This window comes from Rhinopithecus roxellana, chromosome 12 (assembly GCF_007565055.1).
Source record: "Rhinopithecus roxellana isolate Shanxi Qingling chromosome 12, ASM756505v1, whole genome shotgun sequence".
NCBI lineage: Eukaryota > Metazoa > Chordata > Mammalia > Primates > Cercopithecidae > Rhinopithecus > Rhinopithecus roxellana.
Window position 1 is genome coordinate 52,110,428 of NC_044560.1, and position 125,743 is coordinate 52,236,170.

Here is a 125,743-nt window from a genome sequence, read left to right on the forward strand (position 1 = left end):
CTGGGTTCTCCAACCCCAATCCTCTTGTTCAAGTTAACCCACACTCAAGTCCTACATAGCCTCTGTGTCACTGACAGATGGTGAGATACTGGGTGTGGAGTGAGATCATCACAATCAGAACAGTTAGAGAATCCAGAACATCTGAGAGTGTTGGCAGGGGCCCTTAGGACAATGGCAAAGGATCCATTATCCTTCTGCTCTTCAGGTCTGATATGTGACTTTAGCCAGAGTGAGGCCAATTTACAGTTATTCCTAGAGCCCAGTACAATTTGCCCATGATGAGAAGATGCACATTCATGGCCAAAATGGAAGATTTGGATATCAGGCTGGGTGCGGAAATGCTTCCCTGTGTGTGAGGCCAGCACACGGCCGCATGGTCTCCTCAATGCTGCCCAGAGCATTATTATATTTCCATATTGGTCTGGAGGCCAAATGAATAGAAACAAGGCATTTAAAAGGGATCTGGGAATGGCCAGAAGTTAACACTCCCACTACAGTGGAGGATGGTTCTACCGTTTCCTGACCCATACATCTCTCAAATCACTTTGGTCCTTCTAAAGGAGGCTTGGCTGTCAAATGAGGCTGACCAGCTATTGAGAAGAAGCTTAGACCTAAAATGAGAAAAGGAAAATAATCCCACCAAATGAACTCTCACCAGAAAGGTAACAAGTTTACTAAAAAACGTTTATTGTAGGTTTAGCACTGAGCTGGGTAGAGAAAGAGTAAGAACCAATTTCTGCCCTTGAAGGCCCCACTGCCTACTTGGCAGAGATAGGTATGGGGCAGAGGGACAAAGGCAGGGTGGTGAGCTGAGCTGCAGTCCAGAGGCTTGGTGTATGGCCCATGCTCAGCAGGTAAGAATACATGTTCTGGATGGGGCTAATCAAAAGCAAATCTCAGCCCTCCCACTGACCAGCCTTGTAGCCTGATCTGTGTGACCCTCATTGCCCTGGGTCTCAGCTTTCTCATCTGTAAAATGGAGGGTGAGTGCCTACTCACAGTTGTTGTGAAAATAAAATGAGTTTGTGCACCAGAAGTTCTTCACACCTAGTCTGATGCAAGCCCACGTAAGAACACTGGTGTTGTCATGATGGATAGCCTCTGGTGACAGTAGTGAAATTCCACCAATAGCTTTGTGGGCCCTGGATTGGGGCTGGAAAGAAAGACTGTGGGGAATGCCACTCGTGATGAGTCTAGCTGACAGTCGGTCTTGGGGGCCCTTGGGAAGCTGCCTTTGAAGATCCTCAGAAATACTTGGGAGGATAGGGAGTTTATGAAGGACTCACAGAGGCTACCATATGGATAGGAATAAAACCAGTTTTGTTGTTGCAAGACCAATTATGGGATGAATGATGAAGGAACTGTGGAAATACAGAACTGAGTAAATCACCTTCTGCTGTCATCAGAGAAGGCTCAATGCAGGGGCATCACTGGCACTAGCTCTGGAAGGTTAAGGGACATGGCACAGGTGGGTAACAGCTATGCAAGGGACAGCATTCCAGGTAGAGAAAATGGGATAGGCCAACATCCAGAGGCCAGATGCAGCATGGAGATCTCAGAAAGGAAGAAATTCAGTCTAGCAGGTGTAGGGAGCCCAGTGATGGGAGCCAAGGCTGGAGAAGCACCAAGGGGCTGATTCTAAAGAGTCTTGTATGTCCTGGGAAGGATTTGGACTTGCCCTTGTAGGCATTAGAGAGTTAGAGGATGTTTCCCATGGTGGAGTGTCATGGTCAGATTTGTCTTGGGAAGATCAATCAGGTAACACTAAGAAGACTCATTTGGTGTGAGGTGGGGGATTGAAGGCAGGGGTACCTCTCCCAGGACTAAACCTACAACCCCCCATAGAGGGGAATGAGAGAACCACATTGATTGAAGAGCTGTTTCTGAGGTCTAGTCATTTCCTGAGGTGAAGCTAGACTCTCATTCTCTTAATGCAAAGATTATGCCTACTTTGTGCCAGTGACAATCGGGCACTCACTGTGGGAATGTGTGCCAAGCAGGCAGGCTCACCAAATGTTGTTGAGTGAGGCATAGTCCACTGCACTTGAGAAGTGAAGGATCAATGGGAGTCAGGAAAGTCCAAGTTTTCTGCTCAGGAAAGAGGATGAGCTTGATGCTGCTCGGAGCAGGCTTAGGGGGTCAGATCATTGCTTAAATCATGGTCTTGTTTGGTTTGAGGTATCTATGAAATACCCAAGGGAGAAATGCAGCAAGTAGTTGGTTTTGTGGGTCACTGTGAGTCCTCAATCCATAGAACAGAGCCTAGCTCAACACACTGAGTAGGTGTTCAATAAATATGTGTTGGATGAATGAGTAAGTACATTCAGGAATGACTGGACTTCATGACGGTCTTTGACAAAGTGGGGGCCCTTGTTATTTTATTCCCTATTTTTTCATAGCACTTGAGGGTATGAGTACTCATATGATTCAGCTGTTTGTTTAGTGTCTTACATCCTAACTAGACTACAGGTTCCACAGGGTGAGAATAGTGTGAATTTTGTTCCCCACTGTGTGTCTTGGTCTAACCTAGACCATAGCAGAAATTAGGTAAGCATTTCCTGAATAGATGAAGAGACACGGATATGGGCATGGGCTGGAGGCAGGTGGGAGCCAAGAGAAAGGAAGGGAGCAGGTGAGCAGGGTGACCACATCAAGCATGGAGCTTCCAGGTTCTGTTGCTTGTTTGTAGCACTCTTCTCTAGACCTCCCAACTCCCTCCTCCTCTTCCACATGCCACACTCCCCAAATCCTGCCCTGATCAAATCCTTTCTCTGAGCTGCTGTTCTGTCATCTGTAAAATGGGGACTCATTATGTGCCCTGCCTTCTTTATTAGCTGGCTGTGAGCATCAAATGAGGTCATACAATTCTACAAATATTTATATAGGTGATTAACTGCCACAGTGATAGATGCCTTTGAACGAATACACTGACCTCCATGCTCAGTTCCGCCTGCCTGATGTGTATGCAGATTGTTCCCCTGTGGCTTGAGTAGCATCTTCTGCTCTAGGAGACAGTGGGAAACAGGATCTCATTGACACAGGCCACCTCCTTTCCCAGGAGCCCTTCATTTTGATGACAAAGCACTCTTACCTTGCAGTATGAACAAGGGCCAAATGGCCTGTCTCATCCAGCATCCTCATTCAGAACTAGCTGACTGAGATCCAACACATGGGGCCATGGTAGTGTGGCCTGCCACATCCCACCTCCCTATAAGCTGTTGCATCAGCTCTTGGCAGTGTGAGCCTGGACTGCTGGCAACTCTGTAATGTAGCTACATGAGGAAGAAAAATAGATATTAAAGCAGAAAAGGAGGTGCAATCCCTAGGGCTGCTTTCAGGATGACAAAGGGTCAGAAACAGCAACTCCTGAGAGCAGGAACCATGCCTTTGCAGACCCTGGGATGTGCACACACACGCCTTAAGTACATGCATGGGAGAGTGCAAAAGTGTGAGAGAGAAGCTTTGCCCCCCACCCCAAGTCCTCATAAGGAGAAACTATTCAAACTCTTAGACTTTGATAGAGCTTTCCAACATATATGAAATCAGCTTCCTAAATTATGAGTCATAAGTCACATACCAATTTCTGTGGTTTGAATGTTTGTGTCTCCTCCAAAATTTATGTTGAAGCTTCAGAGATTCATGCCTTATAAAAGAGCCAGAGAGAACTAGCTAGGCCTTTTTTAGCCCTTCCGTTCTCTGGAAGATGCAGTGCTCAAGGCGCCATCTTGGAAGCAGAGACTGGGCCCTCACCAGACATGGGGCCCTCACTAGACACAAAAACTGCAGTCATCTTGATCCAGTCTCCTCGGCTGTGAGCAATCAATTTATGCTGTTTACAAATTACCCAGTTAAGGTATTTTGCTGCAGCAGCACAAACAGACTAAGATACCAATTGACCTGTGGATTTTGTGGAGAGACCTTCCACTTCTATATCCTAGTACTCTGAGTCTCTGAACATTGCCTTCATGTGGTATGACTATGCCTTGAAGTCCAGACCCAAGAAAAACAAACCCAAAGAGAGATGGGGGTTCCCTGCTTGAGTTTTCTGTCTAAAGACTCACTTTTCTGGGTGATGGAACATGGGAGTGATTGACATTGGAAAAGATTTCTTATTTCCAGGCAAGCTCCATCTTCTTCCCACAGAGGAATGGTGTTCCTTTGATCTCAACAAGACAAGCATATTAGAAAACATCTTAATAATTCATCTGAGTGATGCATACATAATGTAACTGGCATTAATGGGGGAAGACCGTCGCTTTACAAGAACCAGAAGGGTTGCTACATCCCTAGCTCCAAGCACAGCACCTGGCTCAAAGCAGGTGCTGAGATTCTTATTAAAAGACTATTAAAATAAAACCAACTTGTGTTGGTCATGTTTGCTTAGCATTCTTCAAAAAAGCTCTTACTAAATTATTACGCACTTATTAAGATGTTTACTTAGATGAGCACAAAATCGAGATGTGAGCTTCCTTCAAGGTAAAGGAGAAACCAGCTGGACTAAACGTTTTTCAAAAACTGGTAAAATGGAAGCAAGACCTTTCTTGAACCCACACACCTCCAAGATAATTCTAGGCATTTTATCCTTAAATATTTTATCTTTAAATACTTGTATACCTTATATGAATTGTCCCATGTTTCTGTCCTGGTAATCCATCCCTTCCTAGCTTCCCACCTGCCCTGTCTTCTACATGGCTATTATCTTCATTTCAAATCATCCTTTTTACCTGTTTTTTAAATGGTATGCTCCCTCAACCCCTTTTGCAGCTGCCATAGAATGGAGGAAAGAACAATGGATTAGGGCAGGGCAGAGTTCAGATGGAGAAACAGACCTGTACTCTCTGCATGGCCAGGACATCTGCCTAACCTTTCTCAGCCTCACTGTCTTCATTCATCAACCAGAGATAGCATCTCTTATCTCACAAGATTGTCATGAGGAATAGAAGAAAATATATGCAACTGTGTAGCCTGCTACACAATAGACTCTCAATAAATTTAACTTCTTTCATCTTTCCTTCTCTCCCTTTTGAAAGCAGTCAGGATATAAATTATACATAAATAAATTACATATTGTGCTGGAAATCCTCAGAAATGATTAATCTAACCAATAAGAATTTTAATATTAATAATAGGTTACTCTAGCAGCACCAGCCTAACTCTGACAATCAATCGACACAGTCTGGCTTTGTCATCATATAACATACAGTGCTCAAAGTTTACCCTAAAAGAGGTGAGGGTACATGATTTCCCATTTTCAGATCTGTTTTAAGTGCTCCTTTTTTTACATCGGGGTATTCTATTTCACACCATTGCGTATGATACAAAGTGTAAGTAATATGTTTGCTAAGAAATGAAAGACTGAGACATAATAGGAGACACTGCAGAGCTCCAAGCAGAATCTGAGATTGAAAGTAAGGTTTGGAAACATTAAGAATGTGCTGGAAATACTGATTCCTGCTGCTCAGTTCCCTGAAGAATGGATGGGCCCTTTCTGGAGAGTATGGCACGTCATCCCTCTTACGCAGAGGAGCAAACTGGAGCTAGGGCCTTGAATGACTAGAAATATCTAGAAGATGTTGAGCCAAACTTCAGCCTAAGTATCTGCTAAGCTTTCTCATAGGCTACTTTCAAAATTGAGTTTGGAAAATACTGCTTCAAAGAACCCCTGAAGCTCTCTGATTCTGTGAGTTTATGATTCTGTATTTCTCTAAGATTTAAATAGAAGTAAACAGAGCACCTGTGGGCATGGGCTCTGAAGTCAGCCTTCCTGGTCTGAAGTCTCTGATCTTCCACTGGTTGTGTTACCTGAAGAGGCAACATAAATTGTATGGGCCTCAGTTTCCACTGCTGGAAAATTAGGATCATAATAAGGACTAAATAAAGTGATGCTTGCAAGGTCTGGGGCACTGATCCCAGCAGGCAGCAGGTGCTCAGTTAGTCATTTCTTTATCCATGATTAAGTGAACCTTCCTGGCTCTAAGCCAGTAAGTAAAGCTAGCAGGAGGTCACCAAAGCACCTTGGATACAGCAGGATTTCATACATCTTTACTGAATTGAAATATTTATTCATAAGGTATACTGATATCTATTGCCACTTAGGTCAACCCTCAAATTTCCCATCTGAAATTCTCCCCACAATGTCTGCACTTTGTACCTACCTCTTCTGCCTTTACCCTCCCATGTAGCCATGTATGAGTTCTCCTTATAGCAACTGAATACAAGGATCTGCCACTTATGGGATAGAGGCCCGTGAGAAAACTGGGATGATTACAGGGAAATAAAATGATGCTACTTCATTTGTATATCCAAGTGCTACATGGGCACTTTGACAATGACACAGCCATCAACCATTGAGGAGGAGAGGGGAAAGAGGGGAACTGACATTATTGGTGTTTACTTATTGCTAAGCCACCCTATCAAGAGATTTTCCCATGGCCATTAGTCCTTAAGCCAACGCTGCCAGACTCTTATTTACTTTTACAGATGAGAAACATGCATCTCAGAGTTGACTTTCCCCAGACCAACTGCTAGTGGGGAAACTGAGTTTAGCACCTAGAGGATCATAAGACATACAGCAAGGGATTCTCTGCCATTCCAAGAGTCATAGCTCTTAAGCCGACTGACAAAACAGTACCCACCCCTAACAGCTACCAATGATTAGTGCCTAGGAGCTAGCACTGTAGCCCTGAACCAAAGCAAAATGCACAGACCTCCTAGCCCTCCCAGGGAAGAGGAGATGCGAGTCCTGCTGCTCTGCTCCACCCCCTCTGCCAGTGTAGGCTGGCCTGAAGCCACTAGGGGGAGCTCTTGCACTAGGAGCAAAGGGAATTTGACAGCCCAATTGTCAGCGGGGACTGTGGGGAGGGCTCCAAGTTCTCCAGAGAGCTTCCTCCATTGTTTTATTTACAAACTTACACATATAGGAGCGTGAACCAGAGTGCTAAGGGAAAGCTACAGATGACTTTTGGCCTGGGTCCCCTTTAGCTTCAGAAATGGGCCCTCCGACTGACTGGAAGCAGAGTCTACACAGCAGCGTTGGCCAAACTGAGAGTCATGAAGTCAAGAAAGTGCTACCAGTTATTTAATTCAATGGCATGTCATGGCTCAGAGCAAAATGGAAAATATCGGCATGATTACACACAGTAAGAGTGAGTACTGCTTTGGGGAGTTTTTCTTTTAGCCGATGTGTATGTGTGTTGAGGAAGGATGTAAAAGGCACATCTTACTGAGTCATTCATTAATAAAGTTTAAAATACACAGACCTCAAAGGCTTTTATAAAATCCAAACTGCCAGTCCTTGGGCCAGAAGCACTGATGCGGTGTCTTGTCTGGGCCTTGAATGCTGTGTTTTTTGATAGATTCCCAGGCAGCTCTGGTGATCAGTCAGGTTTGGGAATCAGCTGTTAGAGGAAATGGCCCTCAGGTGGGGTCTCCTCACCTGTGCTCCACTCCTCCTCTCCCTGGTCAGGACAGGAGAAGATTTCTAAGAATTTGACAAAGCAAGAAAAGTCACACCTGTTACACATAAAGCAGGGCACAGGCCACCCACTCTGCCCCTCCCCAACCCCGGGAGAGCTGCAAGCCCCCAAACTGGCAACTGAGGCTTGGGTTTCTATCTCCAACTCTGTCAGACAAACAAAAGTGACCCCAGCAAAATAAAATCACTTTAGAGTCGGCCAGATCTGGGTTCCAACTCTGGCCCTTCTACTCACTACCTATGTGACCATGGGTAGGTGTTACCATCTCTCTGAGCCTCAGTTTCCTCACTTTTTTTTTTTTTTTTTTTTTTTTTTTTTTGAGATGGTGTCTCACTCTTTCCCCCAGGCTGGAGTGCAGTGGTATGATCTCGGCTTACTGCAACCTCTGCCTCCCGGGTACAAGCAATTCTCCTGCCTCAGCCTCCCAAATAGCTGGGATTACAGGCACTCACCACCACAGCCGGCTAATTTATTTATTTATTTATTTATTTATTTATTTATTTATTTATTTTTATTTTTTATTTTTTATTTATTTATTTATTTTTTTTTTTTTTTGGTAGAGATGGGGTTTCACCATGTTGGCCAGGCTGGTCTCAAACTCTTGATCTCAAGGGATCCACACACCTCGGTCTCCCAAAGTGCTGGGATTACAGGTGTGAGCCACCGCACCCGGCCATTCTTCTTCACCTTTTAAAATGGGAATCCAAATGCCTCGGTAAATACCAGGCCAAAAACAGGGTGTTCCTTTATATTAGCTCCTTTTCTGGGCTCCACTAAATCCCCCTGTGGGCTTAGGCATGCTGTCCTGTTGGGCTTTGGTTTCCCTGACGGTGAGAAAGGGTTTGTGAAATTAAGTGGTCGTCTGCAAGGGCGGAGCTGGCGGAGGCTGTTACTAACGGGGATCACACTATCCAGCCCGCACGGTCTGGGTCTGTACTAACAGGAGCCTGCCTTCCCCATTCCTCGGCAGCTCCCGCCGCCTGGGCACAAAGGGAAATGCCCTGGAGAGTGAGTGACTGTTAGACCAGCCAGAAGGGAGCAATGGGAAGAGCCGCTTGCTGAGAAGAGGTGGTCTTGGCAGGACTGCAGACAGAGGACTCTCCCCAGCCCCCGGCAGGTGCCGGTCTAAACCAAGCTGGGAGGATGGAGGCCGGCCCTGGCCCAGCCCCAGGCTAGGGAGGAGCCTCGGCTCAGATGGGGCAGGTGGGGAGCCTGGGCTCAGGTGTGTCCTGTGCGAAGTGATTGCTTCCTGGCTGGCAGAGACCGAGGAAAGCGGATTGTTGGCCCCGGGACCCAGCTCTGGGAGGCTGGGCTTGTCTCCCCGACCCTGACTTGGAGGAGAGCAATGGAAGGGGTAAGGCTATCTCAGTTTTGCTGCTGGCTTTCTGCGTGTCTTTTCTTGAAGGTCAAGTTCTTTCCACTTGAGAGCCCTGCGGAAAAACTGCCTGTGCGTCCTGCCTCCTGGGCGGGAATAGACATGTCAGGTGTCAGCCAGTGCGTTTCTGCTCACACTGGCTTTGCTCAGGGCAGGTGGGAGGGAAGAGGAGTGTGCTATGTCCTGTGCCACCTGGAGTATGAGGGGACAGGAGGTGCTGAGGAATGACAGCATGTGGCCCAGCTCTACCCAGCCAGCTGGACTCCTGACCTATTCCCAGATCCTCTGTTGAAGCGCCCGCTGGCTTCTCACTGTGTTTACTTGCCCTTGTGGACTGTATCCGGCCTCTACAGTGATTAGCGGGCCTCCTGGTCAGAGGGCAGTACTTGGTGCTGGGAAACCGGCTGTGCAGTGCCCTTTTGTGGCTTGTGGCTCTAGATTGCGCTCTGTTCCTTGTTAACTGTGTGGCCTGGGGCAAGTGTGCCTGTTACCCTGAGCCCTGGGTCCTTCACTCATGAAAGTGAATTGCTGGTACAATAACTAGTTTGTGAGACTATCAGAGGTGCTTGTATAAATAGAGATGTATGGAAAAGTACCCTGCCCCACGCCAGCATTCCCTGCCCTTTGGATGGCTGAGTGCTGTTGGCATAGTTGGAGACGTCTCGCCTGACTGACCACATCTTCCTTTTTCCTTCTGCAATTCTCCACTCTCCTCTATTTCCGTCTTCAATAAGTCAGTTTCTTTTGATGTGCATGTGTGTGTGTTGCTTCCATACTTTTTTATTATACATTTGGAGTCGAGTAATTTTCTCCCATGAATCATGTGGCTTCTCACTCACATGTTTGGTTTTAAATCAGGACACAGGATATGTTTCAACTTTTGCTGGTCAGGAAAAGCTCTCCTTTGTCTCGGGGCACAGGGCATCTTTATCTCGGTGGCAGATCACTCCAGTCCAAATAGCTGAGTTTTGGAAAGGGGTGAGCAGGGGCATGTTGGGATGACTTCATCTCCCTCCTCTGAGTTCTCCCTGCCACCCCCACCTCTCCTGTACCACTTAGTAAGTTTTGAGAAACTCCTCCTTGATGAGAATGTGCCAGGCTGAATATATGTAGTGTGCCTGTAAGAAAAGGAAACTGACTTACATTTTTGCCATCTCTGATGGGCCAGGATCTGCACTGGCATCCATCATTTCAGTTTATCTGATGACAACACAGTGAGATCTATGCCATTGCCCCATTTATTATAGATGAGGTAACTGACAATGTTATCACTTACTCAGTATCACACAGCTGGCAGCAGAGCTGGGACATGAGCTTACCTGTGTCAGTAACAACTGTTGAGTGCCAACTACAAGCCAAGCATTGCTAGCAAGGATTATAATAGGACAGCAGGAAGAATGTTAGGCAAATTAGATAAAAATGTACAAAAGAGCATGTTTGTTAGCTAATCACATTTTTATGGGATAAACTAATATGATTATATAACTTTCACTGCTCAGAGACAGAAAAAAATCAAAAGAGAAATAAGAGTGGTTTCTCATCTTGAAAGAAAGATTTTTTTTGTTTTCTAAAACTAACAAAATACTCACTTATTCAACATATATTTGTTGAGGACATGTTTTGTGCCGTCTGGTCCTGCTTTGGTGCTGGAGATGCAACAGTGAACCAAATGGTTGAAGATACCTGCCTTCCTAAAACTCATATTCTAGTGAGAGAAGACAAACAAATCTGTGTATGGGTCAAATGGCAGTAAGTGCAATGTAGATACACAAAGCAGGGAAGGGAATAAGGATGGTCAGGCAGGAAGATGGACTGCTATTTTCAATGAAATCGTTTCAAGAAAGGTGTCAATGGAAGGTGGCATTTGAGCAGAAACTTGAAAAAGGTATGGGAAGTAATGAACTGTGTGGATATCTTAGGGAAGAACATTCTACAGAGAAGTAATAGCAGATGTAAAGGCCCTGAGGCAGAAGCTCATTGGTGTGCTCAAGGAATGACTGGAGCTGGAGGAAGTGAAGGAGAGAGTGGTCAGAGAGAGTGGGGTCAGATGATATAGGGCCCTGGAGGCCATTGTTGAAACTTGAGCATTTCCTCTAAGCAAAATGGACAGCCACCTGGGCATTATGGACAGAGCAATGATGCAATCCAACTGACATGTTAAAAGGATCATCTGACTACTGTTTTGAAAATAGATACTAGGGACAGGAAGTGCAGAAGCCAGCCGACCAGGTAGGAGATTATTGCAGTAATCCAAGCAAGAGAGGATGGTGGCTCGACCAGTCTTAGCAATGAAGTGGCTAGAAATGGTCAGATGCTGGAAATAGATTAAAGGTAGGGTCAGCAGGATTTACTAATGGATTGGACAAAAAAAAAAAAAAAAGAAAATTGTTGATGACTCCAAGTTGTAAAGCTAGAACATCTGGAAGAGTGGAATCAAGGTTTACCGAGATGACTTAACACAGAGCAGGTTTCAAAGGAGATTAGGAGTTGGTTTTAGACGTAATATGTTTAGGGGGGCTACACAGGCAGGTTTAGAGTTCAAGGAAGAGGCCCAGGCAGGAGGTATCATCCTGATGATACATCTACATTATCTAGAATAGCACTGGGTGTGTAGTAGATGTTTAGTATGTGTTATACAGGGGATTTAAAAACTTGGCCTCACATTCTCTGACATCTTCCCATGAAGAGATGGTGCCCATGTTCCCATCCCTTGGTTGAAATCATGACTACTTTGACCAACACAGTGTGGTACATGTAACACTCTGTGCTTTCAGAGACTGTGTCATAAAAGGTCATACCCCATCTACCTCATTTATGAGAACACTTACTCTTGCAGCCCTGAGCCCTCATGTGAGTAGTCTATACTCTAGTATTTTCTGGCTGGAGACACGTGATATATACACTCTGGTTGACAGTTCCAGCTAAGCCTAACCTTCTAGCCATTCCTGCAAGACTAAAATCAGTACCCTCCAGACTAGACCAGCCACTGGTGAGATGCAGCCATATGACTTTTATCAACACCCTGTGGAACAGAAGGAGAACTCAGCTGAGCTTCATCCAAATTCCTATCCCACAAAATTGTGAAATACAGAAAAATGTTTTTTGTTTTAGGCCACTCAGTTTTGGGGTGGTTTGTTTTCATTAACAGATATCAGGACAATTAGATATATCCTTTGTTCTGTAGTTATTTAAAAAGTCATTCTCTGTCCATAAACATAAGGTTGAAGTGAACCCTATAGAATTTTGTTTTATTATATAGTTTAGACACCCAAAGAGGTTGATGGAATTTTCTCTTTCTAAATCAGAGGTATAGCCTAGTGCATGCCCTCAGCCAGGTAGGTTTCCACTCAGTTATACAGTCATTGCAAGAGAGAACTGTAGCACTTTTGAGGTGGGAGAGCTGGCCAGTCAGGGAGCTTACAAAATGGTGCTTGAATTTTTGATGAATGAGCATTGGAACTGTAGTTGAAGTATATTTAAGTTTACTTTTGCCTTTTTTTTTTTTTTTTTTTTTTTTTTTTGAGACAGAGTCTCGCTCTGTTGCCCAGGCCGGAGTGCAATGGCCCAGTCTCGGCTCACTGCAAACTCCACCTCCCAGGTTCACGCCCTTTTCCTGCCTCAGCCTCCTGAGTAGCTGGGACTACAGGCGCCTGCCACCACACCCAGCTAATTTTTGTATTTTTAGTAGAGACGGGGTTTCATCGTGTTAGCCAGGATGGTTTCGATCTCCTGACCTCATGATCTGCCCATCTTGGCCTCCCAAAGTGCTGGGATTACAGGCGTGAGTCACCGCGCCTGGCCTACTTTTGCCTCTTATCAGTGATTTGCACAAGTCATGGAATTATAAAATATAGCAGGTGGGAGTGTTCTCAAATACCAACCAGTCTGGAAACTCCCATATTACAGGGAAATTTGAGCCACAGAGACAGAAAATGCCAACACACTTTTTCAACACTACTTATCCAGTGTGCCCCATTTACAGTGGCTGCTCCCTGAATGTTCTTGTTCAATTTGAGGATAAACTCTGAGTCAGATCTCCTCAGTAGACTCTACTCTCAGACCCCATCTTAGAATTTCTGAGAAGTTCTAGATCCCATCTAGTTGTTCAGCTTTGCAGGGAAGAGTGTCAAGGAAACAGACAATTTTCATATTTGATGAAAAGTAGATTAATGGAGGAAGGCACAAGCTTTGATGGAAGCACTGAGAATGGATGCTTGACAAGGGGTGGGGTTCATCCTTGGGCTCCTTAGAGAAGCTGGTGTCTTAACTGAATGTCAGAGGAAGAGGAAGTGGCATTTCATCAGGGAACACTCGAGGGAAGGAGGGAGAGAAGGCAGAAGGGACAGCATGGGTGGAGCAGCAGAAGTAGGTAATATGGCAGGGTGATAGTTGGGGATACTTGGCAGCAAGGTGCTACTAGAGCAGAAAGTTTAAAAAAAGAGTATCCAGAGTGGAATCCCAATAAGTAAATAGGATCTGGATATTGAAAGTCCTTCAATGCCATATATAATTTATCCTGTAAACCAAGAGAGCCACTGAGAGGCTTCACTTCTAAGATGGGAGGTCCAACTAAATATCTCTGAGGTCTTGTCATGCTCTGACATTCTGGGATGGCAGTATGTTCCCGAGGTCATGCATGGCTTCTTTTTGACAGAACCCAGGTCTAAATGTCTGTGAAACCCCACACAGGCTTCAACAGCAATTTTGGAGGGTTTTTCATGAATATTTCCATTTTTAAGGAATAAGTCACAAGACAGGGTAACATCTACACAAGTGGACCTGCTGAGAGGAACTGTACTATAAGGATGGTCTACTGTTAATAAGCTTGTTCTTGGGAGAGTAAACTGGGCCTGGATTAAGTTCAGATAATTTAGGGTGAGGCTTTTTGTGATTTCTGGGAGAATTTCTGAGATGGAGAAAAGAAAAAAATCACACAATTAGTCACAAGTCCAAAAGACGGTATATCCTGTTCATCTTTGCTGAGATGCTGCACTGCAGAGTCCTCTTGAATTGTGTTGTTTAGTCCTTGACACTGACATATTAAGTGACCTTTACTACTGGAGGGCTGAAGTCCTTGCCAGCCAGCCTTATGCAGCAGTGCTGACCTCAGCATTTAGCCTGGCATTACTTTCCCATTGAGTCAAGTCTTCCCTTCTCCAAACCGCACACCCACATTTCCCCTGGGGAGAAATGGTCCTAAAAGCAAAATCTGATCATGTCAGTCTATTGCCAGATTTCCTCCAGTTGTTCCCCATTGCCCACAGAGTAGAGCCCAAGCTCTTTGGCCTGGATGATAGAGCCAAGGCACTCTGGTGCCTGCCCTGCATGCTCTGACTCCAGTCTCCTCACTCCCTGCACCACATCCCTCATGCTCCAGTTTCCTAGCCTGCTGCATCTGCATGTACATTCTCCTCTTCAGAATGCTGAACATCACTTCATTTATGACTCAGCTCAGACAACACCTCCTTGAGAAAACTTCCCTACCCCTTGGCCACAGTTGGTCTTTCCCTGCCTTGCAAGAGACCCCAGACCCTTTGATCAGACCCAGGTCTAGACTGTGAGATCCCAGAGAGCAAGGATTTTGTCTTCTCACAGAGGCAGCAAAGCCTGGCGCTTAAGAGCACACTCTAAACTGGCATGAGTGGTTTAAATTTCTGGCTCTCCTGTTTACTAGCTGTTCAGTGTTGAGCAAGTTAATTAATTTCTCTGTGTCCCAGTTATCTCATTTATAAAGGAAAAATAGTACCTACATCTTAACATTCAACCGAGGTTTGAATAAATTAATACATTTAAAGAGCTTAGAACAGCTCAATGAACTCAAAGGCAGTTAATTCTACAAACAATAACTTACAGTAATAACAGGTGGGCTGTTATGGGTCAAATTGTGACACCCATCCCTCCCAAACTCATGTTGAAGTCCTAACCCCCAGCACCTCAGAAGGTGACCTTATTTGAAGATAGGTTCTTTATAGAGGTGATCAAGTGATATGTTTTGGCTGTGCTCCCACCCAAATCTCATCTTGAATGGTAGCTTCCATAATCCTCATGTGTCATGGGAGGGACTAGGCAGGATGTAATTGAATCATGGGAATGGGTTTTTCCTGTGCTGTTCTCGTGATAGTGAATAAGTCTCACGAGAGCTGACAGTTTTATAGAAGGCAATTTCCCTGCACACACTCTTGCCTGCTGCCGTGTAAGACATACCTTTGCCCTTCCTCCTTTGCCTTCTACCATGATTGTGAGGCTTCCCCAGCCATGTGGAACTGGGAGTCCATTAAGCTTCTTTTTCTTTATAAATTACCCAGTCTCAGGCATGTCTTTATTAGCAGTGTAAGAATGAACTAATACATGAAGTTAAAGTGAGTTCGTAAGTAGGCACTAATCCAGTATGACTGGTGTCCTTATAAAATGGGGGAATTTGAACCTGGAGAGATGCACAGGGGTGAGACAATGTGAAGATACAGGGAAGACACCATGTGAACATGAAGACAGCCATCTATAAGCCAAGGAGAGAGGTCTGGTACAGATCCTTCCCCCACAACCCTAGAAAATAACCAACCCTGCTAGCATCTTCGTCTTGGACTTTTGCCTCTAGAACTGTAAGGCGATACATTTCTCTTGTTTAAGCCACATAGTCTGTTGTGCTTGCTGTGATAACCCTAGCAACTAATAAATGAACCATATCAACAAATAAAATAAGAGAATTTATGTAAATAATTGTGCACTCTCTTCCCCCATCAACCTGGGAGGTGTTTTATATCATGTGGCTATTTTGACCGTTCCCAAAACGACAGCTGTGCTTATCTCTTCAGTGAAGAAATCTGAGAAGTATTTATTACCCCTCGGCATGGAAAATGGACAGAAAAGATCCTGCGACCATGGTCAGTATTCCTCCCTGATCACTGACTTCCGGGTTTTAGCTTTTCACATCTGTAAAATCCGAAATAACAAGCCCCTGGGAGATTTTTAGAGATTAATCAAAATAATGAAACATTTTGTTAGGACCTATTAAATACAGAGAAGTTACGAATAATGTGTTTCAGAATAATAATTAAGCAATTTTGTATTATAATACTGGAAAAAGTGAGGTTGTATTCATTACTTTTCACTGTATTATTACTGCTAGCCATCTTTCCCATTTTACAGATAGAGTAGAATCAGTATTCAAATTCAAATGTGCCTACCTCCAGAGTCCCCATCCCTAACCATTAGTTTGGTTCTTTTTACCGTAGTGAGGGTGAATCGTATATAGGACAGAGGTTTTAAAAAAAACTTTAAACTGGAAACCTGAATTTGAGTCTAGGTCTGCCATCTACTTGGAATGTGACCTTGAGCAAATAATTTATCTTCTCTGAGTTTCAGACTTCCCATCTCTAAGTGTGACTAGTAATAACTATTTGTCTATAAAATTATATAGAGTAATGTATTTGAAAGTACTATGAAAAGAATAAAATCCTAGACTAATATTTATAGTTGTTGATATAATCAAAATTCTCCAATCCAAAATTGTAGCAGAGCTGACATTAGAATTCAAACCACTTTCTGAGCCCTCTACCCTCCACTTTTGATGAATTAGCCAATGGCTCACCTCAAAGCCCAGAGTGTGATCTTAGACAAGAAAGAGAAAAAGAAGGAAAAAAAAGGTTGGGAACGGTTTTTAACAACTGAAAAGTTGATACAGAAAAACAAAGCAGCATTATCACTTAAACTTTAAAAAGATTAACAGGGAAGAACCACTTTCCACACCTTTTTAAAAAATCATACAAAAGTGTGTGTTGCTGCTGGTTTTGTTTGTTTGTTTGTTTGTTTTTTGTCCATTACAACAACTTTTCTCCAAGTTGTGGTATGGATGAAATAACATTGGATTGGGAGTCTCAAGACCTCTGGGTGACTTTGGTCTTTGCCACTCATGCCTGTGCCCTTAGGCAAATTATTTCACCTTGGTGGGTCTCAGTTTCCATCTCAAAAAAAAAAAAAAAGAGACCATTGGAAACTTTAGGCTATGGAAAGAGGTTTGAAAAGGGGAACTCAGAACGGGAGGCATGCAAGGGTGGTGCTGGCTCGAGGCTCATCTGTCTTGTCCCATTGACTGTCTTGAGTCATGGCCCACCTGGAGTGAGGGCTGGTATCATCTCAACAATGGCTGGGTTGTTGACTAACTGCCTGGAGGTAATCTCTGGAATTTCACAGCTGGGTCGCCATGGGCTGGTTTGTTTCAAGATTAGCCCCTGGAATTTCTAAGTAAGTACATAATTAGATAAGCTGGCAGTGCAAGGGAGTGTCAGGTGAGAAGGGAGGGAGTTTTAAAGTGTGTTTCAAGGCTGAAAGCAAGAAAGGAAAAAGTTTTAAAATGCATTTTGAAGCTAAACTTCTTGGTTACAATACCACTATTCTAGAGTTTCTGAGAGAGAGGAACTCTTATAGAATGTGTGCTTTAAAGCTTCAGCTTCTGGGTTTGAATCCCAGTGCTACCACTTTTTGGCTGTGTGAACTTTGGCAAGTTATTTGACCTCTCTGATTCTCCATGGAAGTGCCTACCTGCCTGATGATGGTCCCTCCCCTAGAGTTTCTATGATTTAATATATAGAGAACACTTAGAATCATGCCCAGTGCATACGTGTGCTCAGTGAGTGTTAGCTGTTGCTGCTGCTGCTGTTGATGATGATGATATCCACTGAAGGATTCACCATCTACTGAGAAATAGAAAAGTAAATAGATATTGATAATAAAAGATGGTAAATACAGTGATAGAGAAACACACAGGATATGAAGGATCATGGAAAGGGGGAATATATTCAAAATACAACTCCCTTCCAAAAAATCGGAAAAGTACAGTATCACCCAACATCAGAGTCTTACTATTTCCTCTTGTTAATTAACCCAAAGAAAAATCTCTGTTAATGTTCCATTAAGCTGTGCGTTCCAGGCAGCACTGCCTGATGCATTTTGCCCTTCAATTATTCTGGCTCTTTACATGAAACTGGCATCTCTTAGCTAAGTAACAAAATCTGACCCAGTGCCCATATGACCAACTCAAGGCCATCTCCATTTGGTTTTCTTAGCCCTTTATTTAAAGAAAAGTCTTGCTAAAGTCCTCTTTGATATTTTTCAGATTTTGCTGAGAGAAAAATGTAGCCTCTGGGAGGGAGTGGAAAATGGGTGTGTGAATTGAGTCTAAGTCTAAACAGAGCAGAACTAAATGTTTACAGAGTGGGTCCTGTGCCCGTTGTTAGCTAGCCTGGGTTTGGAAACAGAGGGGAGTGAGGAAAAGAGGGTAACTTCATAGGGTAGTTTCACAGAATGACTAGAGCCAAGGGATGCAGACTGGAGTGAAAACTCCAAGAAAACTTCATGGAATGAGTTCATGTCTGTGAGTGCAGAAGAAGGAGGCAAAATTGGAGCATTTCTGTTACTGGAAACTAAAATGCCATCTAACAGAACTGATTCAATTTTTCCATCTGAAACCATCAGGTTGATTAATTCTGAACATATTTACTGAACATGTACTCTGCCACAGTCATTTCATCACTAAAAATCACCATGATCATCATGATAATCATTGTCTTCCTCTTCCTCCTTCTTTCCCTCTTCCCCCTCCTCTTTCTCTTTCTTCTCCCCTTCCTCCTCCTCCTTTCTCTCTTCTCTCTTTATCCACATCACAACTATCTTCATCAGAATATCATTATTGTGGGTCTGCTTTGTGTCAGGCACCAGGCCAAGGTTAATGTCTATGGCAGTTCTAGGATGTGAAAAGCTGTATCCCCATTTCACTCATCAGGAAGTAGGAAAATAGAGAACTGAAATAGCTTTGTAAAGGTGACAGAGACAGAATTTGTAGAGGTAGGATTTCACCCTAAGACTTTTAAATCCAAAGCCCATGTTCTTAACCCTATTGCTATACTTGAAGTTGCTCCTAGTCTAGGGAGGAAGGGGAAGAATGTAAAAAACAATTTTTTTACATTACCCCTACTATAAAGTGTAATAAACACCACAGTAGAGGAGGTATAGGAGCTCTAGGAGCACAGGGGAGTGGCCACCCCTCACTGCATCCCTGATGGAAAGTTTCCTCGGGGACTTGCAGTTGGGTTGAGTCAAGTAAAACAAACATTTTTCAGACAATAAACATGGGTAAGAGCATTCTGGAAAGTGAGTGACATGTGTGCAAAAGCATGGAGGCATTTGTTCCTCCAGCAAATATTCACAGTGTCTTCTCTGCTCTGGTCACTATGTTAGGAAACCCAAGGGGGAATTAAAGAAGAGTGAATCTAGTGAAGTGGGTGAACTAGAAAAGGTAAGACTGGAGGTAGAGAAAAAAAATATTCAGAGGGAGAGATAAGAGGAAAATAGCTGTTAATAGTATACTTATATTATGTTTTGCAATTTACAGTGCATTTTCACATGTCTAGAACACTACCTCGTACATAGTTGGCATCGAATGAATGATCTCTGTAGACCTTTAAAGTTACCCATTTGCCTAGAAGTTCTGTGAGAACAGAGAACATTTGTTCACCACTATCACCACTGAAATCTGCAGTGGGGCCACTGAGTTGCACAACTCCAATAGGTGCTGTTTACATGGTGGCCAATGAGAATGGTCTCTGTGATCACAATGTGAATAGTGAGGTAGAACTATTATATGCTATATTTATATCTATATATGAGTATGTGTGTGTGTAACAACATAATAGATGTACAACTTGGTGGCTTGGGTTCATATCTTATATAGAGGATTAACATTTATTGATTAAGCTAATTAATGAGAAGGAAGGCAGGAAGTCTAGACAGAGATTGCCATCATTCAGCTTCTTCTCCATGCAAGGATCGTTAGTGAAATCTCTGCTGTAAACCAGCATATCCATTTCATAGATGGAGATGAGATATAATGTGACTGCCTTAGAATACAGATCTATTCAGGGTTCTCCTAGCTAATGCTTTTCTACTGCAGCATACAGTACACAGTTTCTCTTTAAAGCCATCAGTGCATGGTTTTCTTCAAAGGGCCAAGGATGCTTCTTTCCTAAGAAACCAGCTGGGCTGCAGAATGTGTTGCTGGCCCCTCACAGCTGGCAACCTCCCAAGGTGAAGGAAATTGGGAGCTGGTGCCAGGAGTCTTTGTCAGGTATTGGTGTGTAACTAATTGCTGCTGTAAACATTTCTCACAAGAAGGTCTGGCTTTGCAAGTTCTTGGAGGAAAGAAGATCCTGAGGTTTACTGAGTGGATTAGAAGAATACATATTTGGAAAGCAGAAAGACTGTCAAGCATCAATTTTGGCAGAAAATATTTTGTCCCAGATAAAGGGTCTTTCAAACACCCTTTAGTTGCATTTCTTGACTGCTTACAGCCAAGAATTGAGGCTGTAGGAGTATGCTAGAAAGAGCTAGGGGATCGAGGTCAGTAGGTCTAGTTCTGCTATTTACTAGCTCTTTGATCTTAGGCAAGTAAGTTGACTTGACCCCTCCAGCTTTAATTTCTTCATCTGTAAAATGGAGTTCATCACTTCTTTAATGTTGTATAGTGGCAGAGTAAACAAAATAATGTATGAAAAGGGCCTAACCCAGTGTGGTATAGTAAAACAATCTTGAGTATTGGAATCCGACCTCGTTGTTAAATCCAAACTTACTTCTTGACAACAATGCAAACTTTGACAACACCAGTAATAATAATGATGACAATAATAATCATAAGTAGCTAACATTTCTGGAAAATATACTATGTACCAAATACTGTGATTCACACTTGGATTGTCTGAATTAATTGGCAATACGGTGAATACTATTATTGTTGCCATTTTATTGATGGGAATAAAAGTTAAAATCATCTAGCTGAAAGTGAAAGGGCAGGGATCCCAACACAGAAGATCTGATTCCAAAGTCCAGAGCATGGTTTTCAATCCCTAAGCTAAACTTATTTTCTCTCCAAGCCTCAGTTTCTTTATCTATAAAATGGTAATACCAATGCTGACCAATCTCGGTGGGTTGTTAGAAGAATCCAAGGTTCTGTCTCAGAATTGTAGATGCCACTGCATCTACTTCAGTGGCGCAAGCTCAGTAATTAGTGGGGTGCGGTAATGGGTGACATGGAAGTAGCAGAGGCGAGAATGATGAGCATGATGATAATGATTGGCACTCCAGATCTTAAAAATGATTTCCATTGCTATTATTGGAGAAATAGGTTCCTGAATAGACAGAAAACCAGACAGGGGCTCCTTTATCTTCTTTAAAAAGCAAAAACATCTAACACCTGTAAAACCTGCCCCAAGTGCATTTAGAATGGTGTCTCTGATTTCTTTTACTGTTTTTTCATGCAGCTGGGACTGTAATATAGAAAACAAATCTAAGAAATTAAAATGGCCACATCGACTGAGGAGTTTACATCATAGCTGTGGAGTAAAAGCAATAAAGTGGCTCAAAGAGGTTATTCAACCCTTCTTTTTTCAGTGTTCATTAAATAGCACTTTAAATAAAACTGTCATAAACCTAAAAGACACTGAGTGACTGTTCTGTCTGCAGCAGGAGAGGGCAGCAGGGAGAGCAGGAACCCCTTTCAAATAAGGACGCTCTGTGGTTGGTTTTTCCAACTCCCTGGCAGGCAGTTTCTAGTGAAGCCTCCTGTTCCTGCCCCAAGTTGCAATGCTGAGTGAGTGTGGGTCATGTAATCAGGGATGGGCTGTAATTGGGTTGTTGGAGGACTTGGCATGTTTGCAGAGATCATAAATTCTGACTTCAGGCCCTGATCCCCAGACTGCCAACCAAGTTAAACTTGAGCCTTTTGCTGAAAGCTACATTTTGAACTTGGCACCTGAGGGTATATATGGCCCAAGTTTTCTTCTGAAACCCTTACTCTCACCACAAAATGCAGTTAAATGCTGCTTAAGTTTTAGTTCTTGAAACAATATCAAGCCCATAGCATTTTTTTTTTTTTTTTTTTGGCTGATTTCCTAAAAGACATCATAAACCCCGTTTGTTTGCAATGAATAGTTATCTCCCTTTGTTTTTCACTTCACTTTGGGAGTTCTCTATAGGCCTGTGCCTTGAGTGACAGAATTTGAAGGTTACAAAATATCATTTTGATATTCATGATCTCCCCGTATATTCTGGGAAGGAATTTGGAACCATAAATATGTAAATTTGTGTTATTAAGTTTATTTCTAGTGGCCTGTGAGATCTTTCAAGGGGCCACCCCAGCCCTATTTCTCCTTCTCATCTCACATTTCAGCCACACTCCCCACTCCAGAAACCCACACATGCCAGACTCTCTCAGGTTCAGGTCTTTGAAATGCCATCTCCTCTACCATTACTTTCAATGGCAAAAAAACACAATTACTTTGCACTAACCTAATATAATCTCATTCCCCCTTTTGACAGCCAAGTTCCTATTTGTTCTTTATGTCTGTCTCACTTTCTCTGGGAAGTTCCCTCTGTCCTCAGTCTGGTTAGGTGTTCCCTGTCCTGCCTCTGGTGCTGCTCCATCACATCAGGGACCTCAAGGTGATGTCATCATCTGTTTATGTGTCCATCCTTTCCATGAGACTGTGAACCCCAGGACGGCAAGGCCTGTGTCTGCCTCATTCATTTATGTTACCTGTAGTAGGCATACAACAAATAATTGTTGGATGAGTCTGGAAAAGATGAGGGAAAACACTGTTATTAAGGAAAAGGCATGTTGTATAGCAAAGAGTTGATTTTAAAACATCACAGGTGTATTAGTCCTTTTTAATGCTGCTGATGAAGGCATACCCAAGACTGGGCAATTTATACAGGAAAAGGTGTTTAATGTACTTACAGTTCCACATGTCTGGGGAGGCCTCACAATCATGGCAGAAGGCAAGGAGGAGCAAGTCACATCTTACATGGACGGCAGCAGGCAAAGAGAGAACTCATGCAGGGGAGCGCCTCTTTATAAAACCATCAGATCTCGTGAGACTTACTCACTATCATGAGAGCAGCACAGGAAAGACTTGCCCCCATGATTCAATTACCTCCCACTGCATCCCTCCCACAACACATGGGAATCCAAGGTGAGATTTTGGTGAGGACAAAGCCAAACCGAATCAACAGGCTTTGGTGTCAGGGCTGGGTTCAGATCTTGGCTCAGCACTCATTTACTATGTGTCCTGGCAAGCTTCAGAAAGCTCTGATCCTGACTTTTGTCATCATCTTCACGGGGCGGGGGCAGAGCTCAGAAGCCAATTGTAAGGATTATGGTAATTGAGGCAACATACACATACTACTATATGCAGTGCCTGGAAATGCATTAACATAATAAGTCAACGCACCTTTCATTTTCTTTTATCTAGAATTATTCCTAATTTTTCCCCAGTTACCCCACCCACAAATATACAACAAATGCTTTCTAATCTGCTCAGTTTAATTCAAAAGAACACGTATTGTCCATCTACTCTCTGTGTGCCTAGGCACAGAGACAGAAGCACAAGTGAAAACACACAATCTGATCCATATGTGCGAGTGGGGTGTGGTAAAGCAGACACATGCAGATCACTTTAATCAATAAAATTAGGTAGGTGGAAAGACAGAGGGAAGCAGAAGGTACTAAAATGGAGCAAGTACACACGCTTGGCCCAACCTAAGAACTGGAAAAGGCTGCTGGGAGGGATTGGCAACTCCTAAATCTCAAAAGATGAATATGTTTAGCCAGGCAAATAAAGGTAGGAAGGGCATTCGGGGCAGGGGCAACAGCAGATGCACAGAGGCAAGTTCAATTTTACTGGAGGGGTGAGTTAGAGGCAGGAAGTGGTGGGAAATGAAGCTGGAGATGTAGACAGGAAAAGATCAGAGAAGACCTTATGTGTTTGGCTAAGGAATGTATAATTTACTAACAAGGTAACAGGGAGCCATTGAAAGGTTTTAAACAGAGGAGTGGCATGATTGAACCTGCACTTGATTGATTGATTGATTGATTGAGATGGAGTCTCACTCTGTCACCCAGGTCGGAGTGTAGTGGTGCCATCTCGGCCCACTGCAACATTTGCCTCCTGGGTGAAAGCCATCCTCCCACCTCAGCCTCCCATGTAGCTGTGACTACATGCATGCACCACAATGCCTGGCTAATTTTTTTTTTTTTTTTTTTTTTTTTTTTTTTTTTTTTTTTTTTTTTTTTTTGGTATTTTTAGTAGAGATGGGGTTTTACCATGTTGGCCAGGCTGGTCTTGAACTCCTGACCTCCAGAGATCTGCCCACCTTGGCTTCCCAATGTGCTGGGATTACAGGTATGAGGCACTGCACCCGGCCTGAACCCGCCTTGAGATGCATCATTGGCATAAAATTAATTTGTAGTTCTCAAAGAAAGCCTTTTAAAAGATCATCCTGGCCGGGCGCATTGGCTCATGCCTGTAATCCCAGCACTTTGGGAGGCCAAGGCGGGCAGATCACGAGGTCAGGAGATCGAGACCATCCTGGCGAACACGGTGAAACCCCGTCTCTACTAAAAATACAAAAAAAAAAAAAAAAAATAGCCAGACGTCGTGGCGGTCGCCTGTAGTCCCAGCTTCTCCGGAGGCTGAGGCAGGAGAATGGCGTGAACCCAGGAGAAGACGGAGCTTGCAGTGAGCCGAGATCGCACCACTGCACTCCTGCCTGGGCGACAGAGCGAGACTCCGTCTGAAAAAAAAACAAAAAACAAAACAAACAAACAAAAATCATCCCCTCTGGAGGTTATTCATTTCATTCGCTGTTAGTTTGGTAAATACTTATTGAGTATTACTAGGAGTAAATTTTCATGCTTGAACTTGTGGGCTCTACAAAGATGAGTATGTGTTTCTACCTGACCTCAAGGAGTTCATGGAATATAGGGCAGATGAAGCATCTACTGGAATAATTGTAGGAGGATATGGAAAGTGGCAAGGGGCATAAGGCTAAAAGAGATTTGCAGATGAAGTGCTAGAAGACATGTTTTCCAACCTATTCCTTGAACCAGGTGCTGAGCTGGCCACACAGTAAGCACTCAAGGTGCTTCATAAAATATAGACTCCCCGGAACTTCTGTTTCAGTGGGGCAGGCTCAGGAGTCCCCAGGATATTCCCATGCACAGCCAGGATTAAGAACCATTACCAGAAGAGGTCTGAGGAGAGAGAGGTTAAGTTTTGAAGGGGCCATTGATGGCAGAAGCATGTAAGCTGTGCCTAGAAGAATGAGTAAAATTTGGACAGTAGATTTCGTGCAAAGACATTCTGGACATGCCAGAATGTGAAGCATGTGGCATGATGGCAGGTGAAGCGTGGTCTGTGATGGGATGCAGGAAAACATGACCTACACTAGAGGGAGCCCAGGAGTTCTACGTGACTGCAACATAAAGCCGTGTAGTGGCGGTTTGGCACCAGATCAAGGAGGTGAAGGAATTAGCACTTTAACTGATAGATACTTGTTAAACACTATTATTTTTATTTTTAGTGGAGTGACATTTTAGAATGGAATTGTATTTTAGAGCCATCAGATCCCTGCAACATTTTTGTGTGAGGCTGGGTTACCAGTTAGAAAATGATTGCAAAAATCTTAAGTAGCAGAAGACAGCCAGCTGAACCAAGGAATAACTATCAGTCCAGCTGCCATTGATTATGCCTGGAGCTGAATAATTATTTTGCTTTTGCTTTTTCTTTCTTAAAAAAAAGTGAGGAAGTGGATAGGGAAAAGTTCATGATCTCATTACCCACAATTCCAAAATCCAATAAGCTCTGAAACCCACTAATTTTTCGTAACTTTTTTGGTTTCCAAAGCCTGCCTGAACCAACATGAGACAATTTATGATCTTTATTTATCTTGCATTATATGAACATTAATATATTTTACTACAGAAATGGTAACATGTTTGATCACAGCATGCTGTCTCAGACCACACTAGGGTTTACATATACAGAATTTGTAATATATTACCTTTCTGAAATTGGAAAAAATTTGAATTCCAAAGTATATCTGGTCAGAGGATTTTGTGTAAAGATTATAGACTTAAATTAGTGATGAAAACTAAATCTGAAAGAATCCAAGCAATGTTTCAAAGAAAGAGGAAGACATGAAGACTGAGCTCTTGTGCAGGGAAAGAAATGGATAGAAGGGGTTTTATAGAGAGGGTACAAACACACACATTTTCATGTTGATGCTAGGAAGATGATTGTGTTGATGTCAATGTACTATTGGAATTCTTGTATGAAAGTTCTAATGGCCCTGTAATTGGTGATAGATGGACAGAAAGGCCCTTATGACAAGGAGTGCAGGCAGTTGCAGACAAGAAAGTGGCAAAGTGATATGATCTCAAATCCACTGAAGGGTTCCCTGCACCAAAATATTTCCTTCTCTCTTATTGCCTTGAAAAGGCAACTGAGATTCTTCACTACTTAGTTGAATGAACGCTTTGAAGGCCCTAAACTTTTGAAGGCTCCTGGGAAGAATAATGGCTTTCTTCCTCCTGTTCCACTAATTTTATGCTCTAGCTGCTCCAATCTGAAAATACGATGGACCTGCGCACCTCCATGCCTTTGTCTATGCTGTTCCTTTAGCCTAAAATGTCTTCATAGCCCTTTTCTCCCCAATGGAAACTCACTCATCCTTCAATCTTACTTCCTTTGGGAAGGATTTCCTGAATGGGCCAAGTTAAACTAATTCTTCACTATATTTTCATTGATTGCATGCATAGTACTTATAGTGAGGTAATTGCTTGCATAACTACCTTCACTAAATGGGGATTAAATGTTTTGAATTGCTCAAGTCCAGCTATCAGCTGAAGATACAATGATGGAAAGACATAGTCCTTGTATTGAAAAAGGTGAGGTTTAGTGGGAGAGGCAGACCAGTAAATAGTTGCGATAAGATAGAATGTGATAAGCACCAAGACAGAAGTAAGCAGAGAGAGGTCCTTGTTCCAGACGGGGAAGAAGCCAGGAGGATTGGGAAAGCAGTGCTTTGCATGAGACTTGAATGAGTAGGAATTGCCCATTGTGTTGTTCTCCTGCTCACAATTTTTAGAGGCTCTCCATTGCCTGTGGAATAAAGTCCTAACTCCTTCACTTGGGCTCCTGGTTTCTGCATGCTCCCACTCTAACAGACAATTCCAGCCCCTAAAAACTGCAAAGTAGATAGGAGGTACCCTCGGTTTAATTCTGCCTCAGGTACAAATAAAGAGTAGGAAGAATGTTTAACCGAGGTTAGAGTTCTAGGCACATTTCATGCCTTCTATCCATACCCAAGTAACTGTGAGTGGGAGAGAGGCAAGAATTAAGATGTATTCCAGAGAGTGATTCTCATGATGGTCTATGGAATGCAATCTGGGTATACAGGGAAATGAAGATGGGAGGGAATAGTAGAGAAACAGTGTTAAGACCCATGAAGCTAAAGCATTGCTGGAGTTGGGGCACCAGAAAAGGCAAGTGGGTAAGATGAAAGGGGGTATCCAGGTGTAGGGTACTTGAAATTCATGTGTTGGAGATGGTTCATTTATTACTCATAGCAGGGTCTAAGGTGTATCTATGGAAATCAGTGGCTAAAGTAGGGTGAAAGATGAGATCATTAGAAATGAAGCCAAAGTGTTGGAAAGATTATCTGCATGGATTTGAAATTTGCTTATTGTCATGAGAGTAGTAATAGAGAGAGAGGAGTGAGCTGGGTGCTAAAATCTTTAATAAATAAAAGGGAGTGATCAGGAATATTGTGGAAGGCATCAATGGAAAGCAGTAGGTTTAGTTCAATATGCCATTTGCAGGAGTTGGCGTTATTGAGGAAGAAAAAATAATTTGAAAGCAGTAGTGATGAGCTAAGAAAACACTTTACTCCACTTTCTGACCCAGTAATAGAGAGGAGTGTGGAAGGAGAAAGCTATGCTTGCGAGAGCACGAGAAGAGCCATGTCTTCAGGAGAGAGATGAGTTTGAGTTAGAACAAAAAGGTAGAGAGCAAGTTCATAGAAGAGATTGAGGACATGAGGAATTTTGCAGACTGAGGGTTAGGATGGTCAGGGAAGGGTGAGAAATGGGATTCAATTGGTGATACTACAGAGGTCTGTGGGGAATAAGGCCCTTTGTTACAGACCAGTTTCATTTTCTCATGGTGACCAAGGTAAATGGGGATGTAAGTCTCACTGTCCTGACGTTTTAGGGGAAGGCGAGTCATTGGCTAACTATTGCCTACCACTTGGGATGGGGGCTTAGGCAGCATTAGTGGTAATGCATGGGGTATTGAGGTGAGGAAAGCATGTGGTGTATGAGGACCATCAAGACTCTAGGCTGCCTTTGCAGTCTGCAGTGGGCAGTTTCATGGCTAAGGGACAGCAGGTGGCATATGTGGTTGCAACTAGAGGAGTCACAGTCTCACCAAGAGCACTGGCCAGGGGCTGGGCACTTAGGGACTTTGTAACACTTAACTGAAACCTTATGCCCCATGTGGTATTACTGGCCCCATTTTACAGATGCAGAGAGATTTAGTAGCTTGTTCAAGGTCACACATTTAATAAAGCTGATATTCTTTTGTCACACCCAACCTGGAGATGAAAAGTACTCATTTGACCTGACAGATAATGGAGGCCCAATGATTTTTTTTGTTTGTTTGTTTTTTGTTTTTTGTTTTTTGTTTTTGCCTTTACATAGGAAGATTTTAATCTGTTTAACCTTAAGCTTTAACCTTAACTAACAACTGCGGTATCAGTTCAGTTCTGTTGTTCCTAACCCTTCATAGGAATTAATCATTGGTACCAAAAATACAGACGGTTTCACCATTATTATAGCTTTTATAGTAGGGAAGGTTGAATTGAAGCCCTTTTATTCATGAAGGGTGACTCAGATGCTATATTTAATCGACTTCTACTTCTTTCCATCTTAGATAGGATTTGACAGCTACTACTGCCTCTCTTCCTGGGCTCATAATTTCTTGGCTTCTGCTGCCTTCTCTTTGCCTTGGATTTTGAGTTTACATATTCCTTAAGGCTCTTGGATTTGCTTACCACAGGAGAATGTTCAGACTTGTGATAAACCGTTGCTGTTGACATTGCCATTGTTTCTCCCTGTGGAAGGCAACAGTTAGCAATGTGCAGACATTCAGAAATGAGATAACCTTTATTTTCCAATTAAGAAATGTGCATAGAAATAGTATCTTCTCCTTTTGGAACTTATTTTATGTATATTTTTATGACCACATTCACTTACCAAGTCACGGTTAACTTATCGAGCACCTGCAGTCCTTGTCCAAGGCAGCTTGCTGTGCGGTGCAATGAATGCCATTGTAGATGTAAGGCAGAGTGGTGACATAGAGAGGGTTACCTAGCAGCCCATGGCAGCAGGGTAAACTCAGGAGAGGACGGAACAGCTGTCTGTGCCATGCTTTATAAAGCAGAGATCAAAACATGTGATTTGACACAGAATTTCTTATCGTTTGCAAATTTACTTTGAAAGGATATAAGACTGAGTTTTGTTATTTGGTTCTGCGTTTTCCCATCATCTCTTAAATTACATTAAATCAAAAGTACCTTGAAAAATCCAAGATATATGGTCACAATGGCCATGTAATTTATTAAAATTTTTTAAACTATGCCAATTATATTAAGTAAAATGTTTTGCTCATGTCAGTGTAAATAATAAAAAGTCTGAGAAGGTGTCTTAAAAGCCAATGCAAATTGGCTTCCTGGGATTTTTGTTTGTTTCAATGGTGTGATTAGAGCTACATTTTTAACATAATCTCTAAAGTAAATGTGACATATACAAAATTGATTATGATATTTTTATGAATTAATGGAAGAATTTTAAATTAGAGCTAAATTTATAAGAAAGGCATATTTGTCAATATATTTGTGTATTTATTGCGGAATAAATAAAAGCAGTCATGGAGTTATACAGACTTGGATTTAAATTCCTGTACCACTCTCTATATAAACTGGGGAAAGTTACTTAATCTCTCTGTTAGTCTATCTATAAAACAGGATCAGTAACAATTGCCTAATTGGTGGGGTTATTGTGGAAATTAATTACGGCATCATGTATAAGGGTTGTTAATAAGGATGATGAGGATAGAAAAAATATAGTTATCAATTCTCTGAAACTAGCAAAGGGGAAAATATCTTCCCAAGAAGAGGAGGTTACAGCATTTATACTCATGTGATCAGGTATTAGCTTGTTTCTAGAAAATTTTTAGCCAAAAAAGTTTCTAGACCCACCAAGCAAATTCTTGGGTTAGAGGAGTCCAGAATAGATCATATGGGCCCCAAAGCCAGGTTGTATGAGTTTGATTCCCAGCTTTGACCCTTGCTGCATGACCTTGGACAGGCCACATAGGCCCTTCCTCACTATCCTTGTCTGTATTCTGAGAATACATGGGTTTAAGTTAGTTAATGTATATGAAGTGCTTAGAACAGTGCCTGGTATATGATAATATCACATGTTTGCCCATTTTTGTTGTTATTATTATTATCATTATTCCTTAGATTCCTGTAACATAAACATTGAACAAAAGGCAGCTGTTTGATGGAGTCTTTTTTCCTAGTGACTAAATACATTTATCTAAATATAACAATGCTACACTTAAAGAGCTGAGATTCAGACTTCTAACTGTTTTACTGTAGTCTCTCCATTCTTCTGAAATAGCAATGTCTTTGTTTTTCTTGGCTGCTACCTCCTTGGTTAATTTCCATATCAAAAAGATATACCCCTTCTGTTTAGAGGACATCACTGTCTTTTATCTCAGGTTGTTCCCACTATATCTCTGGCATTGTTTTGGCCTGTACTTCCCAGATGAGGTATTTAAGGCTTGCCCAGTATAAGCCAGAAGCACCAGGCTATGTTCCAGGGCTATTTTTAGGGCTGTGTGTTGACATGATAGCAATTAGGTCGTTTGTTTCTGAGGGCATTCTAATCTGCTTTCACAAAGATGACACAGGAAAAAAATTAAGATTCTGCTGAGTTACGGTTCATGTATTATGTGAACCAGCTAACCTTTCTAAATATCTGTTCACTGATTCATTCATTCACCAAGGATTTTCTGGGTCACTTCTGCCACTGCTGGGGATACCAAGATAAATAGGATACTGGCCCTGTCTTAAAGGGGTTCTGAAAGACTTGTGAATTAAGGATTCATTCCTTCACCACATTTTTATCAAGGCACTGGCACTACAGCAGTGGGCAAATACTGAAATACAAACAAAGTACCTACCTGTAAGGAGTTTACATTCTGATGGAGGGAGACAGACCATCTGCTGGGTTTTGATAGGTGCTATAAAGAAAAACAAACCAGGCTGCATTGGCCAGTGTGTTTTGTTGTTGTTCTTACAGATAACCAAATTTGTTATTGTAAATACTAATGGAAAAGGATTTGCAATAAATTATTTTAGGAATTTCCAGAACTGGCAAGAAGCTTATATGCTAGAGCTAAGGGAATGGGGTAGTTCCTATGTGAACCCATCGATGCTGCTACCCACCGCGTAGCACAGGAACCTCTGCCACAGCTGCTCCCCAAAGCACATGCTATTCCCTGAGCGGCCACATCCTCAGGGGCTCATTTACCAAGCTTTGGACACCTCTGTTGGGCAAATTTCCAGATGAAAGAGTGCCTGGGCGTGGTAGTTCCAAGCTTCCCAGGCTCTGTGCTAGGGGAAGGCTCACTAGAAAGGGTTGGATGAGCCAGTGTGTACCCAGGGTAAGGTAGGTAAAGAGTGAAGGAGAGATGCTGCTTTACCTAGAGTGGTCATGAAAGAGGAATCAGTTAAAAATTGCCTTTAGCTGCTCACCAGGAAACCTATCAGTAGTTCCTCGCCCACTATGAAGATTAAGCCCGATGACATTAAGACTTGGCCTCTCCTTTCTTCTCCAGTCTCATATACTACACACTGGTGCTTCATTTATGTGAAATTGCTGCTGCTTCCCGTATACATCATGCTGTTTCCAAGGTTGTGCCTTCTGTGTTCATTCTCCGGACTGCCTTCCTCTGTTCTTTGCTTGGCTGACTGTTTAAGCTGGGGAATCCCCTCTGGGAAATCTGCTTGGCAACCGGGTTTGCATCACAAGCCCCTTTTCTATGTTCTCTCCACAGACTTTCTGCCATACATCTCATAATTCTCTGTATTATGTTAAAACAACCAATTTGTGGCTGTCTCCTTCATTTTCTGAGTTCTGAAAGGTCAGAGTTGCCTCATTCATCTTTGTAACCCTAGTGCCTAATGCATAGTAGGCAACCAATAAATATTTTGAGATGACACGAGTTAAATTTTGAAGGAGCAGGAATTTGCTAGTTCAAGAAATTAGAGAGAAAGATGAACATTGCAGGCAGCACATTCAAAGTTACAGCTACATGAAAGGGCAAAACAGGTTTAGGAGAATGTCAGCAATTTGGTGAGGCTAGAAAGAAGAAAGCATGTTGGGGGAGGCCCAATGTGATGCTGGAGCATTAAGAGGGTCAGGATTAGGATGGCTCTTATGTGCTAAGCAAAAGAATTTGAGCTTATTTGAAAGCTTTGGGGATGTTAAATTGAAGGTTTTAAAACATGTAAGGGACTTACATGACCAGATTTGTTTTTAAAGAGGTTTGTCTAACAGCTGAGTAAATGGTGGATTAGAGGGGCTCAGAATGGAAGCAGAGAGACCATGAAGAAGTCATTCCAACAGTAAGTGAGGAAGAATTGAAGGGAGGAGCTCATGGGCTGCTTAAGAGTTCAGATCAGTGGGATTTGGGGATTGACTAGCTGTGGCAGCTGAAAAATGGAGCATGGTTTTAACCAGAAGGACCCTATGGCCACTTCCCAAACCATCTTCATGCAGTTTTCCTTATGTCCTCAAAACTGAACTTCCACCTATGGGTGATGGATAATACAAAACAAAATGCATCACATCTATTTCCCATTGATTGTAAGGAAAATAAAATCTAAATATTAGTGCCAGAAGGGGCTTTGGAGATCACCCAGTCCAACCTCTAATTTGATGTATGACTGAGCTAGAGAGAAGAAATTACTTTTCTACTATAGCTCTGAAAATCAGTGGTAGGCACTGAGTCACCATTGCATCATCTGCTTAATTTTCCACATAGCACTCTGTCTCTCATATTCTCTTGTGTAATTGCTTATTTTCTGTCTCTCCTTGACATTAGAATAGAGCCCTTGACTGTCTAAAACAATGTTTGGTCTGTATGTAGATACTTAATGAACATGTGTTGAAAGAGTAGAGAGCCAGGTATAATCAGGTTTGCTCTCTGCTGAACCAGTGATCTTTGCACAGAACCTTGGTTTGGAGGTTATCAAATCTGTAATTCTATTTCATACTAGGGTTTGCTTAATTAATCCTGCAGAGACTAAAATCTAAGCAATAACATTGTACAGTAGTTCTCCATGTGGCTTCAAATAGTGAAGAACTGAAAATAATCATTATATTACTTTAAAAATATTAACCACTGACAAACTCATAACCATTAGGATGGCTATTGTAAAAAAAAAAAAAGTGTTGGTGAAGATGTGGAGACATTGGAACCCCTGTACATTGTTGGTGAGAATGTAAAATGGTGCAGTTGCTATGGAAAACAGAAGGGAGGTTCCTCAAAAATTAAAAATAGAACTACCATATAATCCAGCAATTTCACTTCTGGGAACATACCCAAAAGGACTGAACATAGGGTCTCAATGAGGTATCTGTACACCTATGTTTATAGAAGCATCATTCATAATAGCTAAGATATGGAAGCCACCCAACTCTCCGTGGATGGATGAATGGATAAACAGGATGTGTTATATATACACTAAGATACATTAGTTAGCCTTAAAAAGGAAGGAAATTCTAACACATGCTTCAACATGGCTAAACCTTGAGGCCATTGTAATAAGTGAAATAAGACAGTTATAAAAAGACAAATACTCTATGATTCCTCTTATACAGTACCTAGAATAGTCAAATTCAGAGACAGAGTGTAGAATGAGAGGACAGAATATGGACTTGTTTAATGGATATGGAGTTTTATTTTTGCAAGATGTAAAGAGTTCTGGAGATTGGTTGCACAACAGTGTGAATCTACATAACACTGCCAAACTGTACACTTAGAGATGGTTAAGATGACATGTTTTGTGTGTATTTTACCACAATATAAAAATATTTATCACTGAGGTGTGTATATCTGTTATCTCATTTGATTCTTACATTAACCCCGAACTGCTGTCAGAAATATAAGTTTCATTTTATAGTGAGGAAAATAAGGCTCAACAAAGTGAAGTGAATTGCCCAAGGCACATAAGTGGAAAATGGATAAGCAGAGTTTCACACTCAGATCTCCTGATTTCACGCCCAGTGCTGGCTTCTGCCACATCAGGGGAGAGAAAGTATGGTTGAATTAACTTGCCTGCTGGCTGTGTGTGTGCGTGTGCATGTGCACGTGTGTGTGTGTTACAGAGATAGAGAACAGAGATATGAAAAAGGAAGGAGAGTGCATGTACTTAAGCTCCGAGACACTCGCTTCATGCTTCTCGTTCAATTTCCCTCCCTTCCAAAATCTTCAGAAGGCAGGTGAGAGTCAACTGTAAATACAGAGAGAAAAGGTCACCCAACATTTCCTAACCTGGCAAAATCAAAAGTCACTGCCATGGACATGGTCTGTGTACATGAAATTAAAAACCTTTAAGATGATCAGGAGAGGACAGTGGCTCTTACTTTTTGCAATGGCTCCATTAGACATTACCCTACTTCCTGTGAAAGCAAAAGATGACAGAACACATTTACAAAATCTAATGTGGTCTAGTGGGAGGAAGAAGAACCAGCAGGAAGAGCATGGAGCAGGAGTTAAGCCTACACCTACTTGGCCAGACCGCCAATCAATTCACTGTATAAACCCAGTCATGCTCCTTCTTCTGCCACAAAGGTTGGGCTCCCATTACTACCATTATTTTCATATGCCAAATTGGAGCTGAATTTAAAGGGAAGAGCAAGATCATTTTCCAAGGGGAGTTAAGAATGCAAGAGGGTCATCTGGCCTCTTATAAAGAACTTTTATTTATCATGGGCCTACTATGTGTCAGGCACTGTAATGGACATTTCACTTATAATGGCCCTAATCCTGCTACTGTTTGATAACTTATTTTTATGAGGCACTTAGAGGGAAGATCGAGTTCCCCAGAGTATTTCCACAGAGGATAAAGAGTGGAGTCTTCATATGAACATAGGTCTATTTCCAAAGTTTGTTCTTTTCTCCATACCATAGTGTTAAGTTCAACAGCCAAGATATAAAAAGCTAAGGAAGTACCAAGGAGACAAGAAAGAAGTTAGCTGTGTCTATCATCCACAAGTGAAAGCTTTTTTTTTTTTTTTTCAACTTTCATTTTAGGTTCAGGAAGTAAAGGCACATGGCACATGTTTGCTACATGGGTAAATTGTGTGTCACTGAGGTTTAGTGTATGAATGATTCCATCACCTACGTAGTGATCACAGTACCCAACAAGTAATTTTTCAACCTTTCTCCCTCTTCGTCCCTTCACCCCCTCATAGTCTCCAGGGCCTTTTGTTTTCATCTTTATGTCCATGTATACTCAGTGTTTAGCTCCTACTTATAAGTGAGAACATGCAGTAGTTGATCTTCTGTTCATGTCCTTTGTCCATTTTTTAATGGAGTTTTTTTTGCATATTGAATTAAGTTCTCCAGGTGAAATATTGATGGATTAGTAGGCAGTGAAGTGCAAGAAAAGTGTTGACAAGCTGATGGGGATGCATTTTGTGAGCAAGAACACAAAGCAAACTCCAGGTGATAGAGAGTAGGAGGGTCTAAAAAAATTGTAAACAGTTCTGTTTGGTTTAAGGGTAGTTGTGTTTGGCTGTGGTTGGAGATCATAATTCCACCATCTTTTGAGCTAGTTGGGACATGCATTGTGAAGAACCTTGAATTCTGTATAAAGCAGTATGGAATTTATTTTTATAGGCAGTGGGGAGCCATCAAAAGTTTGTATCAAGGGGTTTCTCCACTGTTTTTAGTACTATCTATAGGTGTTCTTTACATGCTGTGAGAAAATTAAACATCCCTGGAGTGTTTAAAAAAGAGATAGTGTTTTCATTCTATCTCATATAGACAATAGCATTGCTGGCTAACATTGCCCAGAAGCAGTTGCATTGTATTAGCAGTTAGAGTCCCTTAACATGGTGAGATCAGTGAGATCTAATCACACTGGCTTTTTTTCTTGGAATAATGAGACACTTGTTTTTGTTGTTGTTGTTGTTTGTTTTTGTTGTTTGTTTGATTATTCTTTGCTTTAGGAAGGGGTAAGAAGCTTCAAGGAACTTCGAGCCAAATTTCAAAATCTTGATGCTCCACCTCTTCCAGGACCTATTAAACTCCCAGCAGGAGTTTCTCCAAACGGTGACATTGGAGACAAACAGTCAACTCAAATTTTGGCCAGTGGGAAACCCCTCTCATCCAACCACAAGCAGCGCCCACCACACTGTTCCAGTAGTGAGTCCCGGCCTCTTCAACCTCAGAAAATAAAGTTGGCTCAAAAGACTGAAATTCCAAAATGTTCTAGCTCCCCAGGGCCTCTGGGAAAGTCCACTGTATGTTCTGCAGCAAGTTCACAGAAGGCTTCTCTGCTGTTAGAGGTGACTCAGTCAAATGTTGAGATAATCACTAAGGAAAAAGTAGTGGTGGCCAATAGCTTCAGAAACAAACTCTGGAACTGGGAGAAGGTTTCATCTCAGAAAAGTGAAATGTCATCAGCCCTTCTCCTTGCCAACTGTGGAAGTAAGACCTTCCATCTGGAAGGGCAAAAAGCCATGGGGCTTACTCCAGAGGAACCCAGGAAAAAGCTGGAAACAAAAGGAGCCCAGACTCTTCCTTCCCAGAAGCACTTGGTGGCCCCCAAAATATTACTTAATGTCTCTGAAGATCCCTCTTTTGTAATTTCTCATCATATCAGGAAGAACTGGGAAAACCCACGTCCTGAGAAGAGCCCAGCAAGTAGCACCTACCAGCCCATCTATGAGTGTGAGCTTGCCAGCCAGGCCCCAGGTAACAAATGTGATCCCCATGGGACAGGGGCTAGGAGGGGTCATCATGTTTTTCTATTTTAAAACCTGTTGACTCAGAGTGGTTATGTATATGACCTGGGTAATGTTGCTCCAGACTTTCAGCGTGATATTCTAGGCCCATTTGCTAAACTGTAATCTTGGGTTTGAGTAAAGTGCTTAATCTCCTGGAATTGCTTTGTGAGATAGCTTTTGGAAAAACTTGGATTTGAATCCTAGCTCGACTTCTTACAAGTTGCATGAATTTAGGCAATCTGTATTGATTCTTAGAGCCTGAGTGCTCTCTTATAACTCAAATCTGTCACCAATCATCTGTCTTGGTAAACAACACAACTATCCTCCTAATTTCTCAGGCCAAAACTTAGGACCCATGCTCTATTTCCCTTCTCTTCCCTCATTCTACACACTGAATCTATCAGCAAACTCTTGGTTTTGCCACCAAGCGCTTGGTTCACCTCAGTATTATGTAAGTTATAAAAGGATAAAGACTGGCTGGGCACAGTGGCTTACACCTGTAATTCGAACATTTTGGGAGGCCAAGGTGGGCAGATTACTTGAGGTCAAGAGTTCAAGACCAGCCTGGCTAACATGGCAAAACCCTGTCTCTATTAAAAATACAAAAATTAGCTGGGCATAGTGGCCTGTGCCTGTAATTCCAGCTACTCGGGAAGCTGAGACACCAGAATTGCTTGAACCTGAGAGGCAGAGGTTGTAGTGAGCCAAAATTGTACCACTTCACTTCAGCCTGGGTAACAGAGCAAGATCCTGTCAAAAAAAAAGAAAAAAAAGAAAAGATAAGGACTGTCTTTTTTTTACTACCAAATCCCTAGCACCTAGAAGAAAAAGGCCAGATTGAATAAGTCCTAAAAAAAAATGTGTTGAATGATTGATTAAGTGGATGGAAGGGTGGATGGATGGATCTCCTTACAACCTTGTATGGTTTCTGTTTGTACTTGGAATAGAATCTAAACTACTTGCTTTGTGGTCTTCATGGTCCTGCATGCTGGTCCCTGTTTTGTGTCTGACTTATCTCCTACCTCTCCTCCCCTAGCTCTCTGCCCATGGTCAACACACTAGATTTCTTGCTGTTCCTTAAACAGGCTTTGTCAAGCCTTGGGACCTTTGCACTTGCCATTCCCTCTTCCTCAAAAACTCTTTTCTTTAAGATTTTGTAGCTGCATTTAGGCCTAAGTTCCAAAAACCTTTCCAAGGTCAGCTTTCTCTAACCTCTCTATATAAAGTATACTGCCTCATGATCAACAGTTTACACTTGTCATCCTACCTTATTTCCTTCATAGAACTAATGGATCTCTGTAATGATCTTGTTTATTTGTTTACTCGTTTATCATCAGTCTCTTGTTATTAGAATAAAAATTCGTGAAGGTAGGACTATACAAGTTCTTGTTCTCAACTCTATCCCCACTTCCTAGAACAATACCTGGAATATAGTAAATAAATAGTTATTGATGAAGGGATGAGGAAGAAGAAAAGACAGATGGGAAGAAAGATGTATGGGAAGGAGGGATGAGAGAAAGGAAAGAAGAATGTATTATCTACCAGATGGAGCTATTGAGACAGTTAAATGAGATAACAGTTGTAAATTACTTAGCACAGTGCCTGGTAAAAACTCCAAGCCCAATTAGTAAGTGATAATTAATATTCACATGTCTTCTACCTAATTTGATAATGACTGAAGTTTTTGACAATGCTACTTGTAATTAAAGCCTAGGAAGAAAGGAACTTTGGGCCTGAGTTTCTGGGGATGTAACCCGCTGTGGGTGAAGCAATAAGGAAGCTTTCCCTCCCTTCCAGCTTGTGGAGGAGAGTGTAGGAAGTCTCCCAGAGGTATATGCAAAATGCTAGGCCACTTCTTAAGTTTTCGCATGAATGGCCCATGTAGTCAACTACTGTCTTACATAAGTCAAAAATCAAAGCAGTTGGATTACATAAGATTTTGTGCTATTTTCAGTGTAAAGGGCAGATATGATTTTCATGTATAATATTGGACTTTCTGTTGGAGTTAGATTTAAGACTGCAGAGGACAAATATATATAAAATTGGAACTTTCCTGGAAAATTCCAGGACACAGGTGCCCAGATATCATGAAGTCAGTCTTGAAGCCAGTCCTAGGCTATGAGCCCTGGAAATCCCAGATCAATTCTTATTCCTCTTTGTAGAGCCAGTATTATTTGCATGTCATAAGTGCTTGAAGAATCCTTTCAGTAGTCACAGCCTCTCTCCTGTGAGGGAGGCCCTGTGCTTGGTGCTGGGGGATCAATATGACACCATCCCCACCCACAGAAGCCCACGTTTAATGGGAACAGAGATCAGTACCTCCAATGTGCCATGATATTGATGTAGTGGTATTAACAATGTGCTACAGGGATACAAATCAGAGGTTGATTCCGGCCTTGATTCCTGTGAGAAATCAAGAAAAGCTTTCTAGAGGAGGTGTCATTGGAGCAGAGCCTAAAAAGAATGAATTGAAGTTTGCCAAAAAAGGGAATAGTGTTCCAGAACCAAGAAAAACATGATCAGAATTTTGGATATATGAGAGCTTTTTAAGGCTATCTAAATCAAATCTGGAGAATGGAGAAGCCAGTGATGCATGTGAAAAATATTTGGGCTTTAAGTGGTGGGAAGCAAGACATATAATACGCCAAACAAAGAATCTAGAAACACAGATGGGTGCCTTGTGGTGTAGAAATGGCAGAGATGGAGTGACTGATTTCATGCTGAGGAAATCCTTAAAGCAGCAGCATGGCAATTGATCAGGTTTATGTATTGATCAGGGCACGAACTGTTGGGTGGAGAATAGATTGGACAGGACTGAGATGGAGGCAAGGAAACCAGTTTTACCCAACAAGCTGTGATATGAAAATAATCATAACCTACATTTTTTACTGTCTGTGTTCAGAAAAACAGTCAGATGTCAGACATCACCACCTTCCCAAAATGAAGCCACTGCCCTCCATCAACTCCCTGGGTCCTCCTCCCCAAAAGCCTTCAAGACCTACCATCGTGAACCTCCAGGCCTTTCAGAGGCAGCCAGCTGCTGTTGCCAAGACTCAAGGGGAAGGTAAGGAAATGCACAGGGCCCTACACATGGCCAACCAGGAGTCACCTCCGTCTCTACATCTTCTCCCAGGTGACCATGCAGCTGCTGTTTTTCATGAGGCTGGACATCCATCACTGCTTATTCTCATCTAGGGGCTGTGGCAGCTTGCCCACCAAATGACGTCTCTGTGGGAATTCGCCCCTTATCGCTCCTAGACCAGCCCACCTCTCCTGAGAGCACTGCATTTGATCACTGGGAATCTGTCCAAGAGGAAGAAAACAAAAAGTTGCTGAGCAGGGAGTCACGGAACCTTTGTGTTTCCTGCAAACCTGTGTTGTCAACACAATCCATTGGTTCGGGAGAAGTGGGGAGGGAGTGAAAAGGGAGAAAGTCAGTGTGAACTTGACCTGAAATCCTTAGCCGGGGTGGGGGGTGGTGGCCTCAGGCCTCTGTGATCTGCTTTTGGTAATTAATTGAAAGCCTACAACCCCCAACCCTCTGATCCTTTCCAGAAACTGAAACATCTTTGGAAGCCATTTTTTCTGTGCTATTTTGTGTCTTCTACTATTTAAAGGAACACCTCTCATCCCTTACCACTCCCACCACAATCTGATCTTGCTGACATTTTAAATGCCTTAGCTTATGTTTGCTCTAATGAAACATAAGATGAACATACACTTCGGGACAAAATGTACTGCTGTGTTAACATTTATTTTACTGTGACCGTCAGCACCAGCAGATGGCAGATACACTGAGAGAGCTAGTGCAGTCTTTGTTCGTTTTAACTGCTTTGGGCAACTTCATGGTTAAATGACTCTAACTTCATGATTCTCAAACTTGAGTGTACATCAGAATCACCTAGAGGACTTGTTAAAACACAGATTGCTCGGCCCCGTTCTCAGTTTCTGGTTCAGTTGGTCTGAGTTGGAGCCTGATAATTCACCTTTTAACAAGTTCCCAGAGGGTGCTAATGCTGCTGGTCCAGGGACCACACTTTGAGAACCACTGCTACAAGTCATCTTAAGTCTTATCCTAAAAGGAAATTCTATATGGGGAGATAGGCTCTTATAAGTATACTTTACTGATATGGCCAGCTCCAAATCAAAGAAGGATAAATGTGATTTTTATAAACATTAAACAATTCAGGCCTCAAATAATCTCTCTGAATGAGAAGAAGGTTTATCAAACAACATAGAAAAACGTACTAAGTCTTTTGTAATAAAATGGGCTTCTGTACTTACTAGCTATTTAAGTTTGGGTTTGTTAATCACTGAGCCTCATTTTCCTTATCTATAAAATGGGGATAATGTTCCTTATCTGTAAAGTGGGGTACCACTGATCTCTTAGGATTATTGTGAGGATAATGAGACATGATGCCAGGAAAGAGCTTAAATAGTGCTTGGAATACCAGGAAGTGTTCTGTAAATGTTCAAGGTTATTTCAAACAAACATTGAGCAGCAGTAATCTCTGTACCATGTCCTGTGATGGAAATGAGAGATTAAGAGATAAACCCCACAGGGGTTCTGGTCTTTAAGGAGGTCAAAGTCTAATGCAAGAGATTGTATCCATAAATAAGAAATTGTACTGTAAAGTGTGGGTGAGCACTGCAATGCAGGAACAGGTATCCCCTGGGTGGGTGCTGGGGTGGAGGTAAGGGATGTTTCAGGCATAGGCAAGCTTCCATTCTCCACATTACCTATGGGGTCACGTCATTGCACAAGCATCATTCACTTTAACCAGTCTGTGCAAACACCTCTTTTTCACTCTGCCTCTTTCTCTTGCAGTGACTGTGGAAGATGGCTCCCTGCCTCCAGAGAGGTAAGTACATGCTCCTTAGTTGTGTAGGAACGTAGCCCATCACAGGGGCTACTTAGCCTGCTCCAGAGCAGGCAATTAGCACAAACCAAGAATCTGTATTTCTCAGAAGAGTTTCAGAAGGAGTGATTTATAAGCAGCAAATTGCAACTTTTGCTGTAAACAAAAGATTAAATAAATTGTATTTAACATGTGCTGACATTAAGTTGCAAAGATAGTCCTCACAGGTACTTTTTTAATTATATAGTTGGGTTCAGTAAATTGAAACATCACCCTTCATAGTCATAAATTGAATTAGAGGCTAAAGAATGCTCTGGGCAGCTGGTGTGATATTAGGAATCAGTAATGGGATAAAGGATGTTTTATTTTTGGTGCACTCCTTCTAAGAATTTTGCCATAGAAGTGTCAGTTCATTAACTCACTTAACCAAATAATATCTATTGAGACCTTTGATGTGTCAGGCACTCAGCTGGCTACTTTATACACATTTTTCATTCTGTTGTCTCAAGAGGGCTGCACAGTCGCTGCTGCCGCTCACTTTTTTTTTTTTTTTTTTTTTTTTTTTTTTTTTTTTGAGACAAAGTCTGGCTCTGTTGCCCAGGCTGGAGTGCAGTGGCATGATCTCGGCTCACTCCAACCTCCACCTCCCGGGTTCACACCATTCTCCTGCCTCAGCCTCTCGAGTAGCTGGGACTACAGGTGCCCGCCACCACGCCCGGCTAATTTTTTTGTATTTTTAGTAGAAACGGGGTTTCACCGTGTTCGCCAGGATGGTCTCGATCTCCTGACCTTGTAATCTGCCCGCCTCGGCCTCCCAAAGTGCTGGGATTACAGGCATGAGCCACTGCACCCAGTCGCCGCTCACATTTTATCACTCAAGACGCTTGTGCTCAGAAAGTTTGCCACTTGCTGAGCCATGATTCCAACCCAGATGTGCCATAACCACATTGTTTATATACCTCACCTCCCTCACAAAGATGTTCCCTGTTCTCAAAAAGGTTAGTCTTAGAAGAAGATCCAAACTTAACAACAAATAATCATATTACTTATTCCTTTATCAAATGTTTACAATGGTAAAGTGTGTTAAGTTTTGTAATAGAGGCAAGGACAAGATTCAGAGGCTGCACTAAGGGGGAAGTTGTTACATCTCCTTGGGAGGGTCAGAGAAGTCTTTAAAGAAGTATCATTTCTCCATTGCTAGAGTAATGCTACATAATAACAATAAAACTTTCATAGCATACATGTGTCTGTGGGGTACAGTTGATCTGGGCTGGGGTCAGCTGGGTTTTCTCATATGTTTGCAGTAGACTGCAGGCTGTCTAGGCAACTTTGTGATATTGGCTAAGGTGGCTCACATATTGGGGGGAAGCTTACAGTTGGCTGATCTAGGATTGCGTTGGCTGGGATGGCTGGGCACCTTGACTTGGCACCATCTGTCTCTCCTCATCCAGCAAGCTAGCCCAGGGACACCCTTCTACAGTCACTGCTAACAAGCAAGACAACCCCAATCACACCAGCACTTTTCAAGCCCTTGCTGTGTTACAGTTGCTAATATCTTATTGGTCCAAGCAAGTAATGTGGCCAAGCCCAGAATCAGAGTGGGAGGGTGCTGAAAGTTTCATGGCAAAAAGCAGGGATGCAGGAAGGAGTGAAGAATGGGGTATTGAACCAGTCAACCTATCCTTGAAGAGGAAACATTTGAAATGAGTATTGAAGATGCATATTTGCAGCATAGCATGGGAAAGGACACTGTAGGTAGAGGCAGGAGGTGTGAAGCAACATGTTTAATTTGTGGAAACTAGAAATAAGTACAGTTAGAGTGTAGAAAGTATAGAAATGGATTGTAGAGGTAAAGAGGAACCACATCACAGAGGATCTTGTACAACAGGGAATTGATAAGACAATCTTATTCAACAAGGAACTGGTAGTGTGGTGTTAGACACCATGTGCTCTGGGAACTCCTGGGTTTGTCGTCCCTTTGAAAAAGTTAAATGACAGCACAAGACAGGTCAGTGAAGACATGTTCTATGTGCATTTATGTGAAACAGAGAAAATAAATGGCTCAGGCAATGGTTTGCGCCAGTTACTCAATGAACATAGGTCCCAGTATGACAGTTTGAAGGGACAGTGTACCTCTGCTGTGCCCTCAGTTGCTCTTGGTTCTTTTGTATTGTGAACATCTCAGTAGGATTGAGTGTAAGGTGACTGTTGTGTTTAACTAGATACATGTTTTTCCTACAGATTGGTTCTAATCTAACCTGACCTCTTCTCTGGCATTTAAATCAAAGAAACAGTAATCTGTTTCAACATGGAGGATAAACTTTCTGTGATGGCCCATTGGTCAGTCTCCACATGGTACCATCTTGCTGAGGGATTTACAGGGGCCATTTTGACTGTTCTGTCCTTTCACGCTGATTTTGGAACCTAACCTCCCTCTGCAATGAGGTTTCACTAAACAGTGATTATGATGTGGGCCACAGCGCTGAAAGAGTGAAAGACAAAAGATAAAGAGGGGCCAGAAAACTTAGGGCAACTTCGTGGAAGATGAAAGAACTAGAGCTGTATCCTGCATAATAGGTAGGAATTAGATAGGTTTACTTATGTGTTCTCTTTTGTGAGACCATAAAGTGGTGAGGCATGGTATTGTTCCCTGATATAAACACAGTTCTGACATGTAGTTGATCTCAGATGTAGTTGATGGGTGGATGGATGAATGGGCAGAAGGACAAACAGATAGACCAATCGATTTATAATATAGAGATACAACATGTTTGAAAGCAAGGAGTTTGGGAAGGAAATAAGCAGACGAAAGGAGACTCTAAAGAGAAAGAAATACACAGACAAAAAATACTCTAATGTATAAAAATAAGAGATGAGGATGGATCCTAAAATGCATTAAGTGCCATGGTAAAAAGTTCAGACTTTATCTCTCCAATGATAAGTTAGTCTGAACAAGTAAATGCCATATTGTGCAATAGCTTTAGCTGTAACTTCCATGGAAACTGGCGCTTGTTTAGGAAGAGCATCATCCATGTTCTTGGTATTAACCTTCAATTCAGAGATTAGATTAAAAATAGTATGTGTAGGCTCTCATTACTGGAAGGGGATGTGCTGACTTCCAGGCCACATAGCACAAAGTTAATGAAAGCCTGGGTTTTGATCCAATCCCTAGAACTTAACACCTGTGTAACTTTGGGAAAATGCTGTAACTTCTGCAAACCTTAAAACAAAACAAAACAAAAAAAACTTCTGCAAAATTCTCAAAACATCTAAGGACTACATTCGTCTCCAAATTAAAACTCTCATTATTTTCAACCATAATGTATAAAACAGGAGTCTTTGTGTTCTAGCTGTATTTCTTTGGATGTGTATTTTAATCATCTTAAAGGTCTATATCTTAAGATCTGCTCAGTTTCTACTTTTGTGAAATGATGATGTTGTTATTACCTAACTCATACTAGTGTGGTGAGGGTAAATAAAATAATGATCTTAAAGTGTTTAGGGCAGTGCCTAGCATCTAGAGAGTGTTCAATAAACCTTGCTTAGCTATTATATAACCTCCCAGCAGGGCAAGAATCTATGCTGAGAACTTTAGCATATGCTGAGAATTTCTTTTTTTTTTTTTTTTTTTTTTTTTTTTTTTGAGACGGAGTCTCGCTCTGTCGCCCAGGCTGGAGTGCAGTGGCCGGATCTCAGCTCACTGCAAGCTCCGCCTCCCGGGTTTACGCCATTCTCCTGCCTCTATGCTGAGAATTTCTATGCTGAGAAATTCATTCATGAGGAGCTCAACACCTGGAGAGTCTTATATTTTTCTTCATCAGAGCCAATTCTATTCATTCAACATGTATTTATTGAGCATCCACTATGGCCCAAACACTTACATACATTGAAAATATAGCAGTGTACAAAACAAAATAACACGCGTGCACACACACACACTGCTTTGTTTATTTATTTATTTCAACGTCCTTCAAGCTGATCTGGAAAAAGAATTGACCTCCCTACCCAAACTCTCAACCATATGTCAAATAAATACTCTTTGGTACAACAGGCATCATATTTACCCCCCTTTACATCTAAGGACTACTTTCTTCTCTAAATTAAAACTCTCATTATTTTCAACCATAATGTATAAAATAGGAGTCTTTGTGTTCTAGCTGTATTTCTATGTATACATATTTTCATCGTCTTAACCTAGCACACTTACAATAGCCATCTTTCATTTCTGAACCTCTTTGTGTCTAAAATATGAGAAGTGACATTGTATAAAGGAACAAGTGCAGGTTCTGAAGTCGTATTGGCACAGATTTAAACCCCTCTTCCATACCTTAGACAAGCCATTTAACAGCTCAGATCTTTGATATACATATCTGTAAAGTGGGCACAATATTATTATTTACTTTATTGCCATCAAGGCCAAGTGAGATAAATTATATCAAGCATGGAACACACAAAAGAAACTCAATGAGTCTCAGTTTCTCTAAACCTTGGCCTCTCCATCCCTCATTACCTCTGAAATATTAATGTCTCATTAGTTCCCAACAGTGAGATGGCTCTTTGGAGATTATTCTTTGTCATCACTCTTTTATGCAAACCAAGCTGGTTGGCATCTCTTTTGAATAAGCAGCCCCTATTTGTGTGAGCAAAGCAGGTTAGTCCCAGGGCAGCAATCAGCACGGGTCTCTGTCGGTACTTAGCGGAGCTGGCTAATATTTTATTCATTAGCTATAAATATGGCTTTTCTCCCATTAAGAAGTGTCAGAGATAGTCCTGACTCAGGGAATCTGACTCAGACACATAAAAGAGGTACTGTTTATTTTGGGAGTAGGAAGATGACAGCAGTGTTTCTCAGGGGAGGGTCTGTGGGTGAATTCTCAAGAGTTTACCATTTTCTCTCTTGAAGTTTTTAATTTTGTGTTTTCACTTTGAGATAGTCTTTAAATGCTCATAAGCTTTTAAAATAAATCTATCAGCTTTTATTAAAAGTTGATAAGCTTATTTTGAATCTTCCCGATGACTTATTTTATGCCCAGTACTTGGAAACATATATGTGTATTTGTGTTTTTGCAGTTTCTACCCCAAGCAGAGTGGGAAACACGGGGTCTTCTAGGGCTGGGCAGATCATGTGACTGTCTCTAGGACCTGTGTCAGGCAGTGGGCAGTGGCTGATCCCGTGGAAGTGAGGAATAGATGCCTTGTCAAAGGCCTTCAAGTAAAATAATGATAATTACAACAACACTATAACCAAAAAAAAATGCATTTACAGTACTGATTTGCATAGTAATAAGTACTATAAACAAAAATTTTAAGAGTATTAGAGTAATAATGAGGGACTGAGAGTGAAATAAAGCTTAGGATGGTCAAGAAAGGCCTCTCTGATTGATTACTGGGTACAATTATATAGTTAAATAGAAGAAATAAGAACTAGTGTTTGATAGATCAGTGGGGTGACAATAATTAACAATAATCTATTGTACATTTCAAAACAGCTAGAATAGAGTAATTCAAATGTTCTTAACATAAAGAAAATTATGATAAATATCCCAATCACCCTGATTTGAGCTTTACACATCATATGAATGTATTAAAATATCACATTACCCTGAAAATATGTACATCTACTATGAATCGATCAAAGAAAGACCTCTCTGAGGTAGTAGCATTGGGTTGAGAACTGAATAAGGACCCAGTCCAGTTAAAGGAAGATCTAGGAGATGAACATCCCAGGAAAGAAAATAGCTGGCACAGAGACTAAAGGGAGAACCACCCTTAGCACGTTTTAAAGAAGGAGAAAGGGGTTGGAATCTCGGCTAAAGCACAGTGAGCTCAGGAAATGGGGGTGGAGTATCTTGTGAGCTGTGGAAGTAATTTGGATTTTGCTCTAAATGCATTGGGAAGACATTGGAGAGTTTTAAGCCAGGAAGTGACATGAGCTGACACTTCTTTTGTAAAGATAATTCTAGCTGCTGTATAAATAATAAATTTCACGAGAAAATAGGTGGAAACAGAAAGTGGCCTAGAAAGCCATTGCAACAACCACAGTAAAACTAGCAACCCACACTCAGTGTTTATTCTAAGTACTTTACACATGATTTCATTTATGACAATTTTAAGAAGCAGATAGTACTGTCCCATTTTATAGATAAGGACACTGAGTCACAGAGAAGTTAAGTAACTTGACATGCACAGGGTAGTCAAAATGAAATAAAAGAAGTTGATGGATTCAAGATTTGTTTCGGAGGAAAACAGCAATCACTGGATCAGCTGTGGGGAGTGAGATGTGAGGGAAAGAGAAGAATCTAGGACAACATGGAGGTTATTTGCTGTTCCCATCATTGTTGATATTAAAATAGGTGAAGTGCTTGGCACACAATCAGTGCAAGACAAGAAGGATCCTTCCTGAAAGGTCTTTGAGCTTGTTTTCTACTTAATAACAGCAACAACAAAAAGCATATCATTGTGCCTTTGTACATGTATGACAGAATCACTTAAGGCTAGCTGTAAAATTGTTTGCAACTACAGTGCTCTTTCCTGAATGGCTGCACTTCAGGTAATTAAGACTGGTGCAGACCTGACCTGATTGACCAACAACAAAACAGCCTCCTTGTAGTGATATTCAAGAGGTGAAAGCAGGCCAGGAAATCCCAGCATGCTGGGATAAATTGAATGGCTACAGGAAAGAATGAAGAGAAGGAATTTTTTTGAAGCCTGTGTCCTGCCTGTGGAGTTTCAGACCCAGAACATTGAGATAGTTTCAGCTTAAGCCACTTCAATAATTTCTTATTATCCCTTTTTAATTGGACTTCAGGGGACACAACAGGGCCACTGATTGCCTGCTTTTCATGAGGAGCAGTGAATTTACTGAGTTTTTCTCTTCTTTCTTGTTTTCAAATATTCCTCCTCAAAGAAAAAAGAAAAAAAAACCTCACCTATAACTTCTATTTATTGAGCACTTTCCATAGATAAAGACTTGTACCTTATGTCCACGCTCTCATTTTAAAACTCCCAGCTACAACCACCCATGTGGTACAGTAAGTGCTTTGTGCACTCGCTGACCAGAGAGTCAGGTGAAGGCTTTTAGGGTGATGCAACTGGATCAGCAGCACCAGGGCTTACCTAGTCAGCCTGGCTCCAGAACACAGTCTCTCAACTACCACCCCAGGCTGCCTTACTGAGGATTCAAAGAACACTTTACCTACAACAAAAGAGGGCAAGGCTTAATAGACTCATGGCCTGCTCTACACATTGAGCCTGGATATGCTTTGGGCAGGAGTTCTTGAACGCCTGCCTTAGGATTTCATTTTCTGTGCAGAGGGATCTATGTGAGGGAGGCTAGCCTAGGGTAGAGCTAAAATAGGAAAGGTTTTGGAACCAAGCCTTGCTTTTTCTCTTCAGTGGCATTCAGATGATAAGCCAGAAAAGTCACGATTGAGAAGAAACCAGACAATCACAAGTTGCACACTTGGGGCCTAGTTTTGTACATAGGTATATTCAGTAAGGTTGAATAGAAACTACTGTTTGAGTATGACCGCATGCTGAGCACTGCTTAGCCCTTTTATATCTGTTAGACTCATTCTAGACCCATGACTATCTTAGGAGACAATACTAATTGCCACCTATAAAATGGCAATATTATTTATAGTATTTGTATATTGAACATTGAATATTAGTATTAGGATATTGAATATACACAATATTAGTATTGTCATTTTATAGGTGAGAAACCGTGGCTTGCCCTGTTTCAGAGTTTATCTGGGATGTGAACTCAGGACCAAATTAAAGATTTTCAGCTACGTTATCCTGACTCAGTCAGAATTTTTCCACCATGAAGTGTTTTTGGAGATACCTATTAGACTGTAAATTCCACAAGAGAAGGATCATACATATTTTTCACCTTTATATGTATAGGACCTAGCAAATAGTGGGCATGAAAGCAATAATTATTGAGTGACTAACTGAGTGATGGTCCAGTGGAATAACAGATAAACAAAATGATGGGGAGAAGGATGGATGGACAGAATGTTATCATCTTCCATTAACTTTTATGTAAATAAAGAAAACATTTCAAGATTCTGTTCTCTATACATTTCACCTTGGTTTGCATGTCCAATATTATATCCATCTAATATTGAAGCTAAATAATTAGGACAATCTGAGCACTTCCTTTGCCCTTGCATTTTAGGTAAGGGCTACTGCCATGTGAGAGTGGGGACTCATGTGAGATCCTATTTCCTCAGCTCCTTCTTGGTCTAATGTTCAACTCCAAGTGACACCCTAACAAGAAGCTTGTTCTGATTATTTTAGCCCACATGAGAGGCACTCTCTTTTCTTCTCTCCTATTCTTTGGACTCATTAGTTTTTGAATTAAATATTTGTTTAATTAAACTAATCATTGAGCTCTTAGCATTGAGCTCTTAGCATCCATTTTATATTTGGAATAAAATTCAAAAATGTACTTTTCCCAGGGCCAAGAATATCCTTCCTTATACTTCTTTATACCTATATATATTCTTACAGGTTCCTTATAGGTTTTGGTCACTGATTATTCTCCAAACTCCTCTCCTAAGCCCTCTCACCCTTGTTTCCTCTCTTCCACCCATGTACTAACCTTTGGCTAATCCTCAAACACAACAAGCTTCCCTGATCAATCAGAAGTACTTACATTTTCCTGTGTGTGTCATCATCTCCCAGATCATCACCTGATGGCTCCTTCTTATGCAGAATTCATTTTTTATTTATTCATTCAATAATTATTGAACTGCAACTACGTGCCAGCCATTTTTCTAGATGCTGGAAACGCACCAGGAAATGAACACAAAGTATCTGTCCTCATTAAGTATGTATTTTAGTTGGGGAGAAAAATAACAAATATGATATAAGGCAATGATGTATGCTGAAATGTCAGCTTTCCTGGCTAAAGCACATGTTCCCTCACCCAAGATGCTATCTATTTCATATATGATTCTGCTTTATTTTTCTGTTTTTTTAATGAATGCTTTGGATGATAATATTCATTTGACTTATTTATTTTTTATGTTTTTTTAGACCATGAGAACCCTGAATTTAAGGATCTTGATTGTTATTTATTTTTATATTCTAGAACAGTACCTGACAGAGAGGGGGAGCTCAATGAGAAAAATTAATGATGTGACTTCATCTACCTGTCTGAGTTCCCAGTGTTTCTGTACGAGCATCAGAGAAGGATATAAACAAAAAAACAGTTGCTAACTGGAAGCCTACAATGTACCAGACACTGGATGAGGCAATGGGTACTGAGCAGCAAGTGATATTCAAGATTCCAGAGCAAGAGAGAAAAAAAATAAACTAGTTTCAAAGAGTAACAAAGTAATTTCAAGACTATGACAGTGACTGAGAAGGGTATACAACAAGTATTGTGGTATACAGAAATAGGTGGGGAGGAGGGCTGTTTGGGAAAGCCGGCTGAAGAAGGGCCTTGCCAAAGGGGACAGAGGTTAGACCTGGTGGTTGAAAAAAAGTTGGTCATACAGAAAGCATTCCATGTAGCAGGAGCAACCTTTGCCAAGTCTTCGAGGTAGTAGAGAGCATTGCATCCTTGTAAAATAGACAGGAGACCAGTGTGGTTGGAGAGTGATGAGTGAGGAAGAGAATGGTAGTACAGGACCTTGGAGACATGCAGAGGGATGAGATCATAAAGGTGGGGAGCATAGTGGTTCTTTTTAAAAACATTATTAAAAACCATAGGACACCTCTGGAAAGTCTTAAGCAGGATTGTGACAAGGTCTGAATTATATTTTGAGAAGATCGTCTTGGCTACTGTGTGGAGAATAGACTATAGAAGGGCCATGGATAATGACAATCAGAATTTTAGGAGAAAAAATATGAATTTGCACAGAGGATGTTGGTGATAAGGTCATTATAAGCAGACGAATCATGTGGACAAAAGCGAAGAGGCAGGAAACGGCCTCATGTGTTCAAGAGCTATGGGTAATTTGACATGATTAGAGTGTGTAGTGGTAAGATGTATATGGGGAAGAGGGCATACAGCATTTAATAGTTGTTCAATAAATGTTGGCTGAAGAACAGAATGGACTTAGACGGCACTCGGCTTAAGACTCAATCAAATCCAGTCTATTTTTTTAATTTTCTGTTTGCCTGGGTGTATCTCGTTTCCCTGTCTAAATTATAAATTCTTCAAAAGCAGAGAGATGGTCTAATATTTCTTTCTTACCAGCTGCATAATTAAAATGTGTTTAAATTGAATGAATTAAAAATTAGAAGATTCATGGAGTATGTTACATGAAGTTAAGGGCATTGATTTGGGAGTCAGATAACCTTGGATTCACATTTTGAGCTCCACACACTAGCTGTGTGATCCTGGGAAAGTTATTTGATATCTCTGGGCCTTCTATTTTCTAATATGGGAAGTGGTGAAATCAAATCCTTCCCCCTAGGGATGTTGTGAGGATTGAGATAAATATCTCTAATTCAGCAAAGTAGAATTCAAATGTTATAAGCTCTTAATAAATGGCAGAGATTTGTAGTTTGTTTGTAATAGCAGGGTTTGTCTGTATCAAGGTCGAATACTGTAGGTGGCAGGACAGGCAGTTGGGAGACCAGACTCCTAGTTAAAAGCCTGCCACTAGTTCAGAGGGTGACCTCACTTCCCTCTCTGTAAAACAAATGGGGTTAGATATTATAGTGCACCTCAAAGAAGACACTCTAAAATTTGAAACAAAGATATTGTAAAAATTTGACTTCAGTGATCAAAATTAGGGCTTGTTGTCATTTTGTTTCATGCTGCTGAAGTTGCCACTGGTTTATTAAGAATCTGCTTTATCAGATCTTGTTCCTAGATGAATGGGAAAAAAAAAAGTCTGCTTTAGTAGTTGTGTGACTTCCTAAAAACACTTAGAAGACAAAGTGCTTTTAGAAAGTCATTCCCAGGGGGCGGAGCAAGATGGACGAATAGGAACAGCTCCAGTCTCCAACTCCCAGCACGAGCAACACAGAAGACCAGTGATTTCTGCATTTTCGACTGAGGTACTGGGGTCATCTCACTAGGGAGTGCCAGACGATCGGTGCTGGTCAGCTGCTGCAGCCCGACCAGCGAGAGCTGAAGCAGGGCGAAGCATCGCCTCACCTGGGAAGTTCAAGGGGGAAGGGAATCCCTTTTCCTAGCCAGGGGAACTGAGACACACAACACCTGGAAAATCAGGTAACTCCCACCCCAATACTGTGCTTTAAGCAAACGGGCACACCAGGAGAATATATCCCACACCTGGCCGGGAGGGTCCCACGCCCACGGAGCCTCCCTCATTGCTAACACAGCAGTCTGCGATCTAACCTCAAGGCAGCACCGAGGCTGGGGGAGGGCGCCCGCCATTGCTGAGGCTTAAGTAGGTAAACAAAGCTGCTGGGAAGCTCGAACTGGGTGGAGCTCACAGCAGCTCAAGGAAACCTACCTGTCTCTGTAGACTCCACCTCTGGGGACAGGGCACAGCTAAACAACAACAACAAAAAAGCAGCAGAACCTCTGCAGATGCAAATGACTCTGTCTGACAGCTTTGAAGAGAGCAGTGGATCTCCTAACACGGAGGTTGAGATCTGAGAAGGGACAGACGGCCTGCTCAAGTGGGTCCCTGACCCCTGAGTAGCCTAACTGGGAGACATCCCCCACTAGGGGCAGTCTGACACCCCACACCTCACAGGGTGGAGTACACCCCTGAGAGGAAGCTTCCAAAGGAAGAATCAGACAGGTACACTCGCTGTTCAGCAATATTCTATCTTCTGCAACCTCTGCTGCTGATACCCAGGCAAACAGGGTCTAGAGTGGACCTCAAGCAATCTCCAACAGACCTATAGCTGAGGGTCCTGACTGTCAGAAGGAAAACTATCAAACAGGAAGGACACCTATACCAAAACCCCATCAGTATGTCACCATCATCAAAGACCAGAGACAGATAAAACCACAAAGATGGGGAAAAAGAAGGGCAGAAAAGCTGGAAATTCAAAAAATAAGAGCGCATCTCCCCCTGCAAAGGAGCGCAGCTCATCGCCAGCAATGGATCAAAGCTGGTCAGAGAATGACTTTGACGAGATGAGAGAAGAAGGCTTCAGTCCATCAAACTTCTCAGAGCTAAAGGAGGAATTACGTACCCAGCACAAAGAAACTAAAAATCTTGAAAAAAGAGTGGAAGAATTGACAGCTAGACTAATTAATGCAGAGAAGGTCATAAACAAAATGACAGAGATGAAAACCATGACACGAGAAATACGTGACAAATGCACAAGCTTCAGTAACCAACTCGATCAACTGGAAGAAAGAGTATCAGCAATTGAGGATCAAATGAATGAAATGAAGCGAGAAGAGAAACCAAAAGAAAAAAGAAAAAGAAATGAACAAAGCCTGCAAGAAGTATGGGATTACATAAAAAGACCAAATCTATGTCTGATTGGGGTGCCTGAAAGTGAGGGGGAAAATGGAACCAAGTAGGAAAACACTCTTCAGGATATCATCCAGGAGAACTTCCCCAACCTAGTAGGGCAGGCCAGCATTCAAATTCAGGAAATACAGAGAATGCCACAAAGATACTCCTCCAGAAGAGCAACTCCAAGACACATAATTGCCAGATTCACCAAAGTTGAAATGAAGGAAAAAATCTTAAGGGCAGCCAGGGAGAAAAGTCGGGTTACCCACAAAGGGAAGCCCATCAGACTAACAGCAGATCTCTCGGCAGAAACTCTACAAGCCAGAAGAGAGTGGAGGCCAATATTCAACGTTCTTAAAGAAAAGAATTTTAAACCCAGAATTTCATATGCAGCCAAACTAAGTTTCATAAGTGAAGGAGAAATAAAATCCTTTACAGATAAGCAAATGCTTAGAGATTTTGTCACCACCAGGCCTGCCTTACAAGAGACCCTGAAGGAAGCACTAAACATGGAAAGGAACAACCGGTACCAGCCATTGCAAAAACATGCCAAAATGTAAAGACCATCGAGGCTAGGAAGAAACTGCATCAGCTAATGAGCAAAATAACCAGTTAATATCATAATGGCAGGATCAAGTTCACACATAACAATATTAACCTTAAATGTAAATGGACTAAATGCTCCAATTAAAAGACACAGACTGGCAAGCTGGATAAAGAGTCAAGACTCATAGTCTGCTGTATTCAGGAGACCCATCTCACATGCAGAGACATACATAGGCTCAAAATAAAGGGATGGAGGAAGATCTACCAAGCAAATGGGGAACAAAAAAAAGCAGGGGTTGTAATCCTTGTCTCTGATAAAACAGACTTTAAACCATCAAAGATCAAAAGAGACAAAGAAGGCCATTACATAATGGTAAAGGGATCAATTCAGCAGGAAGAGCTAACTATCCTAAATATATATGCACACAATACAGGAGCACCCAGATTCATAAAGCAAGTCCTTAGAGACTTACAAAGACACTTGGACTCCCATACAATAATAATGGGAGACTTCAACAGCCCACTGTCAACATTAGACAGATCAACGAGACAGAAAGTTAACAAGGATATCCAGGAATTGAACTCATCTCTGCACCAAGCAGACCTAATAGACATCTATAGAACTCTCCACCCCAAATCAACAGAATATACATTCTTCTCAGCACCAAATCGCACTTATTCCAAAATTGACCACATAATTGGAAGTAAAGCACTCCTCAGCAAATGTAAAAGAACAGAAATTATAACAAACTGTCTCTCAGACCACAGTGCAATCAAACTAGAACTCAGGACTAAGGAACTCAATCAAAACCACTCAACTACATGGAAACTGAACAACCTGCTCCTGAATGACTACTGGGTACATAACGAAATGAAGGCAGAAATAAAGATGTTCTTTGAAACCAATGAGAACAAAGATAAAACATACCAGAATCTCTGGGACACATTTAAAGCAGTGTATAGAGGGAAATTTATAGCACTAAATGCCCACAAGAGAAAGCAGGAAAGATCTAAAATTGACACTCTAACATCACAATTAAAAGAACTAGAGTGGCAAGAGCAAACACATTCAAAAGCTAGCAGAAGGCAAGAAATAACTAAGATCAGAGCAGAACTGAAGGAGATAGAGACACAAAAAACCTTCCAAAAAATCAATGAATCCAGGAGTTGGTTTTTTGAAAAGATCAACAAAATTGACAGACCGCTAGCAAGACTAATAAAGAAGAAAAGAGAGAGGAATCAAATAGACGCAATAAAAAATGATAAAGGGGATATCACCACCGACCCCACAGAAATACAAACTACCATCAGAGAATACTATAAACACCTCTACGCAAATCAACTAGAAAATCTAGAAGAAACGGATAATTTCCTGGACACTTACACTCTTCCAAGACTAAACCAGGAAGAAGTTGAATCCCTGAATAGACCAATAGCAGGCTCTGAAATTGAGGCAATAATTAATAGCCTACCAACCAAAAAAAAGTCCAGGACCAGATGGATTCACAGCTGAATTCTACCAGAGGTACAAAGAGGAGCTGGTACCATTCCTTCTGAAACTATTCCAATCAATAGAAAAAGAGGGAATCCTCCCCTACTCATTTTATGAGGCCAACATCATCCTGATACCAAAGCCTGGCAGAGACACAACAAAAAAAGAGAATTTTAGACCAATATCCCTGATGAACATGGATGCAAAAATCCTCAATAAAATACTGGCAAACCGGATCCAGCAGCACATCAAAAAGCTTATCCACCATGATCAAGTGGGCTTCATCCCTGGGATGCAAGGCTGGTTCAACATTCACAAATCAATAAACGTAATCCAGCATATAAACAGAACCAAAGACAAAAACCACATGATTATCTCAATAGATCCAGAAAAGGCCTTTGACAAAATTCAACAGCCCTTCATGCTAAAAAACGCTCAATAAATTCGGTATTGATGGAACGTACCTCAAAATAATAAGAGCTATTTATGACAAACCCACAGCTAATATCATACTGAATGGGCAAAAACTGGAAAAATTCCCTTTGAAAACTGGCACAAGACAGGGATGCCCTCTCTCACCACTCCTATTCAACATAGTGTTGGAAGTTCTGGCTAGGGCAATCAGGCAAGAGAAAGAAATCAAGGGTATTCAGTTAGGAAAAGAAGAAGTCAAATTGTCCCTGTTTGCAGATGACATGATTGTATATTTAGAAAACCCCATTGTCTCAGCCCCAAATCTCCTTAAGCTGATAAGCAACTTTGGCAAAGTCTCAGGATACAAAATTAATGTGCAAAAATCACAAGCATTCTTATACACCAGTAACAGACAAGCAGAGAGCTAAATCAGGAATGAACTTCCATTCACAATTGCTTCAAAGAGAATCAAATACCTAGGAATCCAACTTACAAGGGATGTCAAGGACCTCTTCAAGGAGAACTACAAACCACTGCTCAGTGAAATCAAAGAGGACACAAACAAATGGAAGAACTTACCATGCTCATGGATAGGAAGAATCAATATCGTGAAAATGGCCATACTGCCCAAGGTTATTTATAGATTCAATGCCATCCCCATCAAGCTACCAATGAGTTTCTTCACAGAATTGGAAAAAACTGCTTTAAAGTTCATATGGAACCAAAAAAGAGCCCGCATTGCCAAGACAATCCTAAGTCAAAAGGACAAAGCTGGAGGCGTCACGCTACCTGACTTCAAACTCTACTACAAGGCTACAGTAACCAAAACAGCATGGTACTGGTACCAAAACAGAGATATAGACCAATGGAACAGAACAGGGTCCTCAGAAATAATACCACACATCTACAGCCATCTGATCTTTGACAAACCTGAGAGAAACAAGAAATGGGGAAAGGATTCCCTATTTAATAAATGGTGCTGGGAAAATTGGCTAGCCATAAGTAGAAAGCTGAAACTGGATCCTTTCTTTACTCCTTATACGAAGATTAATTCACGATGGATTAGAGACTTAAATGTTAGACCTAATACCATAAAAACCTTAGAAGAAAACCTAGGTAGTACCATTCAGGACATAGGCATGGGCAAGGACTTCATGTCTAAAACACCAAAAGCAATGGCAGCAAAAGCCAAACTTGACAAATGGGATCTCATTAAACTAAAGAGCTTCTGCACAGCAAAAGAAACTACCATCAGAGTGAACAGGCAACCTACAGAATGGGAGAAAATTTTTGCAATGTACTCATCTGACAAAGGGCTAATATTTAGAATCTACAAAGAACTCAAACAAATATACAAGAAAAAAACAAACAACCCCATCAAAAAGTGGGCAAAGGATATGAACAGACATTTCTCAGAAGAAGACATTCATACAGCCAACAGACACATGAAAAAATGCTCATCATCACTCGCCATCAGAGAAATGCAAATCAAAACCACAATGAGATACCATCTCACACCAGTTAGAATGACAATCATTAAAAAGTCAGGAAACAACAGGTGTTGGAGAGGATGTGGAGAAATAGGAACACTTTTACACTGTTGGTGGATTGTAAACTGGTTCAACCATTATGGAAAACAGTGTGGCGATTCCTCAAGGATCTAGAACTAGAAATACCATTCGCCCCAGCCATCCCATTACTGGGTATATACCCAAAGGATTATAAATCATGCTGCTATAAAGACACATGCACACGTATGTTTATTGTGGCACTATTCACAATAGCACAGACTTGGAATCAACCCAAATGTCCATCTGTGACAGACTGGATTAAGAAAATGTGGCACATATACACCATGGAATACTATGCAGCCATAAAAAAGGATGAGTTTGCGTCCTTTGTAGGGACATGGATGCAGCTGGAAACCATCATTCTTAGCAAACTATCACAAGAACAGAAAACCAAACACCGCGTGTTCTCACTCATAGGTGGGAACTGAACAATGAGATCACTTGGACTCGGGAAGGGGAACATCACACACTGGGGCCTATCATGGGGAGGGGGGAGGGGGGAGGGGTTGCATTGGGGAGTTATACCTGATATAAATGATGAATTGATGGGTGCTGACGAGTTGATGGGTGCAGCACACCAACATGGCACAAGTATACATATGTAACAAACCTGCACGTTATGCACATGTACCCTAGAACTTAAAGGATAATAAAAATAAATAAATAAATAAATAAAATAAAATAAAATGAAGGTGATGATAATAAAAAAAAAGAAAGAAAGAAAAAAAAAGAAAAAAAGAAAATCATTCCCAAATTCACCCTGATCCACTGGTTCCACCTTAACCTCAAATTACAGGTTAAATGGTAATATTTTTCATTTTATAGGTGATCATGTCAGGCAAAGATAAGAAAAAGAATTTCACCATAACATTTCCCCCATATAAATAACTAATCCATAAAGAATTGATCTGTGAACTCTTGGGTCAGCCTAACAAAGGTTGGAAAAATATCGTCCAAAACCCACTCACAAGCTCCTTGACCTTCACCATCGTCTGGTGCTTCATTATTTTCATTTTTCAGTTTTCCCTTGGTTCTAGAGTGACTTGCAGTACAGAGGAGACAACCAATGGACTAGGAATCAGAAGGTCTGGTTTCCAGACCCACCTCTGCTTCTTAGCAGTGCTATCTTGGACAAGTTACTGAATATCTCCAAGCCTCAGTTTCCTCATCTGTAAAATGCCTCATACTGCTACTGAGAGGATTATATGAGATAACATATATAAAATTAACATGAATATAGTTTGTCCAAAGAGTGAATAATAGCATGTAACTTAATGAATGAGAAATCTGAGCGCTTCTCTTTTATATCACTAGCAGACATACTTTTCTCCCATTATGTCTCTAGCTAATAATCTGGTCAATCCTTTGGAGTCCTCCTTGCTGTATACTCTGATGACCTCTTTCTTTGATGACTTCCATTACAGTGTGATCTATTCATGCCATATTTGACTTTAACCAGTACATTCCCTGTGTAAGATGGTATACAGCATAATGGTTAAGACTTCAGATTCTAGATTCAAATATCTGGCTTCTTATCTCTGCTGCTAACTACTCTGTGAGTTTGGATCATACTTCTGTTTCTTCATCTGATTATGGAAAGAATAATAGTATGTATTTCATAAAGTAAAAGATTGATACATGTAATTGAAGCAGTGCTTGGCAGGTAATAATTGTCAGCTGTTATTATTTACATGCCTTCCCATGCCTGCTTTATGAATGAGATCAGTGGTTTGGCAATGTAGCTTCAGAGTTAAGGCCAGAGGCGATGGCATATTTTGTAAGGTAATCAGCACTTTAATAACATTTACTTGGTGATCATGGTCTTGTGGTCCTTTGTAGAAATAACTGGGTTATATATACATGAATAGGAAAAAGAAATACCTAGTGCCCAGGGCTGAGAGAAGCTCTATTTGTTGTATGTTGTTGTAGTAGAAGTCATAGTAGAATTGGTCAGTGGATTAGTCAGGGTTCTCTAGAAGGACAGGACTAATAGGGTAGATGTATATATAAAGGAGAGTTTATTAAGAAGTATTGACTCACATGATCACAAGGTGAAGTCCCACAATGGGCCATCTGCAAGCTAAGGAGCAAGGAAATCAGTCTGAATTCTAAAACCTCGAAAGAATCCCTACCCTTTGAAGGCTGACAGTGCAGCCTTCAGTCTGTAGTCGAAGGTCTGAGAGCCCTGGCAAACCACTGGTTTAAGTCCAAGAGTCCAAAAGCTGAAGAACTTGGAGTCCAATGTTTGAGGACAGGAAGCATCCAGCACAGGAGAAAGACAGAGGCCAGAAGACTCAGGCAGTCTAGTCTTTCTATGTTTTTCTGCCTGCTTTTATTCTAGTTGCATTAGCAGCTGATTAGATTGTGCCCACCCAGATTGAGGGTGGGTCTGCCTCTCCCAGTGCATTGACTCAAATGTTAATCCCCTTTGGCAACACCCTCACAGACACACCCTGGAACAATACTTTGCATCCTTCAATCCAATCAAGTCGACACTCAGTATTAACCATCACAGTAAGGTTATGGTACATGTGGTGGTAGGATTATGTGTATGTATGTATACATGTATGTATATATATGTCAACACATATACATGTAAATGAAAATATATATTACATAAAAAGATGTATATGTATGCACACATATGTGTGCTGCAAAATGGTAGAAGCAGGAGAACTAGTGGTGGAGGTGGTGGTAGAATTTGAAGCACAAGTAGTGGAATAGTAAAAGGGAAAATAGTATAAAAGTGAAAGTGGAAGTAGTAGTAGCGGAAGCTGAAGTAACAAACACTTTATGCCAAGCACTACACTAAGCATGGCATAAATTATATCATTTCATTCTCATATAAAGAGGATTAAAGGGTGAAGAGACTTAGGTCAAACCACCCACCCAAGGTCACAGCCTGGTAGAGCTGAGGTTCACTGCCACCTCTGTCTTTCTGAAGCCTATGTTTCTCTGAATCATTCTGCTCTACTGATTCATTGATTGTTCATCTCTAACCATTATCTAATATGTATACGAAACAAGTTTTAGTAGCTTATGAAGAAAATCCCTTCAAATTCATCATATGTTTTTGTGAACCTGGCACAAATGAATTTTGAGATCCATTTTATTTAGCATGGATATCACTTTTAAAAGTTTAATCACCAATCATTTTATTCAAGGGAAGGATTTCTTAGGGTGAAGGGCTATGAGTAGAGTATTCTTACTTTACGTATTTATTGGAAATTGAAATTGACCCAGTTTGGGACTTTGGACAATTGAGAAATCAGATGGTGTCACACTCTCTCGTCACCAGGAACCTGTAGAATATTACACAGAGCAAATGCTGACTAAGCTACTCCTGTTCATCCTGTCTCCAAAATGCATGTCCCATTTAAATAATAAGTGGAAGAAACTGTTTTTTCAGCCTAACAAAATAATTATAGAAGTATGGCTAACAGGTTTTTTTGCTGTTCAAGTCTCAATCTTTCTACTTAATGTAAGCTCTTCTTTAGATATTCTAGAACTTTCTTGCAATGAACTTTTTGAGTCATCATCTTGCAGTGTGGCACAGGAGAAGACAAGAAAGGAAATTCACCTGTCAGGCATTTTCCACATTATGATTCAGTTATTCCCACACTAAACCTTCACAGTGACTCTATGAGGAAATGAAGGCTCTGAGAACCCAAATGACTGCTCAAGACCACACAATGAGAGGTGCATATAATGAATCTATGCACAGTGTCTAACACATGGTAAACCCTCAAGAAATAGTAGCTATTAGTGTGATTAATAATCTCACTGTTTGACCAAGTGGACAGATGTTTGAATGAGGTGCATGAGCCACTTCTCGTTTTTTTTTTTTTTTTTTTTGAGGTGGAGTCTTGCTCTGTCGCCTGGGCTGGAGTGCAGTGGCCGGATCTCAGCTCACTGCAAGCTCCGCCTCCCGGGTTTACGCCATTCTCCTGCCTCAGCCTCCCGAGTAGCTGGGACAACAGGCGCCCGCCACCTCGCCCGGCTACTTTTTTATATTTTTTAGTAGAGACGGGGTCTCACCGTGTTAGCCAGGATGGTCTCGATCTCCTGACCTCGTGATCCGCCCGTCTCGGCCTCCCAAAGTGCTGGGATTACAGACGTGAGCCACCGCGCCCCGCCGAGCCACTTCTCTAGAGCATACAGCCTAATACAGGTTAACTAATTATTCTCCAAAGGACAATGAGGGATTCTGCGGGGGCTTTTCAGGGCTGTGGACCAGAGGCAGACATGGCAAGTGGAAACAACCGTGAGAGGTCACTTGTCCATGCTTTGGCTAGAGAGATCCCATTTGTTTAAACATTTATTTTGAAGACAGGATTTCCAAGAGTCCAAACAAAATTAGAAATTTTCTGGTTTTGTAATCATCTTTAACACTTGTATTGCATTTAAGGAGCTGTTTTTGCTTCTTGACACAGATAATGTTGAAGATATCACTAAGAAACATTAATGTTTTATAATGTAGTATACAAATAACTGGAGGTTTTCTGTAAGAAAGTAAGAAAAGTTAGAAACCTGATGCTATGCCACTAATAAAAAAATTTACAAGATGTAAACCTCAAAACTTACCATTTTAAAAATACAATATTTCTGTCCTCTAGTACACTAATATTACTAGCACACTTTTGTGGAATGCTTATGTGCAGAGGGCTAATATTTCATTCAATATCTATAATATACCTTTAAAGTAGATTTTATTATAACTGTTTCATAAGGCAGAAAATGGAGGCTTAAGGTATTTACCCAGTACTTTATAACTAGAATGTAGGGGAGAGCTAGGATTCAAATTCAGATCTGTTTAACCCCACATTCCCCAAATTCCAGATCTGTCTCATATTCTGTGCTGCCTCCCAGTAGTTTCTATAGTCCTATAGACACATTTTTCACAAATGTGGAAATAAAGAAGTTGAAGCATGGATTTGAATCATAGAGTTATTTCTTCTCTCCAATCCAAGTTCTTTATATTGATCCACATTGTATAAAATCAAGGTGGATCTCAGATCTAGTTTTAATGGACCATGGATAAAGGTAAAAGACATTCTCAGGTAGCAAAAAGAGGAGGTTAAAATAAATCTGCAATCTTCTTTTTTCCTCTTAACAATAAACCCAGCACTGATTCTCTGTAAAGACAGTTGATCCTAAAGATGCCTTTTTGGAAACTTTGGTAAAATTTTCTTTATAATTATCTGAAATGAGATATTTATGCTTTTATTTATTTATTTATTTTTTTTTTTGAGACGGAGTCTCGCTCTGTCACCCAGGCTGGAGTGCAGTGGCCGGATCTCAGCTCACTGCAAGCTCCGCCTCCCGGGTTCACGCCATTCTCCTGCCTCGGCCTCCCGAGTAGCTGGGACTACAGGCGCCCGCCACCTCGCCCGGCTAGTTTTTTGTATTTTTTAGTAGAGACGGGGTTTCACCATGTTAGCCAGGATGGTCTCGATCTCCTGACCTCGTGATCCGCCCGTCTCGGCCTCCCAAAATTTATGCATTTTTGACCAAAGTAGTCTAAGAAGTTGATTGGACATCTTTCAATTTTTCCCCAAATTGTTTCTTATTAATAAAATTAATTTACCATAGACCAAATGAGATTGTTAGGCTATTGAAGCATGAGGTATATGGCATAGCCCATAATTTAAGAAAGTTTCTCTTTATTACTTTATGAAGAGGGAGGGGAAAAATATGAGAGGAGAAGTCACTTATGCATTGGAGTTTATAATTTTTCTTTTTCAGCAAAATGAACTATTACATTTTTAGATTTATTACAGATAATATACACAAAAGAAAACTAGAAAATATGCAAAGTAGTCAAACAAAGGAGAGAAGACAATTGGGTGGAATGTGCTTTTGATTATAATAAATGAGGGGAAAAAAGAGAGAACTCTAACTTTTTCACTGTCTATGATAACTAAGTGAATACACATATAAATGAAAAACCAGGAAGCCTATCAAAGGCTAAGACTTCATTTGTATTAAGGTGCAGAGGTTATGTGTAATTTTTTCTCTTTGATACTATCCACATTTGCTGTGATGTAGTTGTTATTTTCCATTTGCTCTAGATGCAGCTGAAGTCCCTTCAACTCTAACCTAACCTTTAACCCTAACCCTAACCCTAACTCTAGTCCCCTTCAACTGCATCTATAGCAAATGGAACTACCTCATATCAAATGTGGACAGTACAGAGGAGAAAAAATTATGAATTCACTCCATAATTCCATTTCCCTTTCTCTCTTTGCAGAGGCAATTCCAATCATGAATTTGTGAGTGTATCCATTTAGTATATTCTTAGGTTTGAGCTATAAACTCATATATCTGTTAAGGATATAGTTTTTAAATTTTTGTATAAATGACACCTTATGTTATCCTTCTGCAACTTTTTTTTACAAAGCTGTGTTTTCATATTCTATCTATGTTGATGTATACGTCATTTGTTCATCATAATTACTGTATTGCATTTCATCATATGAACACATCCCAATTTGTTTATGCATTTTGTCACTAAGGGACATGCAGATTGTTGTAAACTTTTACCATTTCAAATAATGCTTCAGTAATCATTCTCCTATATTTGTAGGTAAATATAAGCAAGTTTCTCAAAGCTGTTTACTTAGAAGTAGAATTGCTCAACAATACTAAATAATCAACTTCAGTGTTACTAGATATTGAAAAATTATTCTCCAAAATGGGTTGTGACAATTCATATGCTCAAAGCAGTTTAAAGATTTCCTGTTTCTCCATGTTCTTACCAAATAAGGTATTATTTTCAAACTGGGATTCTAGCTAATCTGATGAATGTGAACCAAATTTTCATTATCTTGATTTCCATTTCCCTGTTCACTATGAGGTTAGGAGTTTATGTTTATAAGCTACTCAGTTTAACTCTTCTGTGATGACTGGCATATACTTTTGTCCAGTTTTCTATGGGTTTATCTTTTTCTTATTGCCAAAGTTCCTGATAGAGTCTAAATATTGTTTGTTACGCTTTACTATTAAGTATCTTATTTGTGGAGGGTAAACTAGTAAAGAAAATTTATCTCCCTGGAATGCTTTTTGGCATATTAAAATAACTTTTTTCACTTTTATTGAAACAATGTGATTAATTACAATGATATATTTTGTGATATTAAGCCATCCTTGAAGTCTTGGAATACATTTTAGTTATTCTTGAGTTATTTTTAATACTGATTAATTCATTTTTCAGTATTTAGTGAATTTGGGTTAAAATCTCTGAAGTGAGATTGGGCTGTATTTTCTCTTATTCTTTGACCATTTTGTGGTCTTCATATCAAAATTGTATTATCTTCTTAAAATGAGTAGCGTAGTTTTTCCTCTTTTTATATCCTCTAAAACAGTTCGTTAAAACTGGTCTATAAAACTATTTGGTAGAGAAGAAGAAGAGTGGTGAGTTAGGGTGGAGGTAGGTGCAGGGAAGAGTGTACCTTTTAGCAGTGTACTACTGATAAAAGTTCTTTAATGATTTATTGGCCTATTAGTTTTTGTGTTTCTCAGTCGGTATGGTAATTTTCTACTTCCCTATAAATTTGCCAACTTTCTCTAAATTTTTAAAGTTACTGGTAGAGAGCTGATCATAACACTGTCTTAGGTTTCTGAAAGCCTAAAACTATCTCTAGTTTTGTCTCCTTTCTTATCTCTAATTTGTGTCAGTGTATATTCACTCGTGTGAACCCTTTCTCGTTTTCTTCATCAGTCACACTGAAGTTGGCCTAATATTAATATACCTGCTTCAGTCTTCTTTGGTACTATTTGGTTTGTAGGTCTTTTTGATTTTTGACTTGTCTGCTGCTTTTTTTTTTTTTTTTTTTTTTTTTTTTTTTTTTTGAGACAAAGTCTCGCTCTGTCCCCCAGGCTGGAGTGCAGTGGTGCGATCTTGGCTCACTACAAGCTCTGCCTCCCGGGTTGACGCCATTCTCCTGCCTCAGCCTCCTGAGTGACTGGGACTACAGGCACCCGCCACCACGCCCAGCTAATTTTTTTCTTTTTATTTTTTAGTAGAGACGGGGTTTCACAGTATTGGGCAGGATGGTCTCCATCTCCCGATCTCGTGATCCGCCCGCCTCGGCCTCCCAAAGTGTTGGGATTACAGGCGTGAGCCACCACGCCCGGCCAATATATCAATTCAGATACATATACTCAGATATATATCAATTCAGATACTCTTTATTTTAGTGAGATAGCTTAATTCAGGTGCATTTATTGCAATCCTTGACCTATTTGGACTTTTCCCAATTAAGATTTACTATGCAATTTCTATAATTGCATTTTTTCTTTCCTTCTTTTTTTAAAAAATTTAAGCTTTCTCATTGCATATTTCCCTTCTACCAGTTTAGAAGTTAAATATTCTATTTCTATTCTTTTTAGTAGTTACAATTAAATTTTGATATCTATAATTTACAAAGTCTAATGTTAATCAACATCTCTATCCTCGTAAATAATGCAAAGACTTGAGAATAATTTTCATAGCCCTCTTCCACTGCTTTCCATATTATTACGGAAAATAATAGTCTTAGCTATTATAATTTGAATATTGACTCCTTTGCATCATTCTTTCTTCTTTCTTCTTATAATCCTTAATATATGTATGTTGGACTTTCTCATTCTATCCTCCCTGTCTCTTCTTATTAAATATTTTCTGTCTCTTTATCTCTCTATGCTACATTCTGGATAATGTCCTCATATCTAAATAATTCACCAATTCTAGGCCAGTGGCTCATGACTGTAATCCTAGTACTTTTGGGAGGCCAAGGCAGGTGGATCACTTGAGCCTAGGAGTTGGAGACCAGCCTGGGCAATATGGCGAGTCTTCCTTTCTACAAAAACACAAAAAAAATTATCCGGGTGTGGTGGTACACACCTGTAGTCCCAGCTACTCAGGAGGCTGAGGGTGCAGATTGCTTGAGCCTGGGAGATGGAGGCTACGGTGAGCTGAGATTGTGCCACTGCACTCCAGCCTGGGTGATAGGGTGAGACCCTGTCTCAACAAACATATAATAATAATAGTAATAATAATGGTTCACCAATTCCTTCTGCTGTGGCATCTAGTCTACTTTTCAGCTTCTACATTAAATTTTTTATCTTAAGAACTATATTTTATGATCTCTATAACTCCTTTCTCCAAATCTATAGGGCATTCTTTTCCCTCAGTCTCTTGTTTTTACCTAATGGCTTTTATTCTTCACTTTATTTCTTTGAATACTAAAAACACATGTCTTTTAAATTAACATTCATGTTATTCTATTATTTAGGTCCCTCATTAGTTATACCTTCTGACTATCTTACTGCAGCTCATCTCCTTGTATGGTTTTCAGTTTTCACTATCAGCTTGTCCTGAGTGGGAATTTGTTTTCTTTGGAAACTACAGGTGCCATGGATTGTGGAAGCATCTTTACAGAATAATTTCAGATTTGCCTTTACAAGAGGGATTTGAATTTCAAGCCTCAGTTTTGGCTTTGTGTCTCTGAAATGGACAGATTGTTTATTAAACCCCACCTCTGTTTTTGGTGCTGGGTTTTCAAGTTTCTGATTTCTCATTGGTGACTCTTTCAGTTCCTATGGCCATAGTCAGATAGCAAACTTCCAAGCTTATATCCTGGGAGAGTGGACAGATATGTTTAGTACTTGTTTTACAGACGGAGCAGCATATTGTAACTCTGGACTTGATGCTGATAGCTCCATTTCAGCTTCCCGTTCAGATGAGGCTTATGGTTCAGACCTACCTTCTGACTCAGATATTAAGTCCCCAGCTGCCCAGTCATTAAGATTTCTCTTTATCTGGTCTCAATTTCCCTTTGTGTCCCTTGACTGCAGTTCTCACTTCCATCTTTAATTGTGAGTTTCCTCTGTATGTCTGGCACCTGGGGATTTTGCTTTATTGATTTCTATGTGGACTGTATAATCTTTATACAAGTCTTTGCATTGCTATATTTCATCTAGAATTCTTATGCATTTGGAGTAGGGGTGGTGTGCCTCCCATATATGCTTAGGTCACTATATTGGCCAGACATACTTACATTATTTCTATAATGAGGAAACAATACAAAAAGTTTTCAAAATGTGTTTTTAAAAATGTTACATTTTAAGTAACCTTTTTTTTTCCAGGCTTTTCAACGCAGAATTTGAAGAACCACATAATTATGAGGCAACAATTTCATATCTGAGACACTCTGGCAACTCCATTAACCTGTGCACTGCAAAAGAAATTGCTGATCGTAAGTCTGCTAAGCCAATTAATAGTGTAACCCCGTGTGGAATGAAAATGTGTCAAAAATGATATTTTCCCTTTAGCTAACTGTAAGTTTAAAAATGCACAGCCATCCTGCACTACCATCTTATTTCTTTTTCTTTTTTTTTCTGTATCTGGTCTCTTAAAAATATAAATAAATCCAGCTGGGCATCAATGCTATCTCACGATAGCTATTGCTGCCTTCCCAGCCTCTTCTTTTCTCCCCTTTACCAATCGACTCAGCTGCTTTGCCTTTTGTAGATATGAGGGAGGGAAAATCAAGATATGACGATTCATTTTTCTTCCTTCTCTTCCTATAGAAACTTCATCTCTTTTCTCCTGGTGTCTTTCTTGAAGTTCCCTGGTTACTTGGTGTGTGGAGAACGAGATAACAGACCATAGGAGTTAGGACCCTGTGTTCAGTCTGAATAGGATCAGGGGATTTATTTGATGGATCTGACCACTGGCTCAGAGCTAAGTCTTCCTGCCTCTGGCATTGCTGACAATGCTCGGGACTTTTTTTGTGAGTTAAGAGACCTTCTCAGGTAAAAAGATGAGGGAGCAGAGATTCATAGCATTTCTACAAGTTGCAACATCCTTGTTTGCCTATAGTATCAGCCAGTTCTCTATAAAAGCATACATTTTAGTGCTGGAATAAACACTAGTATTTAGTGAGTTTGTACTATAGGATACTGTAGTTCTATGTTAGGCTCCCTGTGTACAGCCCTGCTGATAGAGTGGTTTGATCAACCCTAATGTTTGATACAGGAAACTGAACATCGGAAAGATTGAGTTGCATGAGGTCATAAATATACCATGGAATAGGGTTATAATGTGAAACAGGCTCAGGCTACCTCTAAAGTCTATGCTTTTCCACAAGTTTATACTACTTCTTATTCAAGGAAGTTTGGCTTCCCTGGAAGCAGGGCTAAAAATAGATCATCCGGTACAACTTCTTCATTGTATGGACCAGAACCCCAAGGTTCTGGGAAAGGAAGTCATTTTCCTGGGAATACATATGTAGGAAGTTCATGTGGTAAGGATCAGGACCTATTGAAATTTCTCTCTTCTCCCTCAAGAAATAAGGGGTTGGAGAACTATTAGAAAAACTGCCTCTCTTTTAGACTGGGCAGTCTAGGTTCTCCTAAATGGCTTGTAAAATACTAGCCATAGGAAAAGCAAGTCTTGACCCCGCCCAACACCCCCAAAAGGCAGTGCTGCCCCATACTCAGAGTATATGGGCCCCTTCTTTAGAGCAGGGCTTCTGAGATTCTAGCATTCATACAAGTTGTGCAGGGATCTTGTTAAAATGTAGATTCTGGTTCAGCAGCTCCTCTAGTGTGGGATCTGAGATTCTGTATTTCTAACAAGTTCCTTGGTGATACCAATGCTGCTGGTCTACAGACCACACTTTGAAAACAAAGTCTGTGGGAACCATTTGGGCCACATTCCAACTATACGCCCTTCTGCAGGGCTAAGAATTCACAGACCCAAAGGGATGCTCCAATCAGAACCTGCTCCTTCTCTCTCTGGACCACATGACACCCCTAGAATCCACCCCCCTGCAAGTAGCTCATTTCAAGTGAAGTGGACCTCTGTTTCTGGGAAGATGGAACAGATGTACTTTTTTGCTATTGCTCCTGCTAAGTACAGCTAAAAGCCCCAGGCATTATGTATGTAAAACAAACATAAGAAGACTAGATGACTCTGAAAGTAGAGAGAAGAAGGTAGACCAGTTAGGGACATCAGGCCCCAAGGAAGGATAAGATGGTGAGTTCCCTGGTTTTCTTCTTGCCTCGTATGTGTCAGTTTTGGAGGTAAAAAAGTTAGCAACCCAGAAACACCAGTGGGCACAACAACTTCAGCTGAAGCCTGCTCTTTCTAGCCAAATGACCAGGAAAAGGGCAACTTAGAAAGACAGAAAACCTCTACACAATAGCTGGTCTACTCCAGCCAAACTTCGTAGAAAAAAATGGGGCCTACCACCAACAGCAATGCTGAATGGGGGGCCTGGACATCTACCCTCAGCAAGCTGCAATGATGCACCCAACTCCTCCACTGGAGTGATGTCAGAGAAGGCCAGGTAGGGAGCTGGGATTTCCACCCCTGCCAGGTGGTAATAAAATTCCACTTAGGGTCCATAAAGATTATGTGGGGAACTTTGACTTTCAGTCTCCTTCCAGAAGTAACAAGATGCCCTTCTCTCTACCTCAAAGGATGGTGTCAGGGGAGAGCTAGTAGAAAGGATCTTCATAACCACCCAGCAGTAAAAAGGCCACCCTCTCCTTATTGCTGTCAGCAAAGGTCATATGGGAAGCAATAACAGGGCACTCCTGCTCTTTCCAGCTAAGATGTTATCAGCAGAAGCCTGCTGGAGAGCCAAAATCCTTCCTACTCCTGCCCAGCAGTGATGAGGTGCTCTTTTCTCACTTGGGTATTGTTATAAACTGATTGCTTGTTACTCTCTAAAATGTTGGAAACCTACCCCCTAATGCAGTGGTATTTAAGAGGTGAGCTCTTTCGGAGGTAGTTAGTATTACATGAGGTCATGAGGGTGGAGCCCTCACAAATGGGATTAGTGTCTTTACAAGCATCCCAAGGGAAATTGCTTTCTTCTCCTTATGAGGGCACAGCAAGAAGACGGCTCTCTATGAACCAGGCAGCAGACTTTCACCAGAATTGAATCTGTTGTCACTTTGATCTCGGAACTTCCCACTCCAGAACTGTGAGGAATAAATTTCTGTTATTTATTAGCCATGCAATTTGTGGTATTTTGTTATGGCAGCTGAAGCTGGAAAAAAAATACCTGCCAAAATTGAGATGGCTGAAATACTAGAATTTTCTGACTAAGACTTTAAAGCAGCTTTTATAAAATTTTCCAATGCATAGTTATGGACATGCTTGAAATAAATGAAGAAAAGTCTTATCAAAGAAATAAAATGTCTTTATAGAGAAATAGAAATGTAAAAAAAATGACAATGTTAGAACTGAAAAATAAAAAGGTCAGTGGATGTGCTCAACAGCAGAATGGAGGGACAAAAGAGTCAATGACTTAAAAATAAACAATAGTAACTACCGAATCTGAACAAGGAGAAAATAGACTGAAAAAAAAAAAATGAAAAAACTTGTGAGACTATAACAAAAGATTTAACATTCATGTCATTAGTAACTACCGAATCTGAACAATAGTAACTACCGAATCTGAACAAGGAGAAAATAGACTGAAAAAAAAAAAAATCAAAAAACTTGTGAGACTATAACAAAAGATTTAACATTCATGTCATTAGACTTCTGGAAAGAGAAGAGAAGGAGTGCATGACTGAAGAAGTACTTGGAGAAATAGTGACTGAAAACTCCCCTAATTTGGCAAAAGACATAATATGGGTCAGGAGCAGTGGCTCACACCTGTCATCCCAACACTCTGGAAGGCTGAGGCAAGTGGATCACCTAAGGTCAGGAGTTCAAGACCAACCTGGCCAACATGGTGAAACCTCATCTCTACTAAAAATACAAAAAATTAGCTGGATGTGGCAGTGGACATCTGTAATTTCAGCTACTCAGGAGGCTGAAGCAGGAGAACCTCTTGAACCCAGGAGGCGGAGGTGGCAGTGAGCCGAGATCGCACCATTGCACTCCATCCTGGGCGATAAGAGCAAAACTCCATCTAAAAAAAAAAAAAGACATAATATGACAACAGGTTCAAAAAACCAAGCAAATCTAAAACAAATGCAATCTCACGAAGAATCATAATCAAACTTCTTAAAGACAGAGAACAATTCTTGAAAGCAGGTAGCAGAAAGGAAACAATAAGGATAAGATTAGCAGTAAATGAAATGAAATGAAAACAACAAACAATAGAGAAAATCAATGGAACCAAAAATGTGTTCTTTGAAAAAACAATCAGTAAAATTGACAAACTTCTAGCAAGGTTGAAAAAATTGATAAACTTCTAGCAAGGCTGAAAAAGAAACAGAAAGAAGATATAATATTAAGAATGAAACAGGGATATCATTATAGACCCTGTAGATATCAAAACAATAATAAGGGAATATTATGAACAACTCTTCACATATAAACTTAACAACTTAGATTTAAAAAAAGGAACAATTCCTCAAAAAGCACAAATTACCACAACTCACCCAAAATAATTTGCATATCCCTGTAACTCTTAAGAAAACTGAATGCATAGTTTAAAAATTCCCCCAAAATGAACTCTAAGGTGATTTCACTGAAATATTCTATCAGGCATTTAAAGATGAATTAATACCAATTTTATACAATCTTTCCCAAAAATGGAGGAGAAAACACATTTTGTTTTTTTAAAGTTAGTATTACCATGATCTCAAAACTAGACAAAGTCAGTACAAAAGAAGAAAACTTCAGATCAATATCCTTAATTAGTATGGTCATGAAAATCCTCAACAAAATATTAGCAAATAGAATTCAGCAACATAGAAAATGAATTATTCTTCATGATCAAGTTTGGTTTATTCTTCATTTGGTAATGGTATATAAGAGTGCAGAGATGCAAAGCTGGTTCAATATTCAAAAATCAACAAAATCACCATATTGGCAGGATAAAGAAGAAAAATCAGACAATCTGTGCAGAAAATAATTTAACAAAATTCAACCCCCATTTATGATTTTAAAAAACTGTCATAAAAATAGGAACAGATGGGGACTCTATTGTCTTCCTCAACTTGATAAAGAACATTTACAGGAAGCCTATAGCTAATCATGATTCTTAATGGTGAAACACTGATTGCTTTACCCCTACTACCGGTAACAAGGCAAGAATGTCTGCTGTTACCACTGCTATTGGGACTTTTCCAAGGTCATACAGATAGGATGAGGAGAAGGAACAAAAGGCCTCCAAGACATGACCAAGTGTTTTGAAACTAGCAGTTGGAGGGCTGCTGAGGACCATCTTCAGATATTAGTCCTTTTTCTGCCCCCACGATAAAACTAGTCAGTGGAGAGAGGGTTATATAATTCTGTGCAGAAAGTAAGCGAGGACTCCCATGCTGTAGATCGCATGCTCTTGTCATAATTCTTAGTCTGTTCCTGACTCTTTGGGATGTAGCCCTTTATCCTCTGTACTCCTACCTTGGAATATATGTTGGAATTCCTACCTAAGTTTGGATAGCTTAGCTTATCATGAAAGAACCTCCACTTTGTTAAACAGCAGTAACGACATTTTGAACACATTATTAATTGAATGTGTATTATCTTTGTTTACTAGCCATGGCAAATAAGGCTGGTTCTCCAGGCTTTGGTTTCATCATTTCTAAGAGAGAAGAAGTAATAATATCCATCCCATGGTGGTTAGGAGAAGCAAAGAGCTCATGATTTGGTTTTGAAAAGCATAGACAAGTAAATAAATTGGATTAGAAAGAAGGAGATTATTATTCTTAAAATTGGAAAGCAAATTCATATCAGGAATGGATATTGGGCAAACTGTATCACAAACAGGTATTTTTAAAGTATTAAGTGTAAAATTACCTAATTTAAAGTATTATGTGTACAATTACTCAAGTTGAAATACATATTATTAATTATCCATGTAGAATTTTAGGCCTGTGTCAACAATTATATGCTGATAGTCCCTAAAGAAAACCTAGCATTTCATTGATTTTATCAGTGGATTATATGTTTAGAATAATAAAAGCTTGGAAATGCAACATGTTGTTTGGTCAGTTTTCTAAAGCTTCAAGACTTTAGCAGCAAGAAAGAGAAAAGCAGAGGGAGGAGTCCTACTTTTATGAACATATATTTACTAACAGTAGGGAGAAAACTTTTATAAATAACTTTTAAGCAAAGAAAAACCAAACAAGTAATTTTTATCAAAAAAATTGCCATTTTCTATACAATATCCAGTGTTCTGCTAGGTATATTAAATTTCTTTTCTTTTTCTTTTTCTTTTTTTTTTTTTGTGATGGAGACTCACTCTGTTGCCCAGGCTGGAATACAGTGGCATGATCTCAGTTCACTGCAACCTCCACCTCTTGGGTTAAAGCGATTCTCCTGCCTCAGCCTCCTGAGTAGCTGGGATTACAGGCCTGCCACTGTGCCTGACTAATTTTTGTATTTTCAGTAGAGATGGTGTTTCACTATCTTGGCCAGGCTGGTGTTGAACTCCTGACCTTGTGATCCATCTGCCTCAGGCTCCCAAAGTGCTGGGATTACAGGCATGAGCCACCGTACCTGGCCAAATTTCTTACATTATTTCCTTGAATCTCCCCATTAACTCTGTAAGGCAGGTTCCAATTGGTCCATTTTTATAAATGAGCAAGCTGAGGCTCAAAGAAATGAAGTAATTTGTTTGAAATACCCTATGTAGAGTGGCAGAACTGTGTTTGAACTCAAATTCTTGCCACTACTTGTATGTATTAATACAGTCATGTGCTATACGATGTTTCAGTTAACAATGAATTGCGTATCCAGCAATGGTCCCATACGATGATAATACTGTATCTTTTTTTTTTTTTTTTTTTTGAGACGGAGTCTCGCTCTGTCGCCCAGGCTGGAGTGCAGTGGCCGAATCTCATCTCACTGCAAGCTCCGCCTCCCGGGTTTATGCCATTCTCCTACCTCAGCCTCCCGAGTAGCTGGGACTACAGGCGCCCGCCACCTCGCCCCGCTAGTTTTTTGTATTTTTTAGTGGAGACGGGGTTTCACCGTGTTAGCCAGGATGGTCTCGATCTCCTGACCTTGTGATCTGCCCGTCTCGGCCTCCCAAAGAATACTGTATTTTTACTGTACCTTTTCTATGTTTAGATACACAACTATTTATAATTGTGTTACAATTGCCTATAGTATTCAGTACAGTAACATGCTATGCAGGTTTGTTGCCTGGGAGCAATAGGCCATACCCTATATCCTAGGAAGGTAGCAGGCTATATCATCTAGGTTTGTGTAAGTATGTTCTATGATATTCACATGATGATGAAATCACCTAAGGATGCATTTCTCAGAACAGAATACCACTGTTAAGTGATGCATGACTGTAATTAAGATTGGCATCATGTCATTAAATAAAATCCACAGAACTATTGGAAAAATCAAAAGGTGGGTCAGCCTTAGTTGACGTGCTTGTGTTTTCAAACTGTATTTAAGGAAATGAAAAGGGCTGTGGAACAGAGCACTTTGGGGCAAGATAGAGAATTCATTTTGTTTAAGTGGGATTTAGGCTTTTTCCTTTCCCTTTCCTTTCACGTTTGCCTTCTGAGCTGCCACTAAATTTTAGTGCTTTCTTCTAAGCATGGAGTATGTATCTGTTTGCCAAAACAGGAAACTGAAATGGTTTCACATGCTTCATCAACTGTAAATTCCATTCTGGAAATCCCCACAGAAATTAAAACCATGATCACTGACCCCATAATTTCCCAAACTTTGTAGATAGAGCTTTACACAGTCTGATGTTCTTAAAGGTGAGAAAACCAAACTCTGGAATCTTTCATAACTACTTTAATCCTGGATACTATAAGAAATGGGTGGATGAACTGCCTTGAAATAATTCTTTTATGTTTATTTTAGCAACATATGCAGTTGGAATTGAAGAACTCCAAAAGGTATTGTTTCTGCTTACCAACATTATAACTAAAAGTAAAATAAGCATGCAAGGTTGATTCTAAAGTAGTATCTTTTAGAGGGAAGGAATGTCTTTGTTTTCACTTTTACTCCTATTTCTGAGGTTTTTCCAGACTTCAGCTTCTAAGAGTCTGCACTTTGAGCCCTGTTACTGTCAGAGACAAAAATGTGTGATAGGACGGGAGGAAATGGTTCCAATTCATCCATAGCCCTTTTCTGTGGTGGGTAGTGACAACTAGCTTTTAATAACTGTGACTTCCAGCGAGAAGAGTTCTATGGCACAATCCAGTTTTGTATATCCTGGCTTTCAGACATGCTTTCTGGGCTCCTGCTAGACTTGGTGCCAGGTGCCACCTGGAGGCAGCATAGCAACCTGAGTAGGGCCCAAGCAGAATCACTGCTGGCCTCAATCCCAACTCCTGGCTATGTGATGTTGAATGTCCATTTCCTCACCTGCAAAATGGGAATAATAAAGCACTCACATCTGAGGTCCTTGTGAGAATGAAAATTAAATAAATGAAGGTAAACAGCTTGTTAGTAAGTGCTTGAAACAGAGCATTCACCTCTCTGAGACTCAGATGTGTCCTCTATAAAATGGTGAATTCTTGGCCAGGCATAGTGGCTCATGCCTATAAGCCTAGCACTTTGGGAGGCCAAGACAGACAGATCACTTGAGCCCAGGAGTTCAAGACCAGCCTGGGCAACATGGTGAAACACTGTCCCTACAAAAAAAAAAATACAAAAATTAGCCAGGCGTGGTGGTATATGCCTGTAGTCCCAGCTACTCAGGAGACTGAGGCAGGAGGACCGTTTGAGGCCAGGAGGTAGAGGTTGCAGTGAGCTGATACTGTACCACTATACTTTAGTCTGGGCAGTAGACAGACTGAGACCCTGTATCAAAAAAGAAAAGAAAGAAAGAAAGAGAGAAAGAGAGAAAGAGAGAAAGAGAGAAAGAGAGAGAGAGAGAGAGAGAGAGAGAAAAGAAAGAAAGAAAGAAAGAAAGAAAGAAAGAAAGAAAGAAAGAAAGAAAGAAAGAAAGAAAGAAAGAAAGAAAGAAAGAAAGAAAGAAAGAAAGAAAGAAAGAAAGAAAGAAAGAAGGGAAGGAAGGAAGGAAGGGAAAGAAGGAAAGAAGGAGGAAAGGAGGAAAGGAAGAAAGGAAGAAAGGGAAGAAGGAAAGAAAAGGGGTATTTTCCATGAGGACAGGAAGCATATGTCTTGTGGTTACTGTATCTGCAGTAGTAGATGCTCAGTAAATAAAGGGACCAATACTTGTTTCACTGAATGTCTGGGAGAAGTAAGACAAACACAGTATGTAAGCACTGTATAAGCTCACAGAAGGCCCTTACCTAGTGTTTTAATAGGATCAGTTAAGTTTCTACTCTTTCCTCACTGGGTACATTTAGTCTAGATCCTTCATCTCTCTGTTTCAGTTTTCTTGTGCTTGCTGGTAAGGATTATTCATTTGTGGATATACTTCATCACTAGAAAAATATGAATGATTATTATTTCTATCAATGGGAGTAGAAATAGCCTATTAAAATGCTTCATGTGCCTGGCAACACCAACAAATACTAAACTGTTCTACACAAGTGAACTCGCCAAGTAAATGAATTTTATCCCATTTTATCCCAATTTTATGTTTTAAGTAAAACATAAAATTATGTTTAATTTTTAAATCTTTTGACTCTCATACATGTTTTGTGTTTATATCTGTATTTTTAAGCTCAGTGAGTGGAATCTGAATTCTTCCTTTCTTAATGACTTGGAATATTCTTGACTATAAGGGACTGAGTCGACATAGTTTATGCTCTTCTTTTGAGATGCTCTTGAGCCTTTGCAGAACTAGTTCCCTTCATACCAAACTACCACAAGTTGGTTTTCTGAATTCTTTTCCCTTTTTTTCTATTGTCAATATCTTTGTGTCTAGCAATGACTTTTTCATCTGGTCAAACGTGTACCAAGTCCCTCTAGTGTGATAGCACTTGTGCATAGACAGTAGCGCTTAACCCTCATAGTTACCCTGTGAGCTGATATCACTGCTCCCATATTACAGATGACAACATTAAGGCTCAGAGAGGTTTAGTAAGCTGTAAATCATGTAACAAAGATATAAAAACAAGGCCTGTCTGACTTGTCATTCTACCAGTGCTACATCTAATTTGTTAGAATTATGTGTAAAATAAGGACCAAGAGTCTCTGAATAATGGTCTGCAGGGCTGCCCTCGAAGGAGAGTATAATGAGCTAGGATACCTGGATTTTGTGGTGGCATTTTAGATGCTTAGATATTTTCTATTCTTTTCAGCGTTCTTAGACAGATTCCAAATAATGAATGGGACCAGATCTATAATCACTGAATAAATGAGGGGCTACATTTTGATCATTGGGGCATAATTTTAATGGAGCCAAACATAGATTCTGCAAGATTTGAGCGGTGATCACAAGGCACGTGATCAGTGAGTAAGGGAGAAATTCCAGCATTACTTGTGCACTTGTGAATGCCAATTTGCCCACTAAAATATTGCTTAAATCCCACAGATTCATATTTTCTCATAGGATTTAGAAGTTATTTATGTTTCAGATGCATTTCTGGAAAGGTGTGCAGACAATTTTTGTGAGTCACATCATACATTCCTTTGGGCATGCCCTGTAACGTCAGAAATGCTTGTTTACATTTCTGATTAATCTTCAGCCCCACTGCAACAGTTTCTGGAACTTTCTGTGGTCAGTGTCTGCCTTTGCTCTCTACTGAGGCTTCATCCCCCTCACCTTTTGGTGTAGTCGCTAATGATCTGTAACCAAATAACAGAGCCTGATTCAGGTTGATTTATGAAAATAACCATTTTCCTCTTTACTTTCAGCCTTGGAAGAACTTTCCCTATCCAGAACCTAGGTGAGTTTTATCTTCAAAAAGAAAAGCATCTGTCCAACTACTGACTTTCTGATGACTGAACTAGTTTTCCTCTATGGGCCAGCTATGTTTCCAAACTGAACTAGCCTGGTTCAGTTTCCCCGGCACCTTGCAAGATACCTAGTACAGAGGAAGTGATCCGTGATCCTGCCTTGCCTCCCTCTCTTATCTTGTTCTAGCCCATGCTGTACTCAGCAAACATTTACTGAGTATCCAGCCTGTGCCAGACATGTGCTCATCTCTCGGGCTGTAGCAGTGATGGAGACCTCGCTATTGCTTTCAGGATCTCCTGAATTAGTGGGAGAGTCACACAATCAAACAGGCAAATAACAATAACATGAATTCCAAAGAACTGACAGTTTCTGAAATGTACCATGCTGTTTGAAGTCTCTTTGCCTTTGCTCTTTTAAGCCATTGATTCACCCCAATTTAACAATCTGGCAAGCTTCTACTAATCCATCAAGCACCCCTTGTGTATGAACCCTTTCTTCATTCCACTCCCTCAGAGAGAATTAACCAGTCCCTTGCCTGTGGTACCACTGTAAGTTCTGTTTGCACAGTATGTTTGCACAAATGGCACTCACTGTATGTAGTTTGCTAACATGCCAATTCATCCTCCCCTCCCTACTCCACTTCTTGTTTGGGAGCTCCTTGTATTCCGGGCCAATGTCTTAATGTTCTTGGTGTTTCTGATACCTCTCACACTCCTTGGGTCCAGAGGAATTCCCTGGCACATAGTAGTGCTCTTACCTGCCTCTTCAGAGTCTGTTTCTAGCCCTTCTCCCTGGAGTTATTCTAATATATTTTAAAAAGCATGGTTGATGAGCTCTGGAGAAGCAAATATCAAAATTTCCTGGTTGAGTCTAAAAACGTTTGCTGAATCATGGAGAAAACCTGCTTTAGCTGGATGGGCTACCTTCCTCTCTCTCCCTGAGTTCCTACCTGTCCCTAAACTTACAACACTAACACAGTGCTGGGCACATGGCAGGCACAGGTCAAATGATTAATTATTTAGTTTAATATTTATTGGGCTTTTACTCTTCAGACACTGCTAGATTCTGAGGTACAAAACTGAATAGAATATATTTTCTACCCTTGATCCAAGGTTGGAGGGGAAGCCAGAGTAGTTGGGAGTGAGGGGTTACTTGGAGGGTAAAATGACCAAATAAATAGGAAATCACAATAAAATATTATCACTCCTTTGGAAGTTTAACAACACAGAAGTGAAGCACGAAAACCAGCTATTCCTACACAGCATTAACGCTGGAGTTACACATGTGAATAAGATAGTTCTGCCTTGATTTTTAGTGGTTGACAAGACAAAGTGGAGGGACTGGAGATAGATCCATAGATAGATGTTCTGTAAGATAATATAGAAGAACAAAGTGTTAGAAGAGTAGAGAAGGTATGACTGCTTGGGAGAATCAGGGAAGCATTCTCAGAGATAAGATGATTTAGCTATATCATGAAGGGCATTGTATTTACCAGTATAAGATGTGGAGGGCATGTCTAAAGAAAAATAATGAAAAGGAAGAGTTGCTCAAATAGGGTGGTGGGTTTGAGGAATTATGAGAGTCTAGACTCAAACAAAAGTGGAGGTAAAAGGCAGCACGAGATGAGTTTGGAAAGAAAGGTAGGAGCCAGATCACGATGAAACTTAAGTTTTATCTTACAGGCTATAGGGAGTTAGAAGATTTTAAGCAGGAATTGACACTCTGGCATTAATTGGAACAGGCAGAAACTCAAGGAAACTATGTATATAATTGATCTGATCCTAGACCCCTCATCTAAGAGAAATGATTCTTATTTGCTTAAATCAATTTTTCCCATTCATTTCATTTAGGATTGGACAGTACACAATCATTTAAACGCTCTAAGCTTCATTTTTTTTTTCCTGATGTCTCTTCACATTTCAGTGCTAAACATGAAGATGAAAAAATGAAGGAAAAAGAGCCATGTGAATTGGAACCTAAGAACACAGAAAAGGAACCACATTCAAACCATGTTTTCAAGGTACCTATGTTCTATGGTTCCTGCAATGTAGACATATAACAGATCAGTTCATGGGGGTGACCTTACAGGGCATGAGAGACAGAGCTCTTCAGAGAGACAGAGTTAGAAAATGCAATGGGCATCTGATATTGTATCAAGGAAATAAATGCAACAATGACACTAAGCTCCAGCCCCTAATTTTCTACTTTTTAGCCATGAAGCAGGCCTTAGAAGCAGGGCTGGGACTAGATTAAGTCCAACAAGAAACCCAGGGTGCAAACTACAAGGCAGTACCCACTCTCAGGTGCCGTCCCTGCCCTTGTACTACCCTGGAGTGAGAGTTTCCTTAAATGCTGTGCCCTAAGGCCCTGCTTAGAAGAGTGACTTGTCTCTGAGCTTGGTTACTTCATCTGTAAAATGAAAATAAATGATTTCTACCCAACTACCATCACCATTCCCATGCCAATTCTACCTTGTTTGTGGTGATAAAATAATGTGCAAGAAAGTGTTTCATACGCCATAAGCTACCATAAAAATGAAATGTATTCTTGTTGCTTTCATTAATATTAAATATGGTGAATGTGTGTATATCCATATCTAATTGACCTCATCCCCTTCAAAGCAGTTGGGTGGCAGGAGGCTTAAACAATAGATACCACCAAGGCGATTGCCAGTGCTCACATTAGATACCTGTTTGAGATGTGCCTATCTTTTAACACGCAGTTGTCCCAGTGCCATCTGCAGAGCTAGGGTAAATCAAACAGCATGTTGGCTGTATGAGCCTGAACTGGCGTGTAGGTCCAGAGGCTGGACTGGACCATGCTGGGTGTTCAGAGAGCATCAGAAAGCAGCATAATTCAAAGGATGGTGTAAGTTGCTAATTGAGAAAGACAAGGTCCAGAGACAGGGGAGCAGCACTGGGTGTGAAGGCCAAGTCATCAATGGCTGTCAAGTTAGAGATCAGGAATGGTTTGATCAAGAGCATATGAGAGGGCAGGAGACATATATGACTAAGGATATTAGCCATGAAAAATCTCAGGCTCTGCTCTTTTTCAATGCTGGCTAGGTGGTGTAAGCCAGATATGGGCTCAAACTACTAACAAAGGGTCACTTCCTTCTTTTATGGAGTGCATTTGGGTTTCAGAAATTGTTAAATGCTATTTAGAATATGTTAGGTGAATGAGGGGACTGCCTTCATTATGAGAGTACACTGAAGGACGGTGGTCACTATATTTGTGCAAAATATTGACTTCATTACTTTCTTGTCACTTTTCTCCATTTATACATTTAATTCTTGGTACCATGACTTAAAAGAATGCCCCTCCTCTTATTCTTCTGTGAGTTTCCCCAAGATCCCACTCAAAACTCAGGATAATCCACTCCTTATATCTATTAATTATATTAGCCTTCCCCAAGTACTTTCAAATGTATTATCATAGTCAATCCTCATGTCTATTCTGTTGTCGTCAGAAGGACAATAACCTTTCTCTCATTTTCATTGGACAATTATAAAACACCTAGATGGCCAAAAATACTCTAATTTTCTTTCTCTCCAGGGTCTCTTCCTGTCAGTCTATCTAGAACATTTTGAAATGTAAATGTGATTAGGGTTTTCCCCTGCCTGAATCCTAATGGCTAAGAAATAAAGCCCAAACTCTTTGCTTAGTACACAAGACCCTTCATAACTCAGCCCCATTCTCGTTTACCTTTTCAACCTCATCTCCAGGCTGTCTTCCCTTATCTTTTTCCTTAAACTCTTACCTTATCAGCAGCCTCCTTGCTACCCTTATAAGGACATGAACACTTCCCCAAATCCCCTGTGACTTTTTGTGCTTTATCTGCCAGATACTCCTTTATCTGCTCTATCAATCTCCAATACAATTTAATAACATCTGCTTTTCGAGGTCTTCTCTAACCCATCTCCCAGCCAAGAGAACCAGCCTCCTCATCCTCTCTGTTTCCAGGACGGTGAGCAATACTGCTGTAAATAACATTCATCACATTATGCCCTAATCATTTGCATGCATTATCTCCAAGACCAATGTGTTAAACTCTGTCTCTACTTCTAGAGCTTAGCATGTTGTCTTGCCTTCAGTAAGTGCTTGACAAATGCTAGAGAAAGGGAGTAAAGAAAGAATTGAGACGGAACAGAAGAATGGTGCGTGAGAAGAAAAAATGTAGGCAAAAAGGAGGAAATGAAAAGGAATACATAGCATCCCTTAGAACAAGGTTCTGGGGTCAAGTCCTGCCTAGGTAGATTACTAACTGTGGAACCAGTGACCAGTTACTTAACCTCTCTAAACTCTTTATCAAAAGAATTGATGATACTTTCTCATGAGGTATAATGATGATTAAGTTATATGGAATATAAAAAGCCTGCGCTAGAGTCAGTACACCCTATATCCTGACTGCTTCCTGTGAGCTGCCTCTGTGCCAGGCATTCATTGAACATTCAGAGGTCATGAAGGATATAGTATGGACCTTCAGGAAACTTAGAGTCTGGTAAGGTATTATTCAATGTTAAATAAATGATAAATAATTGTTATCCAAGAGGAATGAATGAAAAGCTGTACAACTAAGCAAAGAACTCATTAGGTAAGTCAGAGACCTATGGTACTCTCCCTTTTGCATATGTTTAGGTAGATGCCTATGAAGGGACACCTGAAAAAATTCAGATGACCAACATCCACACAGGTAGAAGGAACATGTTGGCTGGAAAGCAAGAGGCCATGATTGACGTCATCCAGACAAATCCCTGCCCTGAGGGCCTGAAGCTGGCCAGGCACTCCCAAGGCCACTGTAAGTTGCATTTCTTCCTGATCCTCTTCATCATTACCAATTTGTTTTATAGCTGAGCATGGCCAAAATTTTTATTTATTTTACCAATATTTATTGAACATCTATTATGTGCCAAGCAACTTGTCCTAGTGAGGAAGCTGTGCAGTAGTGGAAAAAAAAAAATGAATTTAAAAGCAAATGTCTTGAGTTCAAACCTAAGCTCTAATGCTTAGTAAGCTGTGTGGTAAGGATTTTATATTCCTGCAACTCAATTTCTTCATTTATAAAAAGAGACCATCATAATATGGACCTCACAGGGCTTTTATGAGGGCCAAATCCAACAGTATGTCATATGATAGGTACTCAGCAAATGTTTATTCTTTTCCTTTTATATATACTAGCTCCTGTTGTCTAGGTTCACATCATCATTGACATGTACTGATGATAATACTATGGTGTCATTTGTGGACTTTATTCAGGTTGTATCTTACCTGCATGTTAGTCAGGACCCTTGATTGCAAGCAACAGTAATCAAACCATACTATGTTAAACCAAAAAGAAAAGGAGATTCACCTAGTACAAAGTCTAGTCATAGTTGGATCCAGGGACACAGACAATATCATAGTGACTTGGTATCACTTTTTCCACTCCTGGTTTTACTACTCTTTCAGTTGACACTTCAATAACAACAGAACGACCACAGTAATAGGACCTGGAATAAAGCATTTCTATACTAACCCCGTGATTTTGGGAAATTTACTTACTTTCATGTGCAAGTGGTGATACTACTACTAATTTCCTAGGGCTATTTGTCAATGCATATGAAGTTTCTGGATCATATGTTAAGTAACTATTAGTCTTTTTCATTTATTTGTATTTTGAAAAAAATCATACCATGCCTTAAATTACAATTCATGATTTATGTGTTATCTCCCATGGCATACTGTGGGCACCTTGAAATCATAGACCATTTGGTATTTTTTTCTGTATCTCTGTAATCTGACACAGTATTGGGCACACAGGAGAAACCCAACTTAATTTTGTAGAATGAAAGGATAAATCAAACTTCAGTGTCTAAAAATATGGTGGACTAGGTAATATGAATGACTCTCTTGACTAAAACAAAGTGAAGAATCAATTTTTTAAAACATTCATAAAAGTATCACAGAAATGATTTATAAAGAAAAGCACCCACATGCCTACAGTAACCAGGAAAACTGGCAGGTGCATGCCAAAGCTAACTGTTGCCTTGATGATTTTTACTGAGATCCAAATCCCTATTTAGTTTTATCCCAGATTTCAAATAATTCCCTCAAAATATTCTTTAAAATACTAACAATTGATAGTCAAAAATAACCAAACACAAGGAAACAAATCACAGTGAGGGAAAACCAGCAGAACAGATAGCAGAACCAACCTACAAGATATTGCAGATATTAGAATCATCGGTATAACACATAAGGTGTTTAATATGTTTTTGAAATAGAGAATAATATGAATGGGGAATAACGATATTTTAAAAATATTTGAAAAGAAAAAAAAATAATTGATAAATTGATAAAATGCAGTGATTGCATTTTATATCACATTACCTGCAGTTGAAGAGAAAATTGGTGAACTAAAAGATAAATCTAAAGAAATTATCCAAAATTCATTCTACATGGGGAAATGATTTGAAAAAAAAAAAAGAGTAAAAGAGAAGATAAAAGTCATGGAAGATAAAGTGAGAAGTCTTAAAATAGCAATATTATCAGAAAAATCAGAATTCCATAAACGGATACTGGAAAAATGAGGAAGAGGAAATAATAGATAAAACAGATACTATCTGAGAATTTTCCAAAATTATTGAGAGAGATAAATTTGAACCAGGAACCCTAAGGTTCTTAAGCAGGATAAAGAACAGAAATCTATGCCTAGCCATTCAAAATGAAGAACATCAAAGAGTAAGAGAATATCTTAAAAGACCTTCAAAACAGACAAAGGGGAAAAACCAATCACCTACAAAAAGAAAAAAAAAAAACTGAGCTCTGACTGCTGACTTCTCAAGAGTGTGTAATGAGAATACAGTTTTGCTGAAAGAGATTAAATATCTACCTGAAATTTTATGTCTCATAAAAATGTCTTTCACAAATGAAAGAAAAATAAGATGTTGTCAGACAAATAAAAACTGGGACATTTTATTGTCAAGATAAAATGCACTGAAGGAAATTCTAAAGCATGTACTTCAGGCAGAAGGAAAATAATCACAGACAGAAAGTTGTGGATGCAAGAAAAAAAGTTAAGCAAAAGCATTAACTCAACAAAATAATGTCAAATTGAGGAAGGTCTAAAATATTATAAAATATTGAACATTCATAATGCTTATATTGAGACGGTGATTAAAGTGTCCTAAGGTTGGTAATTGTTTGGGAAGAGAGTAATGGTATTAATTTGCTTTAGCCTTGAAAGAATTAGAAGAGCTAGGATATATTCATTAAAATATACCATTAAAAGAGTGAGAAGATAACACCACACGTCTACAACAATCTGATCTTTGACGAACCTGACAAAAACAAGCAATGAGGAAAGGATTTCCTGTTTAATAAATGGTGCTGGGAAAACTGGCTAGCCATATGCAGAAAACAGAAACTGGGCCCCTTCCTCATACCTTACATAAAAATTAACTCAAGAAGAATTAAAGACTTAAATGTAAAATCTAAAACCATAAAAACCCAAGAAGAAAACCTAGGTAATACCATTTAGGACATAGGCATGGGCAAGGACTTCATGTCTAAAACACCAAAAGCAATGGCAAAAAAAAGCCAAAGTTGACAAATGGGATCAAATTAAACTAAAGAGCTTCTGCACAGCAAAAGCAACTATCATCAGAGTGAACAGGCAACCTTCAGAATGAGAGGGAATTTTTGGAATCTATCCATCTGACAAAGGTCTAATATCCAGAATCTACAAGGAACTTAAACAAATTTACAAGGAAAAAACAACTGTATCAAAAAGTGGGCAAAGGATATGAACAGACACTTCTCAAAAGAAGACATTTATGCAGCCAACCAACATATGGGAAAAAAAGCTCATAATCACTGGCCATTAGAAAAATCCAAATCAAAACCACAATAAGATACCATCTCACGCCAGTTAGAATGGCAATTATCAAAAAGTCCAGAAACAACAGATGCTGGCGAGGCTGTGGAGAAATAGGAATGCTTTTACACTGTTGGTCAGAGTGTACATTAGTTCAACCATTGCAGAAGACAGTGTGGTGATTCCTCAAGGATCTAGAACCAGAAATACCATTTGACCCAGCAATCTCATTACTGGGTATATACCCAAAGAATTATAAATAATTATATAAAGATACATGCACACGTATGTTTATTGCAGCACTATTTACAATAGCAAAGACTTGGAAACAACTCATCAATGATAGACTGGATAAAGAAAATATGGCACATATATACCATGGAATACTATGCAGCCATAAAAAAGATTGAGTTCATGTCCTTTGCAAGGACATGGATGAAGCTGGAAGCCATCATTCTCAGCAAACTAACATAGGAAGAAAAAACCAAACACCACACATTCTCACTCATAAGTGGGAGTTGAGCAGTGAGGAACACATGGACACAGGGAAGGGAACATCACATACTGGGGCCTGTCGGGGGTGAGAGGCAAGGGGATGGAGAGCATTAGAACAAATACTTAGTGCACGTGGGGCTTAAAACCTAGATGACGGGTTGATCAGTGCAGCAAACCACCATGGCACAACAAACCTGCACATTCTGCACAGGTATCTCAGAACTTAAAGTAAAATTTAAAAAATAAAAATAAAAAAGAGTGAGAAGGGAAGTCACTGTGTAGGAGAAGATGTTTGCATTATTTACATATACCATTTATATATCAAATATATACATATTTGATAAATGACTCATATTTGGAATACACATCTATAAATGCTTGTTATTCAGAAAATATAAACTAGAAATCAATTTTTAGAAAAAGAAATATAGTGAAATTAGAAAAATATTGAACAGGCCCTTCCCCAAAGAAACTATCCAAAGGGCAAATACACTATGAAGATTCAGTTCTGCTCACCAAATTGTCTACCATAGAAAAGACTAAAAGTATCAAGTGTTAGTGAAGATATGGAGCAACTAAAACTCTCATTCTCTGTGGAGACTGTAAGCTGAGACAACCATTCTGGAAAACTGTTTGGCAGTACTAAGGTTGAACATATGCATATCCTATGACCTAGCAATTCCATACTTATGTATATATCCCAATATATACATATTTGGTGCACAGTTTAATGCACCAAAACACACAGACAAAACGTTTGTAGCAAAACTTTTTGTAATAGCCCCAAACTGGAAACTGTCCAAATGCCCATAAAAAGTAGAATAGATAAATAAATGGTAACCTATTCACACAATAGAATAAAGTCATCGGAATGAACAAATTAAAACTATTTGCAACACTATGGATGAATCTCACAAACATAATATTGAAGGAAAGTAGGCGACACCATAGAGTACATACTAAATTATTCCATTATTATAACATTCAAAAATAAGTACTGCTGGTATTAGAACTCAGGACAGTGGTCACTCTTGTGGGTAACTATTAAAAGATAAATGAAAGAAAACAAATCAAAAGAAAACTGAATGGCGCAAAGAGAAGAAACTTTAGCCAGACGAAGATAAGAAAAAAAAATGGAACAAATAAAAATATATACTAAGATAATAGCTATAAATTTTAAAATATCAGTAAACACTATAAATGTAATACACTAAATTCACTAATGAGAAAACACATGCATTCAAATCATTCGAAATTCAAATATATTAAGTGCTTTTTATGTGCCCAGCACTGTTCTAGGAAATGGGGGTATATAGCAGCAAACAGGCAAAAATTCCTTTTCTCACGGAGGTTACACAGAGGTTACTTTCACAGAGGAGACAGACAATAAAAGATCTATATTGAATGGTATTAACAGTAAATATTATGAAAAAATAAAGCAAGCTAAGAGAATTAAGGAAGCAGATGAAGGTGATAGAGGTTGACATTTTAAAGTGCTCATGGAATGGCGTGAACCCGGGAGGCAGAGCTTGCAGAGAGCCGAGATCGCGCCACTGCACTCCAGCCTGGGTGATTGAGCGAGACTCCATCTCAAAAAAAAAAAAAAAAAAAAAAAAAAAAAAAAAAAAAAAAGTGCTCATGGATGACTTCAATAGACCTTAAGTAGCTGAGGAAGACAGCCATATGTGTATCTAGGATATGAACGACCTAGGAAAAGAAAAAAAGTGCAAATCCCTGAGGCAGAAGTTGGCCAGATATGTTGGAGGAGCTGCAAGGAGGCCAGTGTGGCCTCAGAGTAACTGAGGAAGAGTATAGTAGGAGATGGGGTCACAGAAATAACAAGGGACTTCTGTAGATCATTGCAAGAACTTTAGCATTTACAATAAACGAGATTTTTAAAACCACTGAAAGCCTTTGAAAGTACAAGAAAGGCACGACCTGATTTGCATTTTAAATAATCATCTGGCTTCTGTCTTGAAAATAAAATGTAAGCTAAATTGGGGAGAACGGTTAGGAGGCTATTGCAATAATTTAGGTGAGAAATGGTGGTAGCTTGGAGGAGGATACTATGGTAGAATTGCTGAGATGTGTTTGAAATAAGAATATAATTTGAAACTATAGTGGACAGATGGCTTTGGATTAGAAGTGAGAAATGAGAGAGAAATGAATCAAGGATGTCTGCAAGGTTTTGGGCCTAAGCAACATAAAGGATGGAATTGCCCCTTTTATGAGATTGAATAAACTTCAGGAAGAGCAAACTTGCAGAGAGAAGTTATGAGTTTGGTTTGGAATGTAATATGTTTAGACAACCAAAAGGAAATGGTGTGAAGGCTGATAAAGTATCTGGAATTCATGAGAGATGTCTAAATTGGAGATGTAAATTTGAGAGTCGTCAGTGTTTTTAAAATGAAGCCATAAACTTTTGCATTTGCTTCAGCCAAAAGGAAGGATTGAGGAAGGAAAAAAAATGCTGCAGACTAAGAAGCAACTGTGTGTTCAGCATCTTTATTTTGTGTTGGAGAAATTTACTGATCACTCCTTGAGAAAAAGCGGGACCTTATGCCTCCGAGAGCTGACATTCATTGAGATGGTTTGGGGCCTACACGCTCACTGACTTCTTGTCAGAGGATAAAATCTTATTGCTTGGTTCATTTAATTAATAGATACAAGTTAATGTGCTTGTTGTTTATTTCTCATGTATATTACTTTCTATTTCTGATTAGTAGTTCATATCTGAATATGGCTATGAATTACCCATACCCTAAATATTAACCAATGCCAACAGATAAAGAAGTGGCAGTTTTATGGTTATGACAAATTTACAACTCTGCGAAGTAAGCCAGCATCTGCATTTAGCTACCTGTGCAAACAATTCCTCTACATTTGTTAACCTGGCACACTATCTTCTGGCTAACTCCAGAATGAATTAATGAATAATATATATTGATATGTGCTCAATCAACTTGTCTGAGAAATTTTGCTTTAAGAAATGCCATAAGACTGGATAAGATCATCTAGATGTAGAGAGATAAGCCCCAGGGATGTACCCTGGTAGACTTCAAAGTTTGAGATCAGGGATTAAAGGAAGAACCATCAAAGAAGGAAGTTACTAGTTTACTAGGTAACCAGCACCCTTTTTAAGTATGCATTTAATCCTTGCCAAAACCACATGATTCAGTGTTAGCATTATTATCCTCAACTTCAGAGAATCATAACTGATGCGCTGCAAAGTGAGGTGGCTTGCCCAAGGATCATACATACCAAGACTGTAATCCAATTTTAGCCCATTTAATCTGCCTTTTCTTATGCTTGCTTGCATTGCCAGTGATGTGTGTGAATGACTTTATCATGGCAGCTGATGAAATGTTTTTCGGGGGTGGTTCTGGTTTCCTTTCAGTTGGGTATCTGGAGGTTTTGGAGTCGACTAAAGAAACTCCAGACCTAGGGGTCTCTAAGCCAAGTTCCATCTCGGAGGAGATATATGATGATGTCGAGTACTCCAGGAAAGAGGTGTAAGTAATGTTCCAGTCTTTCAGCAAGATGAATGTGGTGAGACTTTAAACGTACAAAAATGGTCTTTGTTATTTTCTCCCGTAGACCGAAGCCAAACTTCTGTAGCTCATTTGCCTCAAATAGTGGTAAGTATAGGAAGACATTTCTGAAGCTGCCAGTAGGAATTGCAGAATACTTCTATGACTGATTAGTGATAAGACGTCTTTTAATTATTCATATTTTAATAATACCAATTTGTGAGAAGCTAAGAGAAGCAGTATTGAGGTATGTGCTAACTGCAATACCAAGGTATGTGCTAATAAATGCATTTAGAATCAGGAACGTGAAGATGCTGGTAAGAGCATTCTTATGTAAAAGTGAATTTACTTCCTTCCTGATCTTTTTACAATGGAAGTCTGATTATAAGAATGTTTTTACTTAAAACACTTTCTTGGCTTTCTAATACTTTAAAGATTGACTTCTGACATGATCGAGAGTCCTTGACTAACCTACCCCTACAGACCTCTGGAGCCTCATCTCATACTATACTAAGTCTTCACCTTTGAGACCCAGTTATGCTGACTTTCTTTTAGCTTCTATAATTTGCCAAGCTCCCACAGCAGGGTATTTTCATATGCTTCTCCCTCCCTTTCCAAAATCCTCTTTCCTCCCCTGGGTCCCTTTGCTTCACTGACTCTTAATCTTCTAATCTCAGTTCCATCATTATTTCCGCAGGGAATATTCTCCTTGGTGTACAATCTCATAGTACCATGGACTTCTTTTTCATAGTACTTGTCGCAGTGATAATTTTGTTCTTATGTGACTTTTTAATTAATGTCTCCCCTCCTAGATTATTACCTTCTTTATACATACCATTTTCTCCAGCCCCTAGCATAATGCCAAGTACATGTTAGATATTCAAAAGAATCTGTTGAATGAATGAATTCATGAATGAAAAAGTAATGGGGAGGTGTTGGTCAAAGGATACAAAATTTCAATTAGGAGAAGTACCTTCAGGAGGTTTATAGTACAACATAGTGATTATATCACAAAGTATTCTATACTTGAAAATTGCTGAAAGTAGATTTTTAAATTCTCTCCACGAGAAAGTATGTGAGGTAATGAATATGTTAACTAGCTTGACTTAGTCATTCCACTATGTATACAATTATCAAAACATGTTATAGATCATAAGTATATATAATTATTTGTCAATTTTAAAATAAATTTTAGAAAAAGAAAAAGCAATGGAGGAGAGAGAATCAATTGTTACTCTGATTGATCTTCTTGGAATCCCAGAAGTTGAGAGGGAAAAACAACCTTAAATATCATTAAACCCAGTACACTCATTTTAAAAGAAAATTGAGACATAGAGAAGTGACTCCTCTAAGATCATTGTGTGTTAAAGTCGAGTTTTGAACCTGAAAATCTTGACCTTTAATTCAAAGTTTTTTCCATTAGATTCTGTTTCAGGATTGAACTAAAGTATATCTGTGTATGTTAAGCTTATGTCTTGGGCTAGGCCAAAGCCATGTTGTGAAGGGAGAGATTATTCAAGATATATCTCATTTTCCATGGTTTCCCCAGCATTCAGCGCAATGCCTGATGCTTAGTAAATTCTGATTATTATGTATTAAATACACATAGGAGGGAGGGTGGAAGGAAGGAATCTATTAAAGAACCAACTGTCTTTGACTACATCAGTTCAAACTTGGAATCAGGTGGAAATGAGTCTTAATTTTCATTTATACATACTTTTACAGAGTTTTAAGTATTTTTACCATATGCTTTTAAACACATGTGGCTGAGTTTCAGTAAAAACTATTTAACAAAAGAAAGATCAAAGTACCATTTAGTAAGTATCTAAAAATTTTTGTTAATATGAATCTGAACTATTGCTATTGGAATGAATATAAGTAGGTTTTTTTTTAATTTCAGAAGAAAACAGAGAAGAAATGTATGAAGATGTCTACAAAACAAAGAACAACTACCCAAAGATAGAGTGAGTTTCTCTCTTTCTTGGCTTTGTAGGCTAATGACACTTCCTATTAGTCTAGTAAAGCCAGAGTTTAAGTGAGAACCCACCTCCACCCCGCCCCACTACCACCCCCGACTCCCGTCATCATCTTTTAGGAAAGATTCACACTGAAAGTTATGATAACCTATTGTAATATTATAATTGTGATCAACAGGATACTTGTAATTGTGTACAATCATATACTATACATATTAAATCACATTGTTCTCGCTTTTGAGAAATACCCATTTCCCAGAGTAAAGGATTTTAATATTGGGTTAGGAAATAAGTAATAAAAGAGACATAAATATTAATAAAACTTGCTTCAATTCTATAGCTGTTTTTCCAGGAACAAATCAATGTTTATGACTTACCTGTGTCTCTGTAAGTTAGTAAGCCTATCTCTGGGATTTGGGCTTAATATAACATGTAGTGATCCAGTGTTATCAAGAATAAAATTTGTTCAGATGGGTATTATTCGACAAGTTTAGTTATTAAGGACATGTTGTGGAAAAGAAAACAACAGTGGTCAAAAGCAAGGAGTTTAAGGGTTCAAGGGGAAAAAGGAGACCCTGAACTGGGCATGCTGATTGGCATGATGTGGGCATATCATTCCCTCACTCTACCCCCTAAAAGCCCCAAAAGGATATTTGACAGAATTGTACTTATCAGCTGGGTAATCAATGTATCACCATTGCTATATTATTCAGTAAATTAAAAATCAATGATAAGAATTTCAAGAGCCAGGATTTCCTTTCTTTTTCTTTCTTTTTTTTTTTTTTTTTTAGGTCTTGGGTATAAACATTTTCTCATTTTATTTTTTTGAAAAGTATTTTTGCTATTACAGTTTTGCCTAGTAGATATTCGAGAGTGATGTGATGATTTTGTCCAAATGGGCGTATTTTTTCTGTTGTTATATTTGTTATTTTCTCATTCACTTACATGGTAGTGAGCAAGTACAGAATAATTGCCTTTTTTGAATTGACTATAAAATGTTTTTAATTTGATATAATATTAGGTCATTATTTTTTAATGCTCTAATGTTTATTGAGAGTAATGTATATCCCGTAATTGTGGAATTTTATATTTGACATATACCAATTAATCTGAATTTTGGAGTTATATTGTTTAAACAATACTGTCAGGTCTCTGTTTGAAGAAGTCAGATCACATAGCGTGCACAGTCTAGATAAGGAAGATGAACAATAAAGAAATAAACACATCGACAAAATTTTAGATACTGGTGAATATAAAATAGGGAGAAGTAAGAGTTGTTGACTGGTCAAGGAATTTAGGTTGGATGGTCTCCAAAGAGGTATATTTTGTCATAGTTAAGACTCATACAGCCAACAGACACATGAAAAAATGCTCATCATCACTCGCCATCAGAGAAATGCAAATCAAAACCACAATGCGATACCATCTCACACCAGTTAGAATGGCAATCATTAAAAAATCAGGAAACAATAGGTGCTGGAGAGGATGTGGAGAAATAGGAACACTTTTACACTGTTGGTGGGACTGTAAACTAGTTCAACCATTGTGGAAAACAGTGTGGCGATTCCTCAAGGATCTAGAACTAGAAATACCATTTGACCCAGCCATCCCATTACTGGGGATACACCCAAAGGATTATAAATCACGATGCTGTAAAGACACATGCACACGTATGTTTATTGCAGCACTATTCACAATAGCAAAGACTTGGAATCAACCCAAATGTCCATCAGTGACAGACTGGATTAAGAAAATGTGGCACATATACACCATGGAATACTATGCAGCCATTAAAAAGGATGAGTTCGTGTCCTTTGTAGGGACATGGATGCAGTTGGGAACGATCATTCTCAGCAAACTATCGCAAGAACAGAAAACCAAACACCGCATGTTCTCACTCATAGGTGGGAATTGAGTCAGGATTTTCTATAACGTATTTCTAGTACAGTTTGTAAACTACATTTCCCTGAGTTATCTTTTCCTCTAAAGGGAAGACTGCTTCATAAAATCTGCAAAATAGAGACTACTTGCAGTAGTTTGTCTTGAAATATAATTACTCCCTTCATAGTTGACTGGTGTGTGCTACTTCGTATCACATCTAAACAAAGAAGAAAAGCATATCATTCAATAAGGCATTTTCTTCCTCTTTCTTGAGTGGGATGTGTTTTGAACATGAAACCAAAGGCTCTGGTTCTTTATTTTTTTAATAGACTCAGGGGTACATGTGCAGGTTTGATACATAGATATATTGCCTAATGATGAGGTATGGGTTTCTAGTGTACCCATTACCCAAATAGTGAACATTGTACCCAATAGGGAACTTTCCAACCCTCATTCTTCCTCCCACCCTCCCCCTTTTTGGAGTCCCCAGTGTCTGTTATTTCCATCTTTATGTCCATGTATACCTATTGTTTAGCTCCCACTTGTAAGTGAGAATATGTGGCATTTGATTTTATAATACAACAGCCTTCTCTATCTCTAGTACTCTCTTAAATGCCATGTTACTTATGTCCTGTGATTCCTCTTAGTTTAGATGGAAAAGAAGCACTCAAAAGACTGCAGCAATTCTTCAAGAAAGAAAAGGATAGATTTAAAATAAAGAAAACCAAGTCAAAAGAAAACTTAAGGTAAAAAGTCCCTTTAAATCCCTTTCCATGAGGGGATTAACCTGGTAGATACACAGGTTGATGTTATCCATCCAGTCTAAGAAACAGTGAAGGGGATATCAGAAACTAAAACCAAGGATCTGGCCATCATCTGCCCCTTTCTTGTGAATTTTTGATTGAACTACATGCACAGAGACTAATTAATGAAAAAGTGGCATGTTCCTTTGAAAAAATGGCAGAGAAAGGGTTGAAAATGAGGGTAGAGGGAAAATCTTAAGCAAAGTCCAGAAAGGAAACTTTCCTCATCATCCTTAACATCCTATTCCTGTTGTTACCACTAAGCGTTATGTTACTTACCATGTCCTTTTATGCTTTTTGGGCCCTACAAGCCCCAGTCGTTTTTATCTGTCTACTGTTCCATATTTAATTTATCTCCCTTGAGAGCAGCAATATGTGGAAGGGGGAGATGAGCTGCTCAGCTGAACAGTTCATGTATTGCAAGGTCTTAGACCTGGAAAAGACCCTCTGAGATGACCTAGGCTAAGTGCCAGTTTTGGGAGAGGTTCCAAACTCACTAGCACTAGAAAGAGATATGAGGGGAACCTGGATTCTAGATTCTAGTACCAGTTCTGCCATTTATTCCATGTATAACCATGGGCATATCACTTCCTTTGTATACCCACAGCATTCCAGTTTTCTCTTGTATATAATGGAAGGGGGACTCTGGAGACACTTTGCAGGCAACAGATAGATATAGATGTAGATATTAAGGTGCTCCTCAATTTGTGATGGGGTTATGTCCCAATAAACTCATTGAAACTCTAAAATATGTTAAGTTAAAAGTGCATTTAATACATCTACCAAACATCATCGCTTAGCCTAGCCCATCTTAAACATGCTTGGAATACTTTCATTAGCCTACAGTTGGGCAAAATCATCTAACACAAAGCCTGTCTACAATAAAGTGTTGACTATCTCATGTAATTTATCGAATACTGTACTGAAAGTGGAAAAAGAATGGTCTTAAGGATACTTGAAGTAGGTTTCTACTGAATGCATATCCCTCTCACACCACTGTAAAGCAGAAAAATTGCAAGTCAAACCATTGTAAGACTGGGAACATCTGTGTAGATATAAGGATATAGAGATTTTATTTTGTGAGGGCAGAAGATGATAAAATAATTTGCCCAAGGTCATTACCTATAGTGAGATGGAATTATGTTGTTCTACCCTGAAGTTCTTTTTGATTATAAAGTTTCAGAGTTTTGTGACTTTAAGTCCGACTGTCAGTTGGATCTAGATCTACCAAGAGACCCAACAAAACATGAGGTTTATAAATTGTAGTCCTAATATGGAAGAAGAGGGAGTTTACCTTCTGTGGTCAACAAGACCCTATGCACAAAGGCAGACCCTGGCCTTAGCAAATTAGATGTTTTCTGAGAGAAAATTATTGGCATGATAACGTGCAGTCCCATAATATTTGAGCCAGATGAGAATGCTAATATTTTTAAGATGCAAATCTAATTACCTTTCTCTCAAAACTATTGGTTGGCTACATACAACGTTTAGAACAAATATCCAGTTCCTTAGCCTGGCAAGTAAATACTTCATGGCTGTCCCCATTCTACTTCTCTAGTTCTGTCTCTCACTAAAAGTAGCTCTCACTACCATCCGATCCACATAGCTATAGATCTCACACTCTGCCATGGTGTCTCATGCCTCCATGCTTTGAACATGACATTCCCATGGTCTGCAATGTACCTGCCCTCCTCCAGCCTTCTTTTATTCTCAAAGTTCTAGTTTTCCCTCAAATTCAATCAAATATTATCCCTGCTTGAATTCCTCCTCTGAACTTCTCTTTCCAAACCTGGATTACCTATGTTTCCTTTGTGTTCCCATAACATCCTGTGCACATCTTGTGAATCTGTTAATACCAGAGGAACCATTTTTCTTGGAGTCAGAGAATACCAGGGCAAGAAGGGCAATCCAGCATCATCAATATGTTATTGGAGATCTGTCAGCTCATGTTTCAGAACACGTTTTTTCTCCTTAACTCTTTTGTGTCTTTTGTCAATCAACAGTGCGTTTTCCCTTTTGCTGCCTGATTTAGGTAAGTGCCATTTGCTTATTGCTGACCAAATGTACTCAGTTTTCATATATTCAGAGGCAGGGAAAGAGAAATGGTAACCCTTCCTGCATTCCCACATTTGATGAAAAATTGATCTACCAAAATCAAAGAAGATGTTTCCTACAGAAGTATTTTTTTTACATTGAGGAAGATGAATAATGTTTCTCAAGTATCTACTATATACCGTGCCGTGGAGCAGATGTGTTCCTCTTAAAATCCCAGAGAAATAAATGTTATCATCCCTTTTCAGAGAAGCTGTAGAACCTACATCCATATTTAAGTGATCCAGGATTGGTATTCCAGTCTCTCTGACTATGAAACTCATGCATTTTGCATTCTACCATACTGCCTTTTGAAGCACTTTATATCCTTCATTCTAATTAAGACATAATAAGTTGAATATGATCACATTGCCACCAGCAAACTAACTGAATTGAGAATGGATCATTGGAATGCTGTTTGCTTTTCCATTAAAATAATAGTGCATAAATTAGCACAGTGCATGACACATACTAGGCTATCAATACATGTTCAGTACATTGAATTTGTCATGTGTTCTGTTGTTTGTTAATTTTTGTTTAGTGGCTCTAGCTATGTGGCTACCTGGATGTCACTTGAACTTGACAATTCAAATGTATATTATATTTCATAAATATGAGTTTTCTGAACTAAAAAACAAATGACAATTATATACACCTGATAAAATCCCACATCTCAACATATCCTTGGTCTATGTTTAAAAGAAAAAAACTGACTTAGAATAGACACGCATTGTATCCCCACCCACATTTAAAGGTATTTAATAAAATAAGGGAGTGAATAATTATGAATAATTATACCCAAAGGTCTCAAACTTGTTCAGTGGTGAATCACCTGAAAATCATGTAATTCTATGTAGAGTGCCAAGGAAAGTGAATATTGTAAAATGAAAATGCCTAATCATTATTATGGCACTAAGTCAGATTTAACATTATGCAAGATTATTGTAAAGGAGCAATTACCAATGATTTGAAATAAAAACCATGGAAGAAAAATCAATATGACTATTCTATTAAGCTGTTTCTCCCCTCTAGGAGTTAAGAAAAGACCTCACTATTCTAGCAGTATAGCATATTTGTTCAATTCCAGAAAGATGGGAACTTAGTCTAAAAATGATTCTTTGAGGAACTCATTTTTCTGGAACTCTTTGTGAAATCAAATTAATATAAATATATATGTTTTGAGACACTGGGACATCAAACTTTTTTTTTTAATCTTTCAGTTGAATTTCTTCCCAAATAGAGAATATTTTTATTCTTTGATTCTTCTAGTCTATTTGTATTCTATGATCAGATTTTGCCAAGACAGACCCAAAGATGCACCTGGATAATTAGGTAATTGGGTATAATTTGGAAAGTCAGTGCTTATATAAACCATGCTTAATAATGGACTATTTTGATCCTGTCTTGACCCTAGAACTTAAGTCTCAGGAAGTTATTATCTATGATGATGTGGACCTGAGTGAAAAAGAGTCAAAGTAAGTAAATTTACCTTATTGGTTATCCCTGCTGATATTTGACCCATTTCCTGATGCTTTCTTAATTATGATCACAGAACCATCTTTTCAGACCCTTGGAGATTGAATGAAAAGTCAACTTGAGATAGTCTTCTCACTAACAGGGGAAAACACTGAATAACATATATGATCCAACAGTGGTAGGTGACCATAAAAGGCATTGGAGGTTTTGAGTCTGTTTCTGATTTTCATTTTTGAATTTAGACTTGAATCTCATTTTAACACATTTTAAAAATTATCTCCAATGTACACGACAACATGGAGGATAGCAAGCACTATGTGACAGAACCTCCATATTCAAAGACTAAATAACTATAATTTATCAAAAAAGATGGCTGGATGCAGTGGCTCTTGCCTGTAATCCCAGCACTTTGAGAGGCTGAGGTAGGTGGATTGCCTCAGTCCAGAAGTTCAAGACCAGCCTGGGAAGCATGGCAAAATCCCATCTCTACTAAACTAGCCAGGCATGGTGGCACATGCCTGTAGTCCCAGCTATTCAGGAGGCTGAGGTGTAAGGATGGCTTGAGCCTTTGAGTCAGAGGTGTAGTGAGCTGGGATCACACCACTAGGCTCCAGCCTGGGTGATGGAGCCAGACCCTGTTTCAAAAACAAAAAAAACAAAAAACAAAAAAACAAAACAAAACAAAAAGCCATCCTTAAGTTTGCTACTCCCTCTCCAATCACTTGTTATTTATACTTCTCCTCTTAACCAACTGGTTAAAAATAAAAGTCTCCTCTGTTCATGTTTGATTCATCTTTCCTTGATCACTTCAATTAGGTTTCCTATTATACCATTGAACTTATTTTTGGTAAGGTCACTAATAACTCCTTTGTTAAATCCAATGGATACTTTTAAGCCTTTATTTTATTTGTCTTCTCTATATCTTAAACTATGAACCATGCCATCCTCCAAAGGAAAAAAAATACTAGTTTTTCCCTAGGTTTCTATGTTGTTATTATTTCTTCATTATTTGATGTTATTTTTAAGTTGACATATAATAATTGTACATATTTTCCAGGTATATAGTGATGTTTCGATACATAAAATATATAGTGATAAGATCAGGGTAATTAGCATATTCATCATCAAACATTTATCATTTCTTTGTGTTGAAAATATTCAATATCTCCCTTCTAGCTATTTAAAACTATGTAACATATTATTGTTAACTATAGTCATCCTATGGTAGTTGTATTAGTCCATTTTTACACTACTCTAAAGAAATACCTGAGACTGGGTAATTAATAAAGGAAAGAAGTTTAATTGACTCACAGTTCAGCGTGGCTGGTGAGGCCTCAGGAAACTTACAATCACGGCAGAAGGGGAAGAGGTACATATTATGTGGTGGCAGGTGAGAGAGAGAAGAGAAAGTGAAGGGGGAAGAACTCCTTATAAAGCCATTAGAACTCATGAGAACTCATTCACTCTCATGAGAACACTATGTGGGAAACTGCCCCCATGATCCAGTCGCCTCCCTCCCTCGATACGTGGGGATTACAATTCAGGTAAGGTTTAGGTGGAGACACAAAGCCTGACCATATCAGTAATATAGAACACTAGAACATATTCGTCATATCTCACTGTATATTGTATCCTAAAGTAATCTCTCCCTATTCCCTACTTTCCCAGGCTTTAGCATCCTCTGTTCTACTCTTTATTTCTATGAGAGCAACCTTTTTTAGCTTCCATATATGAGTGAGAACATGTGGTGCTTAACTTTCTATTCCCGGCTTATTTCACTTAACATAATGTCCTCCACTTCCATCCATGTTGCTGTGAATGACATGATTTCATTATTTTTTATGACTGAATAGTTCTCTGCCATGTGTATGTTTATCACATTTTCTTTACCATTCATTTGACGTTGGATACCTAAGTTGATTCCATATGTTGGCTATCACATATAGTGCTGCAACAAACATGGGAGCATAGATGTCTCTTTGATATAATGATTTCATTTCCTTTGGATTAATACCCAGCAATGGAACTGCTGAATCATATGGTATTTCAATTTGTAGTCTTTTAGGAACCTCCATACTGTTATTCATAGGTACTGTACTATTGATATTCCCACTAAGAAGAAGGGTTTCCTGTACTCCACATCTTTGTCAGCCTGTGTTGTTTTTTATCTTTTTGATGATTGTCATCCTAACAGGGATGAAATGATACCTCATTGTGGTTTTGATTTGCATTTCCCTGGTGATTAGTGATGTTGAATATTTTAAAATATGTTTATTGGTCATTGTATTTTATTTTATTTTTTTATTATACTTTAAGTTCCAGGGTACAAGTGCTCTATGTGCAAGTTTGTTACATAGGTATACATGTGCCATGTTGGTTTGCTGCACCCATCAACTCATCATGTACATTAGGTATTTCTCCTAATGCTATCCCTCCCCTAGGCCCGCACCGACTGACAAGCCCTGGTGTGTGATGTTCCCTGCCCTGTGTCTAAGTGTTCTCATTGTTCAATTCCTACCTATGAGTTAGAACATGCAGTGTTTCATTTTCTGTCCTTGTGATAGTTTGCTGAGAATGATGGTTTCCAGATTCATCCATGTTTCTGCAAAGGGCATGAACTCATCCTTTATATGGCTGCATAGTATTCCATGGTATATATGTGCCACATTTTCTTAATCTAGTCTATCATTGATGGACATTTGGGTTGGTTTCAAGTCTTTGCTATTTCAAAGACACAGACTGGCAAATTGGATAAAGGGTCAAGACCCATCAGTGTGCTGTATTCAGGTGACCCATCTCATGTGCAAAGAGACACATAGGCTCAAAATAAAGGGATGGAGGAAGATCTACCAAGCAAATGGAAAGCAAAAGAAAAAAGCAGGGGTTGCAGTCCTAGTCTCGGATAAAACAGACTTTAAACCAACAAAGATCAAAAGAGACAAAGAAGGCCATTACATTATTGTAAAGGGATCAATTCAACAAGAAAAGCTAACTATCCTAAATATATATGCACCCAATACAGGAGCACCCAGATTCATAAAGCAAGTCCTTAGAGACCTACAAAGAGACTTAGACTCCCACACAATAATAATGGGAGACTTTAACACTCCACTGTCAATATTAAACAGATCAACAAAACAGAAGGTTAACAAGGATATCCAGGACTTGAACTCAGCTCTGCACCAAGCAGACCTAATAGACATCTGCAGAAATCTCCACCCCAAATCAACAGAATATACAGTCTTCTCAGCACCACATCACACTTATTCTAAAATTGACCTCATAATTGGAAGTAAAGTATTCCTCAGCAAATGTGAAAAAACAGAAATCATAACAAACTGCCTCTCAGACCACAGTGCAATCAAATTAGAACTCAGGATTGAGAAACTCATTCAAAATCACAAAACTACATGGAAACTGAACAACCTGCTCCAAAATGATTACTGGGTAAATAACGAAATGAAGGCAGAAATAAAGATGTTCTTTGAAACCGATGAGAACAAAGATACAACGTATCAGAGTCTCTGGGATACATTTAAAGCAGTGTGTAGAGGGAAATTTATAGCACTAAATGCCCACAAGAGAAAGCAGGAAAGATCTAAAATTGACACCCTAACTTCACAATTAAAAGAACTAGAGAAGCAAGAGCAAACAAATTCAAAAGCTAGCAGAAGGCAAGAAATAACTAAGATCAGAGCAGAACTGAAGGAGACAGAGACACACACACAAAAAAAAAGTTCAAAAAGTCAATGAATCCAGGAGCTGGTTTTTTGAAAAGATCAACAAAATTGATAAACCACTAGCAAGACTAATAAAGAAGAGAGAAGAATCAAATAGATGCAATAAAAAATGATAAAGGGGATATCACCACTGACCCCACAGAAATACAAACTACCATAAAAATACTACAAACACCTCTAAGCAAATAAACTATTAGTAATTTTAATGTCATCTGTTGAGAAATGTCTGTTCATTTGCCCATTTTTAATTGCATTTTTTTTCTGTTAAGCTGTTTGAGTTTCTTGTATATTCTGGGTATTAATCACCTGTCAGATTAATAGTTTGTAAATATTTTTCTCCATTCTGTAAGTTGGCTTTCCACTCTGTTGTTTCTTTTACTGTACAGAAGCTTTTTAGATTGCTGAAATCCCATTTGTTCATTTTTGCTTTGTTACCTGTGCTATTGAGGTCTTAGTCATAAAACTTTTCCTAGACCAATGTCCTAAAGTGTTTCCCCTATGTTTTCTTCTAATAGTTTTAGAGGTTTGGGTCTTACATTTTAAGTCTTTGATCGATTTTTGTTTGATTTTTGTATAGGGTAAGAGGTGGGATGGGGTCTAGTTTTATTCTGCTGTGTATGGATATCCAGTTTTCCCAGCACCATTTATTGAAAAGACTGTCCTTCCCCCACTGAGTGTTCTTGGAATCTTTGTCAAAAAACAGTTGGCTGTAGATACATGGATTAATTTCTGGGTTCTCTATTCTGTTCCATTGGTTTGTGTGTCTGTTTTATGCCAATACCATGCTGTTTTGGTTACTAGAGCTTTGTAGAATATTTTGAAGTCTGGTACTGTGCTTTATACAGATTTGTTCTTTTGCTCAGAATTGCTTCAGGTACTTGGGGTCTTTTGTGATTCCATACAAATTCTAAGATTGTGTTTTCTATTTCTGTGAAAAATGGCATTGGTATTTTGATGGGGATTGCATTGAATCTGTAGATTGCCTTGGGTACTATGGTCATTTTAACAATATTAATTCTTCCAATCCATGAACATGAGATGTCTTTCCATTTGTTTATGTCATCTACAATTTATTTCATCAGTGTTTTGTCATTTTCTTTGTAGAGATCTTTCACCTCCTTGGCTAAATTTATTCCTAGGTATTTTTGTTTTTTGTAGCTATTATAAACCAGATTGCCTTCTTGACCTCATTTTCAGCTAGTTCTTTGTTCATGTATAGAAATGCTACTAATTTTTTTATGTTGTTTTTGTATCCTACAACTTTACTGAATTTATTAGTTCTAAGAGTCTCTTGGTAAAGTTGTTAGGTTTTCCTAGATATAAGATCATGTCATCTGCAAACAGGGGCAATTGTACTTCCTCCTTTCCCATTTGGATGTCCTTTATTTATTTCTCTTGCCTCATTTATCCTGCTAGAACTTCCAGTACTTTGTTGAATAAGAATGGAAAGAGTGGGCATCCATGTCTTATTCCAGTTTTTAGAGGAAAAGCTTCCAGCATTTCCCTGTTTGGTAAGATGTTAGCTGTGGGTTTGTTATATATGGCCTTTATTATGTTGAGGTACTTTCCTTCTACGCCTAATTTGTTGAGAGCTTTTATTATGAAGGGATGTTGAATTTTGATAAATGCTTTCTCTGCATCTATTGAAATTATCATATGGTTTTGTTCTTCATTCTGTTGCAGTGATGTTTCACATTTATTGATTTGCCTATGTTGAATGACCCAACTTTGTTAACTGCAGGCATGTTCCTGGTGGTCTGATTGATGGACATCAATATGACCATGGAGGGGGTGATGGCTAGAGAATTTCTGGCTTCACAAGATGAAGCCAGTGATTCATGAGGTGAGCTGAAATCTTCCCAGCCTGATACTTCCCTTTCTATCACAGCAACCCTCCATGATAGATTAGAATGGTTCCCAGTTGGCCAGGTGCAGTGGCTCATGCCTGTAAACCCAACTCTTTGGGAGGCAGAAGTGGGAGGATCACTTGAGCTCAAGAGTTTGAGACCAGTCTGGGCAACATAATGGGACCCCATCTCTATTTTTATAATGTAAAAAAAATATTTTAAATTGTTTCAGACAAGAACATAAAAGCTAAGGGTAACTAACTTGTCCACGCGATTGAGTACAGAGGTAGGTCTGAGATCTGGGTGGCCTGCCCCCAAGCCAGCGCTCTTTCCTGCCACTTACCCTCTCTCTGGGGATGTGCTCACCAAGTGAGCCCAGGGGTCAGTGTGTGAGGTTATAGAGGGACAGCAGCCTGGTTGTGTGCAGGGAGGATGCCCTGGGAGTCAGTTTTTTATTTGTTTGTTTTTTGAAACAGGGCCTCACTCTGTCCCTCAGGCTGGAGTGCAGCGGTGGCATGATCATGATTCACTGCAACCTTGACCTCCTGAGCTCAGGGATACATCCCACTAATATGTTCTTGCATTTCTGGGATGTATCACACTACGTCATGGTGTATTATCTTTTTGATGTGCTGTTGTATTGAGTTTGCTAATATTTTGTTGAAGATTTTTGTGTCTATGTTCATCAGGGATATTGACCTGTAATTTTCTTTTCTTTTCTTTTTTGTATCCTTCTCTGCTTTTGGTATCAGGGTTATGCTGGCCTCATAGAATGATTTAGGAAGAGTTCATTCTGCTTTAATGTTTTGGAATAGTTTGAGAAGATTTGGTATTAATTCTTTTTTAAAGGTTCAGTAGAATTCAGCAGGGACGCCATCCAGTCCTAGACTTTTCTTTTTTGGGAGATTCTTTACTACTGATGCAATCTCCTTGCTTTTATTGGTCTTTGCAAGTTTTCTAATTTTTTCTTGGTTCAATCTCAGGTTGTATATTTCCATGAATTTAGCTATTTCCTCCAGGTTTTCCCATTTGTTAGCAGATAGTTGCTCACATGGTCTCTAAGTGATGTCTCTTTTTTTCACTTCTGACTCTATGTACTTGAACTTGCCCTTCCCTCCCTCTCCCCCTTTCCCCTTCCCCTCCCCTTTAATTTTCCCCCTCTCCTTCCCCCTCCCCTTTCCTCTTCCCTCCCCTTACCTCCCCTCCTCCCTCCCTTCCCTTCCTCCCTCCCTTCCCCTCTCCTTCTCACCCCATCTCTCTGTCTAGTCTAGGTAATGGTTTGCCAATTTTGTTTCTTTTCAAAACACCGGCTTTCTGTTTCATTGATCTTTTGTATATTTTATCTAAATTTGTTTATGTCAGCTCTGATCTTTATTATTTCTTTTCTTCTACTAACTTTGAATTTGGTTTGTTCTTCCTTTTCTAATTCTTTGAGATAAATCATTAGATTGTTTTTTGAAATCTTTCTAGTTTTTGATGTAGGCATTTATTACTATAAACTTGTCTCTTAATATTGTTTTTGCTGTGTCCTATAAGTTTGGTATGTTGTGTTTCTAAGTATTATCCTTAATTTCTCCCTTCACCCATTGGTTGTTCAGGAGCATGTTGTTTAATTTTCATATACTTGTATAGTTTCAAATGTTCCTGTTGTTATTGATGTTTAGTTTTAATCCACTGTGCTCAGATGAGATACTTGATATGATTTTGATTTTTTAAAACTTGTTGATACTTGTTTTGTGTCCTAACTTATGAACAGTTCTGGAGAATGTTCCATTGATAATGAAAAGAATGTGTACTATACAGAACATGAGTGACATGTTCTGTAGATGTGTATTAAGTTCTGTAGATGTCTGTTAGGTCCATTTGGTCTATGGTGCAGTTTAAATAGGATGTTTGCTGTTTTTATTTCTGGATAATCTGCTTAGAGTGGGAGGTTGAAGTCTCCCAACTATTATTGTATCAAGGTATATCTCTCCCTTTTGGCCTAATAATATTTGTTTTATATATCTGGCTGCTCCAGTGTTGGATCCACTGAAGATGGAGCTCCACATCTAGTCCTTTTGATCTCTATGTTGGTGACTATTTCAAAAAACACACAGTTGCTCAGGCTGAAACCCTAGGTTATCTATTATTCCTTCTCTTGTGCCTTTCCCTTCCCTTCACTCTCTTCCAATAACTCAAAACTGTTCCCACTTTTCCCATCCCCACTGCACAGCCACAATGCAGTCTTGTTTCTCAACCAGATTACTACAACTCCCTGAATGGCCATCTTACCTCCATTTCTGTTTATTCTCCAGACTTTCTTAAGTGCTAATGTGACCACCTACCACCCAACAGCTGAAAACTGTTTAGTGGTTACCCATCACTTTCAGAATGAAGTCAAAACTGCTTAGGAAAACATAAAATTTATTCATAATCCAGTCCCTGGCAACCTCTTAGCCTCACCTGTTATTCCTGCTTACCCACTATTCCTGTGTTCCATCCATACTCTACTACGTGGAGTTCCTTAGACCGGATATACTGTCTAGCATTTCCAAACCTTCACATTTGTTCCAACTTCATCAATTCATTCAACAAATATTTATTGAACATGTCCTTTGTGCCAGGCACTGTGCTAGGTGTTGGGTATAAAGCAGTGAACAAAAGAGATATAATTCCTACTCCTGTGGGCATAGAGAGACTAAATCAATAAACAAATGAAAACATTAGTCTATAATTACACATTGGAATTTGGTTGCTTTGAAACAGGATATTTTGAAAGACAGTGGATATAGGGTGTGTGCTGGTAGGGGTTTTAAAGTATTGATAGTTATGGAAAGCCTCTTCAAGAAGGTGATAATTTAAGAAGAAAAGAATATCTACCTGTGACACACTTTGCCATGTTTTTTGCCGGCTATTTTATCCCTCATTATTTAAAATTGGGTTCAGATTTTACTTTTTCTAAGAAGCCCTCTCTAACTTTATCTATTTAAGTTAGGTACTCCCTTTTTTTATCAAGATATTTTTCTCAGAATTGTAGTGGTCTGTTTTCCTGACTTTCTTATCTGCTAGACTGGGAACTCTTTGAGGTAGGGACTGTGACTTTCATATCTGTATCATGTGTCTGATACCAAAACATAATTTGATAAATTAGTTAACAAAGAAGGACCTGCTATAAAAATGTGCAAGATAATCTGGAAGCTCAGAATAGGTAGACATTACTGTTATTTAGGTGATCAAAAATCTTTGTGCCAAGCTGAAACAGGAAAGACAGGTAACATTTTGACAGGTGAAGACTGGGAGCAAAAGAAGATGAGAGAAAAGGGAGGAGCAAGAGGGGGAGTGGACAACTGTAAATGGAAAACACACGTGTTTGGGAAGTTCTGTTGGACCATAAGGCGTATATAATCAGGAAAGGGGTGTTACAAGCAGGAAATGTAATTTGGCATAAGATGGAAGAGAATTCTGAAATATCAAATTAGGGTAAAGAATAAGTTCTTTTTCTCTTTTGTTTGAGATGGAGTCTTGCTATGTTGACCAGGTTGAAATGCAGTGGCTATTCACAGGCGTGATCACAGCACACTGCACTTTGACCTCCTGCCTCAAGCAGTCCTCTCACCTCAGCCTCCCAAGTAGCTGGAACTACAAGTGCATACCAGTGAATCTGGATAAATTATTTTTCTTAAGTCATTTGTAAAAATCAAAAGAAAACAAAATTTGTAAAGCATGGTAAAACAAATTGCCCTGAACCCATCATTCGACTTAAGAACTAGAACGTAACCAATACTTTGGCCTCTTTTCCTTGTAAACACCATGTGGCCCTTCCCTCAAGGTTTAACTGTTCTCATAAATTTGGTGTTTTCATTTCCTTGTTCAAAATAAATATAGTTTTAACAAACATATGAAACAAAAATTGTTTTTTTGGGATTTGAACATCATGAAAATGAGACACTGTGGCCAGGCGCGGTGGCTCAAGCCTGTAATCCCAGCACTTTGGGAGGCCGAGACGGGTGGATCACGAGGTCAGGAGATCGAGACCATCCTGGCTAACACGGTGAAACCCCGTCTCTACTAAAAAATACTAAAAAACTAGCCAGGCGAGGTGGCGGGCGCCTGTAGTCCCAGCTACTCGGGAGGCTGAGGCAGGAGAATGGCGTAAACCCGGGAGGCGGAGCTTGCAGTGAGCTGAGATCCGGCCACTTCACTCCAGCCTGGGCGACAGAGCAAGACTCCGTCTCAAAAAAAAAAAAAAAAAAAAAAAAAAAAAAAAAAATGAGACACTGTATACAGAGTTCTGTAACTTTTTTATTCAAATATAATCTTTCATTTTTCCTTTCATTCATTTTAATGTTCTGTAATATTCCATTATATGTATGCATCATAATTCATTTATCTATTCAATTGTTGGTAACTATTGGGGCCCTTACAAATAATATTGCCACAGATATTTTATTTATGGCTCCTGTGAATGTGTGCAAGAATTTTTCTAGAAGATAGAAGGGGAAAAATGCAAATTATAGGGAATGCAAATTCATATGAAAATGCCAACTTGTTTTCCAAAGTGGTCATACCACTGTGACCATCCGTTTCATTCTCTCTGCTCATCCGTTTCCTCGCTTGTAAAACTTTGAGTGATTGGTTTAAAGGATTGTTGCAATACTTACTTTGAAAACCAAATGAGTAAACATATGTAAGATGCTTAGCATAAGACCTGGCACATAGATGCTAAAAAGTACTAGTTCCTTCTATAATAAATACCTTCTCCCTTCCCTGCATCTTCTTTTGCCTGGAATCACTAACGTTACATGCTAGTTGGCTTAGCCTTGTTTCACAATGGAGTTCAGTTATATTATTCACATTTTAGAGACCAAAGCCCCTGAGGCTTATAAAGGAGATGAAATGCGATTATAAGCAGGCTGACTCTTGCATCTGGTTTCAAATTTGGATTATGACACATCACGGGTCAGCAAACTATGGCCGGAGGACCAAATATGGCCTGCCACTTGTTTCTGTGTATAAAATTGCAACAGTAGAGTTGAAGAGTTGCCATAGAGATAATATGGCTGCAAAGCCTAAAATATTTACTATATGGCCTTTCCATGGATTATCAAAATATATTTCTAGATGGCTTTTTAATTTTTTGTAAAACATAATTGCCTATGAAGTGTTGATGGTTCCACGAATGTATAAGTCAGTCTTAATTTACTTGCTCAAAATATATTTCTCCTCAGAGACGAAGATAAACTGAAAATGTGGAAACCCAAGTTTCTGACACCAAAGGAAAAAAAAGAGAAAAACGGTGCTGAAGAATCAGAAAGGTGGGAACACAGAGGCACTTATGTTATAGGTTATCTGTGGCAATTTATACCTCTTACCAGCTGTGTGGCCTTAGATAAGTAATGAAATTTGATTCTCAGCTTTTTCATCTACAAAATGAGAATAACAACATCTACATCATAGTACAGTTGAGAGGATTAAAAGGGACAAAGAATATAAAAATATTAAGTGTCATATACATGTATCTTCATCTTCCTCCTCCCTGCTTTTGGTGGATAGGAAGTGAGAAAAGATTTCAAGTTAACCATTTTCAAACAATGACAAATTTCTAGTCTTCTTTTAGGTTGTAAGAACTTCCCCTTATAAGATATCATGTAAATAAAACTCCAATTAGAACTTAAATGTAACTTTGAGAAAAAAAACAAACTAGGTATCATATAGTAACACTGATTTCCCTAAAATATAATTCTAGTTATGACTATAATGAGTGTTAGAAGTTTAAAATGTTTTACTGAGTCAAGATCTAACCTGCATTCACGTGACTGAAGTTCCCAAGCAGTTGTGAGAGGATGTTTTTACTGAGGCAGGTGGTTTCTTACTGCTCTCTGATCCCGTCTTCTCAATTGCTAGGACATGAGGCAGGATATGAGGTACTTTTTTAACAAATGACTTGGGGAAATATTTGTCTAAATAGTCACTGAGATGTGAACATTGTGTAGTCTGTCTGCTCTGGGAAACCTGTTAGAAAAGTCCTACTGGGGTGCACCAGAGGAAACCAGACGTTAGTGTCTGAGACTCAGAGGATGGCATTGGATGGCCCTTCTCGTAAGTTTATTTTCTTTAGGTTCAGACTTGATGTAATTTATTTTTCTCAGGTTGGAAAGATGTATTAACAGACTAGAAAAGAAACTTTCTATCTTAAACTTCATACTTTTACATACATTTGCACAGCATAACAAAACAGAATTCCAAGAGAGGAACTATTAGTAACATTTTTGATCTGCCCCCCAGAAAGCTTTTTAGTATGTTGATAACTACAAATAATGCTTCTTAGGAAACAATTTTCCAGTGCCTTTTTATTTTTATTTTTTTTTTACAACAGAGTGATATAACAGTATACTTTTATTTTGAACCAAGTAAATTAGAAAATGTTACAGTAAGGGTAATTATTTCTGTATCAATTTCTATGTGCTCTTTGATCTTTTTAAAATGATTTCGACCATAACGTATTCTACCAGTAAGGAAGAAATGTTTTCCATATTAGTTCAACCCTTTTATTATTCTTTTATCAATCAAAGATGATGGTAAGTTTAAAGAGAAGTTGGGCAAAGGTATCTGTCTTAGCCTATTTGTATTGCTATAAAGGAACACCTGAGGCTAGGAAATTTATAAAGAAAAGAGGTTTATTTAGCTCATGGTTCTGTAGACTGTACAAGCAGCATGACATTGGCATCTGCTTCTGGTGAAGGCCTCAGGCTGCTTCCACTCATGGCAGAAGGTGAAGGAGAATGTGCAGAGATCACAGGGCTAGAAAGGGAGCGAGAGAGACAAGTGAGGTACCAGGCTCATTTTAACAAATGAGATGCCAGGCTCCAGGAAACTATGACAGTGGTAACTCACTCATTACCAAGAGGACAGCAGCAAGCCATTCATGAGGGAAACAACCCCATGACACAAACATCTCCCATTAGGCCCCACCTCCAACATTAGGGATGAAATGTCAACATGAGGCTTCGAGGAGTCAAATATCCAAACCATAGCAGTATCCCAGGTATAACGGCATGAAAAGGATAACCCACTTTCTAAGATGACCCAAGTAGACATTGTAATGTGTAGGGAAATGGGCAGCTGATGAAGCTGGAAAGATGATCTGGCCAGATTATAAAATGCTAATGAATTTAGACTTTATCCTATTGGCAATAGAGAGAAATTGAAAGGTTTTAAGCAAGAGAGTGACATAACTAAATTTTAGAAAAATGACTCTGCAGGCATGTATGCCAATGGATTTGAGGAAGGAGAGGTAAGACGAAGATGGTATCTCAGGCAATAAGTAGTGATAATCTGAAATATGCCAGTGGCTGTAATCTTGGAAATAAACAACTGTAGGAGACACTTTGGAATAAAATTGACAGGATTTGGTTGCCTTTTTTACTTCTGTCAGTACATTAAACTGCTAAAAAGAAGAAACAAATCTCATGTGAAGAGCAAGAGGGAGGACTAAGAGTATAATCAGCTTCTTCTGTAGCGTTATTTACTTTTATGTGCTGAAATTCTTGCACATGTTTTGTGGCATCTTTCTTTATTTTCTTAATGGTATTCATCCTCCAAAACATTCAGCAAACTGGAGAGCTCTTCAATTGAACCATGTAGATTTGTGATCTCCAATTAGGTTTAACAACTTAGAAAACCACACAAAGTAAACTGCTTACTCATTCTTACTGGTTTCCATTAAATAATCTGAAGGTGAATGGGAACATATGTAAATTTCCTAAAACTAAAAACACACACAAAAAAAACAAGTTATATCTATAAGTCTCATTCAGACAAGTTTCTTGTTTACCTTCATTTGTTTAACCAATGTGATTTTATCCCAAGTTATTATCTTGCCATCAAAAATATTTTTTAATTGTGGGGAAAAGCAATTGGTATTACCCTGATCACTTGTTTGACAATTTGCTCTAATGGAAATATGTGTGTGTATTTGTATTATGAACTTACATACGTGTGTGTATGTATACACAAATACAGATGCATGACTTTGCATATGTATTATTTTATATAAAATTATGCACACAAAAAACTATACCTGAATTTGTCCTGAAATGAAGTTACTTTGTAGACTCGGCAGCTTAAGAATTTTATTATAGTACAGTTTACCCTACCTGCACATTTCTTGCTAGTTTCTCTCCTAGAAGTTTCTTCAAAACCAAGAAGCAAAACTTAGAAAAGAACAGAATGAAAAGAGAAGAAAAACTATTTAGAGAAAGGTTTAAGGTACGTTCTCTTCTCGAGGTAAAAATTAGCAATATTGACAGCTTGGAGCTTTCATTTTAAAAAAAAAAATCTGTAAGTATGCTGTGCCTCTGCCTCTCTAAGATACAGACATTATCTTTGACACAAAAAGCCAGCATTTCATTCCTATTTTTTCCTGATACATTTATATATTCTTATGTCTGTACATGCTATTCCTTCTTCCTGGAAAAACTCCTAAGTTGTTCTTGAAGGCTCTGTTCAAATGTCACCCACTCCTCCCTAACTTGTCCAGGTTAAGTTACTCCTTCAGCACATTTTATATATCTATTTTACACATGTCTTTTATAACACTGATTAGTTGTATTAAAGCATTTGTGTGTGTGTGTGTGTGTGAATCTTTTTTTTTCTTTTTTTTTTTTTATTATACTTTAAGTTCTAGGGTACATGTGCATAATGTGCAGGTTTGTTACATATGTATACTTGTGCCATGTTGGTGTGCTGCACCCATCAACTCGTCAGCACCCATCAACTCGTCATTTACATCAGGTATAACTCCCAATGCAATCCCTCCCCCCTCCCCCCAACCATGATAGGCCCCGGTGTGTGATGTTCCCCTTCCCAAGTCCAAGTGATCTCATTGTTCAGTTCCCACCTATGAGTGAGAACATGCGGTGTTTGGTTTTCTGTTACTAATTAATCTCTTGAGTCCTTTTTGAGAAAGAAACCCTGTCTCATTCAGGTTTGTTCCCCAGGGCCTGACATAAAACTGTACAGACAGTGTTTGGTAAATGAATGCCTAAATAAACATGCAAATGAATAATAAAATGAACAAATGAATGACGCAGCATCTGAAGCTCTCTGCCTTCTTATTCTGTTATTAAGAGTCCATGGAACATTTTTTCGTTATTCTAAAGCTCAACCTTCCCTGATTTCATATATTGTCAAAGTGAGGATTATTAACTATGAAACATACTGAGCACCTTCCATGTGCTAGACACTGGATTGAGAGAGACAAATTGTGCATCCTCCTCATAAAATTTATCTAAGTCACTATGCAGCCTAAAATTTTTCAAAAATTCCCCCTTGCAAAATGTTTAAAGTTTAGGCTTCCTAACATGACATAGAAAGCTCTTTATGTCCTGACCTTTGCATATCTTCCTGGCTTTATCTCTTGCCACTCTTTGCCCTGCACTTTCTGCTTTGGCCACAAACTGCTCATAGTTCTGTCCCTTGAATGAACCTCCACCTCTATCTTTGTCTTGCTATTTCATCCCTCTAGGTGCTTCCTTGGTCTATTCCAACTATCTGGTACACTTTTGAGCTTTTCTCCATCTGACTAGCTCTTGTTCATTTATCAAGCTCCAGTCGAGGGATCTCCTCTTCTCCAGGAAGACTTACCCAAATCTTCTAATTAAATAAATTACTCTTCTTCCGTTTACCTATACGCTTGAGCAATCTCTAGCTTATCCCACATTAACAAAATTGGTATTACATGTTCATCATATTAAACTATGAGCTCCTAGAGGACAAAGGTTATTTTATATATGTTTATATCCATGTGCAGAGCAGAATAAGGCTGCTTAGCATTTTGTAAACACGCATAAAATATTTTTTGAGATGAACTAAAATAGGAATGTACACAAATCTCTCATAATCACTGATAATTCCTGTTTGAACCAAAGCTGATTGGGGTACTATATCTAGAAATTGTGATATGTTATTATCTACTACAACCTTGATGTTATTTGATTAATTGAAAAACAACCATGAGGCAATCACTTGTTGAAAAGACCCTTATGTTCCATCCAATCCTTTTTTCCCTCTCCGTGTGTTTTTGATTGTTTCATGTGGGAAAGATATTCCATTTCCTGTATATGTGTATAATTTCATTCTTATTACCTGTAGTGGGTTTCCTTGATAGGCCATTTCAATAATTTTTATCCAGCTCAAATCATAAAACACTGGATAACTCATTTGTGCCAGGCACTGAGGGTACAAAGATGAATAAGGCTGTCTACTATTTTCACTTGATAAGACAGTATGTTTATTAAAGTATATAATAGGAATAGATATAAAGTATAGTTGAGACAGTAAATTATATATGGCAGTCATAACAGTTTTCATGTGAAGTGGTTAAGAGAAAGAAGAGTATTTCAAGTAAACAGCATGTATTCAAGGATTGTCATGTAGCTTGATGCAGCTTCAGTAAAGAAGACAAAGATAGAGGGATGGAGAATGGCAGTATGCAAAGGACCCTGAATGTCAGGCTAAGCAGTGTGGATCTCATCCTGAAAGCAATAAGGAGTTTTTAGAACTTTATAAATAGAAAGGTGACCTAATTAGATCTGTATTTTAAGAAATCACTATGAATTCACAGTGAGCAATGGCCTGTAAAGGATAAAAAAGCCAGTAAGGAAGCGATTGCTTTGTTAAGTAAAGGAAAAAAGCTATCTTGTAGATCTGATCTCATTTGATATAGGTTGATCTTGTAATTTATCATCCAAACACAGGACACTTCTAAGAGTGGAAGGAGGAACTCTTAATCATAATAATAAATAGTTATAGATAGACATATTAGTTATAAACAGACAATATCCTGGGCAAAAGGAGATACTTGGTCACACTGATTTGGAGAAGTAGGTACCTGTAATCTAAGCTGTGTATTCTGGAACTATCTGTTTGTGGTCAACAGATTTCAGTGCATTAGAAGGTGATGTGCTGCAGATGTATAGGTCAGTATGTCAGGAAAAGATTCCCAAGGTCAGGACTTGAATTTCTCAGGAGTTTTTAACAAAATACCTGCCTACCCGTGAATACAAAAGGAGACTGGGAATTGCCCCCAACTGGGTACAGCCAATTCCCACTACTTTAAAATAACATGTAGTATAGCTATATATAAGAATACATAAGCTCACACAGAGAAAAAGCATGCAAAGAGTGTCATCTAGAAATGATAGGTATGTAAGAATATTATAAACTTTAAGGCACTACACAGAAGTTTTAGTAATGGAACAGTTAACTACCATCCATGGTGCTTAATTCATACCTACGTTACAACCTCATCCAGCAGGGCCCATTCTAGTACAATTAAGTAATGGTTGTGCACACACTGGGGTCTGTCTGGGGATAGGGTATGGGGACGGAGAGTATTAGAAAGGATGGTTAATGCATGCTGGGCTTAATACCTAGGTGATGGCTTGATAGGTGCAGTAAACCACTATGGTACACATTTGCTTATGTAACAAACCTGCACATCCTGCACATGTACCCCATAACTAAAAATAATAATTTTTAAAAAAGATTTGAGAGAAAAAAATAATAATAATGGTTGTGAAAATACTTTGAAAATATAATCATACCAAACAAATGTGAGATTGCACCATTTTACTATTATTTTCTTAAATGACTTTCCTTTAACTGTATACCTTCCTATTTTCTATTCCCATATGTGTTATTTAACTAGTCAATAGTATCTGGAGTTTATTTTGAGGTTACTATATTATATCCTCCATTAATTTTGTTATGAAAAATAACTATGCAAGAATGGTCTGATTAGTAATTTCTCATTTCAGTACAATAAAGAGATTATTGTCATCAACACAGCAGTGGCCTGTTCCAATAATTCAAGAAATGGAATATTTGATTTGCCAATAAGTCCTGGAGAAGAACTGGAAGTCATTGATACCACTGAACAAAATCTAGTGATATGTCGTAATTCTAAAGGCAAATGTAAGTTTATTTGCTAATTTTTCATAACATTTCATTGTTTTTAAAAAGAATCTTAAAGCATTTTCTCTATAACTTTCAAATTAACAGTGATTTTTCTTTCTATAGATGGATATGTGCTCATTGAACATCTAGATTTCAAGTAAGCTGTTTGATTTTGTACTTTAAATCATGAGTTCCTAATACATTGTTGTATACATTAGTCTCAAGAGAAGATTACTGAATCTATTGAAATTCAGGATAAGTTTTAAAAATTAGACATGCAGTACCCTATTCTATAAGGATCATTTTGGAAGATACTTTATTATTGTCTCTCCTGAGTATGCTATCAAACTTCTCTACATAGCTTTATAAACATTTTAAAAGAGCACAAACATATTAAACTAGATCAGAAATTCCCTAGAAATCTCCCACTCAACTGTTTCATTGTCCTATATTTTTAAATGTTTGCATATTTTTCTTTATTCTCAGGCATCAGAGTTGGTCACCTTAGAAAGATCAAGATCAAATGTTATGGACTGCATAAGGGAGAACTAGTCCTAAGATCCCAGTCCTGCCTTACATCAGTTTCAGTTTACATGTCAAAATTTTAGAGATGGTGGAATCTGTGGAAACTTTCGTTCTGAACTTAAAAGAGAAAAATAAAAACAAATCCTCAACATTTAGATGTTGGTTTTACTCCTAAAAGGTTATCTGTCAATGTCTATTTCAGTATGTACTTCACTGCCAGTTCAAGAGAATGTGAAACAGTATGTGTTAGCATTTGAGCACTTATTTAATGAGCCATATCCAAAGTTAGAAATCATGCCTTATGGTACCTAGTCAGTTGTGCAGATGGTTGGTTTGCTTCTAATATTAGCACACGAGCGTTTGTAATTTCTAGATGTTATGCATTCAAATTTGGTATAATTTAATTCTGAACAGTAAACAGTATAACCAAGGTCTTTTAAATACTCAAGTTTAAGGTATAATCTTAATTATGACTCAGTCTTTAAAAAGGTATAAATGTCCTTTTACTTTATCACAAAAATAAACTCATATGAATACTGTTCCACATTGGTTTCTTTTGGGAATAGTTTCCTGAAAAATAATTTATTCCTAAATTCACCCGTCATTTTAAGGAGTGCCCAAATGTACTTAACAAAATAATATATATGCTGTATTACTTTAAAACATCTTTTTGTCCAAAATAAGAACAATTGTCATTATTTTGTCTATGCCCAAATAACTACTGAACTAACAGCATTCATATGTACTTTCATTTATATGGAATTAAATAAAAATTTAAAAACTGAGCTGTAATATCTATTCCGTTTTTTAAATGAGGTGCACTGCATGTCAAGAGAAATAAATTCTACATATGCATTTAACAGTTTCAAATTTTTAAGTGGCTTTTTCAGCACTGAAAAACTGAAGAATTTCACTCAGTTCTTTAAGTAGGGTGATTCTGGCCATCACAAGTATGATGGAATTTGTTTCCATGGCCTTGTTCTTTATATTGAGGCCACTTTTTAAGCTTCTAGGTTCTTTTATTTTCCTTTTCATGTTCCAAATGACATTTGCCAATAAAGGCCAAGCTTATTCTAAAAGACATGAATCAAAGATATTCAAAAAGTTCAGACTTTAAAGAAGGAAATCTGTAGAGATTATTACAAATAACATAATTAAACAAGATATGAATGGAAGAGCTAAAGGATTAAAAAATGTTTTACAGAGAAGGTAACACTGAAGCTTGGTCTTTAAATATGTTTATTTATTAAACAAGGCACAGAGATGGAAGAGCCATGCTCTGTCTGGTAATTATGAAGAAATTCATAGTAAATGGAGTGGAGAATGTCTGGTGGGAAATGGCAAGAGCTGCTTGCAATGGGGCAAAGTGGGGCTAGAATGTGACAGACTTCACTTGTACCTTTTCCTCTAGAGAGTAAGGAGTCATTTAAGGGTGAAGCAGGAAAAAAATGTCAGTTATTTGGGGGATAGGAAGAAAATGCCAGATACTTGGGGGATGGGAAGCAATCACCAATATGGATAATAGAGGAGAGGTGAATTGTTTTTGCAGTATTCTAGGCAAAAGGGCATTATACCTTAAGACAGCAGCAACAGAAATATATGGTACAGGAGCCCCATTAGAGGTATGACAGAGGTAAAAGAGAATGTCTTGGTGACTACTTAGATGTATCGGTGCGAGAGAAGGAGAATTAGGGAATGGCTTTGAGACTTCTTTTCTGGAAGATGAAATGAAGGCTTGTGCTAAAGACTGGAAATATATTTCTGCTTAGACTAGAGACCAAACTCTGCTTGGACCCCCTGAACTAAAACTATTACCCAGTGAGAGGCATTTGCAGCCCTCTCCTGCTCTCCAGGACCATAACTATTAGAGTAGGCATTGTAGAAGACAAGGCTAAGTATGGTCTGTGGGCAAGAAGAGTATACGACTATGCTGAGCAGAAATCTTTCATGCAATAATCCTGTCCAACAGAGAATCATATACCATACATCACTCTTGCCACTTCACCAAGCCACTAAGCATTTTAAATCTTGGAGTGACAGCGGGACTAAATTTGAACTCAGATAGGTTTGTTCCCTGCACGTTCCACCTCATCACATGGTCCCTTGTTTTAATTTGACTCAGCTCTTTGCATCTCAATTTCCTCATTAAAACAGGGCTAGGCTGGGCATGGTGGCTCACACCTGTAGTCCCAGTATTTTGGGAGGCTGAGGTGGGCGGATAACTTGAGGTCAGGAGTTCGATACCAGCTGGCTGATATGGTGAAACCCTGTCTCTACTAAAAATACAAAAATTAGCTGGGTGTGCTGGTGCATATCTGTAATTCCAGCTACTCAGGAGGCTGAGACAGGAGAATCGCTTGAACCTAGGAGGCGGAGGTTGCAGTGAGCTGAAATCATGCCGCTGCACTCCAGACTGGATGACAGAGTGAGACTCCGTCTAAAATAATAATAATAATTAATAATAAATGGCTAATAACTGATCTTGTCTACTTCACAGGGTAGTTGTTATGCTATAATGTAATAATATAAAAGTAATCTAAAATTCGTAATACACACTATGGTATAAGTGGTGTCATTTTTGTACCTGGCTTTTTCTGAAGTTGGAAGATGCTGAAAACAAAAATACATTTTTAAAATTCAAATTGTACGACTTGATAGAATGGCTGTTAAGTAATTTTTTTGCGTAGACAGAAAAACGTTGTGTTAAAAGCCTATTAAATAGCATATACTGAAGAATAAACTATTTTGTCTAATATAAACTAGTACCTAATTATTATTTATTGATATGGTATAGGTTTTTAGAAAAAAATGATTGTTTTTCTATCCATACTTAATGCAGTTATGTCTCTATTTCACTAATATCAGCCACATTTCCTCCATTCTTGGAATCAAAGCATCAAAACTATATTTCTCACATTATTAATCTGCAAGGTTTCAAAATGTAAACACCATGACTAAGACTTCAGTGATATTCTAAGCAGATGTCATCTGTCTCCCAGAAACCCTAATTGAGCATAAAGCTTCAATGGAAAGACTAAGTTTACATTTTATTTTCAATTTTGTATAAAAATAAAGATAATGGCATCATCAGATAAAAGGCAGCATAATAAAGCACTTTACTGTAACAGAGGCTTAACACTGGCCTATTCATAAACTCATTGATATATAGGCCAGGCCCTCCAGCAACCTTAAGATGTCCCAAGACCTCCCTTCCCACTTCTGAGTTCCTCTGTGATATACTCACTCTTCTAAGACTGCATAGCAACCTTCTTGACCAGGCCCTCTCCTGCAAATCTTCAAAACTTTTAAAAGGTATATTCTAGGGGGAAGAAATGGAAGAGGAAAAATATGAACATACAATAACAAAACTAAGAAGTGGCTGCCTCTTATTATGGGTGAGATTCTTCTCAGATTCTTTAAATTTCCTTCACTTCAAATTTCCTATAGGAAGCATCTATTATCTATGCAATTTAGGAAATAAAAAATATTTTCACTAATAAAAACAAATCCATTCTTTTCCTTCAAGTTTAGAAAAAGCGAATTGAAATCTTTACCTGTATATCCTGATTTTAATATGTTTGCATTTGTCTTTTTCATGAGGGCTAAAGTCTGTTTTTCAAAAAGCATACAGTCCAGGTGGGCCCAGCTTAATCACATGAGCCCTTAAAATCTGAAAAAGGAAAGCAGTAAAGTCAGTCTCAGCAAATCAGAAACATGTCGTTGAAGAGAAGGAGGAAGAGATCCAAACCATAAGCCACTTGTTGCTGGTTTTGAAGATGAAGGGAGCCATGAGCCAAGGAATAATGATGGCCTCTAGAAGCTTTAAATGATTCCTAGCCAACAGCCAAAAAGGCAACAAGGACCTCAATCCTATAGCAGCAAGGAACGAAATTCTGCCAACAACTCAATGCAACTGGAAACAGATTCTCCTCCACAGCCCAGCCCTATCAGTGCTTTGGTTTCCAGCTTGTGTGACTTGAGGCAGAAAAACCAGCTAAGCCTGCTGGATTTCTGACATATAGAACAATAAGATAATTTGTACTTTAAGTTGTTAAGTTTGTAGTAATTTGTTACAGCAACAGTAGAAAACCAATGCAATAGCTTAAGTTAAAAACTATAATGTACAACTAAGATGACAAAAATGAACAAAGATGGTGTGAAATCGCCAATGAGTATAGGCAGTCTTTTCCACTAACAACTTTCTTGTAACTATTAATTGGCGTGCAGAATACCAGCATAATGATGGAGCAGAAACAAAAATAGCTTTCAAATGAACCAGAGACTTTAATTTGATTTTGTGAAAAAAACTTATAAGCAATCAGGCTGCTTTTCTCTTTTGTGTTTGTTACCTATGAGTGTCATACAGTGCAAACATTAATCAGGAAGAATCTGTAACTGTGAAATGCTATGTAATTCAGAAAGACATCTTTTCCATATGGTTACTGCAAGACAAATCCTTCCCATATCATTTAACACTCACAAAAAGTATATAACAAACAAAACTGAAATCTGAATCGGAGATTATTTGAACACAAAAGCACTGGAAGTCTGTTTGTTTGTTTGTTTGTTTGAGAAGGAGTCTCGCTCTGTCGCCCAGGCTGGAGTGCAGCTGGGCAATCTCCGCTCACTGCAAGCTCCGCCTCCTGGGTTCACGCCATTCTCTTGCCTCAGCCTCCCCAGTAGCTGGGACTACAGGCGCCCGCCACCACGCCCAGCTAATTTTTTGGTATTTTTTAGTAGAGATGTGGTTTCACCATGTTAGCCAGGATGGTCTCAATCTCCTGACCTCGTGATCACCCGCCTCTGCCTCTCAAAGTGCTGGGATTACAGGCGTGGGCCTCCGCATCCGGCCTATTTTTTCTTGAAACCAATTATAAAAAGTGGTCCCAATTTTTAACAATTAAAAAATTTTCAATAAATATGTAATGAAGTACTCCAGTGGGTCAATGTATCAACCTATTGATTTTTTTTTTCTTTTTCAAAGGTAGGCTAAGAATGAATGAATGCAGGATGTTTTTGAAAAAAAGTAAATATTATATCCTATATTATGATTGTCACAACACAACCTAATGGCTGTTAATTTTCAGTTTTATTTGTTGCACTCAAAATCCACTGTATATTTAAGCATACATGACAAAGAACACAACCATTCTTCTTAAAATAATAAAGATACTATCCTTAGAGTTCACAGTTCTGTAACAACTTTACATTAAATGTTCAAAACATTGTACAACCACAGATATTTGTGAACAGTCTTGAGAGCTGTATTTTGGTACATTAAGGCAGCTCCAGCCAACATTTTAAGAGATTCCGAATATTTGTTACAACACAGGACATGTTTGATATTTGAATACTTGAGGTCTCAAGAAATACTAAATGTCACCTAAGAACACCACAATTTGTGAAACTGTGATCTTACCTAAAAATCAAGATACTCATCAATATCAAAGATACTTATTTTTTTAAAAAAAGGAATTTACATTGAATGTGGGGATATAAACCCTGTATTTAAACAAGGGCTTTCAAACAGTTGCTCACACACATCTGTGAGGTAGGTTATCATCCACATTTTGTAAATGGAAAAACTAAATGAGGTTATGTGACTTGCTGCTGCTTCAGCAGCCAAAGGTAGAAACTGATTCCAAGTTAGATTTTGTTCTTAGCTCTGAGTTGTTTCCTTGACAAACTTTTTAAAGGGTTAAAATATAAAAACTGCCATTCATTGCATTAATTTTTAAAGCATAAGAAGGTAGCCAAATGTTATGTTTACCAATGTGACTTATAAAGTCAATCAACATGAAAGAAGTAGGGAAATACATTTAGTGAACAACTTCTGATAGTGATAGTGAGAGGCTGGACCAAGGAACTCAATCAGGCAGATGCAAACATGATCATTTGTAGGAGGCAGATCTAAGGAGAACTGAGAGGTATTAGAAAAAAAGAAAACATAGTTTAAACAAGTTTTACTATTACTCTTCTTATAATTTAAGGGAGAAGGCACAATTTAGTGTTTTTTTTTTTGTTTGTTTTTTGGAACAGTGGATCTCTTTCTTTTCCACTTTAGGAAAAGGTTATCTGTCTAGAAAAATTGCCATTTTTGGTAGCAAAACTTATTTTAAAGAAATATGTAACTGTGAAAAACGCACGTTTAAATTAGTAGAAAAAAATTAACAATGCAATTCTCCTTGGCTAGAATGTTTTTGTTCCTCCTGAAATTTTAAATCGACACAAAGCAGCAACCCTCCCTGCCCGCCTCAAAAAAGGTCACATTGTATGCACTGTATGAACCTTGTCAAAATTCTGTGTATTATTCAAAAACGTTTTCATACCAGGATATTCTCCAAATTCTTACTTTTTTTCTGGAGAGTGCTCTATTCTAGGATTTAATTACACTTTAAACGTAATTGAAATTTACCTACCCTGCTTGTCCAAACCATCAAGAGCCACTTCCATAACATCTAAACTACTTTAGATATAAACTATTTTTACCAAAAGTCACATACAGTCACAACTGCAAACTGGCATTGCTATGCAAGGCTGGCAGTAAACATTAACATTAGCTTGCAAAATTAATACAGGCCTACAGTCTGATAACTCTTCTAGACCCAGCCTGATTCTTATCAGGCTATGGCTGAAGAAGTTTAATTAAAACTCAATCCAGTCTAGACTGTGAGACCTGTTCTTTGTGCTATTACTGTTCAGTGGCATCAAATGCATCATAATTATAGGTGGAAAGGCTAGTAAGGATGCCAGCAACTTATTTAAATGAAGTTTTTATAATTTTTAAAGCTCAAACATAAGTACGTTACAAAATTTTATAAGGTTTGGGAGAAACTCTATCAAGCTAATAATAATTCAGTGTTTATAAATTAGAAATATATTCTATGAAAATAGTTATATCATCTAATATACATACAAAATGAAAAATTATCGATCTGCATATGAAATTTGGATAAGACTAATTCAGATAATAGTCAAAAACTATAACAATTTAGACAGGGACTGAAGCTACTTTTCTTTTTCCTTTTTTTGAGACAGAGTCTTGTGCTGTCACCCAGGCTGGCATGCAGTGGCATGAACTTGGCTTATTACAACCTCTGCCTCCGAGGTTCAAGAGATTCCTGTGCCTCAGCCTCCTGAGTAGCTGGGATTACAAGCAGCCTGCCACCACACCGGATAATTTTTGTACTTTTAGTAGAGACGAGGTTTCACCATGTTGGTCAGGCTGGTCTCAAACTCCTGACCTCAGGTCATCCACCCACCTCGGCCTCCCAAAGTGCTGGGATTATAGGCATGAGCCACCATGCCCGGCCTAGTTTTCCTTCTTCAAAAATGATTGTGCTATAAGAATCACATAAAATTATAACAATCATGTCTTAAAATTTCTTCAGTATTTTTAAGCACCCTCAATAACTTAGAAATACTTATAAAAACCAATATGCTAATCGTAAATACTTCAGATAATTACATCTCGTTAGTACAATCAACTGGTTAAAATAAACTAAGAACTATTTATTTAAGACTACTTTATGTCACTCTAAGACTTGAAAGCAAAACATCTGTGTTTATTTTTATTACTCAACCACTCTGATGTTTTATTAATTCAGACTGTTCTTACCCAGAGGAAAGGTGGTTTCCTATAAAGAGCAATTGATCACTGCTGGATACTTGTATGGTGTTAAAGCTTTATGAAGAGCTTTCTGGTCCTGCTTCCTCATCTGGAAATGGCAAAAATGCTTTCTCTGGTTTCCTCCCCAAGTTACTGTAATAGTAAGTAAACAATGTGAAGGGTCTCTAGATCGAAAAATCACTATAAAAAATATATGGAACACTTTCATCACTCCAAATTTGTAATGCTTTGCTTCATGCCAAATGGACATGATGTTTCACCATGTTTGGATTTCTGGATGATTTTTGCCATTTGCATTCCTCTGGCAGCTGTATTTAGAAAAATATTCAAGTATATACCTTTGACATGCCTCACCAAATCAAAACAGAAACATTCACACTAGTATAAAAACTCTAAATATATAAAAAGTGAACACTAACACAAATCATATGAAAAAGCAGAAAAGAACTTTAAAGCTCAAAGGTACCTTAGAAGTGTTAAAATCTACCTCTCTCATTTTAGGAGTTATAAAAATGAGGCCAAACATAGGATGTGACTTACCAACAGATTGCACATATCCCTCATCCAGAGTTTTTAATAGAGTCTTTGAGAACTACTATTAAAATAAATTACATTTCCTATTTAAAAAGCCACAGGGTGACACAGGAGAACCAAGTAAATAAATGCAAGATTGAAAAGGTTTGGGTCTTTAAAAACAAACAAACAAAAACAGACGAAATTGTGAACATGTCTAGCATTTAGATACTGAGATTTTACAACCATTAATAGGATGTAAATTATTAACCAGTGAATCGACAAAGTGGTGTCTGTGGCAGGCATGTTCCAGGTTTTTACATTGTATAAATGGAAAGTGAGATGCCTACGTTAACTCAGTACACTGCACATTATTCGATGCTACAGATAAATCCAAATAGATCAAAAATCTATAATAGTCGTTTATGATTATTTTCTAAACTATGTCTCATTTAACAATAAAAATCAATTTGTATTCCCTGAGTACAAACTGGCTAGGGAATAAGAAAAAGCAAACCCAGAATTATAAAACTGAAAAACCCATTTGCAGAAAATGGAGAATTGTTTGTGCTACATATA

The 125,743-nt window shown here is 39.1% G+C and overlaps 1 protein-coding gene and 1 long non-coding RNA gene across 3 annotated transcripts; both read left to right on the forward strand.

The window, feature by feature from the left end:
* Positions 1–1,112: 1,112 nt before the first annotated feature.
* LOC104664271 lies at positions 1,113–4,351 on the forward strand. Its single transcript, XR_748242.2, has 2 exons — positions 1,113–1,468; positions 2,886–4,351. It is a non-coding gene; the product is annotated as an uncharacterized LOC104664271 (long non-coding RNA).
* A 4,257-nt stretch (positions 4,352–8,608) lies between these two features.
* FYB2 (FYN binding protein 2) lies at positions 8,609–117,876 on the forward strand. 2 transcript variants are annotated; one of them, XM_010365729.2, is made up of 20 exons: positions 8,609–8,829; positions 36,047–36,794; positions 39,729–39,890; positions 41,655–41,688; positions 68,247–68,356; positions 75,907–75,941; positions 78,820–78,851; positions 80,786–80,882; positions 83,501–83,660; positions 90,610–90,724; positions 90,810–90,850; positions 92,643–92,706; positions 95,247–95,345; positions 97,406–97,434; positions 98,908–98,968; positions 109,767–109,853; positions 112,713–112,806; positions 116,358–116,514; positions 116,620–116,653; positions 116,983–117,876. In XM_010365729.2, exons 1-20 carry the CDS (start codon positions 8,821–8,823, stop codon positions 117,002–117,004), a joined length of 2,190 nt encoding a protein of 729 aa, XP_010364031.1. In that variant the 5' UTR covers positions 8,609–8,820; the 3' UTR covers positions 117,005–117,876. The 2 variants fall into 2 exon arrangements, 1 of the variants encoding a protein (XP_010364031.1); XR_748241.2 differs by lacking the exons at positions 109,767–109,853; positions 112,713–112,806 and having other exon boundaries at positions 116,983–117,806.
* The last annotated feature ends 7,867 nt before the right edge of the window (positions 117,877–125,743 follow it).

Bases quoted from the DNA above. Each gene is read 5' to 3' on its own strand.
- FYB2 (XM_010365729.2), top strand. The intron at 68,357-75,906 runs GTAAGTCTGCTA...TGTTTATTTTAG, and splicing joins TGCAAAAGAAATTGCTGATC to CAACATATGCAGTTGGAATT. The intron at 75,942-78,819 runs GTATTGTTTCTG...CTTTACTTTCAG, and splicing joins GAATTGAAGAACTCCAAAAG to CCTTGGAAGAACTTTCCCTA.